General features: G+C 40.4%; 7 protein-coding genes and 4 pseudogenes across 11 annotated transcripts; 4 read left to right on the top strand and 7 right to left on the bottom strand.

The window, feature by feature from the left end:
- Positions 1-4,838: 4,838 nt before the first annotated feature.
- Positions 4,839-15,818, bottom strand: LOC101706607 (uncharacterized). 2 transcript variants are annotated; one of them, XM_087200852.1, is made up of 4 exons: positions 15,597-15,818; positions 15,213-15,251; positions 14,527-14,653; positions 4,839-6,821 (listed from the first exon to the last, which is right to left on the bottom strand). In XM_087200852.1, the coding sequence occupies exons 1-4, from the start codon at positions 15,669-15,671 to the stop codon at positions 5,356-5,358; spliced, it is 1,707 nt and encodes a 568-aa protein (XP_087056978.1). In that variant the 5' UTR covers positions 15,672-15,818; the 3' UTR covers positions 4,839-5,355. The 2 variants fall into 2 exon arrangements, with proteins under 2 accessions (XP_087056978.1, XP_087056979.1); XM_087200853.1 differs by lacking the exon at positions 15,597-15,818 and having other exon boundaries at positions 14,776-15,578.
- Positions 7,304-8,253, top strand: LOC101706233 (meiosis-specific nuclear structural protein 1 pseudogene; annotated as a pseudogene).
- Positions 15,819-19,413: 3,595 nt separating the features above from the next.
- On the bottom strand, positions 19,414-29,167 carry LOC101706974 (vomeronasal type-1 receptor 4-like). Its single transcript, XM_087200880.1, is given in 1 exon segment — positions 19,414-29,167. A coding segment is annotated over 1 exon segment (1,122 nt). The 5' UTR covers positions 21,554-29,167; the 3' UTR covers positions 19,414-20,431.
- A 188-nt stretch (positions 29,168-29,355) lies between these two features.
- On the bottom strand, positions 29,356-34,759 carry LOC147821310 (uncharacterized). Of its 3 annotated transcripts, none has more exons than XM_087200879.1 (3): positions 34,302-34,759; positions 31,966-32,083; positions 29,356-30,770 (listed from the first exon to the last, which is right to left on the bottom strand). In XM_087200879.1, exons 2-3 carry the CDS (start codon positions 32,003-32,005, stop codon positions 29,524-29,526), a joined length of 1,287 nt encoding a protein of 428 aa, XP_087057005.1. In that variant the 5' UTR covers positions 32,006-32,083; positions 34,302-34,759; the 3' UTR covers positions 29,356-29,523. The 3 variants fall into 3 exon arrangements, with proteins under 3 accessions (XP_087057005.1, XP_087057003.1, XP_087057004.1); XM_087200877.1 differs by having other exon boundaries at positions 31,966-32,066; XM_087200878.1 differs by lacking the exon at positions 34,302-34,759 and adding an exon at positions 33,771-34,293 and having other exon boundaries at positions 31,966-32,066.
- Positions 34,760-46,060: 11,301 nt separating this feature from the next.
- Positions 46,061-55,746, bottom strand: Zik1 (zinc finger protein interacting with K protein 1). The gene is made up of 4 exons (XM_004866565.3): positions 55,473-55,746; positions 54,900-54,938; positions 52,456-52,582; positions 46,061-51,021 (listed from the first exon to the last, which is right to left on the bottom strand). Exons 2-4 carry the CDS (start codon positions 54,912-54,914, stop codon positions 49,757-49,759), a joined length of 1,407 nt encoding a protein of 468 aa, XP_004866622.3. The 5' UTR covers positions 54,915-54,938; positions 55,473-55,746; the 3' UTR covers positions 46,061-49,756.
- Positions 55,747-61,169: 5,423 nt separating this feature from the next.
- On the bottom strand, positions 61,170-68,361 carry Znf416 (zinc finger protein 416). The gene is made up of 4 exons (XM_004866566.4): positions 68,137-68,361; positions 67,845-67,883; positions 65,447-65,573; positions 61,170-63,340 (listed from the first exon to the last, which is right to left on the bottom strand). The coding sequence occupies exons 1-4, from the start codon at positions 68,224-68,226 to the stop codon at positions 61,779-61,781; spliced, it is 1,818 nt and encodes a 605-aa protein (XP_004866623.2). The 5' UTR covers positions 68,227-68,361; the 3' UTR covers positions 61,170-61,778.
- Positions 68,362-68,430: 69 nt separating this feature from the next.
- On the top strand, positions 68,431-87,352 carry Vn1r1 (vomeronasal 1 receptor 1). 2 transcript variants are annotated; one of them, XM_087200882.1, is made up of 6 exons: positions 68,431-69,280; positions 69,558-69,864; positions 73,846-73,999; positions 75,396-75,552; positions 83,888-84,208; positions 85,812-87,352. In XM_087200882.1, exon 6 carries the CDS (start codon positions 86,183-86,185, stop codon positions 87,104-87,106), a length of 924 nt encoding a protein of 307 aa, XP_087057008.1. In that variant the 5' UTR covers positions 68,431-69,280; positions 69,558-69,864; positions 73,846-73,999; positions 75,396-75,552; positions 83,888-84,208; positions 85,812-86,182; the 3' UTR covers positions 87,107-87,352. The 2 variants fall into 2 exon arrangements, with proteins under 2 accessions (XP_087057008.1, XP_087057009.1); XM_087200883.1 differs by lacking the exon at positions 73,846-73,999.
- Positions 74,496-75,258, bottom strand: LOC101714615 (vomeronasal type-1 receptor 1-like; annotated as a pseudogene).
- A 3,962-nt stretch (positions 87,353-91,314) lies between the features above and the next one.
- On the top strand, positions 91,315-93,630 carry LOC101708292 (serine/threonine-protein kinase RIO2 pseudogene; annotated as a pseudogene).
- A 9,513-nt stretch (positions 93,631-103,143) lies between these two features.
- On the top strand, positions 103,144-126,966 carry LOC101708636 (uncharacterized). Its single transcript, XM_013066267.3, is given in 6 exon segments — positions 103,144-103,364; positions 105,090-105,216; positions 108,561-110,409; positions 110,411-123,674; positions 124,243-124,319; positions 124,926-126,966. Coding segments are annotated over 4 exon segments (2,076 nt in total). The 5' UTR covers positions 103,144-103,331; the 3' UTR covers positions 110,478-123,674; positions 124,243-124,319; positions 124,926-126,966.
- On the bottom strand, positions 114,138-115,712 carry LOC110346045 (protein SET-like; annotated as a pseudogene).
- Positions 126,967-144,179: the final 17,213 nt, after the last annotated feature.

Here is a 144,179-nt window from a genome sequence, read left to right as displayed (position 1 = left end):
TTAGTAGCTAAATTAGGATTTTTGTTGTAGACAATTATCACTTTTTAAATATAGTATTTTATTCCTCCTACACCACCTTTTCCTCTTCATATTCCTTATGTTCAATGGGTTTGAACTCATGTACAGTGATTAAACAGATGTAGTGGAGTAGCAGCCCTCTGGCCTGATTCCTAGCATGAGCGGATAACTCAGATTTCTACTACTAAGTCTGTTAGCTGTAGGTTTGTCATAGATATAGCAGTCAGTTTGAGAAAATCTTCTATTTTATAAGAATTTGGGGGCCAAGGATTTAGCCCAGTGGTTCTGCCGCCTGCCTTACAAGCACAAGGTCCCGAGTTCGATCCCTGGTACCAAAAAAAGTTTTGATCTTACACTGACTTGCATTTTATAAATTCCTTTTAATACATCAGTGAAATGATCCTATTATATGACCTATTAATACGGTATATTACATTAGTAATTTTTACTTGTTAATCAATCCTTTCATTACTGAAAATTTTCACTAGGATATATATTAGACATTCTCAATCTTGTAAGATTAATACTTAAAGCATAAATACTAAAGAATTGTGAGTTAATAATATATACTGCTCTAAAAATAATATCCACACCTATCATCTACCCATCCATCTATGTAGATATCTAGCTGGATTTAAAAGGATCTGGGAGTGGGTATAGCGGTTTCTGCCTGTAATCTCAGAACTGAGGGAGGCTGAAGCAGCAGGATCACAAGTCTGAGTCCAGCCTGGGACACTGAGACCCTGTCTCAATCAATCGGACTGAGGATGTAGCTCAATCAGTGCTAGAGCACCCCTTGTTCTCTAGTATTACACAAAAAAGTTGTGGGGTTATAGTATATACTTTTACTCTCAAATATAGAGTTAAAGTATTTTAATTTTTTTTTTTTTTTTTTTTTTTTGGTACCGGGGATCAAACTCAGGACGTTGTGCTTGCAAGGCAGACCATGGAACCACTGAGCTAAATCCTCAGCCCAAAGTGTTTGAATTTGAAAACATAATAGTTCTTTCCCCCGTTCCATCGTTTTGTGATTTTGGGACATTTTATAGCAGTATATATACATAGCACTAACCCTACAATTCTTTACTATTTATGCTATGAGTAATAATCTTACGAGGTATTTGAAAATGTGCAGTGAATGTTTTTATATTTACTCATATAATTTATTTCTTCCACTTTGGTTTCATTGAGTAGATCCAGTCTGGTTCTGGTTTTCACTTTCTTCCTCAAATTTCCTTTAATGCTTTTGATATTAGAGGTGTGCTGGTGATAAACTTTTTTCTTCTGAAAGTCATTGTTTTATCCTTAAAGTTTACTTTTCCTGGAGTTATATTCTGGATGCTGCCTACAGCTTTACCTATAGGTGAACCCAAGGTCTGGGGGAAGTCAGAACCTCTTTGTCCCCTAAACACACCTCGGTTTTCACCTGCACGTGAGTTTTCCAATACCAGGGGTTGTGTGGTACAACCCAACCAGGGAGCACTGGGACCCTATCCTGCTGTGGAGAAGGAGAGGTAGCCAAGCCAAGAGCCACTTACAGGTTTTACATTCACTGTATGGTTTCCCCAGGCTTTTCTTAGGTGCTGCTGTGGTTTCAATATTTATATCCACTCCATAATTCATGTTGCAAATTAATATCCAGTGCAACAGTGATACACTGGGACCTTCAGGAGGTGATGAGATCAGGAAGTCTCCCTGGTGAATGGATTAAGACCTTTATTAAAAAGGCTTCAGTCTTTTCCATCCCTTGCACTCCATGAGCTCACAATGTTATGGAGATGCGCTAAGACCCAACCTTCTACCTGGGAGGAGACAATATGCAGCCATTTCCTTCTCCAAAACACTAGTGGTACCTGTGCTTTGGTTATTACAGAACTTACCAAATATAAAATACAGTCAGCTGAAATGTGATTATCAATAAATCATAATATATATTTACTAGGAGGTGTTAGAAATTAGGGGTAACAACTGTCCTGGTAAATATAGATGGTTTTAAGAATGCCTAGCAGTTAAAAAAAAAAAAGAATGCCTAGCAGTGATGGTGAACCTTTTACAGTTTTCAATGATACAAACAGCCCGCTGCAGTACACGTGCCAGAAGTTCGCCACTAGTCTAGAGCATAACAATATTTTAATATATAAATATGCCCCCTCTGAATGTTTTGAATTTAAAATCAGCCCTTTATTGAGCACCAAGCTCTGAACTGTTGTATTACTGATAGGTTTTCTGTCAGTAAGAACAAAGATAGGTTCCAAAGGTTTCATATTGAAAATGGAAATTGACTCCTAAATACTTCAAAATAAAATGTCGGCAACTTTCATCTCACTTTAATGTTTTTTTATTAATTTTTAACACATAAAAATTTTAAAATTGTACAGATTAATGGAGTATCACGTATGATACATGTATATACTGCGTCATCAAGTGAAACATAAATATCTTCTCTAACATTTATCTCTGAAAAGGCAAAAACATTTTGAACCCTTCTTTTATATACATAACACATGATCACTACCTATAGTCGCTCTGCTGTGCAATTGCACACCTGACTTTCTTAGCCTTAACTGCAATGAAATATCCACTGATCATTCTGCCTGATGCTTTATGAGGAAAGTAGCTGAAAATTTGATTTTCTTTGCAAGAACTGCCGGTATTTCAAATGGCTTGCCTGTGTTGTTTCTTGACCTATTGACATATTTAAATGAATAATTTAACCACATATTCAACTTATAGGTTGTCTTTCATTTTAAGCAAAATTTTCAAGGGTATAAACATCAAAATGATATTTTAAACATAGGCAGTGTATGTATTTTCAATTACACCTTTATTAAAATATAACAAATATTCAAAATTTGTACCTTCTAAGTCATTTTACTGCATTGCATATCTAAGTTCTACAGGTTATTTGCATTCGTAGATAACCACGGTGAAAACTGAATGCTGTTTCTGACAACTCTCCTAACTCCATTTGTGATACCATTTTTTGGGGGGGGGATACCAGGGATCAAACTCGGGTCCTTGTGCTTGCGCAGCAGGCTAAATCCACTGAGCTAAATCCCCGGGCCTCGTGATACCATTTTGATAGTTTGAAACTGGACATGATTGGAGGATACACACTAGGAAAATTGGCAAACACTACAAATCATGGTCTGATTTATTGTATTACTTAATAAATTATTTTATGTCTAGAGGTAACATAAAAGAATATGTGAATACAGATTAAACTTAAGAGTGTGTGTGTCATTCACTGTGCATGGCATGAAAAACTGCTGAACAAAAATGAGCTGTTAATATGGAAACAAGAAAACATGTAAAATATATGAACACTTTGACAAATTCATAAAAAGAAGTCCAACATCACAAATCAGTACAGAAATGCAGTTAAAACTACTGCACACTTCTAAAAAATAGACCAATTGTTGGCAAAGGTGTGGAAGAAATGCAATTCTCATAGTCTTAAGCAAACAACCACTTTGGTTCAGTTAGGCAGTTTCTTAAGTTAAGCATCCACCTTTCTGTGTCTCAGGCATTACACTTTGAGTCATTAACACAAAATGACCCAAATGCTTACAAACACATGGATAAACAAATGTTATATCCACAGAAAATGTCCTACTCAATAATAAAAACAGGGTCAGGGATTTAGCTCAGTGGTTCTGCCACCTGCCTTGCAAGCACAAGGACCCAAGTTTGATTCCCAGTACCCCCCCAAAAAAACAATAAAAACAATGAGCACCTCATACAAGCGTTGAAACAGTCTCAATTATCATAAATGAAACTAGAAAAAACATTTTGCCTTCAGTCATACAAAATTCTAGAAAATACAATCTATTATGTAAGTAAAGGAAAATTAATGATTTGGTCAAGGATGGAAGAGGTTAAAAAAGGGAATAAGGTAAACTAGAGGTGACCAGTATGTTCACTGTAATAATTACAATGATGGCCTAGAGGCTTATTACAGGAAAGATATAACCCAAGATTCACTCCATTTCTTTCCTGATGACCTTGTGGGGCCAACTCTGCCTCAGTGGCAAGTATTAGTGGGTAATGGAGTTCATTTCCACATGGGATGATCGTTAGGCCACACAGCCACTTCATTAAAGTAATCCATCTCCCTTCTCTCTAGGTGTGTGTTTCTGGCCCATAAAAGTGAACGTTCCAAAAAGTATACTGGAATGAATACATGAAACTTCCAGTTTATTTTTTTTCCTGACAATGACCTCAGCTATAGACCAGATATACATCCCTGGAGATGATGATAATGTTTGTGCACATCCAACACAATTACTTGAACATTTTACAAGGAACAAGTTTTGTGTACTTTGCTGCTGTCTCCATCACTCCTTATTAACCCAGCATTTTTGTACCTATTAAGATTCTCTCTGGCTTCCTTAATCTTAAGAGGGACACAAGCTCACTGAATTATGGGTATACAGGCACCTGATTCCTTTGCAGAACCTAGGGCAGACACTGTACTCCATGGTGCTGGGCACTGTATCTTGTGTAAGCAAACAAACAAAAAAGACACAAGAAAAAAAAAACAACCCAGAAATCTAAAGCTTGTCTGTTTCCCAGAAACAATAGGGATTGTTACAACTTCCTGCCTCCTCAAGGTGTTCCCTGAGACCACAAAAAGTTCTGGCACTCAATCCACAACTCAGGAAGCCTAGAGGACAAATCAGGGAAGATAGTTACATTCTCACATTATTCCTGTCTCTGAGGTACCAAATTATCTGAATTACCCCCCGACACACACACACACAAAAGGTGTGTACTGTTTTGAAGACATCTCACACAGTGAACAGAATTCCAAGATTACAGGAACTTAAATAATGAACTTTATTACAAAAATCAAAACAATATAGGCAGGCAGTTTCCAGGTTGGTGACTTAGAGGCTGGAAAAACATCCAGTGTCAGAGTTCTTCTTGACAAGCGGCCCAAACACACTTACTTACCTGTGTCTCTAGTACTAGGTCAAGTTCATGCCCTAACCTTCAGGAGAACAGGAAGGAGGGCTTAGACTTCTCATGATTTCATCCAGCAAATGGGGAGGAGCAGCTCCTCTGTACACATTGGGGCGGTGACAGGTGCACTGTGTAGACTTGCAAGTGGAGAAGTGAAATAGCCTCTGCCTCAAAACAGTGACAAACGGCAAGGCCCTTGCACAGGTTACAAAGTTTAACACAGCTGCTTAAAGCTTCTATGGACCTGGAACTAAAGGGGACTCTCCCCACCATGTGTCTTCAGATCTTGAGGGCTCAATTCAGATGGACGGCTCTCAGGTGGTTTGCTCCCATGTAATGACAGTACAAAGAATGTGTGTGCCCCATACATAGCTAAGGTCTTTCTCCAGTGTGAACTCTTTGGTGTTGAGTGAGGACAGATTTGGAGCCAAAAGACTTCCCACATTTACTACACTGATAAGGTCTTTTTCCAGTGTGAATTCTCCGATGTTGAATGAGACTAGAACTTTGACTAAAGGACTTCCCACATTCACTGCACTCATAAGGCCTTTCTCCAGTGTGAACCCTCAGGTGTTTAATGAGGTTAGATTTGCAGCTAAAGGATTTTCCACATTCTTTGCACTTAATAGGCCTTTCCCCAGTGTGAACTCTCTGGTGGTTCCTAAGGTTGGAGCTATGGCTAAAAGTTTTCCCACATTCTCCACACACATAAGGTCTTTCCCCTGTGTGGACTTTACGATGTGAACTGAAGCTAGAGCTTTGCTTAAAGGACTTCCCACACTTACTGCATTCATAAGGCCTCTCTCCAGTGTGAAGTCTTCGGTGGTGAATGAGACTGGAACTTCGACTAAAGGATTTCCCACACTCACTGCACTCATGAGGTCTTTCTCCAGTGTGTACTCTCTGGTGGTAAATGAGACTAAAGTTCTGGCTAAAAGATTTTCCACATTCACTGCATTCATAAGGTCTTTCTCCAGTGTGAACTCTCTGGTGTTGAATGAGGTTGGACCTTTGGCTAAAAAATTTCCCACATTCCCCACATTCATAAGGCCTTTCTCCAGTGTGAACTTTCCTATGGCTGTTGAGGCTGTAGATCTGACTGAAGGATTTCCCACATTCATCACACTCATAAGGCCTTTCTCCTGTGTGAACTCTCTGATGGATAATAAAGCTGGAGTAGTAGGTAAAGAATTTTCCACACTCACTGCATTCATAAGGCCTGTCTTCACTGTGGACTTTCTGGTGCTGAATGAGATTACATCTTCGTGTACAGGCTTTCCCACACTTGCTGCACTCAAAAAGCCTTTTCCCAGTAAGGACTCTCCAGTCCTGAACCAGTGTGTTTGAGTGGCTGAAGGTTTTTCGGCATTCTTCCCAGTTGTGGTGATTTTTCCCATTATGAAAAGCCACCTGGTAGTTACTTGGTTTCTCTCCTGTGTGAGTGATTTGTGGACAGGGAAATCCCATGCTGGCCAGGAAGCCCCTCCCAACTTCCTTGCAGGAAAAAGGCTTCCCTGACACATGGAGCATGCAGCTCTTTATAAATGAGGTTCTGTCCACAAAGCTTCCAAAGGATGCCTCTTTAATGTGCTGCCTTTGGCGCTGGGGAAGATTAGCAGTGAAGTGGAATTGCTTCCCGCAGTTGTGTGGTTTTTTCCCGCAATGTGTTCCATGGTGCGGAGCCACGTGCAGAATGTCTCTCAAAACCAAGCCACAAATTTCACAAGCATAGGCATTCTGGGAAAATGACCCTTCTTTGGGAGTCCTGACCTGTGATGATCTCACAGAAAGGCCCAGCTCACAAGATGCCACTTCATGCTCCACTGTACATGAACAACCTGAAAGTAAAAAAGTAATGATGAAGTACACATTGCCTTTATTAGGAGGGGTCAACACAATCACAAAAACACATCTGAGGAAGTTAGTTGCTTCAGGAACCTGAATGGAGGAACCTGACTTTTCATCAGCCAAGATGGCTTCCAAAAGGAGAATTCTGAGCTTTAGTGAAAGGCATCAAAAATTAGTAGATCAAAACTACAGCAAAAAATTGCACATGGAAGCACTAAAAAAGATAGAGAGTCAAGTCAGGAACCAAATTGGGGTTTTTTGGGGGGTCGGAGGGTTGAGGCAGGGTCTCACTTTGTAGTTCAGGCTGGTCCTGAACTCACTATGTAGCCCATGCTGGTCTCGAACTCATGGTGATCCTCCTGCCTCAGCCTCCCAAGTGCTGGGATTATAGGCATGCGCCAGTATGCCTGGCAGGAACCAAACTGTGCAGAATTAAAATGATTACTATGTTGCACACAAGAGAGTCCTCAGATTATCACAGAACGAGCAGTTTGAGTTGGATATGGAAGAAGCCATCCAAAAAAAAGCAGAAGAAAACAAGAGATTAAGGACATTCCAGCTTGAACAAGAAGAAAAATTGGCTGTGGAACTGAGAAGACTAAAACGTGAAAATCTAAAAGATGAAAAGATGAGGCAGCAAGTAAAAGAAAATAGTATTGAGCTCAGAGAATTGGAGAAGAAATTAAGAGCCACTTACATGAATAAAGAGAGGGCAGCCCAGATTGCTGAAAAGGATGCCATTAAATATGAACAAAGGAGATGTAATGCTGAAATAGCCAAAACCATTATGGAAGAGCACGAGAGAGTAATAAAGGAGGAGAATGCTCTACAAGACAGATGAAACAAAGAGAAGGCACAATACTATCGTGACTTAAGAGAAACAACATGAAGAACAAGAAAAAAGAAAGCAGGACGCTTATGAGCAGTAGCTGAAAGAAAAACTCATGGTTGATGAAATTGTTAGGAAAATATACGAAGATCAATTAGAAAGGGAACAAAGTTAGAAAAAAATGAATGTAACTTAAAAGTACATTCAAGAGTTTCAGAAAGAGCAGGCTCTGTGGAGAAAAGAGAAACATGAGATGGAAGAGGAAAACAGGAAAATGATGGAATTTGCCAAAATGCAGCAGCAAAGAGAAGGATGGCAAAAGTTCAAGAAGTTGAGGGGAAAAGACTATTGCTTCAAAATGAGCTGATTCAGAAATTGGAAGAAACGCTACAACAGCATGAAGATTTGGAACAAGTTCGACAAGAATTATATCAGGAAGAAGCTGAAGTTTGTAAGAGGAAAATAAAAGAAACAGAAAAGAAACTGAGAAAGCAAAAAGAGATGAAGCAAGATTTTGAGAAACAAATGTCCTTGAAAGAACCAGTACAACAGGCTGCAAAAGAAGAGACCTAGGGCCAGGGATCTGGCTCAGTGGCACCACTCCTGCCTCGCAAGTGCACGATCCTGAGTTTGATCCCCAGTACCCCCCCAAAAGAAGAGATCTTTAGAAAAACTATGCTAGCTAAACTTGCTGAAGATGATCGGATAGACTTAATGAATGCTCAGAAACAAAGAATGAAGCAACTGGAACATAGAAGGGCTGTGAAAAAACTTACTGAAGAGCGTGGTAACCAGTTCCTTGCAGACAAGCAATGTGAACTTGAGAATGGCAATTGCAGCAAAGAAGACAAGGGTGTATCAATGCAATTTCTGAAGAAGAAAGGCTAAAACTTCTCAAAGAACATACTACAAAATGACTAGGGTATCTTCCTAAAGGAGTTTTTAAAACAGAAGATGATGTTGATACGCCTGGTGAAGAGTTTAGGAAAATGTATCAGAAAAGAAGTGAAATTTGTCAAAAGAACTGATGGCAAGATTTGGTAAAACCTGCATTCTTTTGTATGTAACCACTAGACGTCAGTGTAACTTTTGTTTTACAGTTCATTGTTGGTAGGAATCCACTGTCTTACTTGAATTTTCTAAAACATCCCTTTATTTCATAATTTATAAACAAGTGTCAGATAAAAATTAAACACCGTAATGTCTTTAACTGCAAAATTAATTTTTTCCATTATTGTAGATAATTTGAAGATCTTGATTCCATAGCACCACCTGATGTTATAACACTCTCTCTACATCTAAGTATAGGCCAAACCCAGGCTAACTCCTCAATATCTCCCTGTCTAGAGATTTTCTGTTATCTCCATCCTCAAGAAAGTCTATTCACATTGACTAATAAAAACTTTGGGCCATGGTGAACTGCTTTCTATTACACACCCCCCCCCCCCCCGATACTGGAAAGAACCAGTGCATGGGACTGTTTTCAGAAAAAGGAAATTGGGCTTTGGCTGTGGAAACAGCTGCTCTACAATACAGGGCCCTTAAGGTCACAGAGGAGAGCAAGCCTTCCCAGACTCAAGACATAAGGAGGAGGCATCATCCAGGGCAAAAGGCTTGTTCAACTCATTTCCTTGTTAAATGGTTTTAGCTGGACCGTATCAGCTAGTGACATGTGATGCTATGAACTATAATCTAGACCCAGGAAAATGTCACTTGAGCAGTAACTGGTGTTCAGGAACTATTAAAGGATATATGTATACTTCAGGACATAGTATAAAATAAACAGAGAAAGTGGTGTGAGGAATACATAAGATACAGATTACAGACAGGTAGGGATTTGCTCTGGGATGGAAGTGAAAATAAAAATCACAAGTGGATAAATTGTCAAAAACAGAGAAGGGAAAGTAATAGTGAGTTGCAAATGCTAATAACATCAAGAAACTGGTCAAAACCACAGGTTCCTAGTTGAAAACAGTCCAAATGTCCTGCCATCCCCTTGGTCAGGATCTCTCTGAATCCATCTTTTTACAGCTGGAGTCATGAACATCCTGGGGAAGCATGGAGGAGTCTTCTCCTGGTCCCTATTGAGGAGTTAGACCAGGATGGTGCAAATCCTCAGGGAAAGACGGACCATTAAGAGCAGCTAACACTGGCCCTGAACAACACAGCTCTCAACGATACACAGGAAAATGTTAGCTGTCAAGTTGGTATAGATTCAAATTAGAGCATTAAAAATAGGATATGAAATATAATTTGCATGGTAACTGTAAAAAATAGCTTCAGAAAAGTTCACAAAGTAGGGCCGGGGATTTAGCACGATGGTTCCAGCGCCTGCCTTGCAAGCACAAGGACCCAAGTTCGATCCCCGGTACCAAAAAAAAAGTTCACAAAGTAAAGGACAAGGAATTAGAATTTTTCACAGTGAAAAAAAATGAATTGAACACAAAAATAGCAATGCAAGAAATTAGGGATAAAAAAGCTATAAAGCATATAGAAAACAAATGGCAAGATGACAGAGGTCAGTCTCTCCTTACTGGTAATTATTCTAAATGTAAATGAATTAAACTCTACACAAAAAGATTAGCAGAATGGGTTAAAAAACAAAAAAGAAAACAACCATGATCCAACTATCATTTTAGATTAAAAGACACAAATAAGTTGAAAGTGACAGCTTAGAAAAAGACATTCTATTTAAATAGTAACCTAAAGACAGCAAGGATGGCTATATTAATATCAGATAATACAGACTTTAAATCAAAAAAGATTATAAGACACAAAGATGGACTTTGCTTTATTACCCAATTAACATAATCAAAACACACAAAGAAAAAACTGAATGAATTGAAGGGAGAAAAACAGTTCTACAATCAAAACTGAAGATAGCAATACCCCAATCCCAGTAATAGACAGAGAGAAGAGTGAGAAAATAAAGGACCTAAATAATACAATAAACCAAGCAGACCTAATAAATATGAGGAGAGCACTCCATCCCACAATGGCAAAATATACATAGCTTTCAAGTGCACTTCAGACATTCAAGATTGACCATGTTAGGACACACATTAATCCCCATTATTTTTTTTTTACATCATACAAAGTATATTCTCTAACTACAATGGGGTATAAGTTGGAAATAACAGAAGAAAAACAAAATTTACAAATATGGAGAAATCAAGCAGCATTTCCTTTAATAGGCAAAGAAGAAATAACAAAGGAAATTAGAAAATACTTACAGATGAATAAAAATAAAAGCACAATATAACTAAACTTTTGGGATGCAGCAAAAGCAATGTTTGGGGAAACATATGCTATAAACATATCAAAAAAGAAAGATCTCAATTCATCAGTCTACCTGTATACCTGAAGGACCTACAAACAAAAGAACAAATAAAACACAAAACTAATTTTTAAAAAATATGAGAACCAAAATTAATATAATAGAGAAAACAATACAGAAAAATCAATGAAATCAAAAAATGGTTCTTTGAAAAGGTTACCAAAATTGATGAACCTTTACATAAATTAAAGTGGGGGGAATTACTACCAATTCTACAGAAACATAAACTGACTCTGTAACAGAGAGAACAGGCAAATTCTCAGGTACACAAAACCAACCAGGACTAAATCATGAAGAAATAGAAAACCTGAACACATTAATAAATAGCAGGAAAACTGAACCAGTAATGGAAAAAAGCTGAGCAATAAAGAAAACTCTTGGATCTGGTGGTTTCACTGGTGAATTCAAGTAAACATTTAATGAAGAACTAATACCTGTCCTTAATGCTCACCCAAACTGTAGCATGACTTCTAACTACATTGTATAAGGCCAACAATATTTTGATTCCAAAGCAGAAAAAGACACTATTCTTTTTTTTTTCACCAGGAATCGAACCTGGGACCCTGTGCTTGCAAGGCAGGCGGTGGAACCACTGAGCTAAATCCCTGGCCCAATTCTTGATGACTGATGTAAAAATTATCCAGAAAGTATTAGCAAATATCTGAATTATGGAGCATACTAAGGGGACTATACAGTGACCAAATAATTTACTCCTGCAATATATGGTTGCTTCAACCTGGGCTGGGGATTTAGCTCAGTGGTTCTGCCATCTGCCTTGCAAGTGCAAGGTCCCAAGTTCAATCTCCAGTACCAAAGGGAAAAAAAAAAAGGTATGGGTGCTTCGACCTAAGAAAATCAATCAAAAGAAAAGGCAAAAGAAAAACACACACAATCACCTCAACTGATGTACAGAACCATTAGACAACATTCAATATCTTTGTATGAGGAAATCTCTAAGCAAACCAGTTATACAGAGGGGTCCTTAACATAAAAAAAGTCACAGAAAAAAACCTGACAGCTACAATTATACTAAATGTTGAAAGACCAAACACTTCCTGGAAGAGCAAAAACAAGACAAGTCTGCCTGCATCCATCCAAATAGTATTTGAAGATCTAGTCATGGTAATACAGGCAAGAAAAAGAGAATAGATCAAAATGGCAAAAAAAAAGCAAAATTATTTCTGTTCACATGTAACAGTACAAAACCCTAAAGATTGTACCAAAAAACAATTATGGCTAATAAATTCAGCAAACAAAGGCAAAAACAACACACAAATATCAGTTGCTATACACTATAACATCAAAAAGAATATGACACTAAGGAATTAACCAAGGAAGTAAAACATGTGCACTATAAAAACTATAAATATTGCCAAAAAAAATAAAGAATAAAAAATAGGAAGATACTACATGTTTATGGACTGGACTAGTTAATATTATTAAGATGTCTATAGTACTCCAAAGTGATTTACAGATTGAATGAAATAGCCATCAAAACCTCAATGATTTTTTTTTTCTTTTTTTGGAAAACAAAAATCCATCTTAGAATTCATATTCAAGGGTCACTGAATAGCTAAAGTGATCTTGAGCAAGATCAAAACTTACTGCAAAGCTATGGCAATTAAATGTTGTTCTTCCATAAAGACAGACACATAGATCAATGATGGAATAGAGTCCAAAAATAAAACTCTCAAATGTCTGGCCAATAATTTTCCACAAAGGGAGCCAAGACTGAAAGGACATACCTTCTAATACATAAGCTAGGAAAAGTGAATATCTACATGTGAAAGAATAAAGCTGGAACTTAACCTGACCTCACATACAGTAACTATCGCAAAATGGACCAAGCTGGACATGGTGGTGCACTCTTACAGCACTTGGAGGATCACTTCAGCCCGAGATCAGCTTGGGCCACATAGGTGAACTCTGTATTAACACAGCAAAACCCAATCTCAACCAAATCAAACAAAACAAAACAAAACCACACAAAAAAAACTGGATCAAAGATCTAAATGTTGGAGCTAAAACTATAAAACCCTCAGAAGAAAATAGAGGAAAAGCTTATGATATGGGATTTATCAAGGACTCCTTCGAAATGACGCAAAGGCAATAAAAGAGAAAACAGACAAACTGGATTTTATCAAAACAAAAATCACATATATAAAAGGACACTAACAATAAAAAGCCAACCCACAGAATGGAGCAAACATTTATAAATCACATAGCTTTGATCCAGAGCACATCTGATCCAAAGCATACAGAGAATTCCTAAAACTCAACAACAATAATCCAAATTAAAAAACAGCCAAGGGACTGGAATAGAAATTTTTTGAAAACATACAAAAGGCCAATTAGCTCATCTCCCTCAATATCACTAATCTATAGGAAAATGTAAATCACAACCTTAATGAAGTATACCGTACACCAGTTTGGATGGCAATTACTACAATAATACAAAATGAGTGTTGACAAGGCTGTGGACAAACTGGAACTTTGATGCATCACTGGCTAAAAAAATAAAAAAAGTACTACATGATGCAGTGAAATAAAAGTATGACTGCTCCCAAAATAATTAAAAATAGAATTACTATATCATCCAGCAATTCCACTTTTGCACATACTGCATGTCCAAAGGAATTAAAAGCATGGGAAGATATCTGTACACCAATATTCACAGCACCATTACTTACAAAAGAGCATAAAGGTGGAAATAACACAGCATACACTGATGGATGGTGAGCAAACACAATGTAGTGCAAACATGCAATGGAATATTATCCTTAAAAGGAAAGGACGTTCGATTCGGCCTTGTCCTCCAACATAGGTATAGCTTCAAAATACTGTGCTAAGTGAAATGAGTCAGATGCAAAAGAATAACTATTGTCTGCTTCCACCCATGAGGTACTTAGGTCAAATGTACAGAAAGAAAAAAAGAATGGTGGTTGGCAGGGGATGAAAGGAATTATCGTTTAACAGGTTGTTTCAATTTTGCAAGAGCAAAACCTTACGGAAGGGTGGTGATGATTGTTGCACAATAATGTGAATGTACTAAATTCCACTGAACTGTACACTTACAATGATTAAAGTGATAAACTTTGTTACATATATCTTATCACAAAAAAACAAATGGCACCTTAGAGGAGATTCTTCCAAGAACAATTTATATCAGACTGACAATTTCAATGAGAAGATTTCACAGCATAGTCGGGAATGGATAAGTGTCAGGTATAAGAAAGAAGAAAACTTGAGTGCATGGACCTAGACAGTTACCAGACTGGGTGAAGACAAGTTGGATGACATCTCTTAGGCTCATTATAAGATTATTGATCCTGAATCCTCACCTTGAGGCTCTGGGACAGCAGGTACTGTGATGAGAGGGCAACAGGAATGCTCCCAGTCCACAGCACCTACCAGGAAACTGGGAAAAGCAGCGTACCCATGGTCCAGATCTCAGGACAATGCTGCTCCTCAGGAGAAGGAAAAAGGCAGAATCTAACCTAGAGGACAAGAATGGGCATACAAGACTTACCCAGAGAGGATGTAAGTGCCAAGTTCTCCAGCATCACGTCAAGGTACAGGTGTCTCTGGGCCTCATCAAGAAGATCCCACTCCTCCCAAGAGAAGTACACAGCCACATCTTCAAAGGTGACACTACCCTGGCAAGACAGGGACTGATCAAACCGTGACCACTGTTTCTCTGAAAGACCCACCATCCATGTCCCACACATCCACTCTCATGACCACCTTCCTCCCAAGCTCCCCAAACCTGAGGAGATACCAGTCTGATGTCATTAGTGCCAGCTCTCTGTTCATTCACGCTGTTTTCCATTCTGCAACCAGACAGAACTTATCAACCTCTGGAAAAGATAACTTCCCTCCCCTGATCCAAAACTCTCACTGCCTCCACAATAGATGCCTAACTTCACAGGTGCTCAGTCCAAGCCTGCCTCCTGTCTCCTCTTGTCTGGAATTCTTTGCCAATGAAAAGGACCACAGTTCCCTAAACACTCTCACTTCCAACCAGTTCTGTAGGCTGGTATCTGCATACCTGTGACAAGCTCTTTCTCTGGTGGCCCTAAATGGGAACTTCTCCATGCAACTCCAAGTCCCTGATCTTGGTGGTTCCCCAGGGTCCCAATCTAAAATTACCAGAAATCTGAAGAAAATGTGGGTGGCGGCTTGGAGCAGTGGGTGACTGGGACATGCTCCACTTACCTGAGCAGGTTCCAGCAGCACCTCAGCAGGCTTGGGAACCTGCGGGAACAGCCAGACCAGAGAGGCTCCCTGGACCCCGGCACTGCCCCAGAGCCAAGCAACTGCGCCCAAGTCGAGGGCCAGCCTCGTGCCTCAGGGCCTGCGTAACCGACCTCTATCAGCTGTCGGCCGTGAAAGCAAGCGTACAGACCCCAGGTCTCCGTTCCCGCGCCCCTCCTCCGCTGAGCGGCCCTCGGGCACTCCGCAACCCCAACCAGCCCGCGTCTGCATGGCGCGGGGCCCGGGGCGAGGAGGCCTCTCCTCGGTGTCCCGCAGCTGAGGTCCGTCCGCGGTGATTACGCGGCCAGGGCTCCCGAGTCCTCCCGGGGGAGAAGCGGCGCTCACCTGGGCCGGGCCCCTCGGCGCAGCCGCCGCCATCGACTCTGGGGCGCCCGGGGCGGGCACCACCGATCCAGACATGCGGCGTCCCCCACTCAGGCCCCGGTCAGTCACTGCGTCTCAACGCGGGACACCGGAGGGGCTGTCGACAGGCCCGACAGCAGAGACGGCCAAAATGACCGCCAGAGAGAAGCCGGAAGTCCCTCCCCAAGTTTACGCCCGCTGGCGGGGCCCGGTCCCCGGGTCGCCAAGGGAACTACGCACTGCGTCGCTGCAAGCGTTTCTGGGTACCGGGCCTTTTTTTTTTTTTTTTTTTTTTTAATAGCGTCTCACTGTGTAGGTCAGGTTATCCTTGAACTCGCCATGTAGCCCAGGCTGGCCTCCAACTCATGGCGATCTTCCTGCCTCTGCCTCCCGAAGCGTTTCTGGGTAATGCAATGCCCACTGCTACTGCAGCGCCGCGAGGGGCAGCCCATGCCCTACCAGTGCGAGAAAAGACTCACTCGCCACGCGCTGGGTGCCGGGAAACGTCTTCGACCTCTCGGGGAGCCCGTGGATGGATGCCTTGGATTGGGGAGTCGAGTGTAGTATGTGTGCGTCTATGTATGTGTGTGCGTGTTTGTGTGTCTGGAGATTGTTCGCACTCAGCTGCATCCACATCCCTTTTTTAAATTTAAATTTAAATTTTTTGTTATTTTGAGACTAAACCTCACAAAGTCACTAATTCGTCCAGCCTGAGCTGGAATTGGTGATCCTCCTGTTTCAGCCTCCCAGAATGTTGGTATTACAAGCTTGTGCCATCACGCCCAAATCTGCGGTGGAAGGGATCGCTTAAATCTTAGAGGTTGAGACTCTTGCAGCAGAGCCGAGGCGCCCTCCGCTGGAGGTGAAAGTAAGTGCAGCTCACAGGCAGCCGTGCGGGCTGCAGAGATGGAGCCCAGACCGGAAAGGACAACCGGGGCGAGGTGGAGGGGCCGAGGGTTCCTCGGGAGCAGGCTCTCACCTTAGTTTCTGACACTGGCCACGCCCTGCCCTGGAGAAACCAGACCACTGCTGCTTCTGGACCTGCTCTGATCACCGCGGATCGGAAATGGTGACTTGCTGCTGCCCAGCGCCTGCTGGCGCCAAGGCAGCTCTTAAAACACACGGTGTCCTCATCCACCGTACTCACCGGATCTGGCACCCTGCGACTTCTGGCTCTTCCCCAGTCAAAGTGACCATGAGAGGGAAACATTTTGAATCGATTCAAGGCATCGAGGCAGCCAGGACAGGGCAGTTAAAGACACTCAGGGAAGAGGACTGCCGCGCTGCTTCAGAAAGTTGAGAGGACGAGGGGATGAGTGCATTCTGAGGGCGATTAAGGCAATGCGTCTTTTAATCTAATAAGTTTTTAACAATTTATTTTGTAATTTTTAATTTTATTAGTACAAGTCTGCAGTACATAATGATTACATTCCTCGAGAGGTTTGGTGCAAGTACATTATACATCTCAGTTCTTTTTACTTCGCTCCGCTCCTTCTCCCTTATCTCCATCTCTGTCTCCTTCCCATTTGCAGAAGAAACTAATGTAAACACTCCCCGTGTCCTCTAACCACACCGGGCACCCCGGACAGGACAGGTTGTCTGGTGAACACTAAGGTAAGCTTGTGTGCTGAGCCTCTTTGCTCTGCTCGCTGAGAGCTCCTGGGACAGATACGGGCACCTGAGGGTGCCCCATAAGCTGCACAATTGCAGCTGCACCCCCTCTCAGGGTACATCCCACAGTGCCATCTGTATGCACCATGGAATCCACTGTGAAGGTATTTAACACCACTTATCCTTATATTTTAACGGGTCCAAGTGGCAAAGTTTAAATTGTTTATCTTATCACAATTTTTTAAAATGCTATTGTATAATTACAACTGGGTTTTTTTTCCAAAATTATTGAGTTCTAGACTGAATGACAGGAAAAGATAGTTGCATAGATATTACTTCGTGTAATTCCTCCTTTCTAAAGATAAACAGAAAATATTACAAAGAAAGAAGCAGGAAATATATGTTACCGATAAAGGAAAACTATCCAAGTAGATTCATAGTGAGGTGGGACTCCTGACTGTGAAACAGGAGCAAGTGTGATTATAAAAGGAAAACTCCCAAACATCTGAATGAAATGTAAAGTCACTGTCACCAATGTTACCTACCTGTGATTAGAGATTCCAGCATATATATCACAAGTTGCACAATTGGAAATCCTATTTTCAAAAACAAAAACTGAACGAAGCCAACCTTCAACATATATGTCGATGATATGGTTTAGCGGGGGTTGTCCAACTTGCAGCTCACAGACCACTTGCCATTATTTTTTTAAATATTAAAATAGAAATATTTGAGAGGGAGTTTTGTTACTCAGCAACATTGACTATATTATATATTTTATACGGGCTCACAACAGTTTCTCTACACTTACTGCAGCACAGGCAGGCCAAAAGTTTGCCATGATATATAGAAAACCTACAGAACAGGTAACAGTAAAGCATTACTGAATTAATTAGGTAATTTAACAAGTTTGCTAAGTGAGAAAGTACTGTACATATCCTCACTTCTTTTTCATCTCTTCCCCAACATGGCTTCCTGGTGCTCTCTCGGACTTCTCCCTGTTTCACTCCAAAGTACTGCTGTTAGTCCTTATTTTTGGTCTTATTCCAATTTTCCTGCGTAAGTGTCTGCACACTTGATTTTCCCTCTTCTGTACTCTCAACCCTTTTTCACCCTTTCATCACATGCGTGCGCGCACACAAACACACACACACCGCTGTTATCTTTGTTACTGGCTGTCAGTTTATACCTCCCATTTCTTTTTTTCCTCCAATTTGTGATCTGTATTTTTCTCTTAGTCCTCTTCTTCCCTGTTCCTCTGCTCCATTTCTTCCTATTTCTCTTCTTCTGATGTTCACTCAAGTTAATGTTTCTTTCTCCCATCTTCTTTACTAGGTTCCCTTCTTTTTCCTTCTCTCCTTTCTGCTTCTTTTCCTATTCTCTCTGTCCTCTCCTCTTATATATCTCCTCTCTCAGTTTTCTCAGTCTGTCTTCCAGTTATCATCTACTTTTCTTTTTTATTCTTAACAAGGCTGTGAAAAGACACACATTTGTATTAATATTTTATCAAATAATTCATTTAATCTACAGTGTGTAAATGAAAGTTCAAATACATCTAAAATTAATAAGCTTTTCATACAACCTGATAGTGGATCAATTACCTCTTCTTGTAAATGATTCCCAGGAGGACAACATAAGATCCTGGTTTTCAGGGACTAAGGGGAAAAGCTCAGTACAAGCACAAATGGACAGACCCCACCCATTGGCACACACATGCAGTGACACTTTTGTATGCACACACACATGCATATATATGCAGACACATGTCCATAGATACTGGAACATTTGAAGTCCCACACAACACACACAGTCAATACATTAGATTTCTTTGTCTAAATGATACAAACAAAATTTTAAAATATAATTCTAAATACAATAAGAGCATCATATTTATTACATGAGAAGTTGTAAGGAAGATGCTAAATGTGATGAAAGTGCACAAATAATTGAATACCTAAGCAAAATTAAATACTAATATTAAAAGGTCATTTATATTAATTAAAGTAACAGACTTAATTTTTAATATCTGCAATTTAAAGTATTATAAAAACATTTAAATAATATTAACAAAGCCTAATAGCAATAATAAAATATGCACTTGATGTAATTTACATCCACATATAGATAATGCAAAATTTTACTAACATTCCAAAACAGTTCCTTGAAAATTTATAATGCAAATAAAATGTACATTTGGTAAAATGTATACATAGTTTATATTTTCATTATGCTAAAATAACAGGAATTTAAAGGAATAAAAGGCTAAGCACAATAAGTTAAGAAAGTAGATAAAAGTAGATGTAAATGAGTTCACAAATTCAATAATCAAATGTAAATAATTTGAGAAAGGGAAATAATTATCAGTGTGAAACTTAGTTTCAGAAAAACAAAGAAACTGGTCAACGCTGTCAGGTGTGGATCCACTGGCCCTTCATAACAGCCCAACACTTCCCAGTACTGTCCAGTTGAGTCCCTGTGAAATTTACAGTCCTTCCCTCTAGCGTACCCCAGAGGAATAGGCACAAATCTCAGGGGAGACCTACCCCTGAGGCTCCCCAGTGTGTAGGACAGGACAGGACCATCATGGAATTAATTTACCTTGAGCATTGTCTCCCAAAGACAACAACTAGGACACTGGAACATGGAAGTGAAGAATCGGAGATAGCAAGGGACTGCCAGGGGCAAGCTGTGCAACGGACCTCACACCCAACAATTAAGACCAGGGAAGCTCAGGGCCGGGAATTTATCTCAGCGGCACTGTGCCTGCCTTGCAAGTGCAAAGTCCTGAGTTCAATCTCCAGTACCATAAAAAATAAATAAATAAATAAAAAATAAAGCGCAGGGAAGCTCTGTTCAGAGAGCATCCCAAATGCCCTCTCCTGCTATTTATTTACCATGCCAGGTTTTAAAGCTGATATTTAGATCTTTGTTTGGCTCATGTGCAGGTTTCCCTTAGATTTGTTTTCTGGAAAGTGTTCGAATTATTCTTCCATGTTGAGTGATGAAGCCCACAGAGGAAAATTTTATTGAGAGCTTTAACTCCAGTTCTGATACATAAATGCCTTTCATAAAGAGAAGGTCTCACCCAGCCACTGGACTGTGAAAGTCTCATCATATTGAGTGTTGAAAAAGACCAGGAAGAGTTTAAGACTTCAAGGTGAAAACAGCTGAGGTGGTTCAGGGAGCAAATAGGCTAAATGGTGCAGTCAAGTAGTCAAGTCAGGAAGGAAACACGAAGCAGGGCGAAGAATGGAGCCTGAGTCCTCTGAATTGTGCAGAATTTGATGGGGACTGAACAAGAGAATTGCAAAAGACAGGGAGAAAACAGACAATATATATTTTTTTCTTTTGAATTTAGGTGATGGTGTACTGTTTTCACAATAGTAGCCGCAGGTTCTGGATAGACTATGGTCACAGTTCGTGAGCAAAAAAGGGCAAAAAGTCGGGAAACAAGCATTAATGAAGGCAGCGATTCTCAATAAGGAGTGATGATTATGAAAAACAGTCAAATACACTTGGATGAAGCAGGAGATGGTGTAAAAATTTATATATGTGCACACCAGGATGAGGATGCTGTAGATGGCTCTGGTCTCAGGGGAGGATGTAGAAGAGACATTGGTCCTGTGGATGTGTTCCACCTGCTGCTTGTGCCTGTGTAGGATGAAAACCATGGAGATGCTGGCCCAGAGCATGAGCACCATACACAAAGCATCAGGGATGGAGAAGAATATGACAGCAACTGATAAAAATTCCTCATAACCTCTAGCAGAACAGTAGGAAAAGTCTGATTCATTGGTGATGTTTGTGTTTTTCCATCTGGCAGTCACACTTGCAGGAAAAGGGATATTCAGCAGTAAATGCAGGACCCACCAGTGCACAGCACACATGCTCATGTACTTCTGAGCTGTTACTTTAAGCTCTGCCCACTTAGAACCCTTGGAGTTCATTATGACGGCCTGGAAGACTCCCAAGAGGCAGGTATTACCAGTGGTCACACCCCTACCCACTCTGTGAACACAGAAAACAAGTTTGCATGCAAAATCACTGAGGAAGTGCTCCACCCCAAACGCTGCCATGGTCTCTGGGATCCCCCTTGAGAGAATGACCAAGAGGTTGGCCACAATCAGATGCCTGAGGATCAAATCTATCGACCTTTACCTTCATCCACTGAAGTAGAGAAATAAATACTGACTGAAGAGTGAAAAATTCCCCAGGGTTCCAATGACAATCTGGACAAGGAAGACCAGTCCAATATTCACATCCATGGAGACCAGTTCAGCTATGTTCTCTGCATTTGCATTTTTAAATACCAGATTCTGCATGAACATAGGAGTTGCATATTTTATTCACGGAAAACTACGTTGAATTTTTTCATTTTTACTGTTATTGTTTCTTTCATAAGCACGCTTTGCTTTTATTTAGATATTTACCGAGCTTTATAGTTTCTTTGTAGTGCACATACAATGTATGGACCACATTCACTAAAGTTTTGCATATCAATAATAAATTTAAATTTTACAGCAGCATAATTCAGTCACTACTACTATTCTTTATATTCCAGGAGACTTTAGCCACAAGGACTCACTGAAATATTAATGGAATCTGACTTTGAACCAGAATAACCTCCTTGTAACAACATCATGTTACCTTGTAACACTGTATATGGTACCCAGTTCCCTAGTTGTGTTGTTCAAAAATAAAAACGTGTACATTATTGAACAATAAAAATATTTCATAGTTGGGTTTTTGAAATATTATTGTTATCTAAATATTATTCAACTGTCCAATACATATTGAAGAATAAAGAATCAAGTTTGAAAATTCTTAATAAATGTGCATACATTGAGTAATTTACCATACCCAGTTTGTTTGTTGAATGTGGATAAATATATAAAAACTATAATAAGAATAAAAGTATTCATTTCACTTCTTGCCAGAAGAACAGAGGACATAAATTACAGAAAAATATTGTAGTTTGTCCTATGCCTGGGAAACGATATTTAAGTAGTGATGAAATGTTTTGAAAGCAAACTAAATTAAACCTGGATAGGAAATGTGTGGTTATGTCAGTATTTTAGATAAATATTCAAATTAAACTGATTATCTAACTTGTAAAACATTGAAATAAAATACAGCACAAGAATATAAAATGAACATGGGAACCATAGAATCAAGTTGAGGAAAACTATTCACAAAGACTTTGTTTCCATTTTTTCAGGAGGGTTCCTTTTAAACTGCAGCCACAACAGCATTTGTTATCATTTGATTTCTTGATGATTTCTATTCTTTCTGGGATAAGATAGAATATTGAGTGTTGTCTTAATGTGAATTTCTGAAATGGTCAGTGACAACGAACATTTATTCATCTATTTGTTGGTCATTTATACTTCTTCTGAAGTATTTTTTGTTTGTTTTTGTTTTTGTTTTTTTGTACCGGGGATTGAACTTGGGTACTTGCGCTTGCACAGCAGGTGGCGAAACCACAGAGCTAAATCCCCAGCCTAAGAGTGTCTATTTATTTCAGTTGCTTATTTTTTTAATTGGGTCTTTTATTTTGGAGGGGTCCTTTTGTTTTAGTACTTTATATATTCTAGGTATTAGTCTTCTGAGAAATAGCTGGCAAATTAATTTCCGTTCTTTAGGTTGTCAGTTCACTCTGTTGTCATTTATTTTGCTGTACAGAAACTTTATAATTTGATATAATCCCATTTGTTGGTTCTTGATGTTATTTCTTGTGAAATTGGAATTCTGTTTACAAATTTCTCGCCTATGCCTATAACTTCAGAGTTTTACCTATTTTATCTTCCAGCAGGTTGATTATTTGTTTTTCTGTTTAGATCCTTCATTCATTTTGATTTTAGTTTAGTACATGGTGAGAGATATGTGTCTCTCTGGCATACAGATGGCCAGTTTCCCCAGCACAGCTTGTTAAAGAGGTTGTCTTTCTTCCAACGTATGTTTTTGGGTCCTTTGTTGATCAAATAGCTGAATGTGAGGATGTTTCTGTATCCTCTATTCTGTCCCATTGATTCAATGTCTGTTTTTGTGCCAATACCATGCCACTTTTTATCACTGTTGCTCTGTAGTATAGTTTGAAGTCAGCTGTTGTGATGCTTCCTGCTTTTCTCTTGTTATCCAAGATTGTCTTTGTTATTCTGAGTCTCTTTTGGTTCCATGTGAATTTCAGGATTCTCAGTTCTAATGCTTAGTATTTTGATTGGAATTGCATTGAATCTACATATGAATTTTCGGAGTATGACCATATTGACAATATTGGTTCTGCTTATTGAGGAACAGGGGATATCTTTCAATTTTCTGATGTTCTTTTCAATCTCCTTTTTCAGAGGACTGTAATTTTCACTGTAGCAGTCTTTCATTTCCTTGGTTAGGTAATTTCTAGACATTCAATTTTTCTTCATGTTATGGTGAATGGTATTGTTTTCCTACTTTTCTATTCAGTGAGTTCATTATTGTATACATGAATGCTATTAATTCTTGTGTTGATTGTGTATCCTACTACATTGCTGACATTATTAAGTCTAAGCAGTTTTTGGTGAAATTCATTAAATGCTCTATATAGAGTATCATGTCATCTGTAAATGATAATTTGACTTTCCCATGTTCTTTTAATTTCTTTCTCTTGCCTGATTGTTGTGGCTAATGTTTCCAGTACTTTGTTGAATAGAAGTGGTGATAATGGACATCTTTGTCTTGTTCCTGATTTTAGAGGGAATGTTTTCAGTTTTTTTCCCATTTAATATGATGTTCACCATTGGTTTGTCATAAATGACTTTATGTCATTGATTTCAAGGTCTTTTTAGTAAGATACCACCTCCATGTGATGTGATTTCAAAATTATCTGACAACAGATAGTATTTATCCCTTTAACTATTTAACTTAAGTGGTTTGAAGTCTGTATTTTGAGTAAAGTTTTGCCTCCGGATGTAATAGCATCAACAGATCTGATCATACATCTTTTATATGTAATAAACTCTCTGTTCACACTTTCACCCTTTTTCAATACTCTTTACAGCCTGTATTCTATTGTTATCAGCAGTTGTTCTTCAATGTGGAAGGAAAAGTCGAAGGAAGAGATGGAGAGAAGGGTGAAAAAGGAGTGTGAGGGGGAAATGTAAATAGGAGAAATAATCATGGGGAAAAATTAGGTATAGGCCAGATTCATTGGAGGCTTTTTAGTTTGATTGAAGGGTTAGTCTTGAAGGTTTTAAGAAGATACTTGTGGCAGCAAGGACAGGATATAGAAAGAGGGATGTGTACATTGGGATTGAGGGAAGATATGAAGTTGTCTGAACCTGTTGATATATTTGTGCATCTAAAAAGTAGAACAGAAGCAAGAAAAAAGAGGAGTCCAGGTAAGGAAAGCAAAAGGATAGAATAGAGAGTGCAGAAGGCTAGTACAAGGGAAGACAGGAGTGACTGAGAGAGCAGACTATACCAAACAAAAAATTTGAGAGGAAGAATTTGAAAAGTTGGAGAAACAAGTAAAAGATAACAATAGACTATTGCTACAGAAGCTTGAGTTGAAGAGACAAAGTAGGGAGACAAGAAGAGTGAGAGAAAATTAACAACTAAATTGAAGCAACCACCCCCCGAAACAAAAATAAAATCAAATTCAGTAGGAACCCAGATCAAATACTTGAAGAAGACAAGGTACACGCAATTCACCCACGGCCATTGTGCCAGAAAGTCTGAGTATCCACACAATTTCATTCCTGCTTTCACTGTGGTCTGATTGCAGGCAACCACACCAACTTCCCCTTCCCCTTGCACTCAAGACCCAAACAAACCCAGTCTCAATAATTCTCCCCTCCAGCTCACAGGCAGAATCTGATGCTGTCCCTGGCTGTGGCGTAGGGTGTCTCCAGCCCTAGGTGTGATAGTGGAAGAGTCAGTTTGTTCCCAGGAGGGATTCTTGCAGGAGTTTGTGTGTGGGTGTGTTCCAGTGCAGGTGTGTGTGGGGGGGTCTGTGGAAATCAGACAATGTGTTTGCTCTTTGGTGTGGGACCAGGGTGGCAGGCACAGGCAGTTCACTTTCAGGCAGGGGTCCACAGTGTCAGTGGATTGGAGTTCATGCCCATGGGAGTCCTTGGCCTTATTCCCTTGTTTATCTTCTCCCTGCCCAGGGTGGGGGCTTCCCTTGCACTCTTGAGGCTGCTTCTGGGCTGCAGCATTCTCCATGGTTTGGAGGGAGGTGGGAACAGGGGGTAGCGTCTGCAGAATCTGACCCGAGTCCAGCCTTTGCATCTTCATCTTCATTCATTCATTCCCTCAGGCAGCTTAGGATGCTCTGATAACAGCAGTTCTCAGGGGTTGGTGGCTGAAGCAGTCACAGTGGACCAGGTGTGGTGGCTCCACTTCTCTTCAGTGATCCAGATGTTAGGCTTGATCTTTACATACCATCTTTCTTATTAAATTTCTATTTCAATGCATCAGGCCCTCCCCTGCCACAGAGTACCTGTGGCTCTAATGAATCCTCTCAGTACTTGAAAACTGACTACTCCTCTAGTCAGTGATGTTGGAACTTGGAATGAGGTTCTTGACAAGGATAAGGAAACTCAGTGTTCATCTAGGTTAAAATTTCATCCTATGTTCACTGAAAAGAAAGTTTATGTTTATTTGTTTTGCAAGAATCTTCTTGGTTTGTGTCTTATACTTTTTGTTTTGTTTTCCTTGTCTTTGTTGGAACATTTTAGAGACACATAACGATAGCATTCATCATGAGGAATTTGTACCTGTACACGATATATCTTGATTCTTTTTTACCCATTCCCTTCCCCTCCCTTTCACCCCTCTTCTCCTCCCCTTTATTCCCCTTCTCATTTGAAAATTTTCTTCCCATTTTCTTTTATACATTTTGGTTCTTACTTACACTTTCAGTTTCTCACACTAGAGGAGCAATGCAGTATTTAAACGTGTGTGTAATTTATTTCACTTATGAGTATAGTGTCAAGGTGGATCCATTTAGCTAGAAATGTCTCAAGTTTATCCTTATTTATGACGAAGTGGTACATTGTTGTATAAAAATATATCTTCTTTATCCATTCATCAGTTGATGGGCATTTGGACTGTTTCCAAGATTTAGCTATTACAAACTGTGCTGTTATAAACATGGGTGTGCATATATTGCTGTGGTATGATGTAAGACAGTCCTGTAGCACCGTGTGCTATTTATAGTACACATCTACAGCTTTGGAATTTATTTTTTATTTGATGTGATTTGACCTTAGTCATTTCTCTTCTTGGTTTTTTCTATGTACAAATACTACATAAAGCAGTTGCTTGTTGGACTGAACTTTTAAAAATAGTAAGAAAAGAAAGAAATTAGGAAGAATCCTAATAGCAAGGAATTAAATAAGAAAACAATGGAATAGAAAATTGCAAAGTTCAAATTTCATCACAAATACTGAATTTCCACTTCACCGTTATGTATATCTTTTGTGCACAAAAAGGTTTTTTTCAATAACTAAGTCAAACTTTCTGAATAGTTCAAAATGGAATTTATTTCTAAACATTACTATGAATTCTGGACATAAATGGATTTGATTAAAAACATGATGAATGGCTGCAATTAATGTGGATCTGTGCAGAACTGGCCACCTGTGAGCAGAGCAGGGACCACATCCTGTCATCCCCAAGTGACAGCATCCCACCTGCTCATCTGCCATCACCCCGACAAAATACCTGAAATAAACTACTGCTTAATTATGTATGTATTTTTATTGAATATCCATATGAATTTGAAATATCTTCATTGCATTTTTATAAACATATAAGGAAGTATTCATTATTCTTATATCCACCAAATATAACAACCATGTGTGATGTACAATTTTTGCTAATCAGCTGAGGATTCTTTTGCTTGACTTAGATGGACAATATGAGCTCTCTCATGTCAAAGGGTAGGTTTTCTAGGTGTTCTGATGTCACAAGGTGAGACTGGTTGATGCTGGATCCCAAGAGTGGACACAGGTGGCCAGTGGTCACTGCCTCTGCTGGCCCCTGCCATCCTGATGACTTGTGCCATATATTATAGGTCAAGTCTGTCATGTAATCATCTATACCACTGCTGCCTGCCACTGTCCAGCACAAGCTTATGCCAGACACAGGTCAACTCTCCAGTGTGTGGACCACAGTCCCTCCCAGAATTCCATAAAAGGGCAATGCATGAAGCTGTAGTTGCAGTGGATTCCAGGCAGCTGGAAATGATGGGAACATGGAGTGTTTACTGAGGAAAACCACAAGCAGTAAGTAGAGATAGGCCATGTGAGTTACAACCAGCAAAGTCATAGGAAATGGGGCTGCCCAAGCCCCTTGGAGATCACATCTTACCACAATCCACCTCAAACACTACACACAGAGCTACAGGTTTTAATGTTTGCCCCGCTGGGTTTTGGTCTTGCTTTGGTCCAATTTCTATTCCCCTATTCCTTTTGGGATGGGAATATTTGCCTTGTGCCACTGGAAGTTGGAATTGATTTAGTTTTTAAAAGGCTTACAGCTAAGATTTTGCCTTGAGTCTCAGAATTTGAATTTGGTCTTTTTCAGAGTGCTGAAACTGTTTTAAAACTTTGCCAGCTCAGAGATTAACCAAATGCATTTTGCATGAGATGAATATGAGTCTTTTGGGGGGCCAGGAGCAGAAAGTTACATCTTAACTCTCACCTTGTCCCACAAAAGTCTCATATGTTCAGAGGTGGACCTACTTGAAAGAGGCAAGTCACTGGGGTTGGGGGAAGGTGTAATTTACAAGAGTATATTCTTGTCCCCAGCTCCTCCCTTCTCTGCTCCTGGCTGCCATGCAGTGAACAGCTTTCCTCTATTATGCTGTTCTGCCACGCTGCTTTTGCCTTACAGCCAGTTGACCATGGACTGAATCCATTGAAACTGTGAGCCAAAATTAATCTCTTAAGTTGTAGGTGCCAGGCATTTTGTCCCAGTGACAGGAAAATGATTATAATACCAAGACCACAATAGCTCTTCGATCTCAGGGTTCCTGCCTGTGCAACTGAAATGTTAGAGGAAGAACCTAGAGAGACATAAAAATCTAAGAAAATTGCATCTTTTTCCTGGGCTATTAACTGTGACCATAGAGTGACTTGGCCCTGTAAATCCCAAAAATTTCTGTACACCAATTCACACAGCTATAGTGACAGGAATATTTGGAGATGTTTTTACAATGGGCACTTTCCACTATAGTTTACTATAGTCTCCTCAATCTTGATTATTCATACCTTTAAATTTTTGTACTTTTGTTTAGTGGCACTTTAGGTCTTTCTGTCACTGACCTGTACATCACACTTCAGCTTTGGAGAAAGTGGTCCTGAGAGAAGTTTCCTCCCAACACTGCTAGGGAATATGGGACATACGCTGTAAGGAAGACACTAAATCCACACAGCTCACTAATCCCAAATTCTGTGGTCTGTCATAATGGCAGCATCCTCCCTCAAGGTGATGAGCTCTCAAATTGTGAAATCAGATTCACAAAGATCAGAATTCTGACTTAAGATGTTTCTGTCAAAACTAAAATACCAAAAGTGGACTGAGAATTTTTCACCAACCTTTCTGATGTACAAAGTTCCACAAAGGCTGATTCAGTTTGCAAGTCTGTTTTCATTCCATTCCAGATTTTGGGGCGGGGAGGGGGGGGGTTGCAAGATCAAAGATAGTTTAAATTATAAAGACTTTATTATTACAAATCAGAACAACATGAAACAGATACTTTCCTGGCCAGGTGACTTAGAGACAAGAAAAGTCCATTCATTACAAATTTCAGGTAAGAGCCAGGCACAGTGGCACATGTCTGAAATCCCACCTATTATGGGATCTAAAGCCAAGGATCAACTAAGCCAAAGAGTTCAAGGCCTGCCTAGGCAAAAGAGCAAGACCGTCTCAAACAAACAAACAATGTCATTAGGAATAAGGTCCACAAACAAAAGACATTTTCGGTAAGTTACCAGAACATAGCTCAAGTCCTCTTGACTAAGGAGTTCTTACCTAAAATATCAGTCAAAAGAGAATGACCTCTGCTGACTTCAGGTGTCTCACAATTCACTAGAGATTGGATAAAGTGTGCAAATTCCTGCCTTCCCTGGGGATGGTTTAGTTACTAAGCTGGAGAAGTTGAGAGGGTTTCAGCCATAGGTATTGACAGTGACTAACTTTGGAAATTTTGAGGTCAAAATGTGCAAAATAGTATTTGAAGTGTCCCATATACTTGGTATTCATAAGACATGTTCAAGTTTAATATCTGATGAATCCTAGTATATTAAAAGCTCCCCTAAAATCTACTTGCAGCATGAATTTTCTGGTGCCGAATCAGGTGGGAGCTTAAGCTGTAAGCTTTCCCACATTCACTGCACTCATATGGCCTTTCTCCAGTGTGAACCTTCTGGTGCCGAACAAGGTGGGAGGTTCTGATGAAGTCTTTCCCACATTTGCTGCACACAAAAGGCCTTTCACCAGTGTGAATCCTCTGGTGGGCAATAAAGTCAGAGCTTCGACTAAAGAATTTTCCACAATCTGTGCATTTAAAAGGCTTTGACTCTGTGTGAATTCTCTGATGCTTAATAAGGGTATATTTGTGGCCAAAGGATTTCCCACAATCACTGCAATCATAAGGATTTTCTCCAGTGTGTATACTCTCATGTTGAGCAAGTGTGGATTTGTGTCTGAAGACTTTCTCACAATCATTGCATTTATAAGGCCTCACTCCATTGTGAACTCTCTGGTGCACAATTAAATTGGAGTGATGGCTAAAGTATTTCCCACATTCACCACACTTGTAAGGCATTTCTCCAGTGTGGATCCGCTTGTGTTGAGTAAGGTTGTCTTTTCGACTAAAAGCTTTTCCACATTCACTGCATTCATAAGGCTTTTCTCCAGTATGGATCCTCTGGTGTTGGACAAGTGTAGCTTTGCGGCTGAAGGCTTTCCCACAGTCACTGCACTCATAAGGCTTTTCTCCACTATGGATTTTCTGGTGCTGGGCAAGTGTATCTTTGCGGCTAAAAGCTTTTCCACATTCACTGCACTTGTAATGCATTTGCCCAACATGAAAGGCCTCCCTACTCTCAGTGCTCCTGGCCACCTTCCTCTTCCTATGGGTGACCTTTTGCTGGTGATCACCCAAACTGGTCTGGAAGTTTTTCTGCTGTACTTCGCACATAAAGGGCTTCTCTGACAAGTGAGGTTCTTCTTCACAAACTGTCCAGTTCTTCACCAATGAGACTTTGCCTTCATCTCTTTGTGAAGGTTTCTCTGCAATGTAATGCTTTAGATTTGGGTGAAAGTTTGCACTGAACCAGAACTGTCTCCCACAGGTTTCACATGTGTAAGTGTTAGGTCTGTGGTATGTTCTCTGGTGTTCGTCCAAGTACAAAATATCTTTCAAGATTGGGCCACATATGTCACAAGACTGAGCCACCTGGGTGGACAAACCTGCCTTAGAAGTACTAAAAGGTAACACTGCTACAGAAATGTTCTCCTCAGCAGATGCCTCTTCATCCTTCACTGCATTCCAACAACCTAAAGTGATAAAAATACTGTTGTCATACACCATGATTTTAGTGGGAGGGGAAAACATATATGTGTCTAGTATACTCAGGACTCTTATGTCTATGTGGTCACTGGCAGGACAGGGCAACAATCAGGATCAAAGTTTGATGTATAGTACTGGGATCTAAGGGTCACAGATGTGGAAGGCATTAGAGAGACAAAAACATAAGGACAGGCGGAGTGCATGGAAAAAAGTAGGCACAGTCTTCAACCTAATGAAGATAACTTTTAGCAGGGCCTGGGCTGGTTGTTGGTGACAAGTGAATGCTATGCAAAAATTCACATCCAGATTTTATATTTCTTCCAGAGTTAGTTTCATTAATTTGTCTTCCAAGGTACTTCTTAGAAGTTGTCAAATTTATTTCAAAAAAGATTTTCATAATATGCTTTCTATATCCTTTTAAATTCTGTAAAATCTGTGGTAATGTCTCCTAGATCTTAATATTGTAATTTAAAAAAATGTATAACTGATATTGTGTAACAGGAAGAAAAGGTCTAAAGGAGCAGGGGAAGTGGGAGGAGTAGGGGAAAGGAAAAAAGAGAAAAGAAAAAATATGAGAAAAGGAAAAAAATGGAAACAAAGTCTTTGCAAATAGGGAAGGGTGGAGGGGGTGAAGGGAGGGGAAGGGAAGGGGAAAGAAAATAAGAACCAAGATACTCATGCAATGGTACAAGATCCCGATGATGAATGCAACTGTATTTTATGCCTAAAATGTACCAATAAAGTTAATGGGGGGAAAAAAAATTCACATCCAGGCCCAGAAATATCTACTTGAAAATGACTGATAGGGACAGGGATTTAGCTCAGTGGTGCTGCTACCACCTGCCTCGCAAGCACAGGGTCCTGAGTTCAAACCCCAGTACCAAAAAAAAAAAAAGAAAAGAAAAGAAAAGAAAATGACTGATGTTCAAGAACTATATATGCACAACTGGTAATGTTAGGGTAGTCCAATACTGGAAAATACTACAAAGGGAGCATCAGAAAACCCTTCAAGTAAAGGGTTAGAGAGGGAAGCCTTGTGTTTGAAATAAGAACAGAGGTAATTAAAGTGTGCAGAGTAGGGAAGAAAAGATAGAAATAAAGTATGGCTTCCAGCCTTGGCATCAAACAGTACTGAACACAAGGTCTGATACTATCTGAACACACTCCTCCACTCTCACTCACCAGGGTCTGTCCAACCCCCTCCTGCTGTGCTTAGAGTCATGCCCTCTCAGTCAGGCACCCAGGCTTCTCCCCCTTACAACAGTTCAGCAACCACAAAGGATCTGGAAGATATAAGTCACTGGGTAAAGACAGGACAGATAAGTGAGAAAGCACTAGCCCAGAATAACCCACCAATGTAAGACTCCAAAATAATACAGTAAAACCTTTGATGGTAGGTAACTTGTTCTGCAGGTGTTCCACAAGACAAGCAAACATTTCTAATAACTTTTTACTTGCTAAACAAGCCATGTCTTGCAATATGAGTATGTGATGCCAAATGTCACATGCTCACAACTGAGCCAACGGTTCTTCTCCCTCAACCTTCATTAAAGAATTGTGGGTGATCATATCCCAATCCCAAAAGGTTAGGGAAGGAGAAAAATAGCAGAGGAATCCCTCACTTCAAATGGGATGTGTAAAATGTGGGAAACAGTACTAAATTTTCTAAAAAGCACCGCCCAAATAGGGATGTAGCAATGTCAGTTTTGAATCTGTTTAACAAAAATGCAATGTAACATTTCTGTGGGATCCTCAAAAGAAGGCAAAAGCAAGTGCCTTTGGATAGGTTCCTTGTTAAAGGTCCATGAAAAGAAGATTCCATTGAGCCAACAGATATCAGTGATTCCATTAGTGATAGTAAAAGTTATCATACACAATAATCCTCCTCGCTTTCCTCTCCCTCACACCACCATGGTTTTCAAAGGTAAGTGCAGGTTAATTTATTTTTCTTTATATTTTGTATTAGATTACAGTACAGTGGTCCTTGGTTCACAAACTTGATCTTTTCCATGATTCTGGTCACAAACCAAGTTGGATGAGAACCAAATTAAATTCAATGGTTAGATTAAATGATTCAGTCCTCATCCAGTTTGGTTTGTGACCAGAATCATGAACAGAATGGAGTTCATGAACCTAAGTACCACTGTATGGTAATCCTTTTTATATGAATATTTTTGGGTTGTGGAACAAATCATCTGAGCCTCTATTATTTCTTATGGAGAAATTTGCCTTAATATACAAGAGCTTTGGATTACAGTCCTGTTTCCAGGATAAATTATGCTCACATACCAAGTTTTTACTATAAAACAAAATGAAGACTGTCTTAAGGTACAGCCCAGTGGGCACAATGACCCTAAGAACTGAAGCTCATGACAGGTGGAGCAAGAAAATGTCAATTAGAGAAAGATGGCAATCTTAAGCCCAAAGGGGTCATTAAGACTGTGGACAGCTCTCTCAAAAGGGCAAGCAAGGTGTCACCTTTTGGGTTAACCTTGAGATTCCTGGCTCCCAAACTCTTCCTAGCAAGGCTTCAGGGAAGTAGTTAGGGAACACAGAGAGCAAGGAGACAATACATAATGGCTGAGCCTTGGCATCCAAAAGCCCTATGTGAGGGAATCAGGAAAAACAGGAGTGCCTATGTTCCACAAATGAAAAGACCAACCCCTGGGAAAAAAGGATGAGCTGACCACAGCCCAGAAAACTGGGCAAAGTGGGGCCTTAGGGAAACCGTTAAGTGTGAGTCACAGAAAGCACTGAATTGTGATACAAGTCCCTGAGACTCATCAACCAGCCTCCACTTCTCCCAGGAAAAGTACACAAAGTCACTGTCAAAGGTCTTGGGTCACCAAAGTCACCAAAATGGCCTTAGGTGAAATGGTAAACAGTCCTTGGCTTTAACCCTCCTGTCTCTCACTGCAAGGAACCACATAAAATATAACATGTTTAATGACTTCCAGTAAATCTGATCTCTAGATCTGATGCCTCACCTGTGAGATCTCTGGCACAACTTTCTCCTCAGGACTCCAGACCTCAGTGTCCAGTTGCCCATGTGCTGCCTCCACTGAGCAAAACCTTAGAGTCAAATGCCTCAAACCTAATTTCTGATTCTCTTGAAAGATAGTCCCTGCTCTCACTAACCGATTTTCATTCTTTCAGATGTTCAGAAAGAAAAGAGAGACACTTGGTTAGCGTCTCACACCCTTTGTTCACAAGCACATCTGAATCAGCAGGAAACCTTGTTGGTTCTAGCTTCAAAATTCTACCCAGAATCTATTAGTTTCTCCACTTCCAGATCCTCCAGCCACTGCTGTGGTTGAGTCACTGCAACCCTCTTGGTGTTAGGTTCCGTAAGAAGCCTTCTTACAAGTCTCCCTGCCTCTATCATTACGGTCCCGCCTCATCTCAGTCTGTTTTCCCGAGTGAACACCGAACGCTTAACTCTTTCAAGGGTCACTTTCTTCTGCCCTACAGAACCTCTACGACTCCCAGCGCCCTAGCAATAAAGGTGGTCTACTCACCCTAGGGTCCAGGCACCCCGGATATGCACCCTGCTCGGCGGAGGCTGGCGCTCGCGATTCGCGGTCGTTCGGTCGTGCGCCTGGGCTCCTGCGGAGCCTGCCCTTGCGCGCAGGTGTCTAGAGCGCCGACCTCCCGCCCGCGAGCCTGACTCGGACGCCAGACCTGGGCCACGCTCACTAGGGTTCAGCAGTTCATGAAAGAGGACTGCGAGGGGCCAAGGTCCGAGAAGGCTGCCCCCGCCCGCGCTAGGCCCATTCCGCGGCCTCGACAGAGGAGGGGTTTTCCTCGGCGCCGCCACCGCCAGCCTCTTTTTAACGGGGACACTGTGTCCTCTCGCCCTTTCCCGTGTCTGACAAGTTCTGAGTAACCCAAAAGTCTGGGCCGCTGCTCTGATGGTTCTGCCCCAAGGCCTACAAGATGTCTGAAAGGAAGATTCCGGAAGTCCCGCCCCACGCCGGCCAGCGCAAGTTCTTCTGGGTAATGTAGTTCCTACGGGCAATCGTCATCAGCGACGCGTGGGCATTCCTGCCCCCGGTAAAGGCCATAATACTAATTCTCCCAGCATTGTTCCTGGATGCCCATGCCTGTAGTCACTTTTGGGAGCTAGGCTGACAGACAGACTCAGCTGGCCAAGGCTGGGACTCAAACTGGCTTCCCAGTTTTATTCATATGTCGCATCTAGTTCTTTTCCTGGGCCTAGGTACCCTGGCATTTCCAAGGAGCTGAGCACAAGGGCTTTTGCCTGTTGGACTGAACTAGCTCTTGACAGCACCTTTGTAGGTAGTGGAAAGTGGCTCTCCCCACTGGGAAAACCCCTCTTTTTTGTGGACTTTGATACAGTACACAACCTGTAAAATTGTACAACGGGGCACTACTGGCCTTTCTGCAGCCACATTACTGGCTGTTTCCTGGCCTATTTTACCCATTTACCTGGCCAACTAGCCAAACCTGTGTCCTTCTACATAGAAAGCCTTAACACTAGGCCTTTATATACCACCCTACTATCAGTGTATGTGGTAAGGGGGTCCTCCATGAGGGTAGATAATCACTACCCTCTTGGCCCTCAGCTCAGTCCATTGACTATCTAGTACCAGTATCAAACTAAATACTGTCTGTTTATTGTGCGATGGGCCTGCACAGCAACAGCCGTCTATTGTGCGATGGGCCTATAGCTCAACCCATCTGTATACCAGGAACTTGGCAGTCTTGGTAGCTAAATTTCTTTGTAGGGGGTTTTCTTTGGTTCCTTAGGTAGACAGAACAATGGTAGAACATCATCTACACTCCACCTGTCTAAACACCTTCTGTAACTCAGAAGAAAGAGAACTTGTGCTCTGTACTCTGTTACTCTAAATATGTTCTGTATTAGGCCAGCATTGGTGCTTAAGTGACCTCTGTCTTGGGGACAAATGTCTATGAAGAAGCCACCCAGCCACTGAGTAGGTAGCTTGTACCTTTACAAGGGGACCTCCCTGGTGACTGATTCACGGGCCTGCAAGGCTACATATGCAGCTAGCTCCTTCTCTGTGAAGGAATAGCAGACCTCTCCCTTCTGTAATTGTGACTAAAATCCTAAAGGCATGCACAGCTGTTCTCTGTGCTACCACAAACCCCAAGCAAAGGCCTTGGCTGCTACATGAGTGTCCAGTTCATAGGGGTTGTGCACCTGCAGGGTTTATGCCTGCTACACAGCCTGCTTTGCCACCCCAAATGTCTGCTCAGCATCTTTTGTCCAGCCTGCTTTGCATCCATTGCCCTATCCACCTGCTTAGCATCTTCTGCCCTCCTCAGGTTATACCCTTTTACTCAGGTTGTACAAGAATTTTAAGATCTGGGATAAGCAGGAAATAAAAGCCCTCCAATACCCCCAGAAGTTCCTAGGAAAGTTTTTAACTATTTCATTGTGGTAGGATGAGGACGCTTCTATGTCTTATGGGTAACAGCCTCTGGAATTGCCTCTGTCCTGCCTGACCAGACAACTCTCAAAAACTTGACAGAGAGCCCAGGTCCCTGAACCTTGGGCTTGCCAATGGCCCATCTACATGCTGCGAGGCACTGCTGGAAACCACCAGCTGCTCCAGACCTGTAAGAGAATTAGAGGTAAACATGATATAGTCAATACAATGAAATAACCACATGTTCTACAGGGCTGGACATGCAGCTAAGTCCTCTGCCATCAGCCCATGGCACATAGTAGGGTTGTACAAGTAACCCTGTGGCAACACAGTGAACATTCATTGCCCTTCTTCTCATGTGAAGGTGAATTGTCCTTGGCTCTCAGCAGCTATGTCTGCAGAGACCATCCTTGTTTGCCATCTCAACCCCTGGAGGATGTCCACTCTCAAGATGTACTCAGGTCACAGACAGATAGAGATCCTGTCTCAGTGCAGACAGTATATATCCAGAGTCACAGGCATTGTTTTTACTTTGATGGCAAAAATAAACCTCTCTATTTTTAAGTTGTGATTTCAAGTATTTTGTCCTAGCAATGGGAAATTGACTAATACAGGGCCCTCATCTTTCACCTGTTTGCTCAGCCAGGCTCTCATCATGGAATCCTCTGCATTGTGTTTGCTATTTTCTGGGTTTCATGGTGTTTTTACACCATGAAAACCTTTTTGGATGGGGGGAGAAATTGCCACTTCATAAGCTAGCTAATTCCTAAATGTAGTAAATAACTTACTTGGAAGCATGCAAGCTAACCATCCTCTTTGACTAAGTATTACACACCAAGTCAATATTTTCCATGCCCTAAATCAACCCAGGGCCAGGTTTCAAGTAACTAGATTCCACCTCTGGAACAAAAAGCCTACTGGACTTACTCAGACTAGCCAGTCCTCAGCTATTGGCTGTATTCTGCCTTCTCCATGGAAAACTTAAAGGACCTGGCCTGGGCTTTCCCATTGCACCTGCTTCTGCCTCCCAACTAAAATCTGGTGTTCTTCCTGTCGCCTTGCATGGCATGCAATGTCTCTTATTTCTAGGGGAACCGTGAATTACATTTTTTTTTTCTTTCAATGGTGTTGACTTCTATATGTCCCTACATCTTTATAACAAAGATGCTCCCACAAGCAGCTTCTTTAAGTAAAGGGAAAAAATGAAGCCTAAGATGGCTACACTTTGGTTGAGGGTGTGTATAGAGGGGGGTGATTTCCAGTGGAAATTAATCCCAGGTCAGCAACATTTCAGTGCAGGGGCACCTCATTAGTCTCAGTGTAAATAACCGACATAACCAAGATTGATTCTGGCTAGTGTAAATAACTTATGTAACCAAGGTCATTACTGGCACATGGCCCCTACTGTGTATTTTGGTATAAATGTAGACTGCCACAAGGGTTGGGGGGAGATTAAGTGGCCAAGGACTGCTGTGAGGATGGGTAGCCTAGGGGCCCGAGGACTGCCAGTGTGCATGTCCAAGCAGCACATGAGAATAAAGATGTGGAATCCAGTCCAGGTTCTGCAACTCTTCTTCGGGCTACCTGAATCTCAAGTGAACCTCCCCAGTCTGAACTGGTTTCAAGACAACTGGCATAGTGCAGCAGGATTCAACACAGCCCAGGCCAAGGTAGAAGCATCATTAAGAGGAGGCACCTGTGGCCAAGGGTTAAAAGCAGACCAGCCCAAAGCAAAGTGTTGAAGGAAGAGATATATGCTGCTCATAAATCATGTCCAGAAAGAATGCATGCTGCTGACATAACTGAACTCATCAACAAAGACAGCTCAGGGACTCAAGATGCCAAGCTGCTTCCATGCAGGAAGGCCCATCTGGTGGTGATACCGGAAAAAGAGCAGTGATATAGTCCAGGGGGCCCATGAAGGTAAAAAAAGAGCAGCAGTGGAGCTAGGAAAAGGCCAGAGCCTGCTTCCCAGGCTTTAGGCCCAAGTATGAAGTCCATGCCACTACAAACAGAAATTAAATCTGAATTCAAGTCAGAGCTGGAGGCAGGCCCATGACCCAGGCTAGAGCCACGACAAGGAAAGCAGCACACAGCAGATCTTGCCCAAATGACTGTGTTAAGGCTCTCAGAGTTTACAATAGAGTGACTTATAAGAGCAGTATGGACACTAGAGAGACCATGTGTACACAGAACTGATGCACATCATATGGGTGCTTGATATGGGACAATCAGTGCCTGATAGTGACACCAGAGGCATTTAGCCAGTGGATGCTGGGAGGAGCTTGACCAAGGCTGCTGGGGTAGCTGGACCTGGCAGTCACCAGGAGCCAAGAGGCAGATCTAGAATTGGGAGTGAGGCAGCCACAGTAGTCATAAGAGACAATGAGGGGCACAGAAAAGAGCAAAAAGTTCAAGCTGGAGAGAAGCAGGAGCCCAAGCAGACTGAGAGCAGCCAAATGACATGCTGTGACCCCTTTAAAGACAATTCTGCCCTAATCAACAGTTCCAGAAGAGGAAGGTTCCCCATGGGAAACAAATGGTCGAGACCTGGAACATAAATTTGCAGGACGACAAGGCCTCTGCAGATGATGCCATGCCAAAGAGTAATCTGGCTGGGGGCAGGACCAAGGTGCTCAGTTAAGGGCAGTGAAGGAGAATTTGGGGCACCATGCTGTGCTTCTACTCATTGATCCCCCACAAGTGTACAGCATATTCTCATATTAGTGCACATTGTACCCTGGACACTGATAAGCTGTAGCTTGATTTATGGCAATTCTGATGTGTTCCCAGGCAATATGGCCTGCATAGATGTGACTCTAAAGTTATTGGTGTTATGAAAATGTGCATACTAGAAATGCATTCTAAAGAAATAATTCCAATTACATAATATCTGGGAGAATAAGTGAAAAAAATTCTGGTAACATGCTTGGAGACAGAACTATTGTGAAATTATCAGGAAGGATGGAAGGTAAGGAAAATGGTCATGAGACTTCATAACACAGTCCTTTACTGCATGTTGGAAATATACATTACAAAAGGTAGGTTACATTGTTGTAGCAGTGATTCAAGTAAGGTGAATGAATTAAAAAGGAAGAAACTTTTGGTTTCAGAAACAGTTTAAATACATATCAAAACATAAAAACTGTACACTTCATTTATGAAACTTTATTTGCACTTGATCTTAGCCAAAAAGCCAAAAAGTGATTTATGCAACTTTATATGTAATAGACACAAACTGGAAACCACCTAAACATCCATTAACAGTTGAACAGAAAAACAAATAGTAGGATATCCAGAGAACTATTAAGCAATAAAAAGAATGAACTACTTACATAAACATTACTGACGAATCTCAAAATAATTATGTAACACAAATAATTCTATAGGGTGTTTTCTTTTTTTGCAGTATTGGAGCTTGAACCCACAAACTTAGTACTGTGCTTCTGAGCATTTAATTTTTTGAGACATGGTCTCAATTAGTCACTAAGTTGCAGAGGCAGGGCTTGAAATTTTGACCATTCTGGCTCAACCTCCACATTTTAGGTGTTTACCACCATGCTTAGCTAGATTTTTTAAAAAGGTAAACACTTTATGATTCCAATAATATGCAAACAAATCCACTGTGAAAGAAATAGACACTTAGAAGTCCAGGGAGGACAGAGAAAGATTATAAAAGATCATGATAGTTTCCTGGGACCCAAGTTCGATCCCTGGTACCAAAAAAAAAAAAGAATGGAAGGAAATAATAGAAACAATGTTTTGTAAATGGAGTGGGGAATAAATATTGAAGGGCGAGGATAGTAATGGGGAAAAATTAAGCTATATCATATACAGGTATACATTCCCTATGATGAATGTGATCTTTATGTATGTCAAAAACATACCAATAAAATTAATTCTAAAACATAAAATAAAATAATGAGGATTAAAGAGAAAAAAAGAAATTACTTTTTCAATATATACAAGAAACTCCTTCCCCAGTTTCATTGGGATAAAATTCTTAAATCACTTGGGAACAAGAAATTGCTATTATTGAGCCTAAAAGTATGTGTAGCAAGTTGGATGCCCTCAAACTCCAGACATAATTTTAGAGAAAAGCAAGCTTTCCTTTAATGATCCTTTTGGAGCTATCAGGAGGCATCACACATTTGGAAAAGAGAGAATTATGAATTTTGTGCTGCTGGTTGATATAAGCACATGTTCATACAAGCACAAAGCTTATATGAATAGATATGCTCTCATGGGACTGATGAAGAACTGAATTACTTATGACAGTTCTGGTTCTAATCTGAATGAGGGTGAGAGTTTGTAAAGAGAAAAAGCATACTCCATGAAGGTGAGAGAAGTCACAGCTCAGGTAATGGGGATCATATCCCATAGTACTGTGGCCCTCTTAAGAAGGTTTTAGCTCAACTGATGGGTTTCTATCTCAATCCTTGTATGGCTTTTATCTTTGACAATACACTTGCATGCCTGATACTCATCTGAGCTCCCTCTCAAAACCATGGTTCAATGGCTAACCCAGAAAAGGAGTATTTCAATAGGAAGAATGACTGCACTATTCATTCCTCCTAAGAATCACACACAATGAATCTAGTTTTCTATCTGATGACTTTTCTCTGCTGAGGTCTTTTGCTATTATGCAAAGACAAATTTTGCATTTGTCTATTCAACTGGTGTTTCTGATTTGTTTCCCTCTACTATTTTGTTTTTAAGCTCCACTCTGAGTAACAGTATTTCACTGGACCTTTGTTCATCCATTTCTTATTTGGATGCACCTTGAGGCCATACTCTTAAGTGAAATAAATAGGACATACATGTGTAAATACTGAATCGTTTCTCTGGTGTGAGAAACTGAAAGTGTAAATGAGGACCAAATTGTATAATAGATAATGTGAAATAGGAAGAAAAGGTTCAAAGGGGAAGGGGAACTAGAGAGGGGGGGGGGGGGAGAGGAAAGAAGAAAAAAAATAAGAAGGAAAAAGTGGAAACAAAGCTTTTGTAAATAGGAAGGGGTGAAGGGGTGGAAGGGAGGGAAGGGGAATGGGAAAAACAAGAACCAATATATATCATGTACAGGTACAAAATCCCAGTGATGAATGTGATCATAATGTATACCTAAAATGTACCAACAAACTTAATAAATAATAGATTATCTCGGCTCTATCTGAATGTTCTATTTGTTAATATTTTAAATCATGTTATCACTTCAATTTCACTTTAATCAAGTGATTTATCCAACTGTCTAAAACATAACCATTTAGTTATTTTACTATATAACAGGAGTATTTTCCATGGTCTGAAATATTGCTGTATTCACTTGTGAGTTTTGTTTTTCTTTTTTGTTTGTTTTCATTCTCTTTTTTCCTCAGTCATTCCAATTTCATAAGCTTTTTTTTTTCTGTAGGACTCATTCTGGGAAAACATGGTCTTGCTTTTCTCTCGTGTCTTTCTTTTTAAATTGATACATAAAATAAATGCATAAAATGTGTAACCATCAAATCAGGATCATTTGCATTTCTTTGTATCTTTTTACTTTTCCTGTTTTTTAAGCATTTAGGGGAGATCCTATAGTTAAATATCTTTTCAATTTTTTTTACTTATGTGGTAGCATTTCCCCAAATCATTGCAAATAAATCTTTACATTTTTCAGATCTTGTAGGAAATATGCATAGACGCCCTTTACTCAAGTCACTTGGTGACATACTGAGTGAATTATTTTATGCTTGACAGTGTTTCAGAAAAGGAACTCATGCTAAAATGGACATGACAGAAATTGAGATACTGTCTCCTCTTGACTTTGAATTTCATTTAATCTGATCCTTTCTGAAGATTATTCTTTAAATGCATTTTTATTCCTAATTCTGCATGTTGATGTTTAAGTTACTTATAACATGACTCTCAAAATTAATATATTGAAATAGTTTGTCCTCTCCATTCAAATTTAAAGATAATCCATAGCTCCCTTTCATATATTAGTGGCACTTGTCAGATTTTTATATTTATGTCTCCTTTTCTTTGGGAGTGCTTTTAATCGATATTGTGCAGCTATACAAACCCACTGTACATTCTCAGGCACAATGATGTGGGTTTTATTTAGCCATCTTAATATGTGGAAATAGAATTAAAAGTGGTGACAGGTGATTTTAGATTTTCCACAAAGACAATAATCAGAACTTAATTAAATATGCCCTTATATCTGGTCATAAATTTCCAAAAAGGCAAATCCATAAATGACAGAGGCTCACAATATGTTAGAGATAGAAGGGACAGAGACATGGATAACAATAGGTGTTAACCTAGAATGGATCCCCAATCAGAAAATAACATTTTATAAAGGAAATATATGGAGCAATTGTGAGTATAAAATGGAGTGGTAGTAGATAGGAGTGGTTTTTAACTTTCCCAAATTTAGTCACGACATAGTGGCTATGAAAAAACATCCTGTTCTTAGACAATCACCTCAAACGCATAGACAGTGGCAGGAGTTGGTGATACATACACAGCAGTTATACCTAGAGGATGAGTATATTGGTGTTCATCAGAATATTACTGTTACACTTTTATGCATTTAAAAGCATCCTTAAAGGAAAATTTGCTTTCTTCCACAAGTGTGTGTGGACCTTATATGAAGGCACTCAACTTGCCACAAATGGTAATAGCAACAATAATAGTCACACATTATGTGACCTAAGGCTCTTCTCTCAATGAATCAAGGGGTATGGGGTTAACAGCTGTCTCTGTGCTATATGTATCCCTATAGTCTATATATCAGAACAGAAAAACATGAACCAACAGAAAAATTGTAATAAATTTAGTATACTGTTGGCATTAGAACTTCATCAACACCTACCTCAACTTTCTAAGTTTATCACGAAGTTTAAATTGTGCTGTGATCTACATTTTTCTAACCTGCCCCAATCTCCTCTTTCTTCACATATAATTTCCCCCTCCATCATAAAGAAAAAAGAAATATTCAGGTGGGGACTCTGTTAACTCCCTTCCATATAATCAATAAAGATACTTCTCATGTACTCATTTCTTCCTTCCATTTTAACAAAAATAAAACTAAGGTCCTATGCTACAGTGCCACACGCCTGCAATCCCAGTTACTTAGGAGGCTGGAAAAAGAGGATGGCAAGGTCAAAGAAGACCTAGGCAATCTAGAAAGGCTCCGTATCAGAATAAAAGACAAGAGTTGAGGGTGTATCCTAGTGGTAGAGCACTTACCTAGCAAGAGTGAGGAGGCACTGGCTTCAATTCCCAGACTGTAATAGAAAAAAAGTGAGATTCTCATTTCCAACTGTGTACTTCTCCCTCATCTGAATGATACATTTCACCCCTTGTAAGTTGTGCACTTTGGCCTCATATTTATCAGTTCTCTTCTCCCAAACACGTACTCTCCCAGCACATCGAGGGATATACTTACGGTTTTCAAGTGTTACAATTCCTTGATACATTGCTCCCATAATCCTTCTCTTGCCCCTTAGGGAAACTTCTTTTAAAAGAGGCTACTTTCAACCTTCTACACTTTGAGTATTCAGTGTCCTCAGTATCGGCATCCTTCCATGGCAATATTTCATATAATTCCTTGCACCAATTAAAAACAAAACTCCTCTAAGTATTTGTGCCCAAGTTTGCAGTGGTCATTATGTTTCCAACTCATTTGAGTAAAAGCAAGGAACATTATTACTGGACCTACGGTAACTGATTTAACACTATTTCAAATTGCGCATCAAGTAAGAAAACATCTTCAGGACCCTTTTGCTTTTTCATGAAGCTGCCAGACTCCATGAATGGGATCCCTAAAATGTCTGAAAGTAGTAGAGTAAGAATCACAAAGACACGTTATGTTGAAGCAATAGTTAGTACTCTATTGCACCTTGATTTCCATGAGGGGATGCATCATAAGATACAGTTAAAACTATGAGCCAGGCATGATGACACATGCCTGTAATCCCAGGACCCAGGAGGCTGAGACATGAGGAGCGCCAGGAGTTTGAGGCCAGCCTGGGCTACATAGTGAGTTCAAGCCCAGCCTGAATCAGAGTGAGACCCTATCTAAAAGAAAATTAACACAGACTATGTGTTAATGGCAGAAATAAGTGAAGATCACTCAAATGAGAATGAGAAAGTGTTACTTTGCTATGGTAAAGGAATCAATGATCATTTGTGTTTGTCAGGGAACCAAGGAGGCAGAGGAGCAAAGCTTTATAATTAAATTTAAGGAAAATATGGAAATACTCTAATGGCAACTGTTGGAACAGGGTAGCAGGTGGTAGAGTGACAAGTATCACAGCATGTGATATAATTGGTTAGGGGAGCATATGTGTCTTTCTCCAGCCAGCCTGTGGGGAGAAAATGGGAAAGCTGTCATTTATTCATGTTCTGACCTTTGTCTTATAGCTCTCTGGTTTATGTTGCATATGCCATTAGTTGATTTTGTCTCTAACACCTGCCTTCGTTGTGCATGACATACATATGTATACGTACAGGCTGTGCTCAGGTGTGTCAGTGTCATACACTTAGAGTTTTTGAAATATGTGTTGCTCTGAAACTACCAAACACAGAAACACATACCACAAAATACCATATCAGAAACGTTTTTGTTTCCATGCTGAGCTGTGATATGTTAGCAGATTGCACTGTTTGCAAACATTGCTTAAAGTATATAGTGCCTCATCTCTTGCCTTGTGAAGAGATCCAAGTGGGAACACCCAGGCTACATAGGTGTGTTATTACCATACTTGGAGGCAGAACCACACTTCACTCAATCCTCTCATTAAGGCAATGCTTAATCTTGGTTGTTAGCTTGACCAGATTGAGATTCTTCAACAATTGCTAAAGCACATTTCTTTAACAATGTATCTGTGAATCTGTGAGGGTGTTTCAACAGTCAGTTGGCATATGTGTTAGCAAGCTGAGGGGTAAGACCACCTGACGTGGGCAGCACCATTCAATAGTGTAGTAGCCCAAACGGAATAAAAAGTAGAAGAAAAGGGCAACTCCTACATGTGTAAACTCAATTATTCTACAGCAGGTACACTTTTTATTGCTCCCATCACCTGCAGACATTAAACTCCATACTGTTCAACTTTGGTGTGTGGACTCAAATTGCGGACTCTCCAGTGAGCATTCAGGCCTTTGACTTTAGTCTAGGGCTGCATGATTGGTCTCTCTTGTTCTGGGGTTTCAGGCTTCTTGGACTGAATAGCTACTGTTACCCCAACTCTCCAATCTGAATACAGCCATTGTGGGACAAGCCAGACTCTGACCATGTAAGTCAAATCTAATAGAGTCCCTCTTCTATATACATTCTGTTCGTTATGTTTCCCCTAGAAAACCACGATAAAATACCTAGTACACAGTGTATAGAGAGGTAGCACATTAAACATCAGAGAAATGCAAAAAACAAACCCATAGTGTGGCATTCTGATTGACAAAAATCAAATTCAACAAATAAGTCTAATTTTTAGAAGCCTTAGTCAGGGACAGTGGCATATGCCTGTAATTTTTTTTTTTTTTTTTGGTACCGGGGATCGAACTGGGGACCTTGCACTTGTAAGGCAGGCAGCAGAAGCACTGAGCTAAATCCCTGGCCCCAATATGCCTGTAATCTTAACACTCAGGAGGTTGAGGCAGGAGGGTCACTGTGAGTTTGAGGCCAGCCTGGGCTACATAGTAAGTTCAACTACATAGTGAGACCATTTCTCAAAAAATAAATACAAATAAATAAATAAATCCCCATTTGATGTGGGATAATAAGGATTAACCAAACACAACTACTACAAGTCACACACACACTCCCACACATTTTGGGTGCAATTACTCGTCTTAAAGGTCATAGATTTCAGAGACAATTGAGGATATAGCACTGATATTTGTGCTTTGAACATTTTTAATAAAATTATAATGGTTATGAAAATTTTTGATATTGTGAAAACATTTTTTTTGTGAAAACACATTTTGAAGAGATGTGACAATGAATTACAAGATGTGGGGATTACAAATCAAAGAATCCAGTAATGTGTGTGAAGACCACTGAAGCAAGAGCAGCAACAAAATGACTGACAAAATGCAAGATGAGAAGTGTTCATAGCTCCTCCTCATAGTCCTTCCCATTTGTGCATATTTTTGGAAATATCCACTAGAAAAGGTAGAATATTATCCTTGTACCAATTTTATATTAAGAGGAATGGATTTAAAAGGCATGGGGTAACTTCTGGTTTTAAGCACATATATCAAAACAGAAATCATATTTTAGATATGTATACTTTATCATAAGGCAACTAGAGTTTATTAATGCTACCTTTAAATCAAAGCTAATACTCAAAAGTTGTCACTTCCTAATTTACTCTTTTATACATGTATGTCCTTGAAGTTACTTGTGACTACTGTGTCAATATGATGAGAATAAAATATGTGTACTACTATATGTCTCTTCCCAACTCCATGTTCAATGGCATTATTTTGGCAGCCTGAAACTGACTATGGTGGGAATATTTTACCAGTGTAACTGAGAAATACAAAAACCAGGGCTTGCTTGTTAATGGCTAGAATTAAGAAAAAGGTAGAGAATAAGTTAACACAGGCAATGCTTAAAATATACAGTATGATTGTTACACTGTGAACAGATTTTTTAAATTAAGAAAATAATTTTGGGGGCCCGGGATTTAGCTCAGTGGTTCCACCACCTGCCTCGCAAGTGTAAGGTCCCGAGTTCGATACCCAGTACCAAAACCAAAAACAAAATAAAAACAACAACAAAACTTTTGCAGTACTCAAAAAAGAAGAAATTTTTAAAATCCCAAAAAACCTTCCCATTTAGCAAAGAAGACCATAACTGCTATGGAATGAGTGAGGTTCCAATATATATTTTTCTTATGTCTATGTATCAATAAAAAAGAACATGATCAAAATCCATTTAAAAATAGCAAAGGGGGGGTGGGCCAAGGATTTAGCTCAGTGGTTTCACCGCCTGCTGGGCAAGCACAAGGACCCAAGTTCAATCCCCGGTACCAAAAAAAAAAAAAAAAAATAGCAAAGGGTACTAACAATTTTTTCCAAAGAGGATAAACAGGCAGTAAATAAACATGAAAATATGCTCAAAACCATGAAACATCAGATAATAACAATAAAATTACAGTGATATTTACCTACACAAACAGTTCAAATTAAACTAACCACACCAAGACTATAGAGAATCAGCCAGTCATGGTAGCATATGCCTGTAATCCCAGTACTCAGGAGGATCACTGTGAGCTTGAGGCCAGCCTGGGCTACATAATGAGTTCTAGAGCAGGCTAAACTACACAGGGGGATGAGAGGGAGAAGGAGAGAGAGGAAGCACAGAAACAGGAGTGCTGGTAGAAAGGTATGATCAAAAAGTACGGTGAGTGTTTAAAGTAAAAGACATTGTTATTGTCAGAAAGTGAGGCAAGTATTTTGAGGGGGATTAAGAGCAACGTGCCTTTTACTATAACAATTTAAACATCATATTATTTTTATCAGCCCTTGAATACTGTTCATAGGAATACCATCAATTTAGATAAGTTTGACAGTTACTTAAAAAATGAAACATTCATGTAAGACAAAGTATTAGCATAGGAGAAATAAAACTACATATATTTTGTTAATACTATAAAATAGGAAAAAACAAGCCAACTATCCATGAAGAACTGAATAGTGGCATATTCATAGAATTAAATACTACTCAGTAAAAAACAATGATGAACATAAGGAGTAGCAATGGATTTCAAAATAATCATGTAGTGTGAAAACTACAAGAGTAAACATGTTATGATTTCACACACAAACTACCCTCTTGTGAATGAAAACTACTAAACACTTGCAAACCTGGGAAGGCAGGGAGATATTTCAACAGGGCATGAGGAAAACCACAGATGTTTGTGCTAATTGTCATGATGGGTTCATGAGTTGTCAACTCAAATTACACACCATAGATTATACATGTCATTTGTACATCAATAAGTTTTATTTTAAAATGATTCAAAATGAAAAATCTAAATTCTTTTCTCAAAACCAGAAGGCATGGTAACCCAATGTTGAAAACAGTACCTCTGTTCTCATACATGGGGAAGGGCATCCCTACTTCAGTGTAGGAGAAATACTGGCAAACAATGAGCACTGTTGCAACAGAATAGTGGCTGGGTCTCAAGAGCTATACTTCCCAGGACTACAAGACCACCATGATCTCCATCCTCTTTCCCACTTCTACATCAATGGTTGTGGGGTAAATAACTCAAAAAGACAAGAACCCACACAATTTTTAATTTCTTGACAGTGACCTCAGTGACAGGACATACAATGATCTCTAGGTCATGTGAATACTCACTGGCTGTAACTGGAAGACTTGTGGATGCATTTTTACAAGAGGCACATTCCATCTGGTTTGCTTCAGGTTGATACGAGCAGTATTTCTGTAAGAATTATGGTTTATATCTGGCTGTGGTGATGTAAAAAAAAATGGGCTGGTTGACATCAGGAAATACAGCTTCCTGTACAACACTGTGAGGAGCTGCTTCTCTATGTGCTGAGCATAATTAAGACATCCTTTAGGAACAATAGAGCGAATTCATTCTATTCCAACTTGCCACAACAGCTGGCCTCTCCCAGTATGATTTTTAGTCTCACAGAAAAGTGTAGGTATCTAAGCCACAAATTAGGACAACAGAATCCTTGCATGTTCCCTAAGCTGTCTTGGACAGCAATGCAAACTTGAGCAAAACCAGAATGAAAACTACTTTGTGGTTATTCTGTCCCTATAGGAAGGCACAAAAGTTGACACCCATGAACACTATCCTTTCATATAAACAGAATATAAAGTCTGCTTTCCAGCTTCCCCACATGGTAAACTAAACCCTAACATTAAAGGTAGCCTTCACAGTAAGGCATTTATTTATTAGTGCATAAACCAGAGCAATGTGAGGCATGCAGTAACCAGTTGGTGAATGGAAGGCTGGAAAAATTAACCTTTCATGTGAGACTGATTAAAAAACTTTTCCAAAAAGCTAGGTCATTCCTAGAAGCCACTAGCAGAGGGCAGACTGAATTCTACTGGTAAAAATTGGGTTAGATGTACTTCAATCAGCCAGAAAAGGGAGCAAATTGTTCCTAAAGGACCAGGATGTTCAAGACTTCCTCCAAAAAATAAGCACACATTTGATTTTCCTTAGAATGCTGAGGTGACTTCTGCACTATAGAAGGTCACAGAAGATGGCTTTTTCCAGAGAAACTGAGCGATAAAACTATGGTAATAGCCATAGTCAGTTTACAATGTACATATCAGCCCCTGTAAACCTCTCCCATACTTAGAACTCATAGGGAATCTCACTGCTGTAGATGTTTGGAAATATGAGTCTTACACTCAAGCAAGTAGTTCACTTAACAATGGCACTCTTTTGACCTAATACTGAAAAAAGACATTTCCTACAGGTTGAAGGCCTTTCCCAAGTGTGGATGTGTAAGAGCTAAGTGCAACAGCTAAATGTTAGGTGCTGGGCTGAAGACTTCACATTATATCTATCATAAGGTCCCTACATGTTGTGACATTTTTGGTGGTGAATGAGGCTAGAGCACTGGCTAAAGGAATTCCCACATGTGTCACACTCATAAGGTCTTTCTCCAGTGTGGACTACCTGGTGTTGAATGAGGCCAGACTTTTGACTAAAAGATTTTCCACATTGCCTACATTCATAGGGCCTTGCTCCAGTATGAATTCTCCGATGCTGAATAAGAATGGAGCTTTGACTAAAGGATTTTCCACATTCACCACACTTATAGGGCCTTTCTCCAGTGTGAACTCTCTGGTGTTTAATAAGAGTAGCTTTTTGGCTAAAGGATTTCCCACACTGGCCACACTCATAAGGCTTTGCTCCAGTATGGATTCTTTGATGTTGGTTAAGAATGGCACTTTGACTAAAAGAATTGCCACATTCAGTACACTTGTAAGGTCTTTCTCCAGTGTGAACTCTTTGGTGTTTAATGAGGGTAGCTTTTTGGCTAAAGGATTTCCCACACTGGTCACACTCATAAGGCCTTGCTCCAGTATGAATTTTCTGGTGGTCAATGAGGCTAGAATTTTGTCTAAATAATTTTCCACATTCATTGCATTCATATGGTCTTTCTCCAGTGTGGATTCTCCGATGATCATTCAGGTGGGAGGTTTGGCTAAAGAATTTCCCACATTCACTGCACTCCCAAGGCTTTTCTCCCGTATGGATTCTTTGGTGTTGATCAAGTGAGTACTTTCCACGGAAGGCTTTCCCACATTTGCTGCACTCATAAAGCTTTTTTCCAGTGGAGGATCTTGAGTGGTGAACAACAGTGTGATTGTGGTTAGATTTCTCATATTCTCTTGACTTAAGACTTTTATGATTATGAATGTCCTTTCCACCTTTGATGACTGAGTTAGGCTTCTTACTGCTAGGAAAGGCCAGGGACTTGAGAAGGCTCAACATGGCTGGAAGGTCCTTCTCAACATCCCAACTGGGAAAGGGCTTTCCTGACATGTGCAATAGGTAGCATTTCAAATATGAGACACTGTCAATGACCCTATTTAAGGGTTTCTTTAAAGTACTGTGATGTTTTTTGTTGTGAAGTGTTATACATGTCCCATGCTTGGGTTCCTGTGCCAATGGATCAGCCAGGTGCAAAATGTCTTGCAGACCTGGGACACACTGTTCACAAAGGTAAGTCTTCTTTATGGATGGACCTGTCTTACAAGTCTGAGCCTGTGACACTCCTACAGAACCTATCTGCTCAGAAGGTGCCTCTTCATCCTGTGTTCCATGCCCACAACCTGAAAGCAGAGAATTACTGATAAAACATATGTTGATTATGTTTGAAGGAGAAAGCCCCACAACACATTTTCCAAAGAGTGATTCTATGATTTTATTGAGATTAAGGGACCTGAAGGGAGGTTGAAAAAGAGGTTGTATGGCAATAATGGATTCCTAAAATTCACAGAATTGGGGAGGCCTTACCAGATGAAGGACACAGGAAGAAACAGATCACAGGGTCTTCAACACAGTACTCCACTGATAGCCTTAAACTACTGTGACACCGCGTTCATACAGTTATCCTTCAGCAGCCTCAAAACTCCCAGAACTCATGACACAGTTTTCAGCAGGATCTTGCCTGCTAGTGACAAGCACATGCTATGTACAGGTTGGGTGTATTCAAGCCCAGGAAAATCCAATTGCATTTGACTAGCAAGTGTTCATGTTTATGCAAGGATATGTGCATGCTTCACTGGACAGTGTGAAGCTGTGCTAGAAAACATCACAGAAGGAGTACTGTAGAAGAACAAGTGATAAATGGAAATCAGAAAGGTGGGGGCTGGGGATTTAGCTCAGTGGTTTCACCACCTGCTGTGCTAGCGCAAGGACCCGAGTTTGATCCCCGGTACCAAAAAAACGGTGGAGAGCCATGCACTGGAAGTCAAAGATTAAATGATAATCCAGAAAAGTGTCACATGTGGTAAAGAAAATATAAAAACAAGGTTTGGCTGGGCACATTTGCACCAAAACACTGGGGTACACAGGATGGTTTCCTCTTATGATTTGAAAACTGCCCAGATGTCATGGCTTCCTCTATTTGCCATTCACCAGGCCCAGGCTGCCTCTGAAACCATACTCATTTTCTGAAAAAACTAGGCTTCTCTCCACATTCTAATCAGTGTCACTACATGGCACCAGCGCAAAGCAGGATCCAAAAGAACAAAAAGATAAAACAAGTAAGTGGTCGGTATGGATAAAAGCATCTCAGTATACAACAGATCACAGGAAAGAAAACATTATACTTAAAAAGCAAAAAAGGACAGTGTGATAAAAACATCATGTAAGAATGGACCAAGATAATGTCTGCAATCTTGCCAGAGGCAGCCAAAAGAGGTCAGCTAGGAGAAAGGGGGAACTTGTGATATAAGGTGCCATGATTCCAGATTCTCTGATTCCACAGCCAGGGACAAAGCAAGCAAGACAAGATGCATTTATCTGACTGGAAATACTTGATCCCACATCTGAGTATCTCTACAGGGGTGGGGCGGGTGTGTGGGGAGGCAGTTCAGGAAGTGCACTCCTCATGGTGTGCACACAACTCAGTGCTGCCACACATAGCACACATACTAAAGAAGTGGAGAAGTTAAGACACACCCAACCTCTAGCTCTGGAGAAGATGAAACTGCTTCTGAGGTAAATAAGGACAGAAACTAAAGTGAATGAGTAAACCTTACCTAGTGAGCTTGTAAGTGCAAAGTTCTGCAGCATTACATTGAAATACAGGAGCCTCTGAGCCTCATCAAGAAGTCTCCATTCTTCCCATGTGAAGTAAATGGCCACATCGTCAAAAGTCACACAACCCTGCCATGATGGGGAAAGGTCACTCCAAAATCCATTTCTCTGTGAGGATCCCAGATTCATTTATCTACACATCAATTCTCTGTGACTCTCCTGCCTACACTCCATGAGAGGAATATCATGACCGGCTACCACTGATGCCCCCTCTCGTAATTATCCCATGGTTACTGTATTCTACAATGCAGGTGGGCAGAAAGATACCATCTAAAATAAGGATTTGACGTGTAAGGCTGTATCCCCTCTTGTCAGACAATTCCTCAGGAGTCCTCCATATGGTGCCTCTGACACAAAACCAAATGTGAGATCACCCTCCCACCATTATGCTCTCAATGCCTGAGGCCTAGGTCCTTCTCTGTTCACATTTCTTCTCAATGTGCATATCACTCTTTGGACCACATGCTCAATCTCCCTTCTGCAGGAACCTCCAAATCCCTGCTCCATACTTTACTCATCTTATTGTCCTCCCTACCTACTTAGCATGTGGCATCCAGAGAGTAATTAGCAAATTCAAACAGGATCCAGTATTACCCTAGCCCTCTAATGGTCCTTGATGTCACAAGTAACTGAAGATTCTGCTCTGAAGGGCTTCCTGAATGACTCTGCTTTTTGCTTTAACTTCAGCTACCCAAAACCACCTGTGGATCTGACACTTTTTAGTCTACTTCTGGAGATCTTGATTTCTTCTCATCAGTCACAGCCTTCTCTTCCCTCTTAAATCTCATTCATTCTCAGTGGCTCTCTTCCCCAGATCCAGTGGAACACTTGTGCCCCTAAACTTACCCACCCAGTTGACTCAACCACCTAGGGTCACAACAAAATCCTGGTGAGTTTGCAGCATGGTGACTAACCACTACTCCTGGTGCATTAAGTCAGTAAGGGTTGCTGTAACAAAATACGAAACACTGGTGGCTTATCAACAACAGAAATTTCTTTCTCACAGATTTAGGGACTGTAAATCTGAGGTTAGAGTACTATTATGGACAAGTTCTGATGTGGGCCCTCTTCCAGCTGCAGACTCCTGACTTTCCGTTGCATCCTCACATAGTGGAAATAGCATATGCTAGTTCTCTGGCCTATTCTTACAAGGGCTCACTAATCCCACAAGGGTTCTATCCTCATGACCTCATTACCTCTCAAAGGTCCCACTTCTTAATACTAATGCACCAAGATTACAATTTCAAAATTTTGGGGGGAATAAAAACATTCAGTACTGGCCTCAGTGTCATCTTCTGTCTCTGTGACTGTTTTATGTCCCTTATTCCTCAGAATCCTTGGCCACTGGCCAGTTAATCCTCTATTTCCTACCTTTTCCATGGCCATTTCTTTCCACCTTGTTTGTGATGTTCACCACTTGTTCAAGTACAAGACCTAGACATAGCCTCACTTTCCCTCTCCTGGGCAACTAACACCATTGCCACCATGATGAATATAAATCTTCCCAAGTATAACACATAACTAGACCCTGTGCTCAACACTGACTACCAGTTTTTGGATGTCTCCATCTTAAACCACTTCAGAAATTCCAGACCCATACTGCCAGCCATCACTTGACAATGCCACAAAAAACACATTGAAAATTTTCTTAGAAGGCAGCTAAAAGCAAAATTGGCATCACCAATAAAAATTAACTTCACTATCAACTTTAAAATCCAGGCAATCAATCTTCCATCCCTCTAGATACTAAACCTAAAAGCCTTGGAGTAATGCTTTACTATTATGTTTCTGTCACTTAACCTCAAAATCTTAAATATCCAGCAGCCCTAATTTAAAAATGAATCCAAAATCCTAGAAATTCTTCCACTTCCATAACCACCATACTGACCCAGCCCTATCAACACTCACCTGGACTATTCTATCTTCTTCCCTAGTGTTTCTATTGTCTCCCTCACACCAACATGACTATCCATGCTACAGTAACACGGAAGTTGATGATCCTAGCAACAGATCAACCTGCCTCTTCTCTAACCTTCTCAGTGCTTCTATTACCTCCAAAATAAAGTTTCTGAGAATCAGTCCAAATCTGAATCTTGCCATGCTTTCAGTTCCAAGATAAAAGGAGACTTGGTGTCCCATAAACCAGTTCTGCCTCACCCTCAAGGATTACTTATGTCTGAAACAACCTTCTTTTATATTTCATCCCACTGTCTGCCACCAAGAGGAACTATTAATCCAAATAACCCCCAATTTAGAACCGGGATCCTAGGCTTGGGTTTTTTAAGGGTCCTCGGTGCAAAGAGTGGATAAGTGCCAAGGGATGATATCCACAAAATCCCCAGGGTGGGGTCAGGACCAGTGAGGGCCTGAGACATTCTCCACTCACCTGTTCGAGGTCCATGCGCACTTCTGCAGTCCTAGAAACCTGTAAGAAGAAGGAGCTCATGACCAAAAGATGATCACTGGAAGTCTCTGAAGCTCAAGGTTCCTTGTTCTGACGCGCAGGCCGGAGCAAGGTCACCTGTGGATGCTGATATTACATCTTAACCTCAGTGTTCCCGTCCTCGGGGCTATGACTAGCTGCGGTGCCTTAAACAAGGACTCAACCTTTTCGGCGAGGCGGAATTAACACCTGCCTTTCTAACAGTGAGCTTTTGCTGAAAATTTGAAAAGTTCAACTCAGACCATATAAATCTTATGTGTGCAACCATGGTTCCCGGTGCCATGAACACATCACCTTGTCACTGTAGATACGAATGTCACCGCTCGACCGCCCTCTGAGAATTTCCATACACCACGGCCTCTGCCGGTCTCACTTGCTACACCTCATCTCGCTAGGAATGGAGATCCAGCTACAAACTCCTACTGCACTGGACACAGCCATCTGCCTAGAGTCCTAAGCAGATCCGCTCTGCGGGACTTTAGGACTGGAGTGAAGTGAAAGCGGGTGGGCGCTCACCTGAGCCGCGCCCCTAGCCGTGACCGCAGCCCTCGGACTCGGTGGACCGCCTGTGCGGAGACAAATGGGCCGGGGCCACTCAGACCAGCCGCTGGCAGGGATTCGGGGAGGCAACACCTCCCAAGCGCCTTCCACTCCGGTCACCTCCCGCCAGACAAAGAGCTCTCGCCGTTCGGATGGCGGGGATGGACACAGACACCAGGAAAACGAGCACCACAGATACTGCCCGGAAGTCGCCCCGGCCGTCCTCCACCGGAACACGGAAGCGCCCCTACTTGGGAGGCTCATTGGCTCGGCGTCATTCCCGTGACATTCTGGGTAGCGTAGTTCCCACCGGCCGTGCAACGGCTGGTCGCCGAGGAGCCCCTTCACCAGAAACGCTGCTGTCGCCCGGAAGTGACGTCAAGCCTTCCGAGGGCGGGTTCCAGTCAGGTGTCTCCTAGGGTAGATTCTGTAGCTCTCGTTTGTGAGTGCCACTTGAGCTGTGGCTTTGAACTGCTCTGTTGTTTTCCTACCCGGCCCAGGACGGTGGCTCTTGAGGTCTCTAGGGAAGACCCGAGGGCGCTGCGTGACGGGATCAGGGGCGGGACAGGGGCAGCGTCGAGCCAGGTGCCCTGTGGCCTGAGCTAGTAGTGTTGGGTATTGTGCCACGCCAGCCAGGAAATCACCAAACGCCGGGACAAAGACAGAGTTACAACTAAAAGGAGTTTATTTACGCTCGTGGACTCCACTCTCTAGGAGAAGTGAAGCCCCGAAGCAGGGGACAGTACAGGTTTATAGGAAACTCAAAGAAGTTCAGGGAGAGGCCACTGTGTCCTTCAGCCAGCTGTGAAATATTTTTTCATCCCACCTATCTTGCCAAGATAGGGCCTTCTGTAGCTACAGGGTTCGGTGGTTACAGGGAGGCGCTGGGCACCATCTGTTCCCGGGGAGCGATAAAGCATGTTTACAGAAGCAGAGCAAGCGGCTATTTTGGGAATTCCTGCACTCTATAAGGGGAGGGGTGTGAGGGGAGTTCATTTCTTAGGTTCACTTTGGTCTCACGTTGGGGACTTGCCCTCTGGGGCCATGGGTGGATTCAGGCCACAGGGACTCACCTGGAGGACGCTGGGTGTCTTGATTTCCACGCTCCTCTAACATCTGTTCCCCCAGCCCTGGTACCTGACTTGTCCTCCCTCTCCTACTGTTTTCTTTCTTTTTTTTTTTCCAGTTAAACATTTAAAATTTATTAAACTTTTTGGTTAAAATAAATATATACAATCTTGTTTTACTAGAACTGTTTTTCCTTACGGACCGGGGTTAATTAATGCTAAACAACTCTGTTCCACATCTCAGACATAAATTGTGTCACCAAGATACAGTATAATTTATTTATTTATTTATGTTGTTGTTGTTATGGGGGATTGAACTCGGGTCCTTTGTGCTTGTGCAGTAGGCGGCAAAACCACTGAGCTAAATCCCCAGCCCAGTATAATTATTTTTAAATAAAATAAAGTTACTTTAGGTTGTCAAATTTCTAACTTAATGTGAACTAAAGTGGCATTCTGCTAACATTAATTCTGGGTAAGGCTGTCTTATCCTTTCATATCATTAGTAATCAAAATACACCTTAACTTCAGCAATGGCATGTGAGCCCCGGCTCTACATCCCCCTGGAGGACACTGATCAAGCTCATGGGTTAAATCCCATGGAAACAAGCTCCAGTCACGGAGTGCTGGTATACCTCTTTGTGTTGGGAAGTCTTGATTTTTTGATATTATAGATATTTTGAAATAAACCAAGGTACTGGAGGCATCACATAATTAAAACTTTAATTCTCCTGCCTTGAAATGCGATATGAAATTTCGCATGCACATAATTTTAGCAATATTTAAAAACTACATTTCCTTCCCAAAGTACTTTTTAAAAAAGATTTTAAAAGAAAGCATATAAGTTTACAATTGTAGTGAATTTGAGGCCTACATTAAGCCAAGTATTAATTTTATAGCAGCAATTTCATTACTCTTGTAATTTTTTTTCTCAGAGATGGACTCAGTTATGGCTTTTCCCAGACCTTACCTGGTGTAACAGATGGACTGTTTCTATAGAAACAAAAAAAAAAAGTTATGGCAGCTTGGAGATAGTTATATTTAGAATTTGAAGTACTACACACATTTCACCCTTCTGCCAAAGGACAAAAGTTTCTCAAATTATTCCAAAGAAGTTTGCATAATTTTATTATATGCAATTGAGACAAATAAAAAGATGATACTTATGTTTAGATTTAAGAACACTTTTCACTGTTGTTTATTGAGTGGTTATACCAGAAGTTGTGATGGTCGATGAAATTAGTGAGTAAACCTGCCTGGCTCTCCTTGGGTACCAAGGGTAGGTATGTCCACTTGGCTCAGAAAGGCCAGCAAGGAACATGGACAATGGCCATACCATGTCCAGGTGAAGGCCCTAGGATGGCAGGGAAAGATAGAGCTGGAGACAGAAACATATTTGACAACACCTTTTCTCTTAGAGGTTAGTTTTTTGGTCTATAAACTGGACAGAAAGGCTCAGACTTAAATAAATACATTTCTTTTGAGTAATGGCTTTTATTGAGCAGTGTCTACCAGTTCTGCTTCAAGTGGGTTTTCCCCTTGTAGCAGCAAGCATCTCTCCTTGGGCTAAAGGCAGAGCAATGCCAGGATTCCAGCCAAGGTCACTTCTTTTCTCTGTTGTGAAGGGAGGTAGGAAGTGCATCTCTGTTCTTAATGGAGAGGACAGTGCCTTTTCTTTGACAGTAAAACAACCAGCTTAACTATGCGAGACAAGACTTGGTCCTCCAGTTAGCTTCTTTGGTTGATTTTGTCCTGGAATATATACAAATCCTAGCAAAACAATTTCCTGGGAAGGTTATCAGGAGTGGACCTCACTGTAGCTCTTTTCTCAAAACAAAATCTCAAAACTTTACAATTTTACACACTTGAGCCTGTAATAGTGGGGTCTGGCCAATTCCTGATACTTCCTCCCAGCATATTTCCTATTGTCTTAGGGAAAAGTAATTTACTTCTTTTCTATGGCACTAATCTCTTCAGATACCACATTCTCTTTGTATAAACTTTAAGTTTGCTTCCTTTCTGGCCAAACTAAAATTTTCACATCTGTCTGCTCTATTTTTGCTTTCAATTTTTACTGCAAATCTGGCTAAAAGTGATGCAGTACTCATGCCACAGCTTGAGTGTTGGGCTGCACTGATATTTGCTACACCAAAGTAATATTTCTGCCACTCTAAATTTAGCTGCAGTCTTAGGACATGGACAAAATGTAGACAATTCTTTGCCAACATGTTAACACAAATAGTCTCTAGTCTAATTTTCTATAGATTCATCATTCTCATCCAAAACTTTATATTCTAGTCTTATAAAACCCCACCAGAGGGCCGGGGATTTAGCTTAGTGGTGCCACCACCTGCCTCACAACCACAAGGTCCTTTGATCCCCAGTACTCCCCCCCCGCAAAAAAAAGCCTACCAGAATTGCTGTTCGAGCTCTCCTTACATCATTCTAGGATTACTCTAGTCCAGTTCTCCAAACCTTTTAAAACTCCTGCAAAATAGTTCCAAAACCTTCTGAGCCTCATAGTACATTCACAAAAATGCCCTAGTCTCAGTACCAATTTTCTACATTAGTCATCTTTCCAAGGCTGGGACAAAATACCTAACATCACAAATTAATGAAAGGTTTGTTTTGGCTCAAAGTTTCAGAGGCTTCAGTCTATGGTTGGCTGGCTCCAGAGCACAAACATCACGGTGGAAAGGCATGGTGGAGGAAAGCTGCTCACATCATGGCAGCTAGGAAGCAGAGAGCCAGCAAGAAAGTAGCCAGGGGTCAGACATAGTTCCCAAAGTCATGCCCACAGGACTCACACAGACATAAGAACATGTTCTTTACTAATCTCCTAGGCATCTCTTCAGCCAATCAAGTTGACAATTAAGATTAACCATCGCAGAAAGAATTGTTAAGCTTCCTGTAGAAAATAGTTAAATGACCACAACCAAATTTAAAGTGTTTTGCAAGTAGGCAAAACTGACAAACTTGGGGTCTCTGCAAATGAACACAAAAGTTCTGAATGCTGGAAAATACGAAAACAAAAGAGGTGTCTACCAGCTGGAATGATAGTTATCCAAAGGGACAAAAGTGAAGAGTAATATGGCAATAAAGTGCTCACAGGATAAAGATGGTGTACATTCTCCTGGCCTCATTAGAAAGTGTGACAGTGTGATTTCTATGAAAACAATGTAAAATAATAAATTCTATCAATATGTTAGGTGAGACTTCCTCACGAGAACCATTTCTTTTTCAAGAAATACACTCATGTTTCAGTATTGAATGATTCTGCATGCAGTTGTTTTCAAACTGAAAAGAAACTTGATCATATTACTAAACAGCATCTACTGAGTCATTATCCTTCTTGCATGGTTATTTCAATAACACATTGGGATGTTTAATTTAGGTTGTATTAGTTTTCCCTTACTATAATGAATATACCTGAGATAATCATATTGAAAAAACCACTTAGGCTCACACTTTCAGAGTAGGCAGTCCATGACTGGTTGGCCCTGCTGCTTTGGACCTTTGGTAAGGCATTATATTACAGCAGGGAGTGTGTGGTACTCATCTCATGGAAGCAATAAAAGTCAAGGTCCAGATATAACCTTCAATAAGATAATGGCTTAACTTCCTGAGGACTTACCAACACTGTCCATTAAATATTCTCCTAGTAGTACTATGAGCTGGGGACAAAGCCTTTTAACACACAGGCTTTTGGAAAAGAGGAGATGCCATTTTTAAGTCAAGGTGTCTATGACCAAGGCTTGTGATGATCTCCCCCAATGTGTCCTCCTGTAGTTGCATCAAACATCCTATAGGAACTTCGCATTGTGCCAAGGTGTGTACCTGGTCCCATGTTCTAACATGCATCATTTCATTACTGCATCTGCAGGATGATGAGGTTGTTCTCTCCAAACCAGCATGTGCCTACATTGTAATGCTTACTGCATGCATACCATGTGATTGTGTTATTTCATGGAAACAAACAAAAACACAGCCAGTCACCAAATTTGTGGGAGCACTTTTACAAGTCACAGTCCACTTCTTTTGCTGCAGGGTCCTCCACTTCCTATTTGATTAATCACACTATTTCTGTACCAGTTATAGCTCATCCTTGGCTCTCATATGCTTGAGTGAAACCCTCTATGGAATTCCTATAAACAAAAAGGCACATGTCTTCCTTGTAGAATGGGGAAAGCTTCCTCTCAACAGTATGGGAAATTATGTGGCAGTTGGTGAGAATTGGACAAATTGATATTCTTAGAACCACTACAGTAACAACTGACTCCATAGTGACATATTCCCCCTCCAATGAGGCATTGATCCCAAAGTGCATGTTAGGTACACACCCTACAACTGAGCTACACTCTGGCCCTCATAGTAATCTCAAGTTTCACTAAAAACAGAGGCACGGGGGCCACAAATGAGGGCTATAAAGCCCCACATAGCTTCCTAGGTCTCAGACAGCAGAGCAAAGTAGGCCAAAGAATGACAAATAAGACTTTTTGCTCTATATCTCTACTGAGATATACAAAGTGGGGGCACCACAAAAGCTGATTCTTTTTAATACAGCTTTACTCCCATCAAAAATTGTGAATACAACTTCAAAGACTGCAGCTAGATTTCAATAATAAAGCATTTATTAGTGCATAAACCAGAGCAGTCTGAGGCTGAGTTACCAGCTGGTGAATGGAAGGCTGCAAAAATCAACCATAAATGTCATGAGACAAAGAATCTTCATGAAGGTCAGCCACTCCAGGAAGCATCTAGCAGACTGCAGATCAGATCTTCAAATAACAAATGGGTCAGATGTACATTTTAATCAGTCAGAAAAATGAACTCCCCCCTGAAGGCCCAGGCTGTTTAAGACTTCCTCTAGGAAATAAGCAAGCAGTATTTGATTTTCCTTAGCATGCTGGGGAAACTGATAACGGTGCAAGGCGGTAGAGGAAAATGGCTTCTACCAGAAAAACTGGCAGTGACAGAACATTGACAAGGGCCTTGGACTGTTTAGAACAGGCACAGCAGCTCCCCTAAGCTTCATCCATACTTAGAACTCAGGGGGAATCTCATTTTGCTAGGTATATGGAAGTATGAGGTTTAACTTCAAGCAAGTGGTTCCCTCACAAAGGCTAATACTGAAAAAAGAAATAACACATTCCCTATAGGTCTGAGGCCTTTCTAAAGTATGAACTTTCAGGAGTTAAATGGTGCTCGACCTCAAGCTTCAGGCTTCTCCATATTTGTTGTCTTCACAAGTCCTCTCCATGGTGTGAGATTTTCGGTGGAGAATGAGACCAGAGTGTTGTGTAAAAGATTTCCCACATCTGCCACACTCATAAGGCCTTTCTCCAGTGTGAACTACCTGGTGTTGAATAAGGGCAGACTTTTGGATAAAGGACTTCCCACACTGACCACATTCATAAGGCCTTAATCCAGTGTGAATTTTCTGGTGTTCAACAAGGGTGTAGCTTTGTCTAAAGAATTTCCCACACTCACTGCACTCAAAAGGTCTTTCTCCAGTGTGCGTCCGCTGGTGCCGAACAAGTTTGGATTTGAACATAAATGCCTTCCCACATTCCCTACATTCATAAGGCCTTTCTGCAGTGTGAACTTTGTGATGTTTATTGAGGGTCGCCCTTTGGCTAAAAGATTTTCCACACTGGTCACACTCAAAAGGCCTAGCTCCACTGTGAATTAACTGATGTTGAATGAGGCTGTACTTTAGGCCAAAGGATTTTCCACACTGGCTACACTCATAAGGCCTTGCTCCAGTGTGAATTATCCGGTGTTCAAGCAAGCTGTGGCTCTGTGTGAAGAATTTCCCACATTCACCACACTCATAAGGCTTTTCACCTGTGTGAGTTCTCTGGTGCCGAACAAGAGTGGATTTGGACCCAAATGCTTTCCCACATTCTTCACACTCATAAGGCCTTTCTCCAGTGTGAATTCTGCAGTGTTCAATGAGGTTAGAACTTTGGCTAAAGGATTTTCCACATTTACCACACTCATAGGGCCTTTCTCCAGTGTGAACTCTGTAATGTTTAATAAGAGTAGCTCTTTGGCTAAATGATTTTCTACACTGATCACACTCATAAGGTCTTTCTCCAGTGTGGATTCTGTGGTGGTCATTCAAGTGGGAGGTTTGGCTAAAAGATTTCCCACAGACACTGCACTCGTAAGGCCTTTCTCTATTGTGCATTTTCTGAAGCTGAGTAAGTGAGTACTTGCAGGGGTAGGCTTTCCCATATTTGGTAGATTCATAAAGCCTTTTTCCAGTACAGATTCTTGGGTGGTGAACAAAAGTGTGTTTGTGGCTGGAAGCTTTTCTTAATTCACCCCATTTGTAATGGCTTATTCCAGTAGGAAAGGTCTCCCCAAACTCAGTGATTGTGTTTGACTTCTCACAGCTGGGACTGGACGGAGGCTGGATAAAATCCAATGTGGACAAGAAGTCCTTTCCAACTATCCCCCAGGTGAAGGTCTTTCCTGACACATGCAATCTGCAGCTCTTCCTAAATGAAGTGTTGTCCAATTCCCTTTTCAAAGCTTCCTCTGAATTGTGAGTGTTCTGGTCCTGGTGAAGGTTTGGATGTGCACCCATCAAGTATGGTTTCTGTGCAGGTTCATCTGTCATTTGCAAAATATCTTTTAGGACTGGGACACAAACTTCACAGGGGTGAGTGTCCTGGGTGGATGAACTTCTCTTTGGAGTTGTGACCTGTGATGATCCTTCTGTAGAAACCTGCTCAGAAGCAATCTCTTCGTTCTCCATTCCATGCCAACAAACTGAAAGCAGAAAAGTATTGATAAAATATATGTTGGCTATGGTGGGAGTTGTATTAATTATTTTTAAAAATATTTTGTGACTTTTTTTTTGGTGGTGATGGGGCTTAAACTAGGGTCTTATGGATGCTAGACAAGTGCTCTACCATTGAGCTACAACCCCAGCCTGATTTTCTGATAACTTTGCCAAAAGCCAACCTTGGTGACATGTATCTATAGTCCCAGTTACTCAGAAAGCTGAGGCAGGAGGATCATTTGAACCTAGGAGTTCAGGGACAGCCTGGGCAATATAGCAAGACTCTATTAACAAAACCAACAAAAAAACATTTTGCTGGCCGGGGAAGAGACTGCCTCTCTCAGAGCAAGACAATTCAGCACACCATTCAAATGCAAATTAATCAATCAAGAGCCCATATTCCATACCATATTTTCTATATGGCCTGAATGTAATATTCAGAATGTAATATTCCTCTGCCCTTAGTAGCAACTAAGGTGAGACACTTTGCCCCAAAGCCTTCTGAAATTATTCAGACTACCAGTCCTAAACTGTTTACCATGATGTGCCTTTTGTGCAGAAACTCCAATAAAGGTTGTGGCTTAACGTTTCTGTTCTGCCCTTTCTGCTCTGACCACCAGGCGCTTCTTCAAATGGCCCCATTTGGTGTAGTGCTCATGTTCTATTGTCACCACAAGTAATTAATTCTATCACTGCCGTTAATCTTTCCATGCTGTCACTCAATTACCTCTATAAGTTTAACTACAGGTACATGCTGAAATAGGAAAGGGGAAGCCTCATCAGATACCTATCAAGGAACAAATCTATAGTGAATTTTTCTGAGGATGAGGGAGCTACAGGCAGGGCAAGAAAGGGGCTGCCCAGCAGAATGGGGCCTCTAGGAGCCATAAAATAGAGGCCTCACCAGACAAAAGGCAGAAGACAGGGGTATACCACATGAAGGACAAGCAGGGCCTCCAATATATTCCTCTGCCAACATATTTCAGCAGGACCTTGTCATCTGGTGTGCTATGCTGTGCTGAAGGTTGGCAGAGTCTAGAAGCAAGAAAACTTAACTGGAATTGAGTAAGATACTCCACTGTGTTCAAGCAATTATTTAATGATATACGCACACCTCAGGACACAGTTGTGTGTGGGTCAGTGCTAAGAAATACTGTAGAGGGGGCACAGCAAAGAAGAGGTGACCCGTGCAGGACAGAAAGGTGAGAGCTGCATAAGGCTGGAGGCTGCAGATTAAACAAGTCAGTAAAGTGTCAAATAAAATTGAGAAAAAGTAGAAGCAAGGTGCCCAAAGGAATTAGCTCCACAGTTCTGGGAGACGCAGGATTAGAAAACAGCCTAAAATGGGTGCACACCTATAATCCTAGCACTTGGAAGACTGAGGCAGGAGGGCCATTAGTTCAAGGCCAGTTTGAACTATATATCAAGACCATCTCAAAAAAAACAAACAAAAAACAAAATGAAGAAATATAGTAAATGCTGTGCTTTTCCTGCTTGCCACTCATTAAGGCCAGGTGTCTTCTGAAACTATAATGCCTGTTCAGGGATCTCACATCCCTACTTGTAGGACTACATGGGACTCACATGAAACAAGTGCTAAGGAAAAAAAGAGGATAGGTAAGCCTCTAGTACTGGCCTAATGCCACTCAGCACACCAGAGACCACAGGACAGAACATTATTACAGAGATCTTGAAGAAGATTCTGGCAAAAACACCCCATGGTCTGTCTAAATATTGATCAGAAAAAATGGCCCCAAATCCTGACACAATGCAAGGTCACCTAGGAGGAAGTGCAGAACTTGTGACATAAAGTCACACAGGTGAGGACACTGTGATCCAAAGAGGCTATGGATAAGAAAGGTGAAACCAATTAGGCAGACTCAAGAGCTCTGGATTCTCTCCTGCATTCTTTGGAGCAGTACATTTCAGACTTCTCAGGAAGGACACACACCTCATCCCTGACACCACGGCACATATGCCAAGACTGGGAAAGTCTGCAGGGCCTAGGTCTGGCGAGAACAGTCCTAACTCTGGAGGAAAAGTGGATAGACAGAAACCAGTTCAAGAGTGCAGAGTCAGTGTGAGGGCCTTACCCAGTGAAGTTACAAGTGCAAAGTTCTCCAGCATCACACCGAGGTACAGGAGCCTCTGAGTCTCATCAAGAAGCCCCCACTCTTCCTGGGAGAAGGAAATGGCCACGTCCTCAAAGGTCACACAGTCCTGCCATGGTGAGGACAGATCTTTCCATGATCAGCTTCCCTCCCGCAGCCCCAAGTTCATCCTCCCATATGTTCCCACTGCTCACCTACTTTCCTAACACCCACCTCTGGGCAGTTACAGGTGGCACTGATGCCCACCCTCTCCTCATGGTCCCACCAATCACTGTGTCCTCCCAACAGGCAGGTGGGCCAGGAGATGTCATCTAAACTCTGGCATTCAAGACTGGATCCCTACTAGTCAGGCAGTTTTCCTGAGGGTCTCAAATGTAGGCTCGCCCTTCATTCTGATGCCCTCCACAGTCCTATAGCTCATACTCCCCTCCATGTGATTTTAGCCTTTGTACCACACTTCTCACACAGCCTCATTCCAGTGGCCACCTCCACCCTCCTGCCTAACATCACAGGCATCTATGGTGCTCCCTCCAAACTGACATAGGGTCCAGTACCACTCAGACCTCTGATGGGCCCAACTGCCAGATGCAGCCCCTATCCTGCTCTGAAGGCCTCTGAATTAGTCTGCATTCATTACTAGAAAAATTATCTGAGGAAAGCTACTTTATAAAGAAAAGAGATCTATTTTGGCTCATGGTTCTGGAGATAGAAGTTCTACAAGCCTCTTTGGAATGGCCTTCTTGATGGCAGTCTTATATGCCAAGGGACAGGAGGAATGTATGAGAGGAGACATGTGTGCACAGTCTCTCTTCTGGTAAAGCCATCAGGACTCAATCATGGGTCTCTATGCTAAAGATTTACTCTAGTTCTAATCACCAGTTGGAATGAGCTTCTGGCCTCTTAAAACCTTACACTGGGCATTACATTTCAACATATGAAGCTTTGGGGAACACTCAAGCCATATCTAAACCACAGAAGCTTCTTGCCTATTCTGCCACCCAGAACCCCCTGTAGATCTGACACCCATAGCCCTCTTCTACATGTACCACACTTGACATCCCATCTCTGTTAAATGTCTTCTTCTCCTGTTCACACTCAATGCCCAGCCACAGCAGCCCTCTACCTCAGGCTCAGTGACTCTCTCAGATGAATACTTGTGCCTCTAAGTTTATGCACATGACTGAAGCTTCCAGACACACCAAAGATTATTTAAAAATCCCAGTGGATCTGAAGCGTGCAAAAAAACACTAAACCTAGTTTCAGTGCCTCAGTTACTCCTAGGCTTTCATATTAGTCTCACGTCCACTCATCCCTTAGAGCTTTGGCAACCTGTCAGCTCTTCCTCTTAACACATTCCTCACAGCTACTTCTCTCTCACATGTCTTTGTGATTCCCACAACCACTAGGTATAAAAGCATAAGGCCCAGTATTGACCCCACTCTCCTTTTCCTGGGCTACTAACTGCATTACCAGCAAGACTAGGCCTCCCCTTTCTAACTGTGACCTAACCTCATTGGGCAAGCACAGACCAACAGCTTGTGGCTGTAGCTATACTGAATCCCTCCTCACAGTCCAAGTCCCTTGTGGCTGGTCAACTACCCATTTGGTGTCTAAACTAACTGTTGTTTGAAACATCTCAGACTCCAAAGATGTCCCAAAACAAAACTTGATCTCCCCAGTTATAAGTGACCCTAATACAAAATTCATCCCAGTTAATGGAGCTTCAATACTTCTGGCTGTCAAACCCAAACAATCTTGCTTTTACAAACCCTGACTTACTCTCTCACACCTTCAAAAATCTGTAAGTCTGGCCTTCCCCACTTAAAAAACTGATTTAAAATCCAACAACAACCACCTCTATGGCCAACACAATGATCTGGCCACCACCAACAGTCACCTGGACTACTCCAGCAGACTTCTCACTCTTCCTATCTCACCCTCAAACTCAATGTTGCAGCCACAGGGTGCCTGTGAGGACCTAGGTCTAATCACCTCCTTCCTGGTACACAAAGCTCCCACTGCCCAACTCATTCCCAAAGAGACACCAACATTTGAGAGTCATTATAGGTCTGACCCCTGCACTCCAGATTTTAATCTCCATAAGAAATAAAGGAGACCTGGGGTTCCCTAAAACTTTCCTTCAGCATTCGCTCACCTGGTATTTAAGCCTGGGATAACCTTCCCACGGCTTACTGGAACTGGTTTCCAGCAATAGGAACAACTTCATAGAGCCACTAGCCTGGCTGTGTGGTCCTGGGTTTAACGTCTGTTCAGTACTTGGAGCCAAGGGCTACAAGAGCGCCAAGGCCGCCTGAACAGAGAAGTCCCCGCGACAAAGAGAGATGAGTACCAGTGAGGCCTTGGCACAACCTCCACTCACCTGTGCGAAGTCCATCAGCGCTTGTGGAGTCACGGGAACCTGTGGGAAGAGGAAGGAAGTGAGAGGCCAGTGACCGCTATGGGCCTCCACGGGCTCGGGCCTCCTCGTCCCCTGCCCAGCCCCAGAGCCCAGCGACCCAGGGATGACTGAGTGGTGCCGTGATCCGCGAACACGAGGCTTCAGCCTTCCAGGCTCGGCGTCATTCCCTCCCGGGCCGATCTAACATGGGACAGCTCCCTGAAAACCCAAGCTCTTCCACAGCCCCGCTCCAGTACCCGGACGGAGACCGCACCCGAGCCCGCACTGCTCCGGGCTCCGGACGCGGTGAGGCCGAGGTCGCCGCGCTCGCCCAAGCCGAGTCGCACACAGCGACCGCCGCCATTGGACACTGCGGCGGGGCGAGGTCCAGGATGCGGCTGTCACCGCTGCTCAGCGCTGCTCACGAACACCAGGGAGGACTCCCAGGTCTGGGCCCGCCCACAGCTCTCCCCCGGATCCCAACGCGAGAGTGAATGACTGGTCCACGGAGCCAAGAAAATGACTCCGGGAAGCAATAGCGGAAGTCCCGCCCTGACCTCTGCAGTGGACACAGGAGCCGACGAGGGGCGCTCCTTGGCTCAGCGTCTCGGCCCGTGATGCGCGGCGTTCTGGGTAGTGTAGTTCTCGCAGCCCCTCCTCCGGGTTTTCCCTGGTCACTCGTCCGGAAACCTGGCCTGGCGGCCACGGCAGGAACACCAGAAATGGCTTGACCTCCAGCCGCCTAGGCAGGGCGGGGGAGGGCAACTTACTTCTCTTAGAGCGTCCGCGATCCCCTTCTGTGCAGTCGCTTCTGTGTGAGACACCCAGAATTTACCGATAGACAAAGAATATGGGAAAGATAAGCGTTTATTTAGGCCACTGAGAACACAGAAGGGACAGCGGGCAGTCAGGCTGAGAGGTTGGAGGTGAAGGCGCAGCAAAGAGGCTGAGTTGGCAAATGTGATGTCTTAAAAATACCTTTCCCACGCATCCTGGCCTTCATTGCCCTTTCACAAGATCGTCATTGCAGCTAACGTTGTACATCGAAGCTGAAAATTGCTCTTGCTTATGTTATAAAGAATCTATTGGCAACGCCCCCCACCCAAAACAGGCTTTTTGTTGTAAGAAAAAAAGAAAAGTTTATTCTATTTAACAAGGGCTAGAAATTAGGAGATTTTTAGCAGCTAGCTGGGGAAAGCCGAGTTTATCACATTCGTGTGTGGATGGGCTAACAATGGGAGAGAGATCGTGGCACCTAGCTGGGAGAGATTTCATCCATGAGTGGATGGGCTAACACCAGGGGAGAAAGATATTAGCAATTAACTGGGAAAGGAATTAGACTTATATAGGTATTGAATGAGCTAAGGAATCTGGGGTGACATATTTACGACTCAGATGCCCAGGGAAGGTCTGTTCAGGTATGTATACAATTACTGAACTTTTCGGCGCCAAGGGGTTGTAAAACACATTTTTTAGTCCATTTGCCCTACTTACTGGGAAGCTGCTAGTATTCGCTAAAAGCAGCCTGTTTTTTCCTGTTGATTTAGGGCAGGCCTGATGGTTTAGGCCTCAAAAAAGGGTGTCAAAACTTAGATAAGGGTATCTGAATGTTAATCATTTTGGGAAAGCTATAACATTAGCCCAGGGGAGGAAAGGGTAGTTTTTGTATTTACTGTTATCTTGTGTTTGTTTTAGACCTCATTAGTGCAGAGCTTCATGACTGTCCAGGACTTGCTGGGAAGAAGTGTGTTATGAAAGAAGTTTGGGTGCAGAGAGTTTTCACCCTGTGTGCTTGCCCCCTTCAGGACCCTAAAGGGAAGATGCTGCCAATGGGCTGTGGGGTTCTTTGCTCAGCTCATGTGGAGAATTTACAGATTAGGGAATGCAGCTCCACCTTCAGCGCCAGCTCTATCAGCTCTTATCGTTGGCAGCCCTCCTTGCTTGTTGGAGCAAATTACAGATGGGCCTTGAGTTCCTGCCAGCCTCTGAAATGGTGACTCCAGTGAGTATGCATGCAATCCCTTATTCTCTGCTGCTAGCTGCGTCCAGTGTCCCCAGCCCCAACTCTTGGCCACTTTTGGCTCTTAGGCCATTTTGTACCAGTGCCCTTAGGTGTTACCAGCACTTAGTGTACGAGCTCAGCATACTGTACTCAAGGTACAAATCATGAATGGGCAAAAATATGCCATTCAAAAGGTGCTTTATTAGGATTTCTGCTATAGCACTGGGATTAAGCAGGAAGACTGACAGCTAAGGGTATGGGGATATTTCTTATGAAAGAATAAAGGTCCAGGCCCTAGGCACAGTATCAGACTTTCTGTTTGATCATGGGCAGGAGGGGAGCTTCTTGGGGACCTGAATGAGGAGAGCTGCAGAGGGCCAGAGTCATCGCAGATAATTCTAGGAGGGAAGTTTGTTGCAACCAAACCAAATGTCTCCTGGAGTAGCTGTGGCTGGCTGTGAGGCACTTGGGCAGCCAGGAAAGAAAAATAAGTGGCTCAAGGGGAGCTTTGAGCCCGTCTCTCCTGTCTCAGCTTGTTTGGGGAAGCCTTGGACCTTTCTGCAGCCTACACAGCCCCCTGGGGTCTGCAGAATGGGAGAGTTAGGATTTGGCTGCTGAGGAGACATGCAGGACTTAGTGGGGGAGGAGGCTTTGATGACCTCCGCAAAGGAGCTGAGTACTCCCTGTGACTTTGCTGGTGGCCTTGCACCATGGCATCTGGTGTCTCTGTGCACCTGCTCCCAACCCTTGACTTGGTCCCTCACCTTCCTTTACATCTCTGAAAAGAACTAAGGATGTCACCTCAGGAAGGCTGAGCATGAGACCTCATTTGAGACCTGCCCCCGTGAGGTGCCAGGAGGACATGTGCCCTGTCCACCCTAAGGAAGAGCCCACTGAGGACCAGCAAGGCTGGAGTACATGAAGACCCAAATCTCACTGGAGTGGTGTCTGAAAAGCAGTCCAAGCCAAGAGTGAATTCCTTCTGAACAACTGACCTACAGTTATCAAAAAAGAAAGTTGAAAAATACTTGGAGAGAGGTCGGAGAGTGAGGATCCCTCATGGGACAAGAGTAGTCTAAGTAGAGGCCACCAGGGATAACTGTTGCTCTGAGTTCCTCCTGACCCTGTGATCAGCTTGCAGTTCTGCCCCTCCACAAAGGGACCTGTTACGTCACCTGTCTCTCCTAAGGTGGAGCCTTGCTGGGTCTCCACTGAGACAGTTTAGGCTGTTCAGGAGGAGTCATCTCCTGGGTACTAGGAATTCTAATACCACCCGCCCATTGTAGCCAGTTCTGAGCCCTGCAGCCCTTCTCTGCTGAGCCCTAGGGAGTCACATCCTGCACAGCCCACAGCTCAGTGTCACACCAAACACCTTGTGAGCCATGATGCTTCTGAAGCATCTTTAGGCTTCATCTTTATGCCTCTCCTCCTTTGTCAGGCTGACACTTGAATTCTAGCTGCTTCCTCGGCCCTGAGCTCTGTGTCCATGGAAGTGCACAGAGAACAGTATGAAATCTCAAACCTATCTAAAAAAAAGAAGATAATCTTATTTAAAGAAGATTTCTCTTTCTAGAAATCACTTGAATTTGAAAAATTATTTTCCCAGCTGAATAAGGGAAGAAAAATCCCAAAATGAGAGGCTCAGGTCATATTATATATTTACCTTAATTCAAAAGGGATGTTTCCAATTCCTGCTGTAGATTTATTTTGCTCTGTGGAGTTTGCTTGCTAGAAGGAGTCTGAATTTCCCTAAGGTCACCTAGGAAATGGGAGAGTGTAGGGAACAGGGAAAGGGATTGTTACTAGAACCTCTGCAGTAAGTCCTAGTCTCCTGAGAGCCACAACAGCACAAGGTGAATTAATTTATTAAATAGAAAAGATAGAAAAATGAGACGTGGAGAAGAAGCTGAGCTTTGGGCCTGATCAGTGCCGCTCTGGGCACAAAGAGGAAAGACCCTGAGCTTGCCACACCTTTATTCGGTACATCGGGAGAAATAAATGTAACAGGTGGCTCAGAGGAGGGGTGTGTGTGTGTATGTGTGTGTGTGTGTGAATCCTAGAACAATGAAGAACTATGCAGATGAAGATTTTGTTCCTCACCAGGATGTCTTCAGCTGGTATAATCCTGCTCTGGAGCATCACAATATCACCAGACCATTGAGGTTTTAGCCATGGCCGGAGGCCAAAATGGAGTTAAGTCTCGACCTGCCATAGCTGGCCTGTAGGCGGAGAACTAGGCTCAATCATAATTTAATTGTGAAATGATTTTTCCCCAAAATTATGTAGAATTGCTCCCAGCAGGAGTGGAATGTGGCGGGAAGGGTTGAACATTTGGGCTGAAAGTCTGATAGAAATTAGCATGGGGAAGAGCAAGGGAACCTCTAGAAATGGAATAGGCTTTTAAAGAGGCTCTGGGGCCCCAGAAGAGGCATCAGCCCATGTTTGTGCACTGGTAGTGGGTAAGAAGCGAGGGAAAGATAGATGAGAAAAGGGAATATCAAAAACAGGAGTACATTACATCAAATATCAATATATAATTACTAAGAATAGGCACATCAAAACTATGATGATAGACTATTTCACATCTACCAGGATGGCTGTTGAAACATAAGCAAAAACAATAACAAGGCTTTTGGTAAATTGAAACGCTCATACACTGATGGTGAGAATGTGATATGAGGCAGTTATTGTGGAAAACACTGTAGCAGTTCCTCAAAAAGTTAAATATAGAAATTTCCATATGATACCACAATTCCATTCTTGGCTATATACTCTGAAGAACTGAAAACAGGGATTCAAACAGATATCTGTATACCCACATCAATAGCAGAATTATCCACAGTATCCAAAAGGTGAAATCAACCTAAATGTCCATCAATGGATGAATGGATTTTAAAAAGTGAAACCTTCAAATAATGAAATAGTATTCAACCATAAAAAGAAGATCAGTTATGATATATGTCACAACAAGGATGAACTTTGAAAACTATGCCAAGTGGTATAAGCCAGATACATGTATGTGACAAATATTGTTCAGTTCCATATTTATGAAGTATATAAAATAGACAAATTTATAGAGACAGAAGGCAAGTTAGAGGGTACCAAGGGCTAGATGGAGGGAAGAAAGAGGAGTTACTGTTTACTGTTTACACAATTTCTGTTTGGGTTGATTAAAATAGTTTTGAAGCCAGGCATGGTGGTGCACACCTGTAATCTTAATACTTGGGAGGCTGAGTCAGGAGGATTGTCATGAGATCAAAGATGGATTGGGCTCCATAGTGAGTTCAACTCCAGCCTAAACTACATAGCAAGATCTTATTTCAAAAAATAATAATAATAGAGTTTTGGAAACAGTGGAGTATGTGCACAGCAATAATGTTAATTGAAATATACAAGAAACACAAGCATGGTTTCTCTTACAGGAGAGACCCAAAACATAAATAAAAGGTCAGTAACAAAAAATAGGGAGATAGATCTTTTGCACATGGAAATGGGATCAAAAGATGATGGAAGGGGAGGAAATGGAAGGACAGAGGATAAAATTGAGATGTGTTATGTACATGTATCAATTCCCACAAGGAAAGTAATCATTATGTACTGAAAATACATACTCATAAATAAAAACCGAAAAAAGAAAACACAACACTGAATTTTACATTACATATAATTTACTACTATATGCCAAAAGCACCCCAAGTAAGAGCTTCTCCAAATCCACAACTCAAAACTTTCCCTCTACAGTACTATTTCAAACTTCCATGAACTTTTCCACTGAAGCTAAAGTAGTTGCACACATAAAGTCCATGTTAAATCCCTTATAGGATCTAATGGCTCCAATCTACATAGAATGACACATTCCTACCAGGAATGTGAAAATTATTACTACTGTAAATATTGACAGTGATAGAAGGAATGATTGATGTACAGAAAAAGTCTCATGGTCATTGCCAAACTAAGAAAAGTTGTTTTCTTGTCTGGCAGGGAAAATAGAACTCAGAGAAATGAGTATCACTGTGAGTGAGTACAAAAAAGGCACTGAATGTTTGGAAACATGAAAATGATATCATAGAAGTATTCAGCAGCCACTGGCCTGGAATTGCAAATAAAGTTATGCAAACATGCAAAATGGAACAGAGTGAGTAAAATGAACAAAAGGAGATTACAAAGATCAAAATGGTGCGTGTGGCTCTGGCCTCACGGGAAGGTCTGGGATAACAGCTATTGTTGTGGATTTCGCTGGGAGCAACTGAAAGACTCACAGGAGATGGAGGAGCAAGGGTAAAACAACAAAATTTATTTGCTAGCAGGCCAGCCCCACAGGAACATGCCTTCAGGGACTGACCCGGAGTTACATTGGTGGCTTACATTTATACTCTAAACTGGGAACTCTGGTCATGTGATTCACAGAAACCTTAGGGTCTATGTGTACTTTTGTTTGTGAGGCATGGTGACTGTTATCTTGGTTCAGACATCTGGCCTCACTTGGGTGGGAAGTTGCGGTTACGCAGTGTTGCAGGCATTTGCTTATCTCATGCTTACAATCTTGTGGTTGATGGTAAAACATCTGGTATTGCTATTCTGAGAAAGCGAAACAAGTGAAGCAAGTTATAGAAGCAGAATGAAGCAAGCAGTTATTTTACATTTTCCTTAACACTGTGGCTATGGATATGTTGGACTCGCTGGTTGTGTCTGTGCAGGACCAGGACTATGGAGCCACTGGTCCCGACCATGAGTGCAAAACATATAAAGTCAATTGGGAAGAATAAGAATACAACTAGAAATTTTATGGATCTATGTGGAATGAATGAGGAACAGCATCCATAATTTATTTTCACACTTAAATTTTTGCTGTACATTTGACCAGTCACTTTGAGGGGAGCAAAGAAATTTACCAGCGGATGCAGGATCCAGTAGAGGAAGCACCTGAACCCAGTGCACTTTGAGGATCTTACTCTGAGCTCTAGCCATGTAGAGAAATTGGGACAACGTTTTATAGCCTGAAAGCCATTGAGTATACATAGTGCTGAGGGTAAACCCTCTGGCCACTATGTGTAGGTAGAAGACAAGTTTACATCCAGTCTCACCTAGTAAACAGTTCAATCCAAAAGCTACCATTGTCTGAGGGATCCCTCTAGAGACAAGTACAAAGGAACTGGCTAAGACAAGCCAGTTGAGGATCATGTCAGTGGGTCTCACATTGTTTCCCATGAGCAAATTGAAACTATGAAGACAGAGGAGGGAGAAGTTTCCAAGGATTCCCACTGCTGTCTGAATAAGGAAGATAACCCCCATTCTCAATGTAACGGCAGCCATCACACCAGTATATTTGGGACAAGGATTTAGATTGAAGCCAAAGGAAGGATAGTTTGACAAGAAAAAAATAAATGTTACCATCACCAGGCTCAGTCAGTGTCAGTGCTGAACATAACACATTTCCTCAGTTTAAATGGGCATTAAGTATGTGTACTTGTTGGGAACAGTGGCTATTGATGAAAGTTCTATTTTGAAACAGTTTACATGTCTATCTGCAGGACCCAGGTCAATGCGTAATGGTCCATCTATACAATAGGTTTCCATACTAATAAACAGAATGAGGAAGATCACCAACACTCTGGTCTAGTTTCCAAGTGGATGCTTTCTGAAATGAGAAGCCACATGCAGAACTGCGTGAAATATGCTAAAGCTTATGTAAGTATGTGGAACAATAGAAATACAGGAACAGAATATGTATAAATACATAAGCAGAATATATATAGCATAGGCATTTAGAAGAAAATTTTGCCATAGTGATTACTTTATATGAATATAATTATTTCACACAATTTTTAAACATTACTGAATGAATTAAATGTTTTCAAAACATAAACTTCAGATGTTAAAAAATGGCTGAATATCCAGTTGGTGGCATCTTTATTACAATGAAATACTTCAAGTGAATTGAAAACACAAAATTTCACTCTATATGGTAGAAGTAATGTGTTGAGCTGAGCTATCTGTAAATATATCTTAATCTTTGTATATATATTTTACTAAAAATCTTTGCATGTTATTTTTGAAACAAGCAAACATATATATGAAAAACAAGGCTTTCTATGTAAGAAATATAAAGTTCTATGTACATGGAAATATAAAGGTAAAATAAGTAAAACTAACATAACTTGATAGGAATAAGCAATATTAACTCATTTAATACTTTATCTTTTTTTGGTGCTGGCAGTTGAACTCATGGACTTGCAGTATTCCACTGTGCTACATTCCCAGATTTCTTAATGAATTTTAAATGTATATTTAAAGTATAAAAAGAATATAGAAATATATATCCTTTCTCTTCATTTTTTTTTTTTTTTTGGTACCGGGGATCAAACTCAGGACCTTGCGCTTTCGAGGCAGGCAGCAGAACCACTGAGCTAAATCGCTGGCCCTCTTTCTCTTCATATTGAAAAAAATCTAGAAATTACAGACAGCCATGTAACATTGCTTAATTCTAGCACCTAGATTTTTGAGTCAATACAATTTCTCAGTATAAGAAAGCAAAGTGTCTTCTAGTGATTGGAGAAGACTTTAGGAATAGAAAAAGCTTATCCTGGGTCTGATGTAGGAATTTTCCAAGATTTTATTGAATGATCTAGTCAAATAATGAAGGTGATGAAACTAATAGAAGCATTCATGTAGGTCATTTGAATGGGTCACAATCCAGGATTCCTTTCGAAGAAGCTAAACTTAACAATATTGTGCAATCCTAATTCCAAGAATTGATGCACAGGAAGTAATACATCTGGTAAAAAATGATACACAGCCTCTAAGGTTAATACTGGGAGATATTTGGAGAACAACTCATTTTTCTGAAAACTGATAGAATATCAACCCTTTCTCATACCTGTGTGTACGGCTATAGTTCATGTTAAGAAATCTCTCTCCAGGCAAACAAACCTGACCTGTTGTGGGTGAGACTTGAAGCCACACAAAAATATGTTCTGTCATCTGTAAAGACAAAATGAAGGAATGAAACAATAATTTCACCATTTTAGGGGAGACATCCCCTTAAAACAACACCCCCTTGCAGACACACTGATGTTTTGGTATTAAGTCATGAAGCATTGGGATGTCTGCAACTCAAGAAGAAACAAAGCTCCCAGCTGGACAGCACCTTACTGAGTCACTATCCTTCTGGACAGTCACAGACATTTCTATGGAGTAGGAATCACAGCTGTGAGATGCATATCCATTTTCACGGCTGAGGATTGAAATGTTTGCACATTTGAGGTGCATTCTAGGAAAACAGGAAATGCTATTAGGATCAATAATATTATTTAGAAAAAACACAAATCAAAATAGTCAGAAATTTTCATTTATATTTTAATAGTTTCCTTAAACTGAAAACCAAAAATATATTAGTGAAAGACAAGGGAGATTTTAGAAACATTAAGTATGGGGAAGGAAACATTGATTGCTAACAAAAAAATGGTATTTAAATAACAAAATTCTTTTTAAATAGTAGCAAAGGAGACTGTTGTCCTAGATGAATTTTTTCCAATGTTAGTAATTCAGTGCACACTAGTATGTTATTGAATAAAATTTCAATGAAAATGTTGACATTTATGAAGTTCTTTTACTAATACAAAAATTTTTAAACCAGTTTAATAAAAAATATGTATCGTACCATGTATAAAGTATAACAGTAACTGTAATTTGCTGCTAAAGAGCAGAGAAACGAAACAGGACACAACTTGAAAATGACCTATGTTTGCAGATACTTACATAAGAAAAGTTGATAGGAACTTACGTCTTGTTAAAGTGAATGATGAATTATTTGTGATAATGGCTGACTTAATAATATTAAAATTTATGGAGAATTAGTTAAGATTTTACAGGTACGTTTCTAGGTTTAATCTTAGAAACAAACAATGAGTGTAAATATAAAAAATGGCAAATCTCTTAGACAAAAATATTGCAATATATTTTTCATAATTTTGCCTGAGCTAAGTATTACTGTGTATGTGTCAGCCCTGAGGTTCCAAAATATTTTTAGTATACATGATTTTACAAAAAAATTAGACTGAATATGTTTCCCTACCCTCTCCACCCATTCTTTGCTGATCCCACACCTTATTCCATAGGCTTGGGGTGCCTGTCCCTCTAAGGCCTGTGGATATAAGCAATGTGTGCGTCTCCTGTGTTCTCTATTGGGGTTGCATCTGACAGACTATCATGTGAAATGAACACTTGCAGATCTATACCTTTTTAATAACCATTCAGAATGCTAAATACATGACATTTGTATATCTTTTCTATTGTTTTCCTGAGAAATCTTGCAATTTAACATTGAGTATTTAAAATCTTTTGTAAAAATATTGCAATCATGTTTCAATAACCAAAATAAAGGGAATAATTCATATGTGAGTGTGGGGGAAACGTCACTTTTGGTAAACAAACTGCTGACTACTGATAATGGAACCAGCCAGAGGAGGGATGCGTAGTGGGAAAGCGTGTCTTTTGCTTATTTGTGGTGGTGCTGGGGATTTAATCTAGGACCTTACACATGTACTAGGCAAACACTCTGCCACTGAGCTACGCTCAGGAAAAAATGACAGATTCAGAAGCTATTGCAGTGAGGGACGAAGAGAGACACTAGGCAGGCTGAAGGCAGGTGGGAAGGGACTCAGTAAGCATCAATATTATCAGAAAATATCAATCCCTAGTCGATAGATAGTGTTTGTGCCCATCCCAGAGAAAATGTAAGAGAGAGAAAAGAGAGGAGGGGAGATAGAAGGAGAGAGAGAGAGTTTTTGACTGAATTTTTTATGATGTGATTCTTTTGTAAATCTAACACTGATATGAAAAATATAGACACTTACCAAATGACATTTGAGGTCGGACCAGTGGGTGCTAGCTCAGCATCTGTTCAGGTGTGGGAAGGAGGAATCTGAGCCAAGATAAAGGTTGCCCTGCCTGGGAAGTGATTAGCATTTCAGCTGTAATTACAGAGACAGTATCTACAGACGGAGTTGGGATCATCTCTGGAAAACATTTACACTTGTACAAATTACTGAAAGGTATTGACATTGAATTCTAAAGCTCCATCAAAAGTCATAGAAATAGGTGGGAAACAACTTGTTATCGAAATAATTACAAATAAAAACAAAAGTCTTGGGTAATACCGAACAAGACAGAAAAGAAAAGTTAACTAATAAGTATAGAAATACTAAGCATGTCCTTTAGGATTATCAATCATTTTAAAGTTTGTCTCAAATTTTGATTTCTTTTTTAGATGTTATCTTATTATTGTTTTCATTCTTAAAGTTAGTATATATTTGCAATACATAGTAAATATATCCTTGTGACATTGGGGTTCTGCTTAGAAAGTCCTTTCCTGTGCCTTATATGAGAAACTCAGAGTAAAAATCATTTACAAAGCAAAGTAAAAGATAGACAATAGAAAACAGGGAGCTGTATCTTTTGCAAATGGGAAGGGATTTAGAGTTGGGGGAGAGAGTGGGGGAATAAAAAGAATTAAGATATGAGGGCTGAGGATGTAGCTCAGTGGTGCCACACCTGCCTTGAAAGCCCAAGGTCCTGAGTTCAATCTCCAGTACCCCAAAAAAGAAAAAGTGAAGTCCATGTACCTACTCCCTAAGATAAATGTAAACATTATGCACTGCAAACATGTACTGATAAAAATTAAATAAACATTAAAAATAAAAACATTCACTTTGGGGAATTGGTACATACACATATTGCATATCCTTTTCACTTACCCTTTCTCTCCCCTTCCTCCCATCTTCCCCCACCCAGAGCCCTTCCTTCTCCACAAAGTTTATCTCCCTGTTTCTAGTCAAAATATGCTTTCTTTTCAGACCTAGTTCACTGACAGTACTGAAGTTCACTGACTAGTTCACTGACTGAAGTTGAAAAGAAGTCAGTGAGTGAGAAGAAATAGTAAGAACAGCTCATTGGTTCAGATGGGACAGAAATGTATGATATCATACTCATTTAGTGTCCGCCAGGCATTTATTGGGCACTTTGATAACTACAGTGAACCAACAGTGTAGGGAACATGTAATCCAGCTGCTAGAGAGGGAAACACCCAATATTAAGCAAAATTAACTTACTCAATTATTTCTATGTCAGAAGGAAAAAAGGAAAAGAACATGGGCGGTCACAAGTTCCTGGGGCAAGAGAGGGTTTCGATATGGGCCAAGATATTGCTGGAAATGACATCAGACAATGGGAGCTTTTGACACAGGTGCAGTGGAAGTAGATTGGCCAAATAGCGCAAGCACACACACTACTGCACAGGCGAACGCTCTGGAGGCAGGAGAGGGCCATCAGCTGAACTGGAGCTTCAGATGGAGGGTGTCCCTGACTGGCCGAGAGACTGTCCCAACTGCTGCTCCCAGAGCAAAGAGAACAGCAGGTTTTTATCGATTTTCTAGGTCGGGCTGAACGATGACACTTTTCACTGGCCAGGAGTACAGTTCCGAAAGCTGCTCCTTCTTGAGATGTACTTGGACCCTTCTGGAGTCACAGTTTACTGGTCTTAGATTGTTGAATTTTTATGCATCTGGCATCATTGTTCTATGCAAAACATCCGAGGCTTGTGGGTCTGGGCCCTGTGATGAAGACTTCAAGTACTGGGGGTTCAGCGGCTTCTGAAGACACTCAAGGTCGGGGAGGGACAGAAAAGAGCAGAGAGAAAAAGAAATGAAAACACATACGAGCATATATTTGAGAATGTTCCATCACAAAATGTATTTCCAAATCTTTTGCCTTTTACTGCCTTATGTGAACATTGTCTTTATAGATTCTAAATACAACTAAATGATAAGAACTAAGGTTATGAAGTCATTTTCAAATTTTTAGAGGACAGTCTCTTTTATTTATGGAATTTAGATTATTTCAACACACTTTTATGGAAATTGCTTTGGCTTTTAAAAATAATCCATGAGGACATGTATGTATGTCTGTGTGTGTAGGTGTCCATGTGTGTATGTGTCTATGTGTGTATCTATTTCCAGGCATTGTGCTTATTCCAGTGACCCGTGTGTTTGTCATTATGTATATTATCTTGTTATGACAATAATTTTTTTTAAATTAACTATATTGGTACATTTCAGGTATACATTATGATCACATTCATCATTGGGAATTTGTACCTCTACATGATAGATCATAGTTCTTATTTTTCCCCATTCCCCTTCCCTCCCTTCCTATTTTGTAAATAGGGAGTTATCACAATAATTTAAATTTTTCTTATTAACATTGCTGATTAAATAATCATAGTTGTATACATTTATGAGGTACAATGTGATGTTTTGATACATATATACGAAGTGCAATGTTTAAATCAATTAACAAATTCATCACCTCACTTAGCTATCTGTTCTTAGCTATCATTTTATGGTAATTATGTTTATATATCAAGAGTTCTTTTTTGGTACTGGGGATCAAACTCGGGACTTTGTGCTTGCCAGGCGGCGGCACCACTAGCTAAATCCCCAGCACCCTATGGTAATTATTTTTAATTTCAAATAATTTTAAATTTATAGAAAAGCTGTAGAACACACCTCAAAGAATTCTCATAATACACTTTCCCAGTTTCCCCCCAAATTAGCATTTTATGTACCATAATAAAATAATTAGGGCTAGAAAATGAACATTTATACTGTACTGTGAGATAAATTGTAAATTCTATTTAAGTTTGCCAGGTTTTTATTTATGTCTTTTTTTCTGTTCCAAAATCCAGTCAGAATACCACACTATATTCAGGTGTCATGCCTCCCTGGTCTCTCCAAATACATGCAGTTCCTCAGTTTTCATTATGACATCTTAATTTCTAATACTTTTGGAATGTAATGGTTAGGTGATTTCTGAAATGTCCCCCAAGTTGAAATATATGACATTCTCTTATGGACAGTTCAAGGCTATATATGGTTTGGTTAGAATATCCAAAAGTAATATTCCCTTCTCAGTGGATCATTTTGAAGCAGCACAATGTTGAGGGTTTTGTCTCAGCAATGAGAAAGCAGGTAAGATATGAGAGAAGTTTGACAAAATAATTAGTAATCTATCTTACCTAAGTTCACGTGGTGAAAGAACTACAGCAGTTTATTTTGCTGTTAAACATTGGGCTATAAGGACCATTTAATAGATTTTACCTAGAAAATAAAACCAAACATATACATGAATGGAGAAGGAATGTTCCTGCTCATACATTAAAGCATTTCCTAAAATAGCATCCATAGGACTGGTCCTACTGTGGGCATCCTATGCTCTGTGTGACCCGTCCCTGTGGCCACAATTCACTGAACACACACTCTGCTCTTCTCTCTTATCCATGGAACTTACTGCTTCTGACAATATAATAGTAACTTCAATGAATTTGGTTGAGAGAAACAGGCCATTTGTGGGCAAAATTATCTTAATGTCTATGTTCTTCGTTCTTATTTTGTCCCCTTCCCTTGCCCTCCCTTCACCCCCTCCACCCTTCCCTGTTTGCAAAGACCTTGTTTCCAATTTTTTCCTCTTCTCATATTTTTTCCTTTCCCTTTTTTCCCTTCCCCTACCCCTCACAATTCCCCTGCTCTTTTAGACCTTTTCTTCCTGTTACACAATATCAGTTATACAGTATTTAAATTAATTACAATATTAAGATCTAGGAGACATTACCACAGATTTTACAGAATTTAAAAGGATATAGAAAGCATATTACAAAAATCTTTTTTGAAATAAATTTGACAACTTCTAAGAAGTACCTTGGAAGACAAATCAATGAAACTAACTCTGGAGGAAATATAAAATTTGAATAGCACCTATTAAAGAAAGTATATTCCTAGCTTGAAAACCTACCTATATGACAACAGCAGGCTCATAAACATTTTAACTGATAAATTATATCAAACATTTAAAGCAGAAAAAAGAAGGAACACTTCTCCCCTCATTTAAGGAAATCAACATTGTGCTAATCCTAAAACTGGATAAAGATAATAGAAGAAAAAAGTATGAACATAGATAGAAATTTGTTTAACAAAACAAACTCTTAGAAGTCAGATCTGGCAGTATGTAGAAAGTGGTTTTATTATAGGGATGGCAGTGTTGGTTCAACATTGGAAGATCAACCCCCAAAAGTAATCATTTTAACAGAGGAAAGGAAAAAGCCATATGATCCTGTCACTAGTTGGAGAAAGAGTATTGGACTAAATTCTACAGCTGTTCATGGTAAAAGCTATCAGGAGACTAGAAGTAGAACAGAACCTTCTCAACAGATCAAAGACTTAATGTCTATGTTCTAAGACATGCCCAATAAGCAGAAAATCATCTGATCCACTTAGGTTATTAAATAAATGTCTTCAAGCACTGAGTGACTATGCCCCATGATATTCCTGTCCATTTGACCCAGTTTTATTTATATACTGTCTTCCATTGAGTTCCAGTGCCTTCAAGTTCTCAGGAATAAATATTTGTATTTTCAGTCAAGATTGTAAGAGTGATTATAAATTTCACACAGTTGTGTGCTTATTTTTCTCTTTCATTCATTAGAGCCATATGTCTCTACTCAGCTTCCACCAGGATTATTGCTTATTTTGATATGGGGTCCCACCCCGAGTCTCTGCCCCTCCTGGTGAGCCTCGTTACTAATCATTTCAAAGATCCTTCAGAGACTTGCACATACACAAATGTTTCTTAGAGATCTCCCTTAGCAGATGCTGTCACTGCACTCATGGTGAAGTGACAATCACTTCCCGGCCAGGAGGTGAGGTCACAGGTTCCCAAACTTTTATCAGTGGCCCCTTTCCACACCTGACAATGCTGCCTGAACCCCACCACCTGACAGCAAGCTCCAGTCAGGTGAGTAGAAATGCTTTGGATTTTTGTTTGGTTGCTTTTTCTTTTGTGTTGGGCAGTTTGTGAAATGTATGTTCGTTTTGTTGCTTCTAATCAGTTGTACAACTGATCCATGGCAAATTACCCGAGTAATTTTATATTATTTCTTTGAGACTGAGGGTTTTTATGGTTGCAAATTTAGAGTCTTCGCACTTGATGTCAGGGAGCGCCCTCCACTCTGCTCTGCTCTCCGCACCTCTGCTCACCTCACCGGCTCTCCTGGTGCTCTGGACCCGAGTCTGCAGGGCTCTGTGCCTGTCACACAGATCTGCATCCGGGGTCTTGTCCATGGGCGACCTCTGTACAGGACCGTTGTGATGCCAGTGTCCCTTGCAAATGGACCAACTATGGACGGAATGACACCGGGAACCCTACAGCGCCTCTGATGGCTCCCAGCTATGCTATGTCACTGGCACTGAGTCCTCGGCTTCCAAACCCATCCACCACAGCTGCTCTGCCTCAGGTAAGAGTTGATTGTGTACAGGTGGGAAGGTAGGCTCAGATTCTGAGAAGGACTCCAGCCCAGAGAACCCAGGCTTTGGAACATAAAACAATAAACACACACACACATGCAGGTACATTTGGGACAGCTTTTATTTTAGAAAACCTTTGGCCTACCAGCACCCTATCCCCTGCACGATGGTGGCGGGGCTTCTCTCTTCTCTCCACTGCTACAGCTCTCTCTGAAGTTGCCCTCACTCATCCCTGACCAACACAGCTCCCTCACAGGCATCGCGTTCCCCTACAGGCATGGGACAGGTCAGATGGTGGGTTCCCAGCTGTCCGGCAGATGGCAAGAAGCTTCTGCTTGTTATCATTTTTTATTGAAAGCATGAAGATCTCTGGGGAGTCTGTAGAAACATTTCTAAAATGTATGTCCTTATTAGAAGATGGTGGCATTTATTTAAAGAAAAAGAAAGCTCATTCTTTTTCCCATGTTAGTGATTTAAAAAGGGGGGTGGTATTCAGGGAAATGTGTGGCTCACTATAGTGGCGAGAGAGAGAAGGGCTATATTATTTTCATTGTATTATTAATCTGCTACTCAGAATACCCTCTAAATTTATTTTGTAAAATATCAACATTTTTGCTCTCACTGAGATGGCAGGTTCATGTCCTTCTCCAAGAGTTGGAGTTATTAAGATCAGCCCTGTGTCTCCAAACTCTGAGCCTTCCTTGCCCTGTGTTGTTCTGCATTAATAAGCCTCAGTGATTAAAACACACCACAACTTCAAAGTTCATGGGCTCTTGTCATAGACTTGGTTTTGTAACAAGCCTTAAGATTCCTAATTTACCCCTCTGAGTTCCCTACTTGTTTTGTGAAATCATTTCAGGGTTATCTTTCAATTTTTCCCATTGTTTCCCTCCTCCTCTGAGTTTACTTCATTGTTTTGTTTTACCATGTGTCCTTTCTCCATGACTGATTTTTAAATTCCCCTTTGAAATCTTACATGATTCTTTAAAGTCATGAACCTTACAGTGATGATTCTGAACCAACTCACAGAGCGCAAAGGTCAGATGAATGAACACCCTGACCCTCCTGCCCTCTACACCCAGCCCTCCTGGAGTGACCCACATCTCTTCTTTCCAAGTTGAATAATATGTCCTCTTCAAATACAGCCGGCATATCTGGGGCATCTTGGCTTTTTTCTTTGAGAAATTTTAAGGACACCTGCAGCATTTTTCTCACACATCATGTGTCTTCGAGATGTTTTGCCTTCCTTTAGTAAGAACTGTTTTAGATACTATGGTCTTGGTACTTGGCATAAGGCTGCAAGGCTGTTTACAAATGTTACATTGCTTCATTGAAGAGAAAGTTACTATAAAATTATAGTTACTTGAACTATTTTTGGTAAGTACACATAGAGCACCACCGTGATATATAATCAAGCTCAGATTTTCATTTTACGGGGAATATTACTGATTTTGATATTTCACGTGATTAATATTTTTCAGTAATTATGTGAAATACTTAAACTACCCAAACTATAAATCAGGCCACTTCATAAACTTCATTTCTACTTTTCCATGCTGTTTGATTTCTCCTCCTATATTTATATTCTTCTAGTGCTATAATAGTGGGATCCTATGCTGCACATGTTCTGTATCTGGCCTTTTCGTGGACAAGGTACTTGAGAGGACAGCCCGCATCAGTGCACACAGCTTCCCTTGCTTATCCCTGGGCTGCAGCCCACCCTGCTGTGCATCCATCACCCTGAAGCAGACGCTGAGGCCATTTGCAGCACTGAGATGCTGAGGTCCTCACTGAGTTGCCTTTGCATATTTAAGCAAAATTCTATGTCATTTGAAATAAAAATATTCTGAATATGCTAAATATTGAGAATTGAGGGACTCAGTGACTGTGATAACATTTATCGCCATTTGGTTAACTCTTCACTCGTCTGACTTAAAACTGGTGCCCTCCAAAGGCCTTGTAGGATGTGCTCTGCCAACTTGGATTTGGGGATTGTCTTCCTCACTCAGACAGGACTTGGCCTTGTGGGAAACTCCTACCTGCTCTGTATGTATAACTTCACTGTGCTCATTGGACATCACTTGAAACCGACAGATTTGATTCTTAATCAACTGGTATTGACCAATTTGGTGGTTCTTTTCTCGAAAGGTGTCCCTCAGACATTGTCAACTTTGGGATGGGAATATTTCCTGGATGATGCTGGGTGTAAACTTGTCTTCTACTTTTACAGAGTGAGCACTGGAGTGTCCTTCAGCACTGTCTGCCTCCTCAATGGCTTCCACACTATTAAGATCAACCCCAGTATTTGTAGATGGATGGAGCTCAAGATTAGATCCCTAAAGTTTACTGGCTTCTGCTGTTGCCTGTGTTGGATCCCACATCTCTTGATAAATTCATTTCTTCCTTTAATAGTATATGGTCCATTGAGTAAGAAAAATCTCAGCATAGAAAATAATTATGAGTATTGTTCTTGGATAACGCCACAAGGATATAGCCCATTATATACAGCCTTGTATTTTTTCCCTAACCTAATGAGTCTCATCTTCATGATCTGGGCCAGTGGCTCCATGGTCCTGGTCCTGCACAGACATAGGCTGCGAGTCCAGCACATTCGCAGACACAGCTTTTCCCCCAACCCTTCCCATGAGGCCAGAGCCACACGCACCATCCTGGTCCTGGTGAGCTCTTTTGTGACCTTTTATTCAGTCTATGTTATTTTCAGCATCTGGATGACTCTAGTCACACATCAAGGCCAGTGGATGGTGAACAGCTCTGTCCTGGTGGCCTCATGTTTCCCAGCATTCAGCCCCTTTGTGCTCATCATCAGTGACTCCAGGATCTCACAGCGCTGGTTTGCCTGCAGAGAGAAGACAAAAGTTTTTTCCTAATCCTCTTGGCATTTTGAAAGTATGCTCTTCTCAAGATATTTGAATTTTATTTCAAAATCTGTTATTATTTGAGGACTCCTTTTGTCAAGACCGTGTGACCTTATCTCCCACAAAGACAGCCAAGTCTCTATTCGCTCCAGTTGCATCATGGAACTAAAAATTAAACTGGATACTTAGGTAAACTTAGATTTGTCATCCTAACTCTTACATTCTTCCAGGTGAGAGCAGATGGGTGTGGAGTTCAGAATATTTTAAAATATCATAATAATGTAGGAAATTCTGAGTTTATGGACCCATGGAAGTCTCTTACTTGGAGCCTTTTTGAAATTCTCAGAAAGTTTCTGTTTATTATTTCTCTTGTAAATGAATTCATTTTAAATTATAAATAATTGTGTGTATTCATAGGATACAATGTGATGTTTTGTCTATGTTTGCATTGTAGAAAAATTCAGTGAAACACCAGACTAATATCTATCATATCACTTATCCTTTCTTTCTTATTTTGCTTTATTTTTGAGCAGCAAAGGAGAATTTTGTTACTGACCAAGAATAGGAGAAGTGGGCAGTAAACTCAAAAGTTAACTTTTTAATCCATTGGTGGTGGGTGGTTATAGATATGTAGTGTGGTCTTGATCCCGAAGGAAGAGAAGGCCAAAAGCAAGAGATAATCTTGAAGCCATGTATGGATATGTATTCCAGAGCGAGCATGCAGCTATTGGTTATAGACACAGAACTGATCCTGTTTGATGTGTGTTTGTGTGTGTGTGCATGCATGTGCATGTATATATGTGTGGGTGATCATTATACACCTTATTGCTTTGAATTTATAGCATTAGGATCTAACTTAAATCCCAGCTTCCAGTGGTGGACAATCTTTTGATCTGAAGCCAATGATCAGCAAATTGTCCTTTCTCACTGATTAATATTACAGATATACTTGGAAGAATGAGAAAGTGTGACTCTGATTTATTTCAGTTACTTTTTATCTAAGACACACATTTTTCCTGTTACTTCACAACATGACTTTTCTGTTACTTCATTGCAAACAATGTCATAGATATGGCAGAGCATGTGCAAAACAAAAGGGAACTGTCACTTTTGCCCAAGGCTGCACATAGAAAGTTTCAAATTTCTTAACTGCTCCTACCTTTTTCCAAAAGGCAAAAGTGTCTTCCCATGAGATCTGAGGGAGTTCCTCAACTTATGCAAGCTGAGGGTAATTCTACTTGTCTTAGCTACTGTGGTATCTAGATTAAGCTTATCAAATTTCTTCAGGGACTTGGCCTTTCCTAAAGAGCAAAATCCTACTCTTTGGACTTGTACCTACCTAAAGTGGTATAGTAGTTTCCTCATTGTTTTGTTCTGATTACTAAGAGGAAAGGGAATGGATAAGGCTTCTACTTGTCAGTTTCCTCTTCTGGGATGGACACACATTGTGTGCCTGACTCTATGGAATGATGTGTCCATTTGTGAGGTAAGAGATTGGGACTGGAGCAAACCAGAAAACCAACCAGGCAGAATATGCCTGAAGTCCTAAAAATCCAATGGCTAACTGATTGAGCAAGATATTTTCTGAAAAGAAAAGACACACAGAACATGTGACCCAAATGACCCTAGGCTTATGGCTTTGGAACATTGTTCATGAGACCAGTCAGAACTCACTATGTCTAATAATTCATTTGAATCTGGCACTGTTCTGACACAAGACCAATCAGAAGATGCTATCTCTAGTCCTTTTATATCTGGGCATGACCAATTAAAGGCACTGTTCCTAATCCTTCATTACATCTGGCTCGGGCCAAATGAGTTTTTTGATAGGACAGTTGTGCCACTACCATATTTACATGAGGTGGGGCCAATCCAGCTATTTTGGATACCGAAAACCCCTTTCCCTTTAACCTGGGGGCTGCTGTGAGCCCCCCTCACATGCCTGCTTCCACCCAGAAAGAGTATACTTCCTTATGCCTTCAATGAATCTGCACTCTCACTGGCTTTTCTGTGTGTCTTATCCAATTCTTTGTTCAGAACACCAAGGACCTGGAAAGGAGACCCTGGGACCCCATCTGGTAACATTTGGACCTTACCTTTAGAAGCAGATAAAATAATTTCGTTAGCATTTATTAAAATGCTGAGCTACCCAAAATATCAAATAATGCTTGTAAACAGTTTGGAACCCAACTTAGACTGCACTCAGTAATCAGCCTGTAAGACTGAAGAAGAGTGAAGTTACTGCTCCTAGCATAGTAGGAGCAAAATGTCATTTGCAATCCCCATTCCTAGATCTTAGCATGCATTCATGGAGATCCAGGAACCAGGAAACATTACCAATAACACACTGTGCCAAGGACTGGAGGACTCAGCCAATGAGCATGGAAGTGGGGGGGTTTTCTTTCAAACTTCCAGTGTCCTCCTATGGAACAATAATTTCTATCCTGCACCATGTAGGTTTCCAGATGGCGCCTCTGAGCCCTGGGTCTGGGTGGACTTGACTTGATCTAGAGCCCAAAGTGGAGAGCAGGCGTGCATCATCCCTGCCACATGGAGCTGGGGGGGGTGAGGCTCTGAGACATCACCCTCGGTGCCCAGCCCAGTCCAGAATGGGGACCTCTGCACCACTTCAGAGTCTGATGAGGACTGATTAATTCTTTAAATTTCTGAAAGTCATTAGTAATAATTAGTACATGCAGAAGATGTAATTGTTATAAAATCAGAAAGTGATGTAGGGAAACATGTTTAGTACAAATGTAAAAAGTTATGATTTTAGGGACGATTGAGCAAGGGTTATTCAAGTTTCAGAAGTTCAGCATGAAGCTGAGGATGTGTCTATATTGCAGCAGATAGAACAGGCACCTAGGGAAAAGCCAGACCCAAGAGAGAGCCAGTGAAAGACCAGATAAGACAAAGCCTGAGATGTAGGGCTGATAGAAAACCAGGCTCCAGGATGGAGATACAGTGGCCAAGCCTGGATCTCCAGTAGTCTGAAAAACAAAGGTCTCATGTTCAATTGGTGGGATCCTCCTGCCCAGGAAGAAGATAAAACAAGGTGATAGATAACCAATCCACCAAATCTCTATTCCTACTCTCTCTGAAGAATGTCCTTGTCCTTGTGCTGATAATTTTAGAAAAGTTACAATTAATGGTACTTGTAAAAGTACACTTGCTATGTGCCTTGAGTTTCTATAGGCCCACTTCTTGTCAAACTCTTCTGCTTGTAACCCCATACATTGACCTCAACTTGGCCCAGAGTGGCCTCAGATGTGATCATTTTCATGTATAAAAAGCCTAGACAGACAGTCCCCATGGAAATCCACTTTGGGTCTCCTGCTTTCAGCTTTCCTCTAATAAACTTTCTTCCAATGTATCTCCCACATCCTTGAGTCCATTCTATGGCACCATGAGACACAAACATGGTTTGTGTGCCTACCCCATAACACCTGTACTTGAAACTCTGCCATCCTGGAGTTTTGCCTTCAAGATGTTAACTTTTTGATTTCTGAAAACACTGAGCACTATTCACTTTAAGAAACTATTTATAAAACATTAATAGAGTAGTAAGAGTAGTAATAGAGTAGTAACAGTTAATGGCACCATGTTTATTCATTGCTATAAGGGATAGTTCATGAGCATTTCCTGAGTTTTCCACACTTTCACAGGTATATATGGCTCAGGAGAAAAGCTTACGTATCATTCAAGGAAAACAAGGCAAGAAGCATGAAGGAAGAAATAGTAAAATTTACAGGATTTGGTAGAAACAGTGAAAAGAAAAATCAGGTGATTGTAAAAATGATGGAGGGGGCACTGGGCCGAGGAACATATAGAAAGTTATTTTTCACATAATGTGAATAAGTTTGCTGTTTTTTAAAAAGAAGTTATGAAGAGGACCAGGGATTTAGCTCAGTGGTGCTGCCACCACTCAGTGGTGAAGTTATGAAGAAACATAGTTCAATTGTCAGTCAAAAAGCAATGAGATCTACCTTCAAAAATAGTAGCAGTATTTATCCAAGTTGGATGAGAGGCGTGAGTCTCATGTTTATGTATAGGTATACCTCAGTGTAAAGTTCAGTGGTTTATGTTAGGAAGAATACAGTATTAAAGCTAAGACTTCCATGTTCTCTTACTTTTATTTTTTTGTTCTTGTTTTTGTTTTTTGGTACCAGGGATCGAACTCGGGACCTTGAGCTTGCGAGGCAGGCAGTGGAACCACTGAACTAAATACCCGGCCCTGTTCTCTTAATTTTAAATGAAATAAATAAGACACACAGGTTTAAATATTGTATTGTTTCTCTTGTGTGAGAAACCAAAAGAGTAAATAAGAACTAAAATGGATGATAGATATTAGGAAGTAGAAAGAAAATGTTCAAATGGAAAAGAGAGCAAGGGAGAGGAGAGAGGGAAGAGACGGAAGAGAAAGTAAAAAAGGCAGGAGAGATTACCCAGCAGCCCTTCGCGGTCCAACTGTCATGTGTGCACCTTCAGGGTGGGTCTGGAGCCACCATGGGGAAGGTAGATGTAGCCAAGCTGCGTTACATGAGCCGGGATGACTTCAGGCTTTTGACTGTGGTTGAAATGGGTATGAAGAACCATGAAATAGTTCCCTGCAGTTTGATTGTTTCTATTGCCAGCCTGAAACATGGTGGCTGTAATAAAATTTGAAGAGAATTAGTGAAACAAACTCACAGCTTGGGAAAGTACCAAAACTGTCCAGGGATATCGGTTGACAAATGAGGGCCATGATTACCTAGCTTTGAAAACAGTTTCTTCTAGACAGGTAGTTGAGTCTGTTGGAAACCAGATGGGTGTTGGCAAAGAATCAGATATTTACATTGTTGTAAATGAAGGACAGCAGTTTGCATTAAAGCTTCATAGACTAGGAAGAACCTCCTCCCAAAATCTGAAAAACAAGTGTGATTACTGTAAGCACAGGCATAATGTTTCTTGGCTTTATTTGCCTTGTCTCTCTGCCATGAAGGAATTTGCTTATATGAAGGCATTGCACTATAGAAAATTTCCAGTTCCAAAGCCAGTTGATTATAATCGCCATGCCATGGTCATGGAGCTCATAACTGGTTATCCCCTATGTCAAATACACGACATTGAAGATCCTGCATCAGTATATGATGAAGGGACAGAACTCATTGTCAAACTTGCAAATCACGGGCTGATTTATGGAGATTTCAATGAATTCAATCTCATATTGGATAAAGATGACCATATTACCATGATTGATTTTCCACAGATGGTTTCAACTTCTCATTCCAAGGCTGAATGGCATTTTGACCAAGATGTTAAATGCAACAGAGATTTCTTCATGAGATGTTTTATCTATGCAAGTGAGCTTTATCCAGCCTTTAGTGATACCAGGATGGAGGAGTCTCTTGATGTTGAGGTTTCTGCCAGTGGTTTTACAAAGGAAATGCAAGCAGATGATGAACTTTTACATCCAGTAGGTCCAGATGATAAAAACACTGAAACAGGAGGGATTCAATTTTTCCTTTTCTGATGATGACGTGTCAGAAAAAACAAAAGTTTGTGGGTCAGAAGTTGAAAGTGAACAGCATGCTGTAGATGAATCGAGAGGCTGCTGCTCCACCTCAGAGCGTGAACAGATAAAAGAAGACAGCTTATCAGAAGAGAGTGGCCATGCACAAAATTTTGAAATGACTGAATTCAGTCAACCTTTAGAAGAAATAAAAGAGCAGATTGTTGAAAACAGTTGTACAACTGAGTTTTCTGAGGAGACCAGAAATGAAAATGACACCATGCAAGAAGGCCAGACAGGTCAGGGAGGAAGCCCTGCTGGCTCTGAGGAGGATGAAGGTGACTGCCCTTGCCTCATTAACCTGTCGTCATTAAACAGAGTTCAGGCCTTTCAGGGATGAAGAAAATAGGGGAAATATTGATCAGTATTAAACAAGAACTCTGAGTGTTACTTCTGCAGGGAGTTTTGTAAGCTGTTCAACAATTCCTCCAGAATTGATAAAACAAAAGGTGAAACGTCAGTTAACAAAACAGCAAAATTCAGCTGTCAGACATTGACTACAGAAAGGAGAAGCAAATATATTCACTGAGCAATGGAGAGAAAACATGCAAAACATTAAATCAAGTTTGGAAGCAGCCAGCTTTTGGGGAGAATAATATATTAAGATATTGGATATTTCTGTTATGTATTTGTTCAAGTTACTATAACTATTTTCAGCACCTTTGGTCTGTTTTGGGCCAAGGCTAGTACATAAGTATGTAAACAAACCCACCTTTATCTAAAAAGAAAAAAAAAGTGAAAAAGAGAGAGAACAAAAAGAAAAATAGAAACAAAGATTTTGTAAATAAGGAGGGGAAGAAGGGTTGAAGAGAGGGAAGGGGAATGGAGAAAAAAGAAGAATCAAGTTATGTTATGTACAGGCAAAAATTTCCTACGGTAAATGTTAGCATTATGTATAACAAAAGCGCACCAATAAAATTAATTTTTAAAAAAGATTTCCATCTTCTCTGTGTTACAGAAGAATGCCTGGAATGAATGAGCACATGGAAACTTATGAGGGGAAAGAGAACTATTGAAATAATTGCTGTGAAGTAGGCCCAAGAGCCTTAATTATTTAAACATGGATCATCCAAGGGACAGCATTGAGGACCTGGTTATAAACTTGCTGCATTATTCTATACTGGTCCCAATGACAAAGGAATAATATGAACAATGGTTATGGCATTAACCTGCTGAAAGTAGTCACTGTTGTAGTAAAGGCAGTGTTATGGCTGTGTCTAGATGTCCACCTAAAGCCTCATTCAGTCATAGGTGGGGCTTTTTAGAGGTGGCTGATCTAGAGTGTGTGATGCTGAGATTGATTCACGGTGCAATGCTAGGATTAGGGGTGCTAGGATTAAGGGTGTGAATGCTAACTGTCCAAAGGGCAAGTAATCTGGAGAAATTATAAGGGACAGAAAGAGGCTTGTCTCATCTCTTGCTTGCTTTTGCTATCTTCTGCCTGCCATAGGGTATTTCTCCTCCGTGATGCCCCTTTGCCATCCACCCTGCCTTGGAGCCCACTATGGACTGAAACCTCTATAAACTGTGAGCCAAAATAAACCTTCCCTCCTTTAAAGGAACAAAGGGTCTACCGAGTCACAAACACAAGCACATCATTGTACAAACCTAGTACAAAAGTGCCACCCTTTATTGTTTTATTGTTTTAAGGGCAGAAACAAACAGCAGATAGCAAAACCAAGCAAGCTCTCTGTACACACAGGAGCTTGTGCAGGCAGCACTCAGGAAGCCACGTGAGCAGAATTAAGCTGTGCTCTCCAAAGGTGGGACTGGAGCTAGATGTGCTCCAGGGTCTGACCCAGCTGTCCTGCACTGGGGACACTGTGAACTGTGGGGAAGCTTGACATCCACCTGATTATGCGTGATAAATTTCTTAGAAATTGATTAATTTCTTCAGGAACTATTCTCCATTTCCCATGAGATTATTCAAGGAACTGTGCTGAATGTTATTAGATGACATTTTGTCTCCAGACTCCTCAAGATCAATTGTTCACAGGACATCTCCACCTTGAACATCCAATGATGTGCCCATTCCACCTGGAGACTACCTCTGGATGTTTCCATGGCATGAGGATTTCCCCCCAGTAGCTGCTGACAGAGTACCACACTGAACCACAGTCCAGCTGCTGATTCTAAATTCTGTCCTAAATCACTTTTGGGGTACTTGTGGTCCAGACTCTCATGTATTGTCTTTGTCCTGCAAGAGAGTCAAGGCAAAATTTCATCAAAGTCCTCAAGATGGGGAGAGTAATTCTATACCTACAAGTAGACGCAAGGGAGTTCTGGCCAACTTCTCCCTGGCAACTGGGGGATATATGGACTGACACTAAGTGTGGAAGCATTGTTTCTATCGTGAGTGAATTTCTTCCATGTTTTGTGTGTTGATATACCCCATTGACATTGTACCTTGCCCACAGAAGGCTTAGTATCAATATTTGTAGAAGCTCTCAACCAACATGGCAGCCGTGGTTTACAGTGCACTCACTGTATCACTCCAGAAATTTTAAGGACTCCATTCACTCCTTTGCTTTCCCTCCTGTTTCAGTACTCACATTGTTCTCTTGATGGAAACAAATGTTTTGTAGATAAGGTGGCCAAGAAACCAGTAGAACCATTTGCTCAATTTCATTCTTTTACATATTAGATGTCACTGTTCTCTGCCCACCTTTAATGAGCTCCTTTCTCAACCTTTTCCCCTGATATTCCCTGAGAATTGTCGTTCACAACCATTTCATCACACCTGGTGGAAATCCTCGTTAAATTTTAGTGGTTTCATGTATTATATATAATTCATCAGTGCTTTGCACAGATAACCTCTGCTCCCCAGGCAGACACTGTCACTGCACTTACAAGTGAAATAATAATCGCTTTCAGCAAAGAGATGAGGTCTTGGAATCCTGAACCTTTATCTTGGGGTCCAGTTGCTGAACACACATGCTGTGGATGCCATCCCTCTACCCTTTGATTTACAGCAAGTGCCAAGTGGGTAAGCAGCTGTTCTTTTCAGATAAATAACATTTTTACAAAGCTGATCCCAGAACATCCAGAAGTAACTATTCACTTTAAAACATTTCTGCTTTAGAGGGTGGAGCATGCACAGATCTTTTGGCATTTAGGAAACAGATTTGTTGAAAGTCAGAGGCCAAATTCCTCTTTTGCCCAGCAGCCTTCGGACAAGTTAACATCTCCCTGCTCTCCTCCAGGTTAAACCCTCTCTGTAATCCCCCCTTTTGCTCTGACCCCTGGGTCTGAATCACACAGCCTTCACTCCACCAGCTTCAAACCTCAGGAACACGAAGAGCCATGAGGTAACAGAGGTGAGTTCTCAGACTAAGTTGAGACCGGCTGCCAAGTGTGACCGTTCAGTGGCAGAGGGCGTCTTGCTGAGGGAGTCTAATAATGTATCTCCATGTATTTATCTTGAGTAGAATCCACTAACAGAATGTTTCCACAGCATCTAGAGAAGTATGAGTCTCATTTTTCTCTTATTTAGAAGCACTCCCATATTATAGGAAGATAAATATTGGTAGAAATTTTGCTAAGAAATAATCAAGGGGCATAAAATTATGATATAAATGTAGAGTCAGTTAACTGTATTTTAAAATGCTAGTCACTCAACATAGCTTCCAAATTCTCCCTCTTCCTTCTCTCTCCCCTTACTGCCTTGACATTTGTCTTATTTAGGAAGGTTCTCTGTCAACCAAAAACTTTACTGCAGACTGTTTCCCCAGTGTGAGTAGCTGCCTATTCCCATAACCAGAAGGCACTCAGTTGAGACCTCACTCTGCTTTGAACAGCTGATGTGCTCAAGGGAAAGCTGATGTGCTCGAGCTGAAGTTCTCAAGGGTTGTAGAGTAATCGTAGCAATGTGGTTTCTCCAGTTTAAGAAAACCTTATTAATTTCTTTGCCATGTCTCTTGATTTATGTTTTGTTATTTAAATTCATTCATTCATCTTCAAAATAATTCTTTATCCTTTTTCTTTTCTTTTGCTTTCTTTTATTGTTGTCGTGTTTCATTAGAATTTTAAATATTTTTCAAAAGTGCACTTACTGTGAGTGTTTTGAATGAATCCATGTATGGACACAGTCCAAGTGAACATTCCCTCTGCATCCTTGTCTCCTTCCACTGCTTCTCTTTAACCCAAGGGAGAGAACGCAGTCTGTACTTACTGAGCCTCTCTCAAGAGGCATTGCTGTTACTCTACAGGCATTTTCTAAACTCTTGCCTGCTTGGTTTCCTGCCAAGAGAATTCCCCACATCCCCTTTGCAGAACTGGCTGGTGAGTGACGTAAGAGCCTCACAGGATTGCTGTCGGGGGATCCTTGCTTCTACTGCCTGGTGCTATTGTCTTCTCTGCTGATGTGCAAATTACCTAAAAACATTTCTTCCTCCAAACCATAATGCCCTTTCTTCTTGGTTTGGAATAGTAAATCACTGATGTAGTGGAGATTACTGAAAGAGGACTATAAAAATGATTTCTTGTTCCTATGCTTCCTCAATTAAATGTCTAGACACAAAACTTAGAAGATGTTAAGAAATAACCTTGAAGGGCCGGGGATTTAACTCAGTGGTTTTGCCGCCTGCTGCACAAGCACAAGGACCCGAGTTCAATCCCAGGTACCAAAAAAAAAAAAGAAAAGAAAAAAAAAAAGAAATAACCTTGAGGTAAAAGTAGATAATAAATGTAAATATGTTTATATTTAAATATGTGAGTATTCAGTGCTCAGATTTCCAACTTTTTAAAATACTGGGTCTTCTAAAAAGAACTACCAATTTTAAATCATGTTTCATTAATTACAGTGGTAAGAAAATAAAATTTAAAACTCATATCAGAGAAAGTGACCCATTATAAAACTTTGGCAAATTAAGATGTGATTCTAGCAGCAAAAAATGTCATTTTAAATTTAATTTGCATTTCTTGCTTGCTGAACCGCTTAGGTTTATTTCTATTTTGTATTCCACATCTTCCCTTTAGGTGATTGTGAAGCTTCCAGCACAGTCCTCTTGTCTTGGTGAATTAACCTTTTCTGTTATCAATTATTAATTATACAATTTAAATTATTCTGCATTTTGATATGTGGGAAAAATATCTTATAAATTTTTTCTTTTTATCTGTACTGACTCTTTGCACAAATGTCAAGCTTTTTGTCTTTTATTTAACTAATTGGGATCAGAATTGAAGTGACTATCAGTAGTTTTCTCTTTTGCATCCTGCATATTTATACATTTCTGGTTTAATTTTAGTTTGTGCCATATTTTATGAAATAAAATAGCCTCTGCTATAAGACAATGACTGCTAATACCTCTATAACTATATCTATATATCACTATTCTATGTAGAATGGTCACTCATTGCCTTGAGAAGTTGTTTCTATAGCTCCCTCTTGTGTAAGGTTAAAATTTATATCTATTTCCAGAAATGTAAAGTTTAATATGATATAATTAATAAATTATTTCCCATCTGAAATTATTTAACAAAATTATTTAACAACTATTTAAAATTATAGGTGACTGTTTGTATTACATTCTATTTTGTGCCACTGAGCTAACTATATACTGTATAACAGTAAAAGATTTTGCTAGTGCATTCTATCTTTTTCAGGACAAATTATCTTCATTGCACATTTTAAGCTTATTTTTTATTCTTTGAAATTACTAGAGGGAATCTTTATGTTACGTTTGACTGGTGGTAAATTAATAAGATGTATCTTTTTAAATATCTGTTTGTATTTTCTCAGTACATGCTTGCAGTACATGCAATTTATAGTCATCTTGGGGAGTGGGTGTATATACATAATACAGCTCAGTTCTTGTTTTTTAAATTCCTTTCCCTCCCATGCCCTTCCCTCCTCCTTTAAATGCCCTTTCCCAAGTTCAGTTCTTGTTGATATTATTACTTTTATCTCATGTTTATGACATAAATTGTTTATATTCATTTATATTCATGAATATATTCATGTACATGGCATATATTTATTCCACTTATTTCCCCTTCTTGTCTCCCTCTCCTCTCACTCACATTCTCTTGCACCCCTTCCCATTAGAAAGACATCTATCCCTTTGTCTCCTTTTACCTATCCTTTATTAGGCTCTTTGTATTTTGCTTTATTCAAATGAGCGATACTATACAGTATTTAAGCTTGTGTGTCTGATTTATTTCACTCAACATTATATTTTCCAGGTGCATCCACTTTCCTGCAATGACTAGAATGTGTCCTTCTTTATAGCCAAGCAGCATTACATTATGTATAGGTACCATATTTTCTTTACCCATTCATCTGGTTATAAAGGCTGCTTTCAGGATTTAGCTCTAATGAATTATGCTGCTATAAACATTGGTATGGATGTATCACTATAGTATTGATACCTTTAGCTCCTTGGGGAAGATATCTAGGAGAGGGATAGCTGGGTCATATGGAAGTTCTAATTTTAGTTCTTTAAGGAATTTCCATATTGATTTGTATAATGTTTGTTCTAGTTTTCATTCCTATCAACAATGCAGGAGGGTTCCTTTTTCACTGCAGTCATGCCAGCATTTGTTATTTTTTGATTTCTTGATTGCCGTTCTTTCTGATGTAAGATGAACTCTTAATGTTGTTTTAATTTGCATTTCTCTAATAGCCAGGGACGTTGAATTTTTTTATATATTTGTTGGCCATTTCCATTTCTTCATCTGAGAAATGTCTGTTCATTTCACTTGTCCATTTTTTGACTGGGCCTTTTGTTTTATCTTTTGTAGACTTGAATTATATGAAATGCTTGGTTTTTTCACTCAGTCTACAATCTGTTCCTACTGTTATTTCATTCTGATATAGATACATTGTTTTTACTTTTACAATAATACCTACAATTATTTTATGGTTGTTTTTAAAAATTCTAATGACTGTTATGTAAGAAATCTTTTACATTTAAAAGTAACATTGCCTATAGACAAGATATCTATTGTTTTCTCATTTTATGTAGTTTTTTGTAAGTCAACGTATTATTAATTCCAGTGATATTTTATGTGACTCTATAGTGTTTTCAAAGGAAATTTTATGAATATAAATGAGCATTTATTATTTCAAAATATGATAGTGATGACTCACAGGCATTATTTCCTCCCACCGAAATGACCACAGCAAGAAATTAGGGAGTTTATAGAGTGATGAGTACTGTGACTGTCTTGTTCCAGATACACTTGGGAATATCCTCAGGTGCAGCCACTGTGGAAATCAGTATGGAGGTAACTCAAAGAACTAGGACTAGAGGTCCCATTTGACCCCGCTATTCCACTGCTCGGTATCTTCCCCAAAGAATTAAAAGAATCATACCACAGCGATATATGTGCACCCATGTTTATAGCAGCATAGTTTGTAATAGCTAAAACTTGAAAACAGCCCAAGTGCCCATCAGCTGGAGCCTGGATAAAGAAGATGTGGTTTTTAAATAAAATGGAGTACTACTCAGCCATAAAGAATGAGAAAGTAGAGACATTTATAGCTAAATGGATGCACATTGAGCCCATACTATGAAGTGAAATAAACAGGACACACATGTGTAAATACTGAATAGTTTCTCTAGTGTGAGAAACTGAAAGTGTAAATAAGGACTAAAAGGTATAAAAGATAATGTGAAATGGGAAGAAAAGGAGCAAAGGGGAAAACAAAGTGGGAGGGGTAGGGGAAAGGAAAGAAAGGAATGGAAGTAATATGAGAAAATGAAAAAATGGAAACAAAGTCTATGTAAATAGGGAGGGATGGAGGGGTTGAAGGGAGGGCAGGGGAATGGGGAAAAACAAGAACCAAGAGAGATTATGTAAAGGTGCAAATTCCCAATGATGAATGTCATTATATTGTATACCTAAAATGTACCAATAAAATTAATTAAAAAATAATGTTGCCTTGTCATTTTACAGTCATTTTTCTTTTATTTTTATTTCAACATGCAGATAATCTGCATTTATATTTCAGAAAGGATCTTACTTCTTGAGTTCAAATGGCTTGCAACTAAAGCTTTTGACTTTTAAATTAGATTCTTTCTCTAAAATATTTTTCATTGAAAAATAACTGCTTGTACATGTTATGAGGTACATTAAGGTAATTCAATACATGTATACAATTTTAAACATCAATTCGTGTAAATAATCACTGCCATCTTTTCAGACATACATCATTTTAACGTATTGAGAATTCAACATTCTTTATTGTGAAGCATAGCAAGGGTTGTTTAAGCAATAGTTACTTTATTGTGCTGTAGAAAACCAAAACTAATGTTTCCTGTGTTTCCTTGTCCCCTATTTAATTCTTTTCTCTTTCCTTTCTTCCATGCCCTTCCCGGTATCTTGTAAACATGCTCTTTTCTTCTAGTCTGAGAAATCACCTTTTTACTTCCCAAAATGTGCAAGAACATGTGGAATATGTCTGTTGGTGTCTGATTTATTTCATTTTAACATGACCTCCAGTTCCATCTTTGTTGGTAAGAATGATAGGATTTCACTTTTTTATCGCTAAATGTACCTATAGTATTTTCATCCAGTGATGAGCATGTAGGTTGTTTCCATATTCTAAATATGGCAAATAGTGTCAAAATAAACACAAAAGTGCCAGTTTTTTTGACATAATGATTTCATCAGAGAGAGAAAGAGAGAGACAGAGAGACAGAGAGAGAGGGAGGGAGAGAGAAAGAGAGAGGGAGGGAGAGAGAGAGAAATGGAATTTTGAGAATTCTCTTTTTAGGTTTTGGAGGACTATCCCTACTCTTTTCTATATTGGCTATACTAATTTAACTTTCCACCAACAGTGTAAGAGTTCCTCTTTCTCCTTACCCTTATCAACATTGGGTTATTTCTGGTTTCTTGATGATAGTCATTCTATCTGAGGTTAGATGATATGGTGATATTGATTTTATTTCCTTGGTATCAGTAAAACTGAGCATTTTTTCATATAGGTGTTGGTCATTTATATGTCTTTGAGAAACATGTACAAATATTTAGAGTATTTTTATTGAGTTATTGGATTTTTTGGTGTTCACTTTCTTGAGTTCCTTATGTATTTGGAATATAACTCTCTTGTCAAATGAATAATTTATAAACATTCTCTCCTGTTCCATAGCTTGTCTAATGATTCAGTGGATTATTTCCTTTGCATGTTAGAAGCTTCTTAATTTGTCTATTTTTAGTCCGTTGCCTGCGTCTTTGTGTCCTATCTAAACTTTATTTTATTTTATTTTTTTATTTTTGGTACTGGGGATCGAACTCGGGTCCTCGCACTTGTGTAGCAGGCGGCGAAACCACTGAGCTAAATCCCCAGCCCTTAAACTTCATTTTCTTGAAGTTCTTTCCTATGGTTTCTTATATTTATTTCATAGTTAGAGGTTTTACATTTTTGATCCATTTTAGGTTGTCTTTTATAAACAGTGAGAGGAAGCAATCTAGACTCATTCTTCTGCATATGCACATTCAATTAGCCAGCACAATTTATTGAAGAGAATGTTTTTCTCCATGATATGTTCTTGGGACCTTTGTCAAAAATCACTTGCCTAGAGAGGGACAGCCTGGATCCAAGAACAGCTCTAAGGTCTGCTTACAGGACTCTGTGAGAAGACTGGAATATTTCAAGACTTGTGAGTTCACAACCTTAGAGTGGAAGTAACTAGACAAAGCCCAGAAAGAGTGGTAATAAGAAAGGAAAAAAAAAGTGATTGAGCAATGTGCCCCAGCACCAAATGAACAGCAGCTCAGAAGGGGAAGGAATAATCACTTCTGATGCAGCAGTCAAAAGACAGACATAGCACTTTCTTGTAAACACTGGTTCCAGCTCAGGATGAGGATATACCCAAGGCAGACAGGGGATATGACTGCACTTAAGTGATCAAAGATAGGAGTAAAATTTACTATGATATCCAAAGCCAGTGTCACAACACAGGGAGAAACCCACTTACTAAAGAGTTCTTCACAATAAGGACAGAGCTTTCTACACTCAATGACTTAATAACTCACCAAAACAATCCCAAAAACCCCACTGAAATCTTGAGAAAACAAGGCATTAAGATGCCTCCACAAATTCGTAACTTCCCAAAATTTGATCTCATGGTCAATAAAAATGGACGAGTGAGAGTAAGGGAAAGTATGAGTGATCAAAGAGCTCTCTCCGCGGTCAAGCTCAACACTCTGGTCCCACCACAGGCGAAGGTTCCCACCTTTCTACATGAGGAGACCCTACTGGGTACTGATCATGCTGTTCCAACCACCCTGTGCAGGGAGACATGGCGAGGGGTGCTGGCATCCAGGATGGAGAACAGACCGATCAGAAAGGAAGTAGACTTTTTATCCGGATCCCCCCAGGCAGGACGGGGCGGGGGCCAGGCGGCCTTGGGCCGCTGGACTTCAGCCTCCAGGTATAGAGAGCCCTTAGCCAGGGCAGCGTCTCTGTGAAAACTACACTACCCACAATGCCACTATCCGAGTGGCAACAGGCCAACCCAATGAGCCCTCAGAAGAGGGTTGTTTCCGTGTTGGGCCACAGATTCAGGGCGGTACTTCCTGCCCAGCTGCCGGTTGGTCCTCCGAGCAGCTCTGGAGTGTATTGACCTTAGGAAATTCAGGAATGTGACTCAGAACAAGGTGGCGACACCGGAGAGACGCGGGGGCAGGGTCGACCCCGCTGCCCACCAGCTGGTACGAGGGGCGGCTACGGTGGAATCGATGGCGGCGGCCGGCTCAAAGGCCCCGGCCCAGGTGAGCGCCTGTCCTCCGCCCACCGAGCCCGGAGCCCGCGGACCCGCCTCCGACCTCCGTGCTGGGCGTGGGTGCGGAGTCTGGCTCCAGAGCTTGGACGAGAGTTAGAACAGCCTGGGAAAGGGGAAGAGGCCCAGAACGCCGCGTCCTTTGTCGGTGTCCCGCGGCTGCTGAGTCATCTTTGAGGAGGATCCAAGCTTCCTGGGGTCTCCTAGAGCCAGGGCTGCGTGGGATGCAGGGAGTCCTGAACTCCTGGGGCCCCCCTCCATACTCACTTGCCACACACGACCTTCTTCCCACAGATCCCATAACTGCAGAAGGTGAGTGGAGAGTGTCCCTGGTGTGAACTCACTGCATCTCTGGAATTGTGTCGCAGAACTCTGCCTGACACTCTTCCACCCCGTGCACCTCATGACCCTGAAGAAACCCCAAGCCAAAGGTAGTAAACCCAGGCTGGAGGTTATATGGATGGTTTCTCTTGCAACGCTTAGCAACCAGTGGAGTGAGAAATGAAAAGTTTCCCCAGGTATGGGTCCCAAAATGTGGAAATGCTAAGACATGAGGCTGAGGTTGGTCAGGGACCAAGCTGAGTGATGCTAAGGGTTTTGGTTTTAGCAGCTGGAAAGATAGAAGCTCCATCAACTGGGATGTTAAAATTGATAATAGAACTACTTTTTGTTGAGGATATCAGGAGTTAGTTTGGGCCATTTTAAGAGAGAGTTTTGAGCTAGGTGTAGTGGCATAAGTCTGTAATCCCAGCTACTCTAGAGGCTGAGGCAGGAAAATTCCAAGTTTGAGGCCACCCTGGACTTCCTTGAGAAAAGTGAACATGAGTCAGATGCAGAAACTTAGAAAATGCAGGGCAAGTATTCATGCCTATTCACCAACCTCTGAACTTAGCAGGATTTAGGAGTGATGCTTTGTGTGTTGGGGAATTTCAGTCAGAACAATGGATTCCCTGAGGGGCCCAAGTAGTCATCTGGTAGGATCACTGGGTCTGGACTGGAGTGCCCTTGGGGCATGGCATTGAATTATTGTTAGATGAGTAAAGGAAGAGTGGGACTGGTGATAGGACATTAAATACAGCAGAAGTAGACAAAGGCCATTGGGGTCTGTGATTCCCCAGGTTGTTCTTGGTGGCTGAGACCAAAGCAAGGAACCGTGAGGCAGGGAGGCATTCAGAACAGGATGTGGCCTGCATCTAACAGTAAGAATCATCAAAGAACTGGGTAATAATGGATTCTGGATCCATTTGCTCAGCTTTCTCTGGGCACCTGTGCCAAGAAATCATGGGGAGACCAGGGAGATGCCTGTGGAGTTGGGAGTCATCCATGTGAGCGGACCATGGTCAAGGAGAAATGCACTCAGAGAGGAAGTGTGAACTGAAGACCTGCAGCCCTGGCATCTGGGACATAAAGGATGAGCTCATACTGCGTCGTGTGTGAGAGGAACAACCTAGGGAACCCTGAAATAATTGCCCAACAAAAAGGGGTTATCACCTTCTTTTGCCAAGTCCAGAGTTCACAATGGCTTCTCCAGCTACCTGCCTGCTGGTGCTGTGGGAGAACACAGTGGTGATGGGATCATGAGAGACGTGAGCCTCCCCCATTGGCACTGGGGCCTGATGTCTCCACAGAGTTGCGAGATAGAGGAGACTGGGGGGTTGGGGTACACTTGGAATCCTAAGGGAGAAGTTGATTGTTGAGTGTGTCCCCATCATGACAGGGCCATGTGACCTTTGAGGACATCGCTGTGTATTTCTCCCAGGAAGAGTGGGGGCTTCTGGATGAGACTCAGAGGTTCCTGTACCTTGATGTGATGCTGGAGAACTTTGCACTTACCACCTCACTGGGTAAGGCCCTCACACCACACCAGGCTCCGGGATTCTGTCTGTCCTCTTCTCCCCCAGAGGCGGCTCTATCCTTTCTGCAGCCAGATCGCAGGCTCTGCCAACTTCTCCCTGTCTTTGCTCAGGAGTTGTGGGGCCAGCACTTTAGCTGAGTGCACTGCCTCAGCAGCCTTCACCCTGCTTTCTGCTCCAACTTTATCCCCTTCTAGCTGCCTGTGTCAGGAATTGCAGGCATTGTCATGATTGCTGCTTGTGTGGACCATGGACTACTTGCCAGACGCTTCTTCCAGGGTTTCTGTAATACTCAGTTTTTCTTGTAATGATCTTTTGGGTGTTGAGCTGCCCTTGGCTGCTGCTGATTATTTGTCTTAGTTGTCTTTCTGTAAGACTTGCCTTATGCACTTCACATGTAGTTATACAGCTTTGGGGTGTGGGGATACCTGGTTATTTCCGAAGATAAACATGAAAATATGGTCTCCACAGAAGCTTTGCCCAGGTCAGTGGCAGCTGGGAACGGAATGATGTCAAGATTGTGTTTAAATCATTCCAGGGGCCTGCAGAGTGTCCAGTAGTATTTTGGTGAAAGTGCCACAGGCTGCACCTCATTAATTTCTTTTCTTACTTTTCATTTCAACTGTGTATTCTTGTCCTGGGTTGCCCCAGACTTTGTTCTCTTGTGCCCCTTCCAAGAGCCCTGCTACAGTGTTTCCAGCACTGACCTGCATTCTGTATATGTACATTACCGTTAAACAATCCTGAATATGTGATACTCATTTCCCACTGGACACAACCAGCATTCTGCACAGAATGCACGTGTCTCCAGAGATGAGGTCCTGCTGAAAACCCTCACAGTGAGCTGAGTTGGAGACCCTTCCTCTCCTTCCTAAGGACAACCACACCCCTTCTTCAGTCTTCTGCTTGGCCAGGCCACCCTCATTCTGGATCTGAAGATGTCGGATACTGCGACACAGCCCCTTTTCCAGCCTTCCCTGAGTTCCCTCATCCCAGAAAAACCTAACAACTCAGTCCTTGTTGTATACATGATAAGGTTTCCCCTTCACTGATATGAAATATGTCCTGGGGTATATTTTAATTTGTGATCACTGAGTGACAATAAAAAGCGAAAATTTAAAACGTGATAAATACAATCAGTTCTCAGATATTTTCACCTTATATTAAGGAAACCTTGGCGTGATAATAGAATTTTAAAAATTCTTATTATCCCTAAGTAGGATAGGAAAATATTTAAATATGAGAGTAAGATAGGAGAACAAATTGAAGTATAAAAAAATCTCAGAAACCAGCCCTTAATTAATTTTCCTATGGCACTAACCAAAAAATAGACCTGGATATTTTTCCAACAATATCTTGCTAAAGATGTAAATTGTGTTAGAAATGTGCTATGCTCAGGGTGGCAAGTCCAAAAGTTATTTTGTTGGAGGTTATGAGCCAACATCTTTCTAGAATATTTGTAAAGATTAGTGGCATTGTGTCTAAGCAAGAAGGTAGAGAATAGGTTGTGAAGTTGGTGGGGAATGCTACCTGGAGCTCAGGGCCAGCCACTAACCCTCCAAGGTTCCCTCACCATCTAGTTTGGTGCTGCATGCCAGAGGTCAGATTTAACCCCAGTCATTTTCAGCTATATTGAAAAAAGCTTCTCCCTGTTTCTTTTGAGCCTTCTCGCTCAGTAGGCTAACCACTGGCCTTGTGCTTTCCTGGTACTACACTAGCCCATCCCATTGTAACCATCAGGTGCCCAGAATTGCAGTGTCCCAGAGACAAGCCCGTTACATGCAGCACTTATGCCAAGAAACAGACTTAACACCCAGGACCCAACTTATGCTAAGACTGTGTCTGTCAACAATGCTTTAGGTTGTAAGACCCAAGCGTGCAAAATCAGACACTGCACAAGGAGGCACCAGCCAAAGCACAAATGCACCAACTCAGTAGAGTCCTCTGGCAGCAGATGCTAAGTGGTGCAGCCAGGCAAGAAGCCCAGAATGGTCCAAGGAAAAGCCTCTTATGTGGGGCATCCTGACCTCTGTGCCAGTCACTTTAAGAGGTACCCAAGGATTTTAATTTGTAGAAGAAATTTAGTGCAGTACAGAGAAGTAAATGCCCCTGAAAGAAGAATTTCTAAGTTCAGTTTGTGAGAGCAGGAGGTATACTGTATGTGGCATCATGCAGGGTGACATGGGGAAGCAGCAGCTCATCAGGAGGCAGAAGCAAGAGAGGAATGCATTAGGCTACAGCCTTTGGTTTCTATAGGACAGTGCAGGGCAAGCTGCACATGTAGTAAGAAGCTGGTTCCTAAAACCACAAGGAGCCAGCACTCTTCCACCTCCGTTCTTTGTATCTTCAACAGAAAATTTCAGACGAGATGCATAGGCAGTCTTACAGAGTATGGTTAGAGTTTATTGAAAAAGATAGATTTGCAGAGCAATAGAAAATATACTTTAAAAAAAGGAGGTGGACAAGCACCAAGATGACAGTTACACCAAATGAGGTCTCAGGCTGCATTTGTATGATTAATGAATCATATAAATGCTTCTTTAGAGGTCATTGTTCTTCTACAAGGAAAATGGGCAGTGTAGACCAACTTTAAAGGGAAGAAAATACCTGTTTACTCTGTGGGTGGAATATTTCTGGTTAGTTTGTTTTGAGATCTTGAGGTTTTACTAATCCCTCACTCTTGGTCTGGGGTTTGCATGAGCCATGGACCCTATCGACACAATTACAAGAGGCTACATAATCGTGGCCTAACATTTGAAATTAGAAGCTATTGGATTTTATCTTCAGCTAATGATTAAGCAAACGAAAGAAAGGGGAAAAAAATTATCACTTCATCTGCATTTCATCTGGCCCCCAATTGCGTTCTCCAGGCCTGCTAAACTTTCTGCCTAATAGGTCATGTTGGCTGAGTGGGATAATCTTGGTGAGCTTTGGGAAGGAGGCTGGCCTTCATTATCTAGTGCCTGGGCCTAGGTAGTTAGGACAAAGGTGTGTACTCCAAGAGTGTACAATTACAATACTGTGGTCTGCAGTATTGTTCTGGATTGTGTCATTATAATATGAACTGTATTCTCCCTTTGCTGTCTCTTCAAAATCATCTAGCCCTGGGCCGGGGATTTAGCTTAGTGGTTTTGCCACCTACTGCACAAGCGCAAGGACCTGAGTTCGATCCTCGGTACCAAAAAAAGAAAAGAAAATCAGCTAGCCCTAGGGGAGGGAGCACAGTCTTCCTGACCAGCACCATTTTTTTAAGATATCAAAAAATCTTATTAAACAGAAAAATTTAAAACATAGCTCCACCAGAGATAACATGCATTTCATTATTTCTCTTTCAGTTTGTGGGCAGGAAACAGAGGATGGAGAGGCACCTTCTGTGCAGAGTGTTTCTGTAGAAGTAGCATCCCAGGTCAAGACCCTAAAGGCAGGTCCATCTACCCAGAAGGCGCATGCCTGTGATATCTGTGTCCCAGCCCTGAAAGACATTCTGCATCGGGATGATCTGCCTGGACGGAAGCAGTGCTTTGTTAGGGCCTGTACAAATCATCTCCAGGAACAGAAGCATCATAGTACAGAAAATCTGTTAAAAAGAGACCCAGTCAGTGCCTCTTTTGTGAAGAGCTGTTTATTCCATGTGTCAGGGAATTCCCTCTTCTGTAGAAACATTGGACAGGACTTCTCAGCTAAGTGGAGTTGTCTTCAGGCCATCCCCAAAGATCAGAAGCCAAACAAAGTTACAACAGGTGTAGAGGCTATACACACTGGGAAGAGTTATTGCAAGTCAAATCAATGCCAAAAAGCTCCCAGCCCCAAACACTCATTTGTTCAGCACCCAAAAGTCATTAATGCAGAAAGATATTTTGAGTCTAGCAAATGTGGGAAAGCCTTCCAAGACAAGTATTCACTTGTTCCACTCCAGAGGATCCACACTGTAGAAAGGCCTTATGATTGCAGTGAATGTGGAAAGTCTTTTAGCCAAAAAGCTACCCTTATTGTACACCAGAGAGTTCATACTGGAGAAAAACCATATACATGTAGTGAATGTGGAAAGTCTTTTAGTCAAAGCTCTAACCTCATTGAACACTGCAGAATTCACAGTGGAGAAAGGCCTTATGTGTGTGGGCAATGTGGGAAAGCCTTTGGATGCAAATCCAATCTTGTTCGGCATCAGAGAACTCACACAGGAGAAAGGCCATATGAGTGTGCTGAATGTGGGAAGTTCTTTAGGCAAAGCTTCAGCCTTGTTGAACACCAGAGAATTCATACCACAGAGAGGCCTTATGAATGCAGCCACTGTGAGAAATCCTTCAGTCAAAAAGCCACTCTTATTATACACCAGAGAGTTCACACTGGAGAAAGGCCATATAAGTGCGGTGAATGTGGAAAATCCTTCAGCCAAAGCTCCAACCTTATTGAGCACTGCAGAATTCACACTGGAGAAAGGCCTTATGAATGTGGGGAATGTGGCAAATCTTTTAGTCAAAGAGCCACCCTCATTAGACACCAGAGAATTCACACAGGAGAACGGCCTTATGAGTGTGGGGAATGTGGGAAATTCTTTAGACAAAATTTCAGTCTCATTGAACACCGCAGAATTCACATGACAACAAAGATTTATGAGTGTAGCCAGTGTGGAAAATCCTTTAGCCAGAGAGCCACCCTTATTAGACACCAGAGAGTTCATACTGGAGAAAGACCTTATGAGTGCAGTCAGTGTGGGAAAGCCTTTGGATACAAATCCAAACTTGACCGCCACCAGAGAATTCACACTGGAGAAAGGCCATATGAGTGTGTTGAATGTGGGAAATTCTTCAGGCAAAGTTATAGCCTTGTTGAACACCAGAGGATTCACACTAGAACAAGGCCTTATGAATGTGGCCAGTGTAGCAAATCCTTCAGTCGAAGAGCTGCCTTCATTAAACACCAGAGAGTTCACACTGGAGAAAGGCCTTACAAATGTGGCGAATGTGAGAAAACCTTTAGTCGAAGCACCAGCCTTATTCAACACTGCAGAATTCACACTGGGGAGAGGCCATATGAATGTGGTCAGTGTGGAAAATCTTTTAGGCAAAAGTCTGTCCTCATTCAACATCAGGTGGTTCACACTGGAGAAAGGCCCTATGAATGCAGCAAATGTAGAAAATCTTTCAGCCAACGCTCCAGCTTCTTTCAACACCAAAAGTGTCACCATGGAGAGGCCTCATGAAGGCAGCAAATGCAGAAACTCCCTCAGCTCAAGGTCTGACATCATTTAGCTCCTGAAAGCCCACAATTGGGGTGTTAGCCTTGCCAGAAATGTGCTATTGAATGAGCTTTTGTGAGGGAGCTATTTGCTTGAAAATGCACCTCATACTTTCAAGCATCCAGAGGAGTGAAGTGCCCTTGATTTCCATGCATGTGTGAGGTGTATGGGAGCTGGTCTGCACATTCTACCCTTGTCTTTGGGGCCTTGTCAGAGGTAAATGGCTGCCATATTATTTCACAAAAGCCATCACATCTAGCTCCTTGCACAGTATGCACCACTCACACCAACATGTCAAGGGAAGGCAGATATCTGTTCTCTCCCTTCCCCTCAGAGACATCCCCAGTAGCCTAAGACCAAAGAGTTACTTTTCTTTTTGGGTATATAGAGGGTCTGGTCATATTTTTGCTAGAAGGATAGTCTGGGTTCTGCTGGGGGCTTGCAGGAAAGACATAACTTCCTTTAAATTTCCAGTTGCATGTAACCTTTGTGATCAATTGTTTACAGAGTCCATATCACTAACCAGTATCATCTTACCATATTGCTCTAGTTTTCTAGGGTGTGTTCAGGCCTTGGATGGATGGAATATTAACACTGTGTGAAAGATTGGACAACTTAATATAGATTGCTACTTTGTGTGACTTAGTAGGGACATTCTAATGGCAGAGTAATTCTCATTCTGTTCTGCTAAATTTATGTTGCTACCCAAGTCCTCCAGTGGGACATGCAGGAATCCATGGCCCAGGTTTGAGACTGCCTCTATTATACAATGAACCCTTGACGTAAAAACTTATTTATCCCCAAGGGCTGGTTGTAACTCAAGTTGGTCAATTGAAGGATCAGGCTCCTCTACATAGCCTTCAAAGTCTCTCTCTTGTACAGACAGATCTCAGTGTCCTTAGACATTGGCCCAGGATTTCTCAACTTCCTACAGGAAAGGATGTTGTAATGTTCCTTCCAGAACTCTTAAGGGTTAAATCTGAGACCATCTGCAAGCACAGGTGGCTGGCATTTGGGTCATAACTCAAGACTTTGGTCATAAGTTAAAACTAAAATTCTGGCTATAACCCAAGTTGTTTGTCAAGCCAATCATAACTCATGGGTCCACTGTATTTGTTTGTTCCTTTGTACCAGTGGTCACCCAGAAGAAGCATCATTTAGTGACTACATTCAGCACTTCTTGGAATACCCTGCATTTATTACATTATTCCCACATGATTGCACATAATGCCCAACATTGTTGAGGGTAAACTTTTCCCTACATTCTACAAAGAGTCATGTGCTCTTAGGTCAATAATTTCATAGGTTGATATCAATAGTAAGATGCAGGGTCAAGGTATGAACAAGAATTAGTACAGAGATACAGAGTGTCATAGGAAGTGAAGGAGCTGGCAGAAAACCAGGTGGAATATGCTGCTGGAAGAAAGGATGGGAGGGGATGGGAAAAAACAAGATATTTTATGTACAGGTACAAATTTCCTATGTGAATGTGATCATATAAGAAGTATAGCAATAAAATTAATTTTTATAAAAGTACACCTCAGATTCTCAAATATGTCTCTCCACAACCACACTACTACCAAATCTGTATATCCTATAGTTTAGGAAGGTATCCTAAGAAGATTTAAGGTTTTGCAGAATCCTGTTTTCTTTTTGGAATGCTCATCTAAGTCTAGTTACTATATAGACAAAAAGGGAGTCAGAATGAAGTTCCATTATGCGAAAAAGTTTGTCTGGCAAGTATTGCTATTTTCATCCACTGACACAAGAGTGCCCTTCCCCAGATTTGAGGAAGAAGATAATAGTGTGAATATGAGTTTGTCAAACTTGGTTTCCAAAAAAAAAAAAAGATATTTTTCTCAGATAATTTTATTAAAAATGTATTGAGGTGTGACTGATATATAACAACTTGAATATATTTGAAATATATAATTTAGGAAATTTTGTCACATATATAAATCCATGAAGCCATTATTATGATGAACATACCGAGAATTTATCTTGTGCTCTTGTACAGTATTGCTGGTTTCTTGAAGCCTTCATATGTCCACCTATCTACTTTCTTTCACAGTGGGTTACTTTGTATTTTTACAATTTTATATGATTGGAATCATAAAGTGTTTACTTTTCTGTTTTTCACGGATAATTTTAGGTTCATTAATCTTGCTTATGTAAACTTTATTTTCATTACTGAATAATATTATATTCTATGTTTATTCATATATTAATGCCAGATGAATTGTTTCCAATTTGGAGCTGTTAACAAAGCTACAATGAACACAAGTATACAGTTTTTTTTTTTGCATACACGTTTCATTGTAACAAAGCAACTTGTACACTTTGAACGTTTAAAACTGCACATCACCTTTTCCTTTCCAGTGAAAACAAAAAAGAATTTAAAAACAAACCAACAAAATTACAATAGAGAATGTCAATTCCAAATAAGACGCTACAGGTTCTGCTGATTCTCCCATAGAGTGGCAGGGCTCAAGTCATCATTAGGAGAGGAGTTTATTTTAAAAGTGTCATCTTAAACTGCAAGGATGGCTGTTAATGTCACAATTGAACATGCCAAAGGAGAAGCCATGTTGTCAAATGCCCACTTAACCCACCCAAACATCTCAAACCCACCCTTTGCTGACCTTCTATACCCCATTTTTAAAAGTTTTTTTCTTTTTTTAAAGAAGAGAAAGTAGACAAGTACATGTTGGTAAATGCTAACTGTCCATATTCACATAGAGTCACAGTGTAATCTCTGAGCCCAATATACAGAGAAAGGAGGAAAAGAGCTAGATTTCTATGCACTACTACACAGGGGCTGAGCACCCTCCAGCTTCCCACAGAGCTAAGGGAGCAGAAGGGTTTTCTTTTTTCCCACAGCACGATGGTGTTGATTCCACACAGTTTGTGTGAGACAGGAGGGGATCAAAATGAATTTAGGACAGAAGCTGTAGAGACCCTTTTCCCATTGTGTTCTGCTCAAGGTATCTCCCCACAAAGTAAGTTGAGAACCATGGTGTTTGAGAAAAGACTTCAAGAACAGGGCGACTGAGCACAAGAGGGGGGAAAAAGACTGCAAATTGCTCCCAGGGACTGGAGAAAAATTTTTTTTAAAAAGGTTGGAATCCATCAGTGTTCAATTAGTCATCTTCCTCTCCTTCCTCCCCTTCATCAGATCATCTTCACCTTCATCCTCATCCCCTTCTTCATCAATGTCTTCCAATCCTTCTTCATCATCATCATCATCATCGTCTTCTCCTTCCCCTTCCTCGTTGTTGTGCCAAGCGAGCCCATAAATTACCAAACACTGGGACCAATGACAAAGTTAAACTGAAAGGAATTTATTCATGTAGGTGGACTCCACTCCCTAAGCGAAGTGAAGCCTTGAGTCCAGAAACAGCACAGTTTATATAGGGTGTCATAGCAGCATAGCTTTTATAGGTGTTATTTAAAGAAGAGAAGTTCAAGGGGAGGTTAACATGTTTTTGACTAGTTGCAAAATATTTTTCACAACTCAGCTATCTTGCTGCCTTTCAGGTTAGGGCAATTCACAGGAAAGGGAGGCACCAGGCACCATCCCTTTCTGAGAAGCGATGAAGCTGGTTTACAGAAGCAGAACAAGCAGTTACAAAAATGCACTCTGTAAGAGGAGGGGTATGAGGGGAGTTCATCTTCAGGCTAAGATGGTGTTTCTTAGGTTCATCTTGGTCTCACACTCGTTATCCATATCAGGAACCAAGTAGTACTGCAATGGATTTGGCCAAATCTCACCTTTAATGACCTCTCCTAACTCATCTGCACCCACAACAGCATGGTTGGTAAAGCAGGTAAAGAAGATCCCGGGTTCTCCATGCTGCTTCTTCCTACTGGCTTTATTCTGTGTGTGACTTGAATGTTTCATTAAATCCTTTCCAGATTTCCATTTCATTTCAGTGGACTTTGAAGATGGATCACCACTCTCATTCAGATGAAATTCTTTGGAGAGAATTTCATTTTCGAAGTAAGGATTTTCATCAAAATAAAAATCTATTCTGTAACCTGATTTTATATCTTCAAATTCTGTCACTTCGACTCTGGTCAAATAATGCAGTGCCTCTTCATCTTCCTTCCCAAGCAGTGCAGACACCTGTGGATAGTTAACAAATGTTACCCAAAAATTTGGGATTTTGGCGATCAATTCTGACCTCTTCTGAAAAAAATGGTTGGCAGTGTTTGTTATATTTCTGTTCTACTTTCAATATCTCCTCACTGGCTTGTTCATTAAGTCTAGCTATTTCATTTTGTATTTCATCAATATGTTCAATTGTTTCTTGTTTTTCTTTCTCCCTTGGGCAGGCCCGGCAAGGCGGATGCCACCTTGGACTTGGGGGCTAGAGACTGTCAGGCCTTCTTGGTTGGAGGGGGGAGTGGAGACTCACAAGTATACAATTCTTTATATGAAAATACATTTTAATAATTTCAGATTTGAGAATGTTTCACTTTTAAAAGACTGCTAAATTGTTATCTAAACTGAATGTGTCAGTTGCAGTCCCACACACTATCATTGTTCCTGTTCCACCACAAGTTTGGCATATTTGGCAGTGAATGGGCATGAAAGCCTTCATTGTTTTTTTTTTATATTGATGATATTGTCATTCTTTCTAATTTTAGTTATATTAATATGTGTGTAGTGTCATCTCATTATTTTAACTATACTTCTCTGTTGTATCATGATGTTGAACTTTATTTTTTTTTTGGTACCAGGAATCAAACTCACAACCTTGTGCTTGCGAAGGCAGACACTGGCACCACTGAGCTAAATCCCCAGCCCTGAACATTTTTTGACTTGCTTCTTTGCCACCTGTATATCTTTTTTCATATAATGTTTTAATACCACTGACCTACTTTTAATGGCTATTGAATAATATTTCTCTTTTCAGGCCAGGGATTTAGCTCAGTGGTTCCACCTCCTGCCTTGCAAGTGCAAGGTCCCGAGTTTGATCTCTGGTACCAAAAAAAAAAAAAAATTCCTCTTTTCATTAAAAATTAAGAAATTTTTTTGGTACCAGGGATTGAACTCAGGACTTTGCACTTGCAAGGCAGGAGCAGCATCACTGAGCTAAATCACTGGCCCAAAATTAAGAAATATGTATAACAAACACACATGTTGGAACTTCACCCTATCTTCATCATGGGAGTGATTTCATTTTCCAGTGACTGGGACAAAATACCCACTTACAAATTAAAGAAGTGCTTTACTTTGCCTCATGATGCCAGTAGGTTCAGTTCAAAGTTAGCTGGCTCCAATGCAAATGTAGCATGGGATAGGGACCTGGGGAGAACAGCTGCTCAACTCATGGCAGTAGAGAGAGACTTGAGGTTTGTGTTTTGACTCTAATGGTTTCCCTGTATCACAACCTGGAGGTTTTATTTTTCTCAGTGCATTCAAGTTCGTGAAAGAATTAACTAGAGAGGGAAGCCATACGTATGCAGTAAATATAAGAAACCATTTACTTTTCCACTTACCTTAAAAAATATGAAAGAGCTCTGAAGAGAAAACTTATGTAAATAATGTGTGAAAAGCTTCTATGATTCTCCTAATACCAGAAAACACACAAACTCAAAGTGAGATTTAGTATAAATACTGACTGAGAAAGCTAGAAATCAGAGTGACAGAGACATAGAGCTGTGTTAAGAGTAAGATGCAGTTTGAAAGCACACATTCAGAGACAGTCTTCCTCCAATATATCTATGAACTAATGCACTGATGGGGTTGGAAAATACATAAGGTTAAATTCAGAATAACAGAACCTTGCATCCAAGTCTTCAATACATGGTCTTTAAGGGACGTTTTACATACAATCATCATAGTTGTATTGGTAAAGTGAAGTTTATGTATACAATGAAATTCTATTGAGTCTTGAAAGAAAATCCTTCCTTTATGACAATGTAGATTAACCAAGAGATCATTACATGAAATATGCCAGGCATAGAGAAATTAAAGCTTGATCCTATTTGTTTTAGACAACTTTAAAGAAGCAGAGAGTTCCGTGATGGTTGCCACGTGTGGGTAGGGAAGTTGAGGGATGTTAATGAGAAAGTACAATATTTCCCTTGTAGAGTACAAAATGGCATGGATCTCATAGAAACTACAGTGATTGGTGTGGTGCCCACATAGCATTACAATTTGCCAAAAGTTGTTTTTAGTGTTTTCTCCATATATCCAAAATGTAATTCTGTTAGGTGATGCAAATGCTACCTAGGAAGAATGTGGTAATTTCACAAAATAAACAGCAACAAATTCCACTGGTCACATTCAAGGTATGATTTTGTAATTTTTTTGTTTTTGAACGAAATGAATGCAATTAAATTTAGCAAAAAAAAGAAATAAAGAAAAAAAAGAAACTGCAAAACCCCAACAAACACATGGAAACTGAATAACACCCTCTTGAACAACCAATGGGTCACAGAAGTAATTAAAGAAGAAATTAAACAGTTTCTACAAGTAAATGAAAATGCCAGTACAACATACAGGAATCTATGGGACACAATGAAAACAGTTCTATGTGGGAAATTCATAGCAGTGAATGCCCATATTAGGAAAACAGAGAAAACTCAGATAAATACCCTAATGCAGAACCTCAAGCTCCTAGAAAAAGAAGAGCATAATGAATCCAAAGCTCGTACAAGAGAGGAAATTATAAAGATCAGGGCGGAAATCAATGCAATGGAGACTAAGAGAACAATACAAAAAAATCAATGAATCAAAGAGTTGGTTTTTTGAAAGAATAAATAAAATCAATAAACCTATAGCCAACCTTATCAAAAAAAGGAAAGAAAAGGCACAAATACATGCAATTAAGAATGAAAAAGGTGAAGTCACAACAGATCCAACAGAAATCCAGAGGATCATCAATACCTACTTCAAGAACCTCTACTCCAATAAAATGGAAAACACAGAAGAAATGGGCAGATTCCTAGGTACATATGAATTACCAAAGTTAAATGAAGAAGATATAAAAATTCTAAACACCTCAATTACAATGAGTGAAATTGAAAATGTAATAAAATATTTACCAACAAAGAAAAGCCCAGGTCCAGATGGCTTCAGTGCTGAATTTTACAAGACATTTAAAGAAGAACTAATGCCATTACTCTTTAAACTCATCAAGGAAATTGAAAGGGAAGCAATACTTCCAAATTCATTCCTGGAAGCAAGTGTTACTTTGATTCCAAAACCAGGGAAAGACCCAACCAAAAAAGAGAACTACAGGCCAATCTCCCTAATGAACATAGATGCAAAATTCCTCAACAATATACTGGCAGACAGAATACAGAGGGTCATCAAGAAGATTATACACCCTGACCAAATCGGATTTATCCCAGGGATGCAAGGATGGTTCAACATTCATAAATCAATAAATGTAATACACCATATTAACAGAGTCAAGGACTTAAAACCATATGATCATCTCAATAGATGCAGAAAAAGCATTTGACAAAATCCAGCACCCATTCATGATAAAAACCATACAGAAAATTGGAATAGAAGGTCTTTATCTCAACCTGATTAAGGCTATCTATGAAAAACCAACAGCCAACACCATACTAAATGGTCAAAAACTGAAAACTTTCATGCTAAAATCAGAAACAAGACAAGGATGCCCACTATCACCACTCCTGTTCAATATAGTTCTGGAAACATTAGCCACAGCAATTAGAAAAGAGAAAGAAATAAAAGGAATAAATATAGGAAAAGAAGAAGTTAAACTGTCATTATTTGCTGATGATATGATACTTTACACAGAAGACCCAAAAAACTCTGTCAAAAGACTTCTAGACTTAATTGACAGATTCAGTAGAGTAGCCTGATACAAGGTCAACACTCAAAAAACAATAGCCTCCTTGTACACAAATAACAGACTCACTGAGAGAGAAATTAGGGAAACAATTCCTTTTACAATAGCATCCAAAAAACAAAATATCTAGGAATCAATCTAACGAAGCAAAAGACCTCTACACTGAAAACTACAGCACTCTGAAAAAAGAGATTGAAGAGGATACAAGAAAATGGAAAGACATGCCTTACTCCTGGGTAGGAAGAACCAATATAGTGAAAATGGCCATACTTCCAAAACTACTATATAGATTCAATGCAATGCCAATTGAAATTCCAACAATATACTTCACAGAACTAGAGAAAACAATCCAAAAATTCATTTGGAACCATAAGAGACCTAGAATAGCTAAAGCAATTCTAAGCAACAGAGACATGGCTGGGGTTATCACAATCCCCAACTTGAAACTCTACTACAAAGCTACTGTGATAAAATCAGCATGATACTGGCAAAGGAACAGACCTGAGGATCAGTAGAATAGATTAGACAATGCAGAAACAACTCCAGACATGCTCAGCCACCTCATCTTTGACAAAGAAGCCAACCACCATCATTGGAGAAAAGATAGCCTATTTAATAAATAGTGTTGGAAAAACTGTATCTCAACCTGCCAAAGATTGAAACTAGACCCATACCTATCACCATGCACTAAACTGAGATCGAAGTGGATTAAAGATCTAAATATTAAGAGAGAAACACTAAACTTGCTGGAAGATAAGTTAGGTAGAACTCTTGAAGACACTGGCATAGGAAAAGACTTCATGAACAAAACCTCAGCAGCATGGGAACTAGCAGAAAGAATCAACAACTGGGATCTCATCTTATTAAAAAGCTTCTGCACTGCAAAAGAAACCACCAACAGAGCTAACAGACAACTAACAATATGGGAAAAAAATTTTAGCAGCTGTACCTCAGACAAAGGACTACTATCTAGAATATATAAAGAATTGAAAAAAATCAGACCCCCCAAATTCAAAGACCCAATTCAAAAATGGGGATCTGAAATGAACAGACATTTCTCAGACAAGGAGGTAAAACCAGCAAACAAATACATGAAAAAGTGTTCAACATCACTGGTCATTCGAGAGATGCAGATGAAAACAACACTGAGATTCCACCTCACCCCAGAAAGAATGGCTGCTATGAAGAAATCAACAAATAACAAATGCTGGCAGGGTTGTGGGGAGAAAGGAACCCTTCTCCATTGCTGGTGGGAGTGCAGACTGGTGCAACCACTGTGGAAGTCAGTATGGAGATACCTCAAAGAACTAGGACTAGAGGTCCCATTTAACCCAGCTATTCCCCTGCTGGGTATATTCCCAAAAGAATTAAAACAATCATACCACTGTGATATATGTGCACCCATCTTCATAGCAGCACAGTTTGTAATAGCTAAAGCTTGGAAGCAGCCCAAGTCCCCATCAACTGGAAATTGGATAAAGAAAATGTGGCTTTTTTATAAAATGGAGTACTTAAAGAATGAAAAACTAGAGTCATTTATAGCTAAATGGACGCATATTGAGGCCATACTCTTAAGTGAAATAAATAGGACACACATGTGTAAATACTGAATAGTTGCACTAGTGTGAGAAACTGATAGTGTAAACAAGGGTTAAAATGATTAAAATGAATAATTGATAATTTGAAATAGGAAAAAAGGTCCAAAGACAAAGGAGTGAAGGGAGGGGAAAGGGAAAGGAAAAGAGGGAAAGGAAAAACTATGAGAAAAGAAACAAAAATGGAAATGAAATCTACGTAAATAGGGAAGGGTGGACGGGGTGAAGGGTGTACAGGTAAAGGGGAAAAAAATAAGAACCAAGATATGTCATGTACAGGTACAAACACCCAATGATAAATGTAAATGAATTGTATACCTAAAATGTAACAATAAAAGAACTAAAAGAATTTTTAAAAATCCAACACACATTTATGATAAAAAGCCCTACAAAAAATTGGAATAGATGGTCTCTACCTCAATCTGATAAAAGCCATCTATGAAAAACCAACAGCCAGGATCATACTAAATGGTAAAAACCTGAAATCCTTCACACTAAAATCAGGAACAAGACAAGGATGTCCACTATCACCACTTTTGTTCAATATAGTTTTAGAAACATTAGCCACAGCAATTAGACAAGAGAAAGAAATAAAAGGAATAAAGATAGGAAATGAAGAAATCAAGTTGTCATTATTTACAGGATGACATGATACTCTATATAGAAGACCCCAAGAACTCCACCAAAAGTCTTCTAGACTTAATAACCAAATTCAGTAGTGTAGCTGGATACAAAGTCAACACACAAAAATCAATAGCTTTCCTCTACATGAACAGCAGACTCACTGAAAGAGAAATAGGGCAAACAATTCCTTTCACAATAGCATGCAAAAAACTGAAATACCTAGGAATCAACCTAACAAAAGAAATCAAAGACATCTCCTTTGAAAACAATAGTACTCTGAAAAGAGAGATTGAAGATGATATCAGAAAATGGAAAGACGTCCCCTGCTGTTGGGTAGGAAGGATCAACATAGTGAAAATGGCCATACTTCCAAAACTGCTATGTAGATTTAATGCAATCCCAATTGAAATCCCAGCAGCATACTTCATGGGCCTTGAGAAAACAATCCAAAAATTCATTTGGACCAAGAAGAGATCCAGAATAGCAAAAGCAATTCTAGGCAATAAAGACAAGGTAGGGAGTATCACAATCCCCAACTTGCAACTATACTACAAAGCTACTGTGATAAAAACAGCATGGTACTGGCAAAGAAACAGACCTGAGGACCAGTGGAACAGATTAGAAGATGCAGAAACAACTCCAGACACACTCAGCCACTTGATCTTCAACAAAGGAGCCAAACACCCTCACTGGAGGAAAGATAGCCTCTTTAATAAATGGTGCTGGAAAAATTGGGTTTCAACTTGCCAAAAGTTAAAACTAAACCTATATCTCTCACCATGCACTAAACTAAAATTGAAATGGATTAAAGATCTAAATATTAAAATAGAAATGCTGAACCGGCTGGAACAGAAGTTAGGTAGAACTCTTGAAGACATTGGTGTAGGAAAAGATTTTATGAACAAAACCTCAGTTGCCCATGAACTAGCACAAACAATCAACAAGTGGGATCTCTTCTTATTAAAAAACTTCTACACAGCAAGAGAAACCACCAACAATGTAAAGAGACAACCCACAATGTGGGAAAAAAATCTTCACCTGCTGTTCCTCAGACAAAGGCCTAGTATCTCGAATCCATAAAGTACTTCAAAAGATCAGACCTCCCAAATTTAAAGACCCAATCCGAAAATGGGCATCTGAAATGAACAGACATTTCTCAGACAAAAAAGTAGAAATAGCAAATAAACATATGAAAAAATGCTCAACATCACTGGTCATTCAAGAGATGCAAATGAAAACAATGCCTAGATTCCACCTCACTCCAGAAAGAATGGCTGCTATCATGAAATCAACCAATAACAAATGCTGGTGGGGCTGTGGGGAAAGAGGAACCCTGCCCCACTGCTGATGGGAGTGTAGACTGGTGCAACCACTGTGGAAATCAGTATGGAGATACCTCAAAGAACTAGGACTGGAAGTCCCTTTTGACCAAGCTATTCCCCTGCTGGGTATCTTCCTCAAAGAATTAAAAGAATCATACCACAGTGATATATGTGTATCCATATTCATAGTAGCACAATTTGTAATAGCTAAAACTTGGAAGCAGCCCAGATGCCCATCAACTGGAGACTGGATCAAGAAAATGTGGGGGTGTTTTTATAAGACAGAGTACTACTCAGTCATAAAGAATGAGAAATTAGAGACATTTGTAGCTAAATGGATGCACATTGAGGCGATACTCTTAAGTGAAATAAATAGGACACACATGTGTAAATATCGAATAGTTTCTCTAGTGTGAGAAACTGAAAGTGTAAATAAGGACTAAAAGGTATAATTGATAATGTGAAGTGGGAAGAAATGTTCCCCAGGGGTTGGGGAAGTGGGAGGGGTAGAGGAAAGGAAAGAAGGGAAAGGAAAAATGATGAGAAATGGAAAAAATGGAAACAAAGTCTTTGTAAATAGGGAAGGGTGGAGGGGGTGAAGGGAGGGCTGGGGATAGGGAAAAAATAAGAACCAAGATGCATCATGTAAAGGTACAAGTTCCCAATGAGAAATGTAAATGTGTTGTATACCTAAAATGTACCAATAAAAGAATTTGAGGGAAAAAAATATATTCTTTTTTTTTTCTGCTATCAATGATTGAACTCAGGACCTTGTGCTTGCCAGGCAGGCATGGCTCCACTGAGCTACATCCCTGGCCCTATTAAAATATTCCTATGAGATTAAAGCAGAAAGAAGGAAGTTGCTCTTTGCATCTTTCTCAGGATTGCAATCAAGATCTTCATGCAGTAAGGCAAGAAAATTAATGTACAACCAACATTGCTTCTCAACCTTTTGGCTAAGATCAAGTGTAATGTACAACCAACAATGCTGAAAGAAGAAATAAATATGTCCTTTTCTACCTAAAATATTTTTCTAAATATTGTCTTCACTTGGAGCCCAAACATTCACACCAAATTCACTTCATCCCATCTTTTAACCCTGAAATTTGCTCAGGTGTGCCTTCTCCTCTTATTTGCTAGAGCTTGACACCTTCTAATCCACAGTATGACTGGGACCACAAATGCCCTGATTCTTCTCCTTCCCATCAACAGCACAGTAAGCACTAGCAAGATAATTTCTATATTTTGTGGACATAAACATGTCATGTGCCTAGAAACAGGCCTGATACACATAAGCTACCCCATAAATATTTACCAAGATACTGATCAAAAATATGAATATTCCGTTCATGTGTACAACTCTGGATGCATGCTCTAATTCTCCTCATTCTTTCCCTTGCCATCCTCCACCCTCAGTCATCCTGTGAAGAGGGAGGATTTGGCTTTTGGAAAGAAATGACTAAAAACTATGGGTGGACATTGATTTGTATCCTTCTCTCATTCATCACATCTCAGAGTCCTCATCTCATGTTCCATGGGGATTTTGTTTTTTTCAAAAGTTTACTTTCCCTACCTGGTTCAGACATTGCTACTGGATGTCTGTTTAAATTGCTCATAATAGCATTCAGTGCCTTACATGGCCCCAAATGTTTCTCAGAGGTAATCTCCACTCCCAATGCAGACTCTGTCACTGCACAAGCAGATGACATGATAATCACTCCCTTTGAGGAGGTGAGATCATAGTGTCCTGAACCTTTACCACACACTTCACACACAATGCTTCTGTAGTTCCAGGGAGAGTCCAAATGTGGTAAACAGCTCCTCCCTTCAGGTGAGTAAAACTTTCTTAGAAATTTCTATGTCAGTAAATCCAAGATTTTCTGTTCTTTAAAAAAAAATGTCTTCCTGAGATTAGAAGCAAAAACTCTTATGTAGATCATACATACATACATACATGCATGCATACAGACACAGACAGATAGATGATAGATACATAGATGATACATAGCTAGTGCACATATAGGTAGTCAGATTATATATGAATGGTTGCTAAATAGATGACATGCATATATGATCAATAATATATAGCAGATGATAGAGAACTAGACAGATAGATGATAGATAAATAGGTAAGCAGAGGCATCTGGCCAATCTTGTCAGCCTGCCTAGGGCTGCCTGGCATCTCACCTCTCTCCTCTCACTTCGTCTTTCAGAAACTCCTCTTGCTCGCCTTATACTAAGCACACTCCCCACTGGAGGGCTCACTCTGAGCACTGCAGGGTATAGCCCTGCTTCTAACGATAAGATGAGGAAGGTGAGCTCCCACTCCGGGAGACACAGCGTCTGTGGTACCAGCTGCTGCTGTGTGGATGCATCTGATGTTTCTCTGTTTTGTGCAGGCTTCTGCAGGGGCGTGCTGTGCCAGATGGAGCACTTGACACTGTGCCTCTAACTTTCCGTCACCAGCAGAATTCAGGTAATCACACCCCTCATTTAGACCATTGAAAGGCTCATTTGTCTGTCATTTGTAGAAGTGAAAATATTATGAAAACTTGAATACAACAAAAATGATTGCGCATGTGCAAAAATATAGTAATAAGGCCCTTACATCTCAAACTACAAAGGTGACTCAGGCATTTAACCACATTCTAAAAGTCCTTTGTATGTTTATCTCACAAGAACATAAGAATTAGCCGCTGCCCTACTTGGGCTGCCATTCTGGACTGACACATTCCTGTATCAACAGCCTCCCTCCTCTCTCTCTCTCTCTCTCTCTCTCTCTCTCTCTCTCTCTCTCTCTCTCTGCCTAGCTTAATCACATGTGCCCAACTCAACCACATATACTACTTAATAATTCATTTCAAAGGAAAAGAAAATCAAAAGAATTCTTACTGGTCACATGTTAGATTACCCATCTACCCTCCACCACCCTGCGCTCTGAGAGCATGAAGATCCTCCCCAGGTCTCCATAGCACCTCCAGGTGACACCTCTTGAAATGATGCCTGACCCTTTCCACTTTCCCTTCCCTTATTTTATTTACCATTTTTCATTACACTATTTGTTCTTATATTTTTATTTCAGCCTCAAAGGGTGTCATAAAATTATAGTTATTCAGGAGCACAAATCCACAACTCTATGAAGTTAAGGTGAAGCTAACGTTGACACTAGCTCCCTGCTGCTCCCAGCCTTCAGAAAGCACAAGGCTGGCACTTGGTGTGGATCCTCCAGGAGAGATTTCCCCAGGAGCTCGCAAGCTCCCTCTGCTGGACCTCGGCCTGGTGAAGCCTGCTCGGTCCCTATCCAAGTCCTGAGACTCCAACTCAGCAAGGAATCATTGCTGGTGAGGTTAGGACCTTGAAACCCACAGTCAGGACCCACTGGTTAACTGACATGTATGTTTCACTTTCACCCTCTAAACATTAATGACTGCAATTACACAATGACGAACACAACTGAAATAAGATTCCAAAATACCTAGATCTTCTCTTATTGAAAATAAACAGCTCTGAAAAAAATCACAACTTTCAGACTCTAAAGAAAGGCTGCTGACATATAGTGTGTTAGTAAGAGTAATGTTTTTTGAACGATGTAGATATGTACACTTTATGCATGCAGAACGTTTCAAATGACTTCTTTTTCATACCTCTTTATTCCAATTTTTGAATAGTATTTAATTCATTGTGGTTTGTGACAGAAACAAAATTTAAATTCTGTATTATAGAAATATAAGCCATAAGATTTTGTCATGTTAATATATGTTAGATTTAAAATAATATAATGTCCTTTGCAATTTTTTAAGAATTTTTGTTTATTTGCCAAGCAGACTTATTTTTAAACATGTAAATGTAACTAGTAAGTATTGACTGTTCATATATTTGCCATCACTTGTTTTTCATCTTTCATTTTCTTAGTAATATCATTTCTCACACTAGTGTTGATAGCTTCCTATTATATGTTGTATCTAATTAAATATTTTACATTTAATTTTAATATGCATAATACAGTACTTATTGTTTGTTAAAATATATAAAGGTAACTGGTTTGAACTACATAGAGTGAAGATTTCACAAATTTAAATTATAAAAATACATTACCTTCATTCATTTTAGTTTGTACCTATTTGTACAATTGTGATATTTTGTAACTAATTGAGAAAAGTTAGAAATATTGTCATTTAGATTGGAATTATTAAATAGCATATCTATGCTATATTCAAATACCTATGAATTTTATATTGGGCTGTTTCTCTGTTACTGTTTTCCAATTCTCATATTTAATAGGTTTAAATTTCACATCTATTTTTGTTTAAATTACTAATTTTAATCCAATGTTGCCACATTTTAAATAATAAGTTTATATTTTCTCAATGAATCTAACCAAGATATTTACCAAAACTTTATTTGGAATCTAACTTTGAGATGATTTCTTAGATATTTTCTCCTCCTGCCTTGTATATACTCTTTATGGGTTTAGTGGGGAGGTTGTTTTCTTTTGGCTCTTTTTTCTTTTTTGAGGTATTGAAAGCCTGCTCCCACACATACTTCATAAGTGCCCTACATACTCAGCATTATTTGGATTGGGCGGGGGGGGTTGCAGTGCTGGGATTGAACCTAGGCCCTCATGCATACTCTACTACTAAGCTACATCCCCAGCACTTGGATTTTTTAATTGAAATTTTTAGAGACAACTGGTGATTCATTTGCTGTTGTATGAAGTAATACAGAGAGATCCCATGTTTATTTTACTCAATTTACTCCACTGATACCATTTTGCAAAACTATGTTATAATATCAAAATAAAAGGGTAGCTTAGGGGTAGAGTGCTTCTCTAGCATTGTGGGGCTCTGGGTTCTAGCCCAGGTGTTTCATAAAAATCCAAACAAAAACAAAAAATTTTAAAAGAATCATGACAATGACACTATGTACTGTGATTCAGATATCATTACTTTTACTTACAGTTAGAGGTGTATGGTTGTCTGTTTGGTGTGAGTTTTGAAGCCATATAAAGGCTTTTGTTATTATTGTTACTCTGGATGGACCATCAGTTTGACACACAGTTAAAGTAGTTTTTTTTTACTCATTTAATTTTCTTTCTTGGATTTAAAAATTTCATGTTGATTCAACATTGTTTAAATATTTCAAAAAGTTCTTAGATTTGCATAACTCAAAACTGTAAATTTTTAATGTAACTTTTCATGCCTGTTGATCCAACCTGTCACATTTCTGTCCTTAAATGTACCCTCTTTTGCACAACTGAAAGACAGGGCACATGTTGTGTAGGAGTCACCGTCCTTCGCTTAGGAATACATCTTAGAGGAAATTTCATGAGTCACTTCTGGTGTCATGTAGTGTACGCATTCCTGTGAACTACAGACCAGTGCACACTCCACATAGGAATCCCAGAACTCACTGGGACCCAAACAATGTCATAAATGAAACTTTTGAAAAGTAGAGCCTGGAGTATTAAGATTACAGCACAGATTTACACATGATAGGAGTGTGAAAAATATACAAATGAAAACAAATATGGCACTTTGGAAAGTCTGAAAATTTCTTTTTGAAGTGGATGTTGAAGTCCTGTAGCTTGGGTGTTAAAGGAAAGGAGTAGGAGGTTGCCTAAGCTCACATCAAAAGTTGAAACATCAACAGTGGGTGGATTCACTTCTACCAGGTGGCAAACTGTGCCAGCTTGCAGGTGTTTAGTTGTGGGGTTCTATGGATTTTATATTACTGAACTGCAGATTTCAGCTGAGTGAAAATTTCTCCATTCATCTAGTCTTTTTTGTAGACAAAACAGCTATAAGCAAACTTAAATTTTTCTATGAGCTCAAAGTGTGTCCTAATTTGTCAGTCTTCTTTGGAGAAAGAATGAAACCACACTAGTTGGATCAGTACACAGAGATCTTCATTCATGTCTGCGGTTGCAGAGATCTGTGGTCCACTTGTGCTCCCCCTCATTAACCACTTGGAAGTGGACACCCTACTGCTTCCAGTGTAATTCTTCATTGATTGCCTTTGTGCAAATAAGCATAAAGCCTACATGTCCAATTAAAGTGAGAAAATATGACATAGGACACACACAGACTAATTGTGTCCATCTTGGTGTCAAGGCATTTATTGCTCTTCCTTTTCTACTGGTTCCTCTGAAATCAGATGATGTCAACAGCCCCAGACTTTGATGCAATGGCTGCAGGAAATTTGGATTTGGGGATTATCTTCCTCACTCAGACTGCAGTCGGGGTCTTTGGAAATTCTTTCCTCCTTTGTTTTTACACCTTCTGCCTGCTCACTGGACACAAATTGAGACTCATAGACCTAATTCTCAACCAACTGGTCTTAGCCAACTCTCTGGTCCTGCTCTCCAAAGGGATATTGCAAACAATAGTGGCATTTGGGTGGAACTCTTTCCTGGACAATGTTGGATGTAAACTTGTCTTCTATTTTCACAGAGTAGCCACAGGGGTTTCCTTCAGCACTGTCTGCCTTCTCAATGGGTTCCAGGCTATTAAGCTCAACCCTAGTATTTGTAGATGGACGGAGCTCAAGATTCAATCCCTAACATTTATTGGGTTCTGCTGTTTCCTGTGCTGGATTCCGAATCTTTCAGTAAATTCATGCATCATTGTAATAGTGAATGGTCCACTCAATTGCAAAAATGTTACTGTGAGAACCAGTTGTGGACACTGCTCCTGGGCAATGCCAGAGAGATATAGCTCGTTATATGCATTCTTATATTTTTCCCTTGACTTTATCAGTGTGGGCTTCATGATCTGGGCCAGTGGCTCTATGGGCCTGGTCCTGCACAGACACAGGCACCGAGTCCAGCACATTCGCAGCCACTGCTTCTCCCCCAGTCCTTCCCACGAGGCCAGAGCTACATGCACAATCCTGATCCTGGTGAGCTCCTTTGTTACCCTTTATTCACTCTATACTATTTTGACCATTTGGATGACTCTAGTCTCAAATCGTGGCCAGTGGATAGTGAACAGCTCTGTGCTGGTGGCCTCATGTTTCCCAGCATTAAGCCCCTTTGTGCTCATCGTCAGGGACTCCAGAATCTCTCTGTTCTGCTTTGCCTGCAGGGAGAAGCAAATTGTTCTTCCTAAGTAGTTGAAGTTGTGTGAATTTATTCTCCTCTTTGCATAGTGTTATTTCAACATTTGTTAACATTTAGTTATCTAATATATTATAGGAATTTCTGATGTCATGGCAAAGAAGACCAATAATGTACTTGTGCACATGGATCTTCTAATAGAGCTAAAATAAGCCCTGCATACTTACTTATGAAAGATTGCTTGGTCTACTTGTGTTTCAGAAAAATCTGAAATAGTGTACTACAAATTTCTAACTTTGGCCAATTAGTGCACACCCATCACTTTTGGCCTTATGAGAATACATGGAAGTAATGTTTTACAAATACATATTCTTAAGCATAATTGGATCAAGTTCTTCCTGATAGACAAAAAGCTACTGCAAAGTCCTGTGTTAAGAATGACAGATGAAACCTCAAGGGAGGGTGAAATCCCTGGTGTGACCAGGGTGCATACCAATGTAGAGAGCAATAATACAAGACTCTAAATAGAAATGTAATACCTGGTTCTAGGTGCACACTTAGGAAAGGACAAGAAACAGACATTTCTTTGAACATTATAATTGCAATACATATTAGTCTGGTCAGGTATTAGGCTAGAGATGGAGAGCAAACTATGGGTAAAATAAATCAGTTATCCTTATTTCCAATTAAATACAAAATATTTAATTCCAACATTTTCTATTTAATAATTTCATCTTGGTACATTAAATTTTATACATGATCTTTAATTAGTCCTCAAAGAAAATGTATTATCAATTTGTAATACCCAGAATTCAATTTCTATCATTTACAAAATACTATCTTACCTATTTTCACCTGAGCAACAAATTTCAAAAGAGTAAAGCTGATTTTGAAAACATCTATTATCTTCTAGTAAGCTGAGACCACTATTTTTTAATTAATTTTATTGGTTCATTTTAGTTATGCAATATAATGACATTCACCATTGGAAATTTTTGCCTTTACGTAATCTCTCTTGGTTCTTCTTTTTTCCCCATTCCTGTGCCCTCCCTCTTTACAAAGACTTCCTTTCCATTTTATTTTCTCATATTAATTCCATTCTCTTCTTTCCTTTCCCCTACCCCTCCCAGTTCCCCTTCCCCTTTGGCCCTTTCCTTCCTTTTTCACATTATCTGTTATACATTTTGAACCTTACTTACACTTTCAGTTTCTCACACTAGAGAAACTATTCGGTATTTACACGTGTGTCTTGTTTATTTCACTTAAGAGTATCACCTCAATGTGCATCCATTTAGCTATAAATGTCTCTAATTTCTCATTTTTTATGGCTGAGTAGTACTCCATTTTATTAAAAAACCACGTTTTCTTTATCCAGTCTCCAGTTGATGGGCATTTGGGCTGCTTCCAAGTTTTAGCTATTACAAATTGTGCCACTGTGAACATGGGTGCACATATATCACTGTGGTATGATCCTTTAAATTCTTTGGGAAGATACCCAGCAGGAGAATAGCTGGGTCAAATGGGACCTCTAGTCCTAGTTCTTTGAGGTATCTCCATACTGATTTCCACAGTGCTTGCACCAGTCTACACTCCCACTAGCAGTGGAGCAGGGTTCCTCTTTCCCCACAGCCCCACCAACATTTGTTATTGGTTGATTTTATCATAGCAGCCATTCTTTCTGGAGTGAGGTGAAATCTCGGCATTGCTTTCATTTGCATTTCTTGAATGAGTGATGTTGAACATTTTTTCATATGTTTATTTGCTATTTCTACTTTTTTGTCTGAGAAATGTCTGTTCATTTCAGATGCCCATTTTTGGACTGGGTCTTTAAATTTGGGAGGCCTGATTTAAGTTCTTTATATATTCTAGATAATAAACCTTTGTCTGAGGAAAAGCTGGTGAAAATTTTTTCCCACATTGTGGGTTGTCTCTTCACACTGCTGGTGGTTTCTCTTGCTGTGCACAAGTTTTTTTAATAAGAAGAGATCCTACTTGTTTTTTGTTTGTACTAGTTCACATGCAACTGAGGTTTTGTTCATAAAATCTTTTCCTACACCAATATCTTCAAGAGTTCTACCTAACTTATATTCCAACTGATTTATTGTTTCTGTTTTAATATTTAGATCTCTAATCCATTTCAATTTTAGTTTAGTGCATGGTGAGAAATATAGGTCTAGTTTTAATCTTTGGCAAGTTGAAACCTAATTTTTCCAGCACCATTTATTAAAGAGGCTAACTTGCCTCCAGTGAGGGTATTTGGCTCCTTTGTCAAAGATCAAGTGGCTGAGTGTGCCTGGAGTTGTTTCTGCCTATTCTAACCTGTTCCACTGGTCCTCAGGTCTGTTTCTTTGCCAGTACCATGCCGTTTTTATCACAGTACCTTTGTAGTATAGTTTCAAGTTGGGGATTGTGATGCCCCCTACCTTGTCTTTATTGCCTAGAATTGCTTTTGCTATTCTAGGTTGCTTCTTGTTCCAAATGAATATTTGGATTGTTTTCTCAAGGTCCGTGAAGTATGCTGCTGGAATTTCAATTGGGATTGCACTGAATCTATGTAGCAGTTTTGGAAGTATGGCCATTTTCACTATGTTGGTTCTTCCTACCCAGGAACAGGGGATGTCTTTCCATTTTCTGATATCATCTTTAATCTCTCTTTTCAGAGTGCTGTAGTTTTCGGAGTAGAGGTCTTTGATTTCTTTCGTTAGGTTGATACCTAGGTATTTCAACTTTTTGGATGCTATTATGAAAGGAATTGTTTGCCCTATTTCTCTCTCAGTGAGTCTGTTTGTGTACAGAAAAGCTATTGATTTTTGTATGTTGTCTTTGTATCCAGCTACACTACTGAATTTGGTTATTAAGTCTAGAAGACTTTTGGTGGAGTTCTTGGGGTCTTCTGTATAGAGTATCATGTCATCTGCCAATAATGACAATTTGACTTCTTCATTTCCTATCTTTATTTCTTTTATTTCTTTCTCTTCTCTAATTACCATGGCTAATGTTTCCAGAACTATATTGAACAAGAGTGGTGATAGTGGACATCCTTGTCTTGTTCCTGATTTTAGTGTGAAGGATTTCAGTTTTTGACCATTTAGTATGATATTGGCTGTTGGTTTTTCATAGATGGCTTTTATCAGATTGAGGTAGAGACCGTCTATTCCAATTTTTTGTAGGGTTTTTATCTGAATGTGTGTTGGATTTTGTTGAATGCTTTTTCTGCATTGATTGAAATGATCATATGTTTTTTGTCCTTGGCTCTTTTTTTTCCATTTAGTTTATCAGTACATTTTAGGTATACAATACAGTTACATTCATCATTGGGATGTTGTACCTTTACATGATGTATCTTGGTTCCTATTTTTTTCCCATTCCCCTGCCCACCGTTCCCTATTTGCAAAGACTTTGTTTCCATGTTTTTCCTTTTCTCATATTTTTTTCTTTTCCCTGTTTTCCTTTCCGCTTCCCCTCCCATTTCCCCTAGTCCTTTAAATATTTTCTTCCTATTTCACAATATCAATTATACATTTTGATTCGTATTTACACTTAGTTTTTCACACCAGAGAAACTATTCAGTATTTATACATGTGTGTCCTATTTATTTCATTTAAGAGTATTGCCCCAATGTGCATCCACTTAGCTATAAATGTCTCTAGTTTCTCATTCTTTATGGTTGACTAGTACTCCATTTTCTTAAAAAACCACATCTTGTTTATCCAGTCTCCAGTTGATGGACAATTTAGCTATTTCCAAGTTTTAGCTATTACAAACTGTGCCTTGGCTCTATTAATATAGTGTATTACAGTTTTTGGTTTGTGTATGTTGCACCATCCCTGCAACCCTGGGATGAATCCCATTTGGTCAGGGTATATGATCTTCTTGATGATCTTCTGCATTCTACTTGCCATTATCTTATTAGGGATTTTTGCATCTATGTTCATCAGTGAGATTGGCCTATAGTTCTCTTTTTCAGTTGGGTCTTTCTCTGCTTTGGGGATCAAGATGATGCTTGATGCTGCCAGGAATGAATTTGGGAATAGTGCTTCCCTTTCAAATTCATTGAAGAGTTTTAACAGTAGTGGCAATAGTTCCTCTCTAAATGTCTTGTAGAATTCAGCAGGGAGGCCATCAGGGCCCATACATCTCTCAGTTGGTAAGTTTTTAATTACATTTTTCATTTAATTTTTTTCATTTTCAATTTTTTTGATTGATATTTAGTTGTTTAGAATTTTTAAGTCTTCTTTGTTCAACTTTGGTAATTCATACGTATGTAGGAATCTGTCAATTTCTTCTGTTTTCCATCTTATTGGTGTATAGGTTCTCGAAGTAGGTATTGATTATTGTCTGTATTTCTGCTGGGTTCATTGTAATTTCACCCTTTTTATTCCTAATTGCATGGATTTGGGCCTTTTCTTTCCTTTTTTGATAAGGTTGACTAAAGGTATGTCAATTTTGTTTATTCTTTCAAAGAACCAACTCTTTGCTTCATTGATTTTTTTGTATCATTCTCCTAGTCTCCATTGGATTGATTTCTCCTCTGATCTTTATAATTTCCTCCCTTGTATGAACTTTAGGTTTGTCCTGCTCTTCTTTTTCTACAAGATTAAGGTTCAGCATTAGGTTGTTTAATTGACCTGGCTCTGTTTTCCTGGTATGAGTATTCATGGCTATGAATTTCCCTCAAAAGACTGCTTTCATTTTGTCCCATATATTCTGATATGTTGTATTGACATTCTCATTTAATTGTAGAAACTGTCTGATTTCTTCTTTAATTTCCTCTGTGACCCACTGGTTGTTCAGAAGTGTGTTGTTCAATTTCCATGTGTTTATGAAATTCTTGCAGTTTCTTTTGCTATTGATCTCCATATACAGGGGATAACTTCAGTATCTTTGCACTTAATTAAACATGTTCTATGAGCAAGTCTGTGGTCTATTTCAGAGAATGACCTGTGTGCATCTGAAAAGAACGTGTATTCTGATTTTTGGGATGGAACACTCTGTAACCATCTGTTAAGTTCATTTGTTCACCAGTTTGATTGAGTTCTAGTATTTTGTGGTTTATTGTTTGTCTAGTTGATCTATGTATTTGTGACAATGGGGTACTGAGGTCCCGCACTCCTATTGTATTAGTGCTAATTTGATTTTCCATGTCCATTAGTATTTATTTTATATAGTTGGGCACACTAGTGTTTGGTGCACGTATATTTATGATTGTCATCTCTTCCTCTTGGATTGTTCCCTTTACAAGAATGTAGTGTCCTTCTTTGTCTCTCTTAATGTTGGTTTGAATTCCATGTGATCTGCAAAGAGGATAGCTACTCCTGCTTTTTTTCAGGTTCCTGTCACATAGAGTATTGTTTTCTATCCTTTAACTTTCAGTCTATGAGTTTCATTTTGAATTAAGTGTGTTTTTTATATGCAGCATATTTTTGGATCTTGTTTCTTGACCCATTCTACCAGTCTATTTTTTTTGATTGGTGAATTGAGACATTAACATTGATGGTTATAACTCATATGTATTGACTTATCCTTGTCATGACTTTTTCTTTTTGTTGGATTCTCCCCCTTTGCATTTAATTTCTTCTTGTGCCTGAAGGATTCATTCTTCTGGGCTACCTGGGGCTGTGATCCTGATTGTCTTTTCCTAGGATATTGTTTAAAATTTATGGAGTGATGGTTTGGTATTCATGAGGTTCCTAAGGTACTCTTTGTCATGAAAGTATTTTATTTCTCCATCAATTTTGAAAGATAGTTTTGCAGGGTACATCAATCTGGGTTGGAGGTTGTTTTCATTTAGGGGTTGAAATATGTAACTCCCAGTTCTTCTTGCCTTGAGGGTTTGTATTGAGAAGTCTGCTGGAATTCTGATGGGCTTTCCTTTGTATGTGATTTGTTTCCTTTCTCTGACTGTTGGTAGAATTTTGTTCTTCTGTTGGGTTTCTGGAATTTTAACTATTATACGCCTATGTGTAGATTTTTTTTGATCACTGCTTGTTCGTGTCCTGTATGCCTCACTCATCTGTATGTCAAGCTTTTTTCCTGCTTGGGATGTTTTCTGCCATTACTTCTGTGAACAGTTTTTTATGTCATCTGCATTTTATCCTATTTGTTCATTGACTCCAATCAGTCTTATGTTATTTTTCTTTGCATTGTCTACCAGCTGCTGGATTGATTTCTTGTGGTCCCTTACTATTGTTAAGAAAGATTTCTTCTCCTGGTCACTAACTGCAATCTCATCTTCTGTATCTGAAATTCTGTCCTCCACACATGTGTAAATACCAAATAGTTTCACTAGTATGAGAAATTGATAGTGTAAACAAGGGTTAAAATGATTAAAATGAATAATTGATAATTTGAAATAGGAAAAAAGGTCCAAAGATGAAGGGGTGAAGGGGGGGGAAGGGAACAGAAAGGAGGGAAAGGAAAAACTATGAGAAAAGAAAAACAATGGAAATGATGTCTGTGTAAATAGGGAAGGGTGGACGGGGTGAAGGGTGCACAGATAATGGGGAAAAAATAAGAACCAAGATACATCATGTACAGGTACAAACACCCAATGATAAATACAAACAAATTATATACATAAAATGTACCAATAAAAGAACTTAGAAAAAAAAAGAAAAGAAATTCTGTCCTCCCATTGGCTCATTCTGCTGGGTAAACTTTCAATGGAGTTTTTAATCTTCTGGAAATCTGTTTGCATCTGTTTTATGGATTGAATTTGATCCCTATGTCGGAATTCCATCATGTTCCTTGGCTCCTCTATTTTTTTAATCTGTGTCTGCTCTAGATTTATCAATCATGTCTTGCATTAGGGACAATTTCTGTTATCTGAGAAATTATTTCTGATTTCATTTCTTCCCGATCTTCTTTTGTTCCCAGTTTAGGGAGTCCAGATGATTATCAGATTGTTCCATCTTGTTGCCCTTTGGGGTTGCCTTAGGTGATCTGGAAGTCTGTTTTTGAGACTTGTTTATGTGTCTTCTCATTTCAAAAGATCTGGCCTGCTGTGGCTTTGTTGAGGCAACTTTTTGATCACCCAGTGGTCTTCAATTCTCAGCAAGCCACTGAGTGGGGTTTCTCTGCTGCTCACCAGTGTACCAATTCCTGGGCTAAGAATGCTTGCCTTCTTGATCCCTGAGCTGACCTGTTTTCTAGGTGGGCATCTGGCTGGGGCCTGTGGACAGTTGTGATGGTATCTAAGCATGCCTCTTGCTAGGGCCTGCCCCCATGTAGCTGTTGTCTTTGGATGGGGTCTGTGCACCCCAGACCCTGGTGTCTGAGCAGGCTTCTGGCCAGGATCTCCACGCACTTACTGATGGTATCAGGGTGAGCCTCTGACTGTTGCTTGTGTACCTGTGCAGGTCTTTTCCATGAAGGCTGTTTGATTGGACCTATGTACCCAAGTGGTGGGGGTCGGGGTGGGGCCCTGGCTGGACCTGCCTGAAGCTGAACTGCTCTGGTCCACACTGTTGCTTGCTGGGATCTGTGCCCACTTACCAATGGTATCGAGGTGGGCCTCTGTTGCTTCTGTGCCTGTGCAGCTCTTTTCCAGGCAGGCCTTTGGCTTGGGCCTGTGTGCTCAAGCTGCTGGGGTCTGGGCAGGGTCCTGGCTGGACCTGCCTGCAGCCACACCACTCTGGTCCACACCACTGCTTGCCAGGATCTTGAGACCACTTTTTTACATTTTTCTTTGACCTTACTGAAATCTCCAAATATTTTTATATGAGTTCTGTGTTTATCAGCATAACGTCTAGTTGCATACTATATCTTGAAATGTCAGTAGTATTTATTATACCAAATTTATGGGCCTTTTAATTGTGCTGGATTTCAAATTTGTCACTGTTACTTGTATGTCTTTTTTTTTTACTTGTATGTCTTTAAAACAATTAATTTCACATAGTTCATTAACATTCCTGGAATTTATTTTCACACTCTAGTCTGTGACAACTGCTTTTCCTCAATGCTGCCTTAATTTTCACAAGCATGAAAATTAATAGTCAGGTAAAAACTTTCTATATTATATTTTAAAAGTATTAAAAAGTTTGCATTATATATTAGTGTGATTAGTGTTTTGCAACTTTCTCTAGATTTTTCTTCCAAGTTTCTCCAAGCCAAGGTTGATATTCTAGAATAGATTCCGCCTCTTAGTTGGTTTGCAGCAGTTTTCTTTTGAGTATTTTGAAAGCTACCTCAGAGTCCCATAACACTCACAACACTGTCCTCTTTTGAATTTGTTTTTGCAGTCATCAGGAGACTCAGTGAATTCCTGCTAGCACTGAAAGGTGTGATCCCTCATACTAGCACTAGAAATATTTCTCGCCTTTGGTCCTTGCTATCCCTAGGACATTTTATTGAGTATTCTAGCCTGGCCATAAGCACATTGCTTCAGATCTGAGATTAATTTTGCTCAAAATTCTCCATAACCTTGGTGCATGTGGCCCACATGGTTTTTTACTGTCTTGGTTTCCAGACTAGATTCTCAGTCCAGCTCCAGGGATTTTTCTCCCTGAGGAGTCAGGTGATGCCTGAGCCTGCTCTTCACTGAAACTCCTCTCCCTTTTACAGAAAATCTGAACTCACACATCCTATCATAGATGGAAGGCAAGTTATGCAAGAGCATCCAAAACTGTGTTCTGCACTAGAGGCTGCTTGCCACAGTCCATGGCAGTTCTCTGAGGGCACAAAATCTCTGCCCAACCCCCAGAGCCTCCCTTGGTGATGGTGAAAGCATGGTGCATTCAAGGTAACTGTAATCCAAGAGGTAGCTGAGTGGCAGAAACATGAAACTCTGAATACAAAGATATACTGCATCTACTTACTATTACATGTTTACTTATGCTTTACATGAAAAATGGTAAGATTTTTCACTGCTATGAACCAGTTTTCTCTCACACAACCTCCATTGCACTCTCCAATCACAGTTGCATATTCAGAATTTCATGCTTTCAGTAATGAGCACAGGTGTGTAACTGCTACTCAAGTCATACACAAATGTGTTGTTTCAAAGCTTCTGCCTTTCTCCCTCAATTTTGCAACTTAAGGTTCATATTCCCTGCAAAACTTTCCCTTGATATTTTCATACTTTCACCACCACATGTTGTGTGAATCCTATTCAGTATGGTTTTCTAGTTTGTAATTGTCCATTTAAAATCACACTTTTTGTACATATGCATTTTTCTGTGGCTAGATTCTTCCATTCATGTTGGTTGAACTGGTCTCTATATTAATTCAGGGGTGGTCAGCTCATTCTCATTGCTCCTTGATGTTCCATGGGATGAACATCCCAGAACTGTCTTGTCTATTTTGTGTTCTCAAGATAAACCATGTGTTTTGTGCTCTGCTCTGCTGGAACTAGGTGAAAGCTCTGCACATCCATTCATCTTGTGGTAGGGATCTCAGCATAGGAAGAGCCCACCTCTACTTCAGCTCACTGGTGTTATCTGCTTCCAACAAAGGTGGACACAAAATGGGGTGAGAATGCAGAAGCAGTGCATGAAGGTTCAATGCTATGTGTACTGGTAGGGAATCACACCACTAGAGAACCTGTCACTTGTGTCAATGACAGAAGACTCCATGGGGACTTACACATACACCAGGACATTGATGGGAAAGCCATTCAGGGTCAGGTGCTGGGCCTTTAATAATGGAACTTGGTAATGCCCTCCAAGTATCTGTGGATTCAGGGAGTAGGGAGAAAATTTGCTTTAAAAAATGAATCAGATATTTTTTCCATATGCTCAGCAACTAGACATGTTTTCCCTGTGTCTTGCACAATCCAGAACCAGATTGCAGGATGTACATAAAATCCCCTATCACAGCCCCAACCCATGCATCTGAGCCAGGCCTGTTCCAAGTGTGCAGTCCCTGGGCTCATGAGGCACCCTGAGCCCATTCTGCCTGGACCTTCGGTTTGAAGGAGCTGACCTGGCTCTGTTGCATCATATGTCCTTCAGCTCTTATTTTTCAGGATGAATATTATAAATTCTTGAGCATTTTATACTAACACATCTCACTGTGCACATTCATGCGTGTTCCTAGGAACAATAAATATTTTGTGAGGAAGATCTTGTCACTGGCTGGCTGAAGATGTTTGCTCAATTTGTGGTCTAAGTTGGTAACTCCCAATTCCCCTGGGACACTAGGGTTTATATTCCTCAGATAATTCTTTCATTTGCTTCTTATATCTTTCATCTTTGATTTCCTTACTCTTCCTAGTTGAGTGATATTTTTATTAAATTAGTTTAAATTTACATAATAGAAAATTAACTACTGTAAAGTGAATAATTCAATAGCATTTAGTGTATTCATAATGTTGGCCAGTCATCTCCATCTACTTCCAAAACATTTCATCACCTCAAAAAGAAACCCCATATGCCTTGAATAGTTCTCTCCCATTCCACCTTTCCACCTCATGCCTGACAACTACTCATTTGTTTTGTGTTCAAAGATATTCATACTTTAGATATATGACTTATATACTTAATTAACATGTGGCCTTTTGCACCTGGCCTCTTCCACGTAGAATAGTGTTTTGTAGATCTATGCATAGCATGTGTCTGTGTGAAAGTGCATGTGGAGCAGGATTCTCTCCTCTCCTCTTCTACCATGTGACAATGGAGCACAAAGGCCCACACCAGATGCCAGAGCCTGGATCTCCGACTTGCAGCCTTCAGGCCTGTGAAGGGATACATTTCTGTTCTTTACAAATTACCTAGTCTGTGGTGTTCTGGTGCAGCAACACAGGCAGGCTGAGACCGAACCAGAGGAAAAGTCCTACCCTTGTCCACCTGCTTCAGAGTTGCCCAAACCCATCCCTCCTGTATCCACACCATTTGCCACCTTCTCTTCTGTCTCCAGATGAACTTGCTACAATGAACGGCACACAGTCTAGTGCATGGCTGCATATGAATGTCTACATAAGAGATCACCTATTACCTTTCAGCTTTGCATGGTCACATTTTGTACCTAAGTAATTCTGTGAAAGCAAGTGTCCATTTGCATTGTAGCCTTCAGGGGACTAGGAAAGAATACTTTTTATTGATAGTGAAAAGTTTTAAAGTAAGTTTAGTAGATTAGCTATTAAAGTGGTTGTGAAAACCACTTTAGTGTATCCCTTTAAAAGCTTGCCTTAGCCCATTGCTTTTGTTGTTTAAAGTAAAGGTTATATAGCTCCTTTGATCTGTAACTCCACTATAGATAACATCTTAGCTCTGAAGAACAAAGTGGAAATCCTTGAACAAACGTGATATATGTGCTGTAACTATCATGTGTTTAGGACTGTAATCAGTGACAGAAACCACCTGTGTTTAACCATTAAACAGAAATTGTAATTTTATTTACTTAACAAAGACCACTAGGGATGAGATAATGACTAACAAAAGTATAAAAGGTGACTAACAAAGAACACGATGCGCAGACGCCAACCAGACCAGTTTCTGGTGGTCCTGCCTGCTTGCAAGTAAAACTTTCATTATTTTACCCAAATTCTGTGTCTCCGTGCATTTCTTTCTGTGATTTTCTGGAACATTATCTTGTGGAAGTTGTCTGAGCTCCATGTGGCCTGTAATAACTCACAAGTAAGCACTAGGGTGATGAGTTTCCACATCACTCCAAAACACAGAACTTGCTGGCCCATGCCCAGCCCTGCCTGCATGTGACTGTTGAGGATCTGGGCTGTAGAACCAGCTGAGCAAACTCCAGCTTAATGCAGGGTCCATAGAGCAGCCAAACAGAATTCTTGTTTTGTGTTTAAATATTCTTTTTTGAACACATGCATTTAGCGTGCATCCATTAGCTTATATTTTTTTCTTTTTAAAATATAAATCTGTCTACATGTTCCCATGCAAACATATATAGAACCACTTCAACACAACTCCCTTGCCAGGACTCACTGCATGTGAACCACAGTGTGTCTACTCATTGTCCTTTTGATACACTTTTAGTTTGCTTCAAGATTTTTTCCATGATCTTCATTTGAGTAAAATGAATATACTTGGTCATGTATTTTATATATCAAGTAAAGTAATTTCATGATAAATTCCAAAACATTAATCTTCTGGTTTCAAGTACAGTAATACCTTGGTTTATGAACTGAATTTATGATTTCGGGCAAGATGGCTGCATTTGTGTTTCTTTGGGGAAGATGGCCATTGTCGTATTTGTCACCCAATGCAGAGAACAGAAGCAAAATTTGGCCATATGCTTTTGTGTGTAAACCAAACTGCAAATAGAAGTGTTTATGGACTGAAGTATTACTATACTTACCTTCTCTCTGACATTTCAAAGGTATTCTTAAGTTCTGCTCTCAAATTCTATTTTAGTCCATATGCCACTGAAGCTGTCTGGGGTTGACTTTCCAGGGCTACCAAAGATCTCCCAGTTCATTTGAAGTTGGGGAGGGAAGATTTAGCATATTCTTGGACTCTTGTTAGTGGCTCAGTTTTGTCCTCTCAAAACTCATATAAAAGCACTGTATTAACCCCCAGCATCTCAAGAAATGGCTGTACATGGAAACAGACCCCTTAAAGAGGTAAATTGAGTTCAAATGAATGGGCCTAAGCCAATCCACCTGGTGTCCTCAGGAAAAGATTAGGACACAGAGGCACAGAGATGACCATGTGAAGGCCCAGAACACACCATCAATAAACCAAAGGGAAAGTGTAGGGGACAGGGGAAGGGGACGTTACCAGAACCTCTGCAGTGAGTCCTGGTCTCCTGCGAGCCACGGCAGCACACGGCGAATTACAGGAAAGGTAGAAAAACGAGACTGAGAAGAAGCTGAGCTTTGGTTCTGATCAGTGCTGCTCTGGGCAGCAAAGACAAAGCCCCCAGCTTACCACACCTTTTATTCAGTATATTGGGAGAAACAAATGTAAGAAATGACTTGCAGAGAGTTCAATAGTTCACATTGGGATAAACAAGGTGTAACGGAAGGCTTGCAGAGAGTTCAGTACATCTCCGGCAAACAAGATATTAATCAGTCCAAGAACAATGCGGAACTGAGCAGATGTTTATTCTCCCAGGATGTTTCTTGGAGAATCACAGCATCACTGGATCACTGAAGTCTCAGTTGTGACAGGAGGCCAAACTGGAGTTATTCTGTAGCTTGGCTGTAGGCAAGAGAACTAGGCTAACCAAATGATTTTTCCCTAGAATTATGTAGCATTGTTCCCAACAGGAAAGGCCCCAGGAGAAGCAGCTCCACTCACATCTGCTCTGAACTTCCAGGCTTTGGAATTCTAAGAAAATAAATTTCTGTAAGCTACTCAGGATGTGGTACTTTTTAAAGTCAACTTTACTCAGTTTTTTAAGTCATGTGTGAGTCTCTGGCATACTGTCCCCCAGAAGTGTCTGACAGGAGCATGCCCAGTGAGAAGGTAGGTCTGCCAGGAGCTGCTGGGGCAAAGCTTCCCTCTGAGCACAGCACACACCATGAGCCCTAAAGAAGCACCCCATGGTGAGCTGTTTTGAAATTACTGTTTTGTGATCCTTCTAGGCCTGAGAAGCATGGGGAAGTGAGGGGCTACTGAATCCAGTCCAGCACTCTTTCTGTATAAACCCAAGGGACAGAGAGAGCACTGACCAAAAAGATCAACCAGACTTGTTTCCCTCTTGGTGTGACCACAATAAGGGCCTGTGACTGTTTCCCTGTCAGTTCAGTAGCTCTTCAATGTCTTGGGCACATGTGGGAGTGTCATCCTATTCAGTGCCACCCCCCTTCTCTATCCAACCCAACATGAAATTTGTTTGGCTCTTCTTTCAAACTATCACAGAGCACAACCATCACCTCCACAGTAAATATCTAGTCAGAACCACTCTCCCTCCCAGAGGAGTTTCTGCGCTGTCTTCAAGAGAGCATCTTGCTTCCATTAGCCCTCCACAGTCCATTTTCTACATGGGGACAATGTGGTTCACCAATGGTGTTCTTAGTCCTGTGTCACCACTGTTTTAATATCTACAACAGGATGCCCTTGCTGTAAAATGGAAAACATTCACCAGTGCGTGCCACCTCGTGGTCTGGCTTTTCCACAGCTCTCAAGAGTCTGCATTTTGCCTCTCCCTGTTTTTATCAGGCTTACAGAACAGGACAGCTCTGCCCTTTGAACCTTGTAATGGGCATGTCTTGCACCCTGAAAATTATTCTCAGAAATGCCCACATGGCTCAGGGTCTCATGTCCTCATGTTGGCTTGACTTCTCTTATTTAGGAAGACTGCTATGAATGATCTCCCCATTTTCTCAGCACACTCATCTCCTTTCCTTCTTTCCATTGTGCCTGCCATATTATAAAATTTTATGTAACTTAGTACTTGTCTGTTCCCTCTTCTCCTTGAGTAGACCATGAGCTCCATGAGGCATGAGCATTTCCCAACATCTCCCAGGCACCGACAACGATGCCTAAAATCTACTAGTCGCTCATTGAACATGTTAGATTTGGGGACAACCGTAACAGATCCCCCTTCCTTTTTTATTTTTTCCATTCTGGGAAGTCTTTCTAATAGCCTCTTGGGTGATTTACAAAGTAGGTATTCTTTCTAGAAGGAAACAACCACACTTCAGACACAAAAATTTGAAGCTTGCCAAGTTCTACCACAGCTATGTGCCCAGCTTCATTCTGTGTTTATTTCACTGAGAATATGACATTTGATGAATGCTACAGACAGGTTTTCCCTGAGCTGCTCCTTTAACTAATAATAATGTAATCTTCACTAATAACTTTCAGTATATCCACATTTCACAAATGTTTTCCTCATTATTTCAACTCCCTGTTTGGACACTATAGCTGCAGTGACAGTTGGAATGAGTGGACTGTGCATCAAGGGAAGGATCAGGAGTCCCAGCACAAGTGCTCTGTGTAGTATATTTATGCTCTCTCCAGGTTTGGAAACAAAGGTATCTCCACATACACGGGAAAAGTATTTCCTGAGGAACCATGGCACATGCTGCCACTGTTTCCTACCTGTATCAGGACAGTGGGGTATGTGTGGGCTACAGTGCAGACACATTTGGAGGTCAAAAGTCTGTTGCTGGTAGCTCTCAACTGATTCTGCCCAGGCAGAAGAGAAAAACTTCCCAGGGAAATCCTGTTACACATCCTGCAAGGTGCAAAAGATAACAGGAAGCCAAGGCCCAGGTTCAAGATAAACAGCCAGCCCCACGCAGCAACACCTGTAGGTTCAGATACCCCTGGAGACCACCAGACTTCCTCACTCCAAGACAAAACTCCCACTCTTCATGGTGCTACCCCTCCCCTACCAAACTCTCCTATAAAATTTCCCCTTGCCCAA

The sequence above is a fragment of the Heterocephalus glaber genome, unplaced genomic scaffold, assembly GCF_053883595.1.
Source record: "Heterocephalus glaber isolate CG9 unplaced genomic scaffold, H.glaber_assembly_v1.0 deba00001745, whole genome shotgun sequence".
Classification (NCBI taxonomy): Eukaryota; Metazoa; Chordata; class Mammalia; order Rodentia; family Bathyergidae; genus Heterocephalus; species Heterocephalus glaber.
This window is presented reverse-complemented; position numbering and strand designations above follow the sequence as displayed.

What these genes read in the sequence shown, in the direction of transcription:
- LOC147821310 (XM_087200879.1), bottom strand. Translation starts at nt 32,005, where the DNA reads ATGACTCTAAGCACAGCAGGAGGGGGTTGGACAGACCCTG. An exon ending in AGGGGGTTGGACAGACCCTG is followed by an intron (nt 30,771 to 31,965) that starts GTGAGTGAGAGT and finishes TTATCACTTTAG; the next exon opens with GTTGTTGGAATGCAGTGAAG.
- LOC101706607 (XM_087200852.1), bottom strand. Translation starts at nt 15,671, where the DNA reads ATGTCTGGATCGGTGGTGCCCGCCCCGGGCGCCCCAGAGTCGATGGCG. An exon ending in CGCCGAGGGGCCCGGCCCAG is followed by an intron (nt 15,252 to 15,596) that starts GTGAGCGCCGCT and finishes CTGTTCCCGCAG; the next exon opens with GTTCCCAAGCCTGCTGAGGT. An exon ending in TGCTGCTGGAACCTGCTCAG is followed by an intron (nt 14,654 to 15,212) that starts GTAAGTGGAGCA and finishes CTGTCTTGCCAG; the next exon opens with GGTAGTGTCACCTTTGAAGA.
- Zik1 (XM_004866565.3), bottom strand. An exon ending in TGCACTTACAAGCTCACTAG is followed by an intron (nt 51,022 to 52,455) that starts GTAAGGTTTACT and finishes CTCTGCTTTCAG; the next exon opens with GTTGTGGGCATGGAACACAG.
- Znf416 (XM_004866566.4), bottom strand. Translation starts at nt 68,226, where the DNA reads ATGGCGGCGGTCGCTGTGTGCGACTCGGCTTGGGCGAGCGCGGCGACC. An exon ending in CCGGAGCAGTGCGGGCTCGG is followed by an intron (nt 67,884 to 68,136) that starts GTGCGGTCTCCG and finishes CTCTTCCCACAG; the next exon opens with GTTCCCGTGACTCCACAAGC. An exon ending in TGCACTTGTAACTTCACTGG is followed by an intron (nt 63,341 to 65,446) that starts GTAAGGCCCTCA and finishes TTCTGCTTTCAG; the next exon opens with TTTGTTGGCATGGAATGGAG.
- Vn1r1 (XM_087200883.1), top strand. Translation starts at nt 86,183, where the DNA reads ATGTGCTCTGCCAACTTGGATTTGGGGATTGTCTTCCTCACTCAGACA.